This window comes from Oncorhynchus masou, chromosome 13 (assembly GCF_036934945.1).
Source record: "Oncorhynchus masou masou isolate Uvic2021 chromosome 13, UVic_Omas_1.1, whole genome shotgun sequence".
NCBI classification, from domain to species: domain Eukaryota; kingdom Metazoa; phylum Chordata; class Actinopteri; order Salmoniformes; family Salmonidae; genus Oncorhynchus; species Oncorhynchus masou.
The window spans coordinates 68,426,998-68,548,893 of record NC_088224.1 but is presented as its reverse complement, the minus strand read 5'-3'; the positions used below and the strand labels follow the sequence as shown (position 1 = coordinate 68,548,893).

Here is a 121,896-nt window from a genome sequence, read left to right as displayed (position 1 = left end):
TATTACATGTTGTGCTTGTTGCCATCCCTGACTTGCAGCCATAGGATAGCCAGCCATATTGTGTTTACACCTGGAGAGTCAGAGATACCGTCGCCGGCTCCCTATACTCTGACAAAGTGGCTGTTGCTTCAATCCCTGAATCAATATTGACCACCGGCAGACCGGCCTGCTTGCCAGAGAAACAGCAGCAGGTTGATTGCAGCTGGAGGCTAGAGAAGATGGGTGCAACAGCAGGGAAGGGGAAGGTGCTGTAGCTTCTACTGAGTGTACCATGTATGCTACACACAGAGGTGTTCCTCAAAACTCCCCCTCACTGTGCATGGTGAATTTAAGATGTCATCTACTCAAATCTGTTTTGTATATTGGACTGTTATTTACTGTGCTGATGCAAACTCTTTTAGAAAGTATTAAGGATACCATTCAAACTGAGGAATTGATTATGCTGTGTAGCCCCAGCCCTATACAATAACACCAGCCCCCCTGAGATTCAGTATGAGGGGCCAAGTTTGAGCAGGGCTGCCCCAGTCAGCCCCAAGGCCATCTGAATCAGTGCTTTGGTGTGGTGGTGTGGTGTGTTGTACTGTAGTGTGCAGCCTGCCTGTCCTAGCTGGTGCCGGGAGCAACCTGCTTTTGACTCTCGGGAAGGGAAGAGGGGGTGTACCGAATGATGCAAGGGGTCGCACTGCCCCGATTGGCATGCTGACATTACTGCACACATCTAACTCATGTTCTGGTCTTGGTTGCCAGTCATACTATGAAGATGACTCTGGTCTACACAGTAAGAAAAATACTTGGAGATATAAGAAGTCAGAGAGGTGAGTGAGTAATAGAAGAAAAGAGAAACTGTTTTCCCTGCATCTCTGATGTTGTATGAATGATTGGAGAATTCATAATAGGGGGTTTTAAAACTCCACCCAAAATATACAACATGAGGCAGGGACAAAGCCCAAAACAAACACGTATACTAAAACACAGAGATGTAACCCAAACAAAAGAGTGATGTTAAACCTCTAATAAATACACAGGACGGGACCTGCAATACCCTACACAGGACGAGACCCGTAATAACAAGTGCACAATACACGCCAGAACAAACCACAGGTACTCACAAACCAATGGACATGGGAACAATAACCGACAAGACAATGGTTAAAAGAGGGCACATGTATACAATTACTAATCAGGGGAATTAGAATCAGGTGTGCGTAATGAGTCTGTTCAGAGTTGCCTAGAGGCCTGTGACGTAGACCTCCAGAACTGGTGCACAGAATGAGCAGCAGTACTGGGGTAACCAATGACAGCAGCTCTCTGATGAATGACGGTGTGATCTCAAAACTTCCTTGATCTGACTGGATATAACAAAGAGAAAAAAAGGAAGAAAATAAGCAATACCTGACCAGAAACACCTCATGCGCTCCATAAGAGCAAACATGACATAGAGACTTTCATGTCTTGGGACTGATTCAAGAAAATCCCAAAGAATCGCACACCCACTCCAGTGGATGTTGACAGAGCTAACATTGTGCCTAGCTGACAGACAGTCAGGGCCTCAGTTAGGCCAGGATCATCCACAGGTCATGTTTAACAATAGGGAGGAGGGCTTGCCTAGATAACAGTAGCATTTTTCATCACTTTCCTCTTCGGTGTCCTACTGTATCACTTTATCAGGAAGTCAATAAGTAGTAGCCTACGCTGGTGTGTGCTGGTATCAGCCACATCACTGGCTGAACTCTCCCTGTGATTGACAGGGACAGTCATGAAATCCCATTCTTCTGTCAAAGATCAAAGCCGCTAATGTTTCAAATGGAAACTCAATGTTATGCATTTAAAGCCCTTCTGCCTCTCCAATCAATCAAATAACTGATTGATTTATCGATCAGTTATTTGTGCTAATTTATCATTAGCATGAGATTGTCCCAGTTATTGATTGATTAATGACATTTTTGGTTTTATCTGGTCCCAACATCAGGAAAACTGGTGTAATGGAGGCATGAATTGTATGATAATTGTGTTATAAAGCCACAACTCTTCTTACTATCTTGGAAAGGTGATTTTTTTTTTATCTCAACGGGATCATTCTAGTTTAAATTAGGTAAATGTGGGTAATATTTTTGTTAATCATGCGATAAGCTGCAGTGATCTTTTTATGTGACAGATATAGATCATATCATACTGTGCCAAAGCAGACGAAACACACCTTATGCTACTGAAACGGACTCTTTGTTATGTAGGTGTGAATGATTGCCCCTTCGATCTGTCCCATGCCAAGATAAGACAACACCTATCTCCACATTTCCTTATGCAAGGGGCATGGGTAAGAATAGTTGGTCATAGGTAAAACACGGTCAACGTACTCATAAAACACAAAGATTGTTTTTACTAAAAATTCTGTGTGAATTTGTAACAGTATCTAATGCAGAAAGTCCTTTGAACATACAATGAAAGATCAGTGCTGAGTGTGTATAGAATAATATTGCAAAAGAGAGAGGCAGTGAACAAATGACAAGAGACTCAAGCCATCTTCAGGAGGGAGAGATGAGCAGAGAGCGGTCAGGGAGTGCAGTGTGAGGAGGGTAAGGTCCAGGTTAGTCTGTGGAACGGGACATGGTCTCTGGTTCCTGGATCTCACGCACACGACATGCAGCCCTTGCCCTTTTCAGTCTGAGTTTCCAAATGTTCCGCTTTCTGCCCCAAACACATCATAAAAGTTAGCGGGAGGAGGGTTGGGGGGAAGAGGTCACTGAAGACTGAAATGGCAGCCAAGCACAGTTTGGGTCACTACCTGTACTCTGAGTTCATCTCAGAACCTTTGGACTCATCACACTTCCATTAAAACTGTAGACACCAAACTTACCTACACCGGATGGGTCCAGATCCCATACTAACTGTCATATCCTGGCTTGGACCTTTTATAATCAACCCCACTTCTACGCTAGGTGTTGATCCATTACATGATATCCTTGGTTTAATATATCTCAATCAGAATGTCTGTGATTTGTCAGTTGTATTGTCACTCCAGCTTTAGGGATTATTTCCTTATCAGCCCATGTTGAGTGATTCCCTGGTCTTCTCCCATCCTCTCAAGTGAATCCCATCCTCCCAACTGTCAGGGAACAATATGGAGACTACACATCTATCAATGTAGACTCTCTCTTATGGTTTTAATTAAGGTAAAAACCACATACAGTATGTGTTGACATGTGTAAACTATGTGGATAAATGTGCTACTGTTGTTCTATCTATGTTGTTTCATACAACTCCCAAGAGTTATTGAAGCAGTCCTGAATAATGTCACTGTTTTTAATTTGCATCCCAGTTTGTTAGGCCCTGTTCATATATATTTTGGGTAATGATTTGCATGACCTTCGATGTGGTGGTCCTTTTATTTCAGCTGAATCTGATTTCAATATTCTAATGAATACTGTAACAGTGGTACAGTCCATAACAGTCCAAAGTACAACCAAATATAGATAGTTATACTGAAGTGGTTTGAAGACCAAACTCCGAGGCCACTGCACTGCATATGACTGAGGTTGTAATAGGACTACTGCTGACGTCCTCTGATGGTCTTCATCCCAAATGACACCCTATTCCCTATAGAGTGCACCACTTTTGACAAGGCCTCATAATAGTGCAGTGTAGTCAAACGTAGTGCACTATATAGGGAATACAGTGCCATTTGGGACACAGACAGGGTCCCTGTCTCTGTTTCCCAACTGTCCCTGCCTGTGTCACTAACTCATATGAGAATCCTGTGTCCGTCAGTGTTATCCGCTATGCTCCAATACAGTCTGCTTCTTTCACAACAGCCAAGCCAGATGATGCACTGTGTTTTGGATAAATAGTTTTTACTGCTTATTATTATTTGTTGTTAATAGTTGACAGATCTTTTGGAGGCATGTGAAAATAACAGGAACCTGCACCATAGTCATTTCCAGCATCTACAAACATGAATCACTTCACTAATGACCTTGAAATGAAATGTTGCAATCATTCCTATTGAGTTATTTTTTACACTAATAATAATGAAAATGTATTAAACTTTTATAGCACTTTATAGCACTTTAAAGCAGAAAAAAGACATGCAATTTTGAAAAACAAAGACAAATCATGAATGGATGGATGATAATGTCAAAATAGAAAGTCTCAAAACACCATGATTGTGTAATGAAACTGAAGTAGTGCACCTAAGCTGAGATCTGATGTTTGGATAGTGTTTAAACGTACACCCAATGTAAGTGTTTTAATTCACAGAATGTGTTTTAAAACTGAAACACCCAAAGTGGTTTTTCAACCTTAATATTGGTGTTTTTAAGAGAGTGTCATGAAAACACTTTTTGAGGGTTTCAGTACATGTAAATGGCAGCACCAAAACACAAACTGTGTTTCCCATACAAACAATGGTTTGGAAATGCAAATGGTTTATTGCCTAAATATTGATTCATGATAAGGGTCAATGGAGAATATTTTTTTGTGGAACTTCACCTTTATTTTTTCAATGCTTTATTTCGACAGATTAAGATAATATTTAGGCAGTAAAACGGCACATTTCGGTTGAATTTTACCCAGTTAACCACACTGTAAGAAATTATTCAGGGGGGAATTGAAATTCACAAAAAAACAAACAACAACCAACATATACTTAATAAAAATGAACGCAGGTCGTGCAGAGCCCTTGGTCTAGTGATAACGCACCCGGATTAGACACGTTATCCCTCTTCCCATCGAAGACAGGGGTTAAATTCCCCGCTCCAACCCTCCAACCCAGCCTGTTTCTCCCACCTACCTCTTTGTCATTTCATCATTGTCTCAATAAAGGGTCAAGATACCCCCAAAATAGATATATTTTTAATGTATGCAAATTGTTTAAATTATTTGTTAATTTCATTTTACCGAAAACTATTTTAGAATAAATCGAACTAAATATGTTGCTCAAAATGTAAGTATCTTTCATGTGGATAACCAAAGAGAGAGACAATGGAGTGATTGAACTCATTTGAAGTCTTTGGTTTTAATCATCTTTAATTCCATATATCTTTGCACGTGACTCTGATTTTAGAGGATTGTGGGTAATTAAAACAATAATACTTATATTCTTTCACATGACATATCCATGTTTGAAGAAACAAAACTATATTTCTATATTAGTATTACGTTTGTTGTAATGGTGTAATGGATCATGATGAACAGATATCAAAACCGTCAGACAAAATTACATTCAATGAGGACATGACCCATCCCCACATTCCCACCTTTATAAAGTTTATATCATAATATTACAATACACGATGCTAAATTATAAAGTCATCTACATGTCCAAAAGTATGTGGACATTGTGAATTTCCACCAAACAACATGATATAGATTCTATAAGATACACAACATGACCAAAAGTATGTGGACAACTGTTTGTCAAATATCTCATTCAAAAATCATGGGCATTAATATGGAGTTGGTCTCCCCTTTGCTGATATAGCCTCCACTCTTCTGGGAAGGCTTTCCACTAGATGTTGCAACATTGCTGCGGGGACTTGCTTCAATTCAGCCACAAGAGCATTAGTGAGGTTGGGTACTGATCTTGGGTGATGAGGCCTGGCTCTCAGTCTGCGTTCCAATTCATCCCAAAGGTGTTCGATGGGGTTGAGGTTAGGGCTCTGTGCAGGCCAGTCAAGTTCTTCCACACTGATCTCAACAAACCATTTCTGTATACATGGGATTATTGTCATGCTGAAACAGGAAAGGGCCTTCCCCAAACTGTTGCCACAAAGTTGGAAGCACAGAATAATCTAAAATGTCATTGTATGCTGTAGAGTTACGATTTCCATTCACTGGAAATAAGGGGCGTAGTGCGAACCGTGAAAAACAGCTCCAGTCCATCATTCCTCCTCCACCAAACTTTACAGTTGGCACTATGCATTCGGGCAGGCAGCGTTTTCTCCAGAGTCGAATGGCGACATGCTTTACACCACCCCAGCCGACTCTTGACATTGCGCATGGTGATCTTAGGCTTGTGTGTGGATGCTTGGCCATGGAAACCCATTTCATGAAGCGCCCGATGAACAATTATTTTACTGACGTTGCTTCAAGAGGCCGTTTGGAACTAGGTAGTGAGTGTTGCAACCAAGCACAGACGATTTTTATGCCCTATGTGCTTCAGCACTTGGTGGTTCTGTTCTGTGAGCTTGTGTGGCTAACCACTTCATGGCTGAGCTGTTGTTGCTCCTAGATGTTTCCGCTTAACAATAGCAGCACTTACATTGCATGGTTGTGTGCTCAATTTTTTTTCAACCTGACAACAACAGCTGTGTCAACTGAAAAAGCTGAATCCACTCATTTGAAGTGGTGTCCACATACTTGTGTGTATATATATAGGCCTAGACTTACAATAATTAATTTATATTTATAAAGAAAATGTGTATACATTTAGGAATTGCCTAAGTAATACAATTCTTGGTTTATGAGCGTTATCCTTACATGACATGGGGCATAACATAGGCACAATGTAAACATTATTTGCAGACAAATTCCTGTAGATTAGCTCTAAACTCTGGTCATATAATGATCAACCACGAGTATAGATACTACACTGGCAGTAAGGGCTGTATAATTATTGTCAGGTAATACCACTGTATCAGATATGATAAAATGCACATATTGTTAACCAATTTGTTGAACAATGTTAATACATTTATTAATATTACATTAAAAATAAAATAATATCAGGCGACATTTTGTTCTTATGACTGTACCGACCAACTCTTCCCTAGTAGCCTAATTACTTTGTTTAGCTCTCCCCGTCCTACAGGTCACCGAACCTGCCCCATGATGTAGGCCCACTATGATAATCAGCAGCACCTGCTTGTTCGCCCCGTGAATCTCGTGCGTCCCCCAGCGTGCCATTGTGCCTCTGGAGCGTTTGAACTATGGCCATGATCACAGCGCTGATCTGTTCACAGAAGGGCTCCACCTCCTCTAATGTTTATTCTGATATATATGGAAAAAGAACTCACTGTAAAAGGGATTTAAAAGGGTCAGATATTATTATAGACTATAAAGCCTATGAGAAAGATATAGAAAACAAAAACACAAGCCCAAGACTGACAGACCTTTTATACAGTAGGTGAATAATTTTGAATTTTGTTACTTTGCATGTTTTTCTGTTGAATTTAAAGAGAACCACTAAAATAAACAAAGTTGATAAGATAAATGCTCTAATTAATAATATCTTATATTGTCTATACAATATTATTATATTTACAATGTATTATTATTATCATCATCACAAGTATACCACCCCTCCTCTTTCACCAAGGTCTTTATACAACAGTCCGAAGTTCATGAAAGTTTTGCTGCTGATAAGCAGAGCCAATAAAAGCAACAGCTCTGCAGTGTAAACACTGTCAGGTCTACCTGCTTCAGTTAGTCAGTGCAACCTTCTTCTTATGATTTGCATAAAGGCCCCATCAGCCAGCCCACAAATTACCATGTTGTATATTCCTTGCCCTCCGAAAGCATCATGGCAAATTATATCACTCTTCTCAACTGGGAAGTGAACCAGATTCTCCGAGCAGGTGTCAGGAGTAGGGAATTCACAAACACTGGAGCAGGAGAGGAGGGGAGAACGGACTTTTTTTGTATTGTTTTAGATCTTTCTTCTCCCCAACTTTCCTTTCCCTTTTAGTTCAGAATATATATATTTTTTAATGTTCTCGAAAATGGTGTCCAAGTTGACATCTCTCCAACAGGAGCTCTTGAGCGCCTTGTTAGATTCCGGAGTTACCAAAGATGTTCTGATCCAAGCGTTGGACGATATGGACCCCAGCCCGAATGGCTTTGGAGTTAAGTTGGAGAATCTACAGATGTCTCCGCCAAGTTCTAAAATCAACGGAAATGATTCGAAGCCGGTATTTCTTACGTTGACCAATGGGCATAGTAAGGGCAAACTGTCGGGAGATGAGGGGTCCGAGGACGGGGACGATTTCGATACCCCACCGATACTGAAAGAACTCCAGTCACTTAACACCGAGGAAGCAGCGGAACAGAGGGAAGAAGTTGACAGAATATTAGCGTAAGTGAATAGAACTTTAAATGTTTCATTTCACACATTTAGGGATGTTCGTTACCGAATGAATGTGTAGGGTATAGGCGCATAACCAAAATAATATTGTATTATTTATCTGGCTACTTATTTTAGATGTAGGAGTAATTTCAGTGCATTTAAAGCGTTTTATATTTAACATTGTCTGACAAATTAGGACAACAATTAGGGTAAATTAGGACAACAATTAGGGTTATCTGCCTGTTAAAGTTATTTCTTCCAGGAATAATTTTCAGACGTGTGGCCCATGAAAACTATAGCCTACTTGCCTGACCGCAATACTCAGAAGTGCATCTGCATTGTGTCTGTATTTTAGAATGATGACCAAATTAGTTTAAAAACGTATTTTAATTTACATGTCAAGCGCTTGGCAAAAGGTCTCAATGTTCCTTGTGTTAACAAATTAAAATAACGCGCCAATAGTACTTTTCGCGTTTTAGTTACTAATTATCCACACGGGTTGTTATTTTTTTCCCTTAGCAAACTATAAACTTAACGAGATCTATTTATATTTAACTTACTCGATCTCTCTCACTTTGATTATATCTGGCAATGCAAGAAGAGAAAGTTAATTCACATCAACGTATTTGTTTATTACGTAGGATTCAATGTTGCACTAGATATAGGCTCTACTAATAATAATAATGTTCTGGCGAAATATTGCAACATTTCTTAAAGCAAATATTATTTTGTTTTATGAATGTAGTCTATAAAGGCCTTACTCTTTGTAAATGTTCATATTGTCTTAATTTATCTTCTAAAAGCCATTTATAAATGTTCATTCATTACGCTAGTAACATGATCAACTGGCCAGCAGAAAATCAAAACTAACCCACGTGTAGTTAAGTTATTATTAATTGTATTCTATAAATCATCAACTGAAAGATACACAGTGTCGTATGATTAGAGTGAATGGAGATCTGGTTATTCATTGTCGAAAGTTATAAACCAACATCTAAACCAACGTATAAACCCACAGACTTAATTCTCCAAAACAAACAGTTGTGTGTAGATTTGCAACAATTACCCAATTGAAGTCCATACTTAATCTAAGATGTCTGTGATGGTATAGGCTAAGTAAGTGTAGTTTTACTATTTTAGAGCACGCTGCGCACATAGGCTAGGCCTTTTAAATCGTTTGAAATACATTTTCTTTATCGACATAAAGCGTCCTATTGCGTTGTCATCGATGGGTGCAATTCAATTGTGTTTATTATTGATATAATTGAAGCATTGGAATAATTCAGATGATTTTACCCCATTGGTAAATGTATTCTTTGATAATTGAATGCAATTTTGGATGGAAGCCTTGAACTGATCAATTTCTTCAATTTCTTATCAATGTATTATCAATTTCCTACATTTAACCAAACAACATGAATTTATTTGACCAAATAACTTATTTATTTTATTTGATTCATACTCGATTCTGGGATTATTTAGTCTGCATTTAATTAGGCCTATGGGTTTATTGTCCAAATAGGAAAATGTAGGCTATAACGTCAGTGTGTGTCAGACTCAGCTGACATAAAATTCTGCACTTCTAAACCAATGTATTCTAGGGCTTTCCAATTCGTGGAGTTTAGATTATTTGATAACCTAATTTGGTAACATTTGTAATATATTTCTGTATCCTATATCCTTGAAATCTCACATTCGCTATGAAATATTGACGTTTCAAAAACTGTGGACCAGTTTTAGGCCTAGGTCTAGGATTTAGATTTCCTAATTTCTCAGTTTTGCCTCTTAGCTACAGTCAAAACACTGAATTGAAAATAGGCCTGATTCAGAGTATTTTCAGGTTATTGAATGTATTATGAAACCACCGGCGTTGGAAAAAGTGCCCAATTGTCATACTTTAGTAAAAGTAAAGATACCTTAATAAAACATGACTCAAGTAAAAGTGAAAGTCACCCAGTAAAATACTACTTAAGTATATTTACAACCAAATACTTTAAGATTTTTACTCAAGTATCAAAAGTTAAAAATAATTGCTCAAATATACTTAAGAGTAAAAGTATAAATCGTTTCAAATTTCTTATTAAGCAAAACTTATTTAAAAACAACAAAAAGTTTTATGGATAGCCAGGGACACACTCCAACATTAAGACATAATTTACAAACAAAGTATGTGTGTTAGGTGAGTCCTCCAGATCAGAGGCAGTATAGGGATGGCCAGGGATGTTCTCTTTATAATTGCGTGAATTGGACCATTTCCCTGTCCTGCTAAGCATTCCAAATGCATTCGAGAGTACTTTTGGGTGTAAGGGAAAATGTATAGAGTAAAAAGTACATTATTTTATAATGATTAACAGTCATTTATTAGGGTACTTAACAATTGTCCAAAACTTGGGGATAACACGGATAGCATCAGGCGAAGAAGTCTAATGGAATAAACCAAGGGAAATACATGCTTGTGCTGTAGCTAGGTGCTGTAGATTGGTTCGGAACTTATTTGGCCGATGAATAATACGTTCGATAACTGGTTCTATTACTGTGAGTGCTAATGTAGCACCACAACCTATATACAATTATACACATAACGCTATTAGGGTTCCAATAGAACGAATAACATGTATTTAGGTTCTATGTGTTTTATGTAACCGCAGTGAGGACCCCTGGCGTGCCGCCCGCATGATCAAAGGCTACATGCAACAGCACAACATACCACAACGTGAGGTGGTGGATGTAACCGGGCTAAATCAGTCTCACCTCTCACAGCACCTCAACAAAGGCACGCCCATGAAAACTCAGAAGCGAGCGGCGCTCTACACCTGGTATGTCAGGAAACAGCGGGAAGTTCTCAGACGTAAGTTAATATTTGAGTTTCTCACACAGCCTTCGATACAGTTAGAGGCACAGAGGTGTGTTGGCCTGGGCGACATAATTCTAATGGCCATCCACAACACAATGTGCATGAACATAAATGTCATATCTCGGCTATGCATATAGTCAGAAACATATTGCAGTAAGCCTATGCCTCAAATGTGTCTGATTTATCATTATGGTCTAGGCTACATACTGTATTGTGCAATTGTCCCTCATTAAATTATGTCTTATTTCTTCTTATTCTGTTATTGGTTTATTTTGTCTCCATTCCCCCCAATACAATATTTTATGTGACCTTGTTCTTATTTTTCAGAATTCAACCAGGCAGTGCAAGGTTCTGACAGCAATATGACTGAGAAAGGCAGTCAGGATCAGGTGCTGTTTTTCTTCCCAGAGTTCAACCCTCCTGGTCAGGGTATGGGGCAGCAAGGGGAGGAGGTGGGCTCTGAACCCTCCTGCAAGAAAATGAGACGGAACCGTTTCAAATGGGGGCCTGCATCCCAACAGATCCTCTATCAGGCCTATGAAAGACAGAAGAACCCCAGCAAAGAGGAGCGGGAGGCACTGGTGGAGGAGTGCAACAGGTGAGGGGAGGAGGCTTTGGAGAATGAGAAAGTTGCACCTTTTTGGCTGAGTCCCAAATGCCACACTATTCCCTATTTAGTGCACTGGTGACAATATGTTTCTGGTCAAAAGTAGTGCACTATAGAGGGAATAGGGTTCCATTTGGGATACAGATTGTTCTCTCATTGAATAATTGAATGTTTGGCACATCTTATTTGATACTAACGCCATCATTACTGCAGCACATGGCCTTAGCTTAGAATGATTTTGACAGGTTTTAATGTCTCTCTTTGTTTACACTATCCAACTATCATTCCAATGCAACTATCATTATGTTTTTCCTTTGTTCTTTTCCATTGTATTCCATTGATACTATTTCAATCTCTCCTCCTATAGGGCTGAGTGTCTTCAGAGAGGGGTGTCTCCGTCTAAAGCTCATGGCCTGGGCTCTAACCTGGTCACTGAGGTACGAGTCTATAACTGGTTTGCCAACCGGCGTAAGGAGGAGGCCTTCCGTCAGAAGCTGGCAATGGACGCCTACCCCATACCCACCCACAGCATGAACCCTCTCCTGTCTCACAGCCACAACTCCCCACACCACCACAGCTCCCAGATCAGCGCATCCCCCCCTAGTAAGATGCAAGGTAGCGTCTCCACACCACATGCATATCACAGTACATTACTCTGCTATTATATCTAATATAATACTACACAACAATGGAATTATTCAAATGTGGTCTTTCCTCTTGCAGTACCTGTCTCATCCATGATCTGAGTGCATGTAATCACTATGGCATCTTGATCAGGGACATGCCTTTGACAGTTAAAGAACAATGGTTGGCAAAAGCTTTGGATGATTTTATTTCCATCCCCAAGAGAGGGTGAAAAGTGGCAAGAAAAACAGTTGATGACATCAGGGAGAGAGAAGAGAGAGGGCAAGTGATCAATAAGAGTGACTTAGGGAGCTGAGCAAATGTCATTGTTATTATGATCTTTAAAAACACACTGAGAACAATCCACATTGTACCTGAAATCTCCACTCCAAAGTCAGCAGGCAGGCGGGCGGGCAGGCAGGCAGGCAGGCAGGCAGGCAGGCAGGCAGGCAGGCAGGCAGGCAGGCAGGAGCAGGAGAGTGGCACAAAGAGCAGCAGTCCTGTGACTGGCCAGGGTCAGGGCAGGGTCACGGAGGGATTCAGCAGTAGCTGAACCTACAACCATCACTTCCACATTCATAAAAGCATACGGTCGGTCGTTTGCTTGTGACTTTTTGGGGGATCCAATGAACTGACCATTTGATATCATAATGCTGTTTGCACTCAGTGCAATTTAGGCGTCTACCTTCGCCTCTATAAGACATAAAATGGAGCTGATATCTTGGCATAGCATTATCCTCAGTGCCATCGCTTACCACCATAAAAGCAATGATTGAAGAAACTCAATCAAAGCCTTGTGTTGTTCTTTCATGTTAGGACACGGGGTCAACTCTCTAGAAAAACAAGCCGTTCGCCTCGGGTTGCTCTTTTACCTTTGGTTATACTGGGCCCATTGGCCCATGCTCTGTTTGCTTGTGGTTTTTCCCAGCACACCTGACCAAGCATTGACCTCAGGTTGCAATGTAAGGAGGTAGGTTCAGTGGTAGGCTTGTGTGGAGGTGAGGGAGAAGGGGCTGGTTGTAGAGAGGGCGAGGGTAAAGGTCAGAAGCAGAAGGTACTTTGCTCCCCCTAGTCCTCGGTTGCTTGCTTACAAGGTGTCCTGCCGGCGTCCTGCCGACAGCGTCAGCTGTTTTTCACTGTCAGCCCCTGGCCTGACAATAGCACCCCAGCAGGTTGCCTCATCGTGTTGCTAGGCCACGGCCTGTATTATGCATGCTTGAATGGACAATTAAAATCCTTGGCTACTACATCTCCCAGGCCTTCGATAAGGGGCTCCCCTGACTTCTCCTCTCTATACCCCAGCCTGGCAGGGGTCCCTATTGTCTGTGGTGTATTAGAAGACTGCAGTGACTGTAACCTAGGTTATTTTATCTCAGCTGGGCCTTGGGGAGGGCCTGTTTTAAAGCTCTCCTTACCTTTATGGGGTGGCAGTATAGTGGCCGAGGGAGGCTGGGTGCTCTGCAGACCAGAGCAGCAGAAGCTGTCCTCTGGGGTATTGGCTCTTTTCTGGCCAGACAGGACTGATGACCCCTTGTGCTCCAGCCTATAGAGAGGTGTGTGTGGGTAACCCCCTCCTTCAGCTATCGCCACTACAATAGTTATGTGTGGGAGGTCACTAAAGTGTCACATCAAAGAAAACTCCTGGAGTTTTCATTGATTCTCTTACTTCTGTTGATAAAGGTGAGGTAACTTGATTGGCCAAAACGGTCAAATAGTATTTTTTGGGGACAGACGAGGTTATTCTATCGTCAGTGTTTGGCAAAAGACCAAACAAAACAAATGTATAGATGTCTTCTGTTACTAGTCACGTCTCAAAATGTAAATAGGTGATGCACACACACTGTTGGTCTAATCAAACTGTTTCATCAGCTGAATGATCCATTGTCTGAAGCCATGATACTTTTAGGGCCGTAGTTTCCCCTTGGATCATTCACTTAACCATACAACCTGTGCTTTTATAGAAAAGATGAGAACAGGCAATTGGAATTCAACCCTGTTCTATTACAAACAGATGCCAATACGTGTGTGTCTGTGTGTTTTACCATACTTCATGAGAGAAGGATGATGTGACCATACTGTTCTGTTTTTTATAGTTGTCAGGTTTATTTCTTTGAAAGAAGTGGAGGGTGCTTAACCAACGTGAGTCGAGGTGCAACCTAAAAATGTGATTATCATTGAAAAGGAAAAGGCGTAACGCTCAGTGACCATTAATAAGTCATTGTTTTATTTTAAGTTAAAAGATTAATGTTTCGGCCACTTTGAGGGTGAATCTGAAAGCTGAGCATGGGGAGCAAGTTTCATACATCTCACAACAAAGTATAGAGGTGGGAGGCTTTTCTTTTTTGTTGTTTCTGTCTGGGGTTCTAAATAGGACTTCTCTTTATGTTGACCTGCATCAAAGCTGAGATTGGCCCGTCAACGTTTCTATCAGCACAAATAATTCAGCAACAGTAGCATCTTTTTCACCAGAATGTGCTAAGAGATTGAGTTGAACGCCTGATAACCTGCTGATATCTCATTTGTCTGAAGACTATTCCCTCCTCTCACACGGCAAAGTCTGCTGATTCATGAATCTCCCACCTAATCTGACACACTGGAAAGGTTTTAGCTGTAAGATTAAGGCAGCAGTGAGGGGAGTGTGGTTCAATATCTGGTAGACTGGTGTGATGGGCACGTTCCGTTCATTTGGTAATCCTCTGAAAACAGTGTGATTTGATTTAACAACAGTGAGAGTAAAACATCATATATTATAGGAGGGAAAAACAGTGAGCAGGTTGTGTTGCCTCAATGCCTTATGTCACCCCAGGCTATGTGGGAGTTGGCCTGGCCGAGGGATAGAGAGGCAAGACCTGCCCTATGCCTGGCCCTGCTCTGTCCACTGGGAGCCCCAGCCTGGTCAGAGAGGTACAAAGGCCTGCTACGTCCTGCAGAGACCCGGGAGGTCTCTCGTATGCACTGGAGCTACAATTACCAGTGCCTGGGGATGAGGAGAGAGGCTTTGATATTACATGAGTCACACAGAGCACTGAAGCCTTTTAAACTTGATGTAACTCCCTGCTGCCTACGCTATCACTCCCCTTCACAGGGTTCTCACCCTCCCCCTGGTCTACTTCTAGTCACCCCTGGTCCAATACTCAGAGTGCTTGGCTATTGGGGTTGATTTAGCTCAAACACTATTTAAGATGACAATTTAGAGAGTGATAGAGGGGAGATAGCTACCTTTTTTAGAATGTCAAATGTCAAATGGTCAAATGTCTTGCAGCCAGAAAGTACAGTAGTTGTTTCAATTTTGAGTTGCTTTTTTCTGCAATATAATGTCATCCTGTCAGTTATCCAAGATGGCGTAGCAGTCAGACGTCTTTGTCCTGTTGTGTCCCTTGTATATATCGTTTTTTACATATTTGTCTTCGCATATCTTTTAAAATATTTTTGCTAAACCTCAACATCTAAATACTCTCCTGCCACCCACCTCACCCAATGTAGCGTGGATCTGCTTTTTTCCCCCTAAAGCATCTATATTTAATTCGGATCTGGAATCCCTCAACTGAAGCTAGCCAGCTAACTACCAGCTATCAGACAGCAAACCATTGCCAGCGGTCATCAGCTAACCTTCTGCTCGAATAGCTCTCGCCAGTTAGAACAACGTGACTCTAACCAGAGCATAACGGACCTATTATTTTTATCCCCGGATTTCCACCGCAAACTGAATGTTTTCATCTGGATCTTCACAACTAGCTAACCGCAAACCCGGATGACTACTCCTGGCTAGCGTTTCCATCCACTTAGCTTGAAGCTAGCCTGGCCAGAGCTCCTGTGCTACCACCGAAGCATACTCCTGGGCTACAATATCCGGACCTCTTCTACAGCCGGTATGGGGCATAGAACCCTGCAGATCCCCTACGACTGGAATACCGACATAATCTGCCCGAGGACTCCAACAGGCCCCTCAGGCGCGACGCCCGCTGAAGGCCCATTATACTAACCAGCTAGGCCTGCTAGCTACCTAGAGCTACTTGGAACCCTGTTAATTCCACGACCGGTCTATCAATGTCACCGCATGAAGAGGCAAAAACAGACTTAACCCCATTGCGACGTTCCCCAAAGGCTAACTTTCTAGCCCCTGCTATCTGCTTGCTTGCTAACCCGGCCTGCTAACTGCTAGCCTGCCCCGATCTACTAACTGCTAGCTTGTTTAGCCCCGGTCTGCTAACTGCTGGCTTGTTTAGCCCCAGCCTACTAACTGTTAGCTTGTTAGCACAGGCCTGCTAACTGTCTGAATCGCCGTGTCCCCAGCCAGCCCAACCACTCACTGGACCCATATTTATTTTCAATCTCTTTTCGATTTTTAATTCGATTATACCTTCCGGTAACCTGCCTCACCCAATGTGATACGGAATCGCTATTATTTTTAATTTTAGAATACATTCAAGAACCTCCAGAAGCTAACCAGCTAATTAGCTACAAGCTGTTTAGTCATTGTTAGCCACTGCTAGCGGATTTTACCTTCTGCACAGCCAGCCCTGTTTTTAGCCTGGATAATACTCGCCAGTCTACCAGTATCGAACTGTCTCTCCACAACAACGCCGGATTCCTGCCGTAATCCCTGGACCACTACTTCTGATCTTCACAGCTAGCTTGCACCCAGTACCGAAGCTTTTCCTGAGGCCCACCTCCCAGCCTACTCAGCTGTTTACCCGAAACCCCACTCATACACGGCTAGAGCCCAATACTCCACCGGATCCTTGCTGTAAACTCTGGACCATGGTTAACGCCACTGCCACGAAGCTAGCACCAGTTAGCCGTGAGCCAGGCACATCTCCCTGCTAGCAAACTAAATTCTACAATACCTCTTTCGCCATCTGGCTTGGATCCTCTGTCGACACGGCCCCCCGCCGCACCACCACGTCTGGTCTGACTGGTCTGTGCCTTCAATCGGCCTCCGTCTGCACAGACCCCCCTACCACCCCCGAGCTATTAACTTTAAACGCCGTGCCGCCTGCTAGCTTAGTGGTGGCTTCTCTGTTCCATCTACTGCTGCCCCCTGGACACTATGATCACTTGGCTACATAGCTGATGCCTGCTGGATTGTCCATTAATCACGGTACTCCATTCTGTTAATTTATGTTTTATCTGTCGGCCCCAGCCGCGAACTCAGGCTCTGTGTGTGGCTAATCCGACCCTCTCTGCCTAGTCATCGCCATTTTACCTGCTGTTGTTGTGTTCGCTGACTAGCTGTTGTTGTCTCACCTGTTGTTTTAGCAAGCTCTCCCAATCAAGACCTGCAATTACTTTATGCCTTGCTGTATGTCTCTCTCAAATATCAATATGCCTTGTATACTGTTGCTCAGGTTAGTTATCATTGTTTTAGTTTACAATGGAGCCCGTAGTTCCACTCCTCACACCTCTGATACCTCCTTTGTCCCACCTCCCACACATGCGGTGACCTCACCCATTACAACCAGCATATCCAGAGATACAACCTCTCTTATCATCACCCAGTGCCTGGGCTTACCTTTGCTGTACCCACACCCCACCATACCTCTGTCTGCACATTATGCCCTGAATATATTCTACCACGCCCATAAATCTGCTCCTTTAGCCGCACCCTCATCCTACTCTTCCTCTGTTCCTCGGGTGATGTGGAGGTAAACCCAGGCCCTGCATGTCCCCAGGCCCCCTCATTTGTTGACTTCTGTGATCGAAAAAGCCTTGGTTTCATGCATGTCAACATCAGAAGCCTCCTCCCTAAGTTTGTTTTACTCACTGCTTTAGCACACTCTGCCAACCCTGATGTCCTTGCTGTGTCTGAATCCTGGCTTAGGAAGGCCACCAAAAATTCTGAGATTTCCATACCCAACTATAACACTTTCCTTCAAGATAGAACTGCCAAAGGGGGAGGAGTTAGCCTGCAAAGTTCTGTCATACTTTCCAGGTCTATGCACAAACAGTTCGAACATCTAATTTTAAAAATGAATCTCTCCAGAAATAAGTCTTTCACTGTTGCCACCTGCTACCGACCCCCTTAGCTCCCAGCTGTGCCCTGGACACCATCTGTGAATTGATCTCCCCCATCTAGCTTCAGAGTTTGTTCTGTTAGGTGACCTAAACTGGGATATGCTTAACACCCTGGCAGTCCTACAATCTATGCTAGATGCTCTCAATCTCACACAAATCACCAAGGAACCCACCAGGTACAACCCTAAATCTGTAAACATGGGCACCCTATTTACATTATCCTGACCAACTTGCCCTCCAAATACACCTCTGCTGTCTTCAATAAGGATCTCAGCGATCACTGCCTCATTGCCTGTATCCGCTACGGGTCCGCAGTCAAACAACCACCCCTCATCACTGTCAAACGCTCCCTAAAACATTTCTGCGAGCAGGCCTTTCTAATCGACCTGGCCCGGGTATCCTGGAAGGATATTGACCTCATCCCGTCAGTTGAGGATGCCTGGTCATTCTTTAAAAGTAACTTCCTCACCATCTTAGACAAGCATGCTCCGTTCAAAAAAATGCAGAACTAAGAACAGATATAGTCCTTGGTTCACTCCAGACCTGACTGATCTCAACCAGCACAAAAACATCCTGTGGCGGACTGCAATAGCATCGAATAGTCCCCGCGATATGCAACTGTTCAGGGAAGTCAGGAACCAATACACGCAGTCAGTCAGGAAAGCAAAGGCCAGCTTTTTCAAGCAGAAATTTGCATCCTGTAGCTCTAACTCCAAAAAGTTCTGGGACACTGTAAAGTCCATGGAGAACAAGAGCACCTCCTCCCAGCTGCCCACTGCACTGAGGCTAGGTAACACAGTCACCACCGATAAATCCGTGATAATCGAAAACTTCAACAAGCATTTCTCAACGGCTGGCCATGCCTTCCTCCTGGCTACTCCAACCTCGGCCAACAGCTCCGCCCCTCCGCAGCTACTCGCCCACGCCTCCCCAGCTTCTCCTTTATCCAAATCCAGATAGCAGATGTTCTGAAAGAGCTGCAAAACCTGGATCCGTACAAATCAGCTGGGCTTGACAATCTGGACCCTCTATTTCTGAAACTGTCCGCCGCCATTGTCGCAACCCCTATTACCAGCCTGTTCAACCTCTCCTTCATATCATCTGAGATCCCCAAGTATTGGAACGATGCCGCGGTCCTTCTCCTCTTCAAACGGGGAAACACCCTTGACCCAAACTGTTACAGACCTAAATCCATCCTGCCCTGCCTATCTAAGGTCTTCGAAAGCCAAGTCAACAAACAGATCACTGACCATCTCGGATCCCACCGTACCTTCTCCACTGTGCAATCCGGTTTCCGAGCCGGTCACGGGTGCACCTCAGCCACGCTCAAGGTACTAAACGATATCATAACCGCCATCGATAAAATACAGTACTGTGCAGCCATCTTCATCGACCTGGCCAAGGCTTTCGACTCTGTCATTCACCATATTCTTATCGGCAGACTCAGTAGCCTCGGTTTTTCTAATGACTGCCTTGCCTGGCTCACCAACTACTTTGCAGACAAAGTTCAGTGTGTCAAATCGGAGGGCATGTTGTCCGGTCCTCTGGCAGTCTCTATGGGGGTACCACAGGGTTCAATTCTTGGGCAGACTCATTTTTCTGTATATATCAATGATGTTGCTCTTGCTGCGGGTGATTCCCTGATCCACCTCTACCCAGACGACACCATTCTGTATACTTCTGGCCCTTCCTTGGACACTGTGCTATCTAACCTCCAAACAAGCTTCAATGCCATACAACACTCCTTCCGTGGCCTCCAACTGCTCTTAAACGCTAGTAAAACCAAATGCATGCTTTTCAACCATTCGCTACCTGCACCCGCACCAGCACGCCCGACTAGCATCACCACCCTGGATGGTTCCGACCTAGAATATGTGGACATCTATAAGTACCTAGGTGTCTGGCTAGACTGTAAACTCTCCTTCCAGACTCATATCAAACATCTCCAATAAAAAATCAAATCTAGAGTCTGCTTTCTATTTCGCAACAAAGCCTCCTTCACTCACGTCGCCAAACTTACCCTAGTAAAACTGACTATCCTACCGATCCTCGACTTCGGCAATGTCATCTACAAAATAGCTTCCAATACTCTACTCAGCAAACTGGATGCAGTTTATCACAGTGCCATCCGTTTTGTTACTAAAGCACCTTATACCACCCACCACTGCGACCTGTATGCTCGAGTCGGCTGGCCCTCGCTACATGTTCTTCGCCAGACCCACTGGTTCCAAGTCATCTACAAGTCTATGCTAGGTAAAGCTCTGCCTTATCTCAGTTCACTGGTCACGATGGCAACACCCACCCATACCACGCGCTCCAGCAGGTGTATCTCACTGATCATCCCTAAAGCCAAAACCTAATTTGGCCGCCTTTCCTTCCAGTTCTCTGCTGCCTGCGACTGGAACGAATTGCAAAAATCTCTGAAGTTGGAGACTTTTATCTCCCTCACCAACTTTAAACATCTGCTATCTGAGCAGCTAACCGATCCCTGCAGCTGTACATAGTCCATCGGTATATAGCCCACCCAATTTACCTACCACATCCCCATACTGTTTTTTATTTCATTTACTTTTCTGCTCTTTTGCACACATTTAACATTTAAGTCATTTAGCAGACGCTCTTATCCAGAGCGACTTACAAATTGGTGAATTCACCTTCTGACATCCAGTGGAACAGCCACTTTACAATAGTGCATCTAAATCATTAAGGGGGGTGGTGAGAAGGATTACTTATCCTATCCTAGGTATTCCTTGAAGAGGTGGGGTTTCAGGTGTCTCCGGAAGGTGGTGATTGACTCCGCTGTCCTGGCGTCGTGAGGGAGTTTGTTCCACCATTGGGGGCCAGAGCAGCGAACAGTTTTGACTGGGCTGAGCGGGAACTGTACTTCCTCAATGGTAGGGAGGCGAGCAGGCCAGAGGTGGATGAACGCAGTGCCCTTGCTTGGGTGTAGGGCCTGATCAGAGCCTGGAGGTACTGCGGTGCCGTTCCCCTCACAGCTCCGTAGGCAAGCACCATGGTCTTGTAGCGGATGCGAGCTTCAACTGGAAGCCAGTGGAGAGAGCGGAGGAGCGGGGTGACGTGAGAGAACTTGGGAAGGTTGAACACCAGACGGGCTGCGGCGTTCTGGATGAGTTGTAGGGGTTTAATGGCACAGGCAGGGAGCCCAGCCAACAGCGAGTTGCAGTAATCCAGACGGGAGATGACAAGTGCCTGGATTAGGACCTGCGCCGCTTCCTGTGTGAGGCAGGGTCGTACTCTGCGGATGTTGTAGAGCATGAACCTACAGGAACGGGCCACCGCCATGATGTTGGTTGAGAACGACAGGGTGTTGTCCAGGATCACGCCAAGGTTCTTAGCGCTCTGGGAGGAGGACACAATGGAGTTGTCAACCGTGATGGCGAGATCATGGAACGGGCAGTCCTTCCCCGGGAGGAAGAGCAGCTCCGTCTTGCCGAGGTTCAGCTTGAGGTGGTGATCCGTCATCCACACTGATATGTCTGCCAGACATGCAGAGATGCGATTCGCCACCTGGTCATCAGAAGGGGGAAAGGAGAAGATTAATTGTGTGTCGTCTGCATAGCAATGATAGGAGAGACCATGTGAGGTTATGACAGAGCCAAGTGACTTGGTGTATAGCGAGAATAGGAGAGGGCCTAGAACAGAGCCCTGGGGGACACCAGTGGTGAGAGCGCGTGGCGAGGGAGACAGATTCTCGCCACGCCACCTGGTAGGAGCGACCTGTCAGGTAGGACGCAATCCAAGCGTGGGCCGCGCCGGAGATGCCCAACTCGGAGAGGGTGGAGAGGAGGATCTGATGGTTCACAGTATCGAAGGCAGCCGATAGGTCTAGAAGGATGAGAGCAGAGGAGAGAGAGTTAGCTTTAGCAGTGCGGAGCGCCTCCGTGATGCAGAGAAGAGCAGTCTCAGTTGAATGAGATACACCAGTATCTCTACCTGCACATGTTCATCTGATCATTTATCACTCCAGTGTTAATCTGCTAAATTGTAATTATTTACTCCTATGGCCTATTTATTGCCTACCTCCTCATGCCTTTTGCACACAATGTATATAGATTATTTTTTTTCTACTATGTTATTGACTTGTTTATTGTTTACTCCATGTGTGACTCTGTGTTGTTGTCTGTTCACACTGCTATGCTTTATCTTGGCCAGGTCGCAGTTGCAAATGAGAACATGTTCTCAACTAGCCTACCTGGTTAAATAAAGGTGAAATTTAAAAATAAAATAAAAAATCCTGAGGAAGAAAGATTTCTTAATCTCAAGCTATATTGAGAGCATCTTTATAATATTCCAATAACACTGCTGGCCGCCCCACTGGTGTCCCAGAAATGGAGCCCTTCTCCTCCGTCCAAATTACCAATAGCCTCACACCAACTAGACGACGGAAGCCTTCCTTAATGGGATTAGGGTTCTCTGCAGCCAGAATTACTGCCTGACACAGGGAGACAAAACTGGCTAGAATAGCACCTCACTCCCTTGACACTTTACAGGTTGCCCAGCTTGGAGATAAATGCCTGTTTATGAGTCCTCTGCCATTGTGAGGCTATGGTGGTTATGGGCCCAATGGAGTGCATTATTGTCCTGTAGCGGTGTTAATAATAAGAGTGGGGGGGTTGCTAGTGTGTTGTTCAGGAGAATATGAGCTCTGTCTGTGGTTCTCTTGTGGTCTGCCTGGAAAGACTGGACAACATGTTAGTTGTTAGTGGATGAAATACAGTCAAGATGAAAATGATCAATTCTTTGGTCTGATTTAGTTGTATTCCCCAGGCAGTAGATCATGTTTTTGCTAAGGATAAACTTTATTTTGGGTGAGATATGATGTTCCATTATTTTATGGCAGACATATGGTGCTTGGTGTCCCCGGTCTGTGACTGTCTGTGACTCTGTGACTATCTGGGACAGTGGCAGCCAGGGCGCTCAGTGTGACATGCGTGGGTCAGGGACAGAGGGCCCAGGGATGATCTGGGATCTGAGAGTAAACACTGTCCTAAATGTCACCCTATTCCCTACATAGTGTACTACTATGGGCCCTGGTCTAAAATAGTGCACTATGTAGGGAATAGGGTGCCATTTGGGACTGGCCCAGTGTCACAACCCACTGCTCTGCTCTGCTCTGCAGGGGGGAGGGAGGGAGTCTCTGTGTGAGACTGAGACTACAGGATAAGAATGTGTTTGACATTGGTTGTAATTGTGTAATGTTTGCTCTGTTGGTATCAAAGGGGGCCAGGATTGGCAAACATCCATTTGACAGGAGGAGAGCAGCATTCCTTTGGCCCCCGGTGGCGAATGGAGGTGGGAGACAACAAGGGGTCTAGACACGGGATTAAGGGATGACGGGTCATTCAGTGATGTCACAGAATTCAGTGACTAAGTGTTTGGAAAGTGGAAGGATAGGTGAGAACATGACAGGGTTCCCTATTGATGACATACTGTACGTAGAAGGCATTTCTTCACTTCCATACCTTTACCTGGGCACAGAGAGATCCTTTCCATGCTGGGTAGGAATCATTGTGCTGCCATATTTCTAGACCTATCCAAGGCCTTTGATACTGTTGACCATCCCCTACTCATTTAAAGGTTGTCTGAAATGGGCCTCGACCAGGTGTCTTGCAAGTGGTTTTGGAACTATCTGCCAGACAGAACACAATGTGTGCTTTCTGATGGTGTCAAGGTATCTCGATATTACTAAAGGTGCCCGTCATGGGTCGATTTACTATTTATATAAATAATATTGGTGCATCTGAAAAAACCTGTAACATTGATCTGTATGCAGATGACACTGTTATGTACGCTATTGCCCCTACGGCTGACTAGGCCATGTTGGAGCCGCAATCTTTTTAATTTTTTTAATTTTACCTTTATTTAACCAGGCAAGTCAGTTAAGAACAAATTCTTATTTTCAATGACGGCCTAGGAACAGTGGGTTAACTGCCTGTTCAGGGGCAGAACGACAGATTTGTACCTTGTCAGCTCGGGGGTTTGAACTTGCAGCCTTCCGGTTACTAGTCCAACGCTCTAACCACTAGGCTACCCTGCCGCCCCAAAGCCCTTGATGATTTCAAATTTGTACTTAATGCGGAAAAAACTAAATGTTTGTTGCTTTCTAATTCTCATAGAAGTGCTTACACATTTATGCATTGGCTGGTTCTTTCATCGAGCAGGTTACCGCATATAAAAAAAATATATGGCCTTTTGGATTGACAATAATTTGACATTTAAAAAACATACAGATGAGCTAGTTAAGAAGCTGAGATGTAAAGTAGGCTTCTTTTAAAGAAACATATCATACCTCTCCCTAAACAGCAGGAAGCAGATTATAGTCAACTTTCCTGACAGTTCTTGACTATGGTGACACCATTTATCAGAATGCAACAGCCACTACTCTTCAACTTATGGAGGCCATCTACCATAGTGTCCTTTACTTTATCACATGACAGTTTTCACACAAATTACTGCATCCTGTATCAAAAGGTTGACTGGTCCTCGTTAAAGTTCATTATACCCTTTTTGTTTAAAATATCTACTACACAAGCTTCCAACCTAGCTCACTTCACTGTTAAACTGTTAAGCTTCCAACCTACTTCACTGTTAAAATAAAAAACACGAGACACCAAACCCGTTCACAGGGATGGTTATCTTTCAAGGTTCCTCTAGTACGCACCGATTTAGGTACATCTGCTTTCAGTTTTAGTGCCCCCCATTTTTTGGTATAGCCTACAAAACTCTCTACATTTTGACTCTATGGTGCCTCTTGGGCAGTTTAGAACTTGAATGTTGAATGAATTTTATGAGAATTGCAACTGTTTGGATTGAATGTAAATAATTGTATTTGTGATGTTTGAAGGTGTAGTGTTGATTCTCTAATTTGTAGTTTATTTTGTTTTTATTGATGATGTTTTGTTTATTGTATTATTGTCCTCAGGGTACCATTGTAAATGGGTTCCAGAAATAAAAAAAATGGTGCATGAGTTCATAAAGTCTAGGACTGGGGTTATGGGGGGCTGGTGTACGGTGTATTGTAAACACTGAATGGCCTTGGCTGAGCTGGGCTGATAGCACCAGTGGAGGGGTCAGTGTGTTTGTTTGCTCTGCTCTCCCTGTCTGAGTCAAAGAGCAGGTGAGTCTGGTGGGTTGGAGTGACTGCTTGGTCACAGCACACTTAGTCATACTGAGAGGCCTGTTACCGTCTCTCTGCCCTATATACTGTTATCCTGTGTGACACAGATGTTGTTAGTTCAAGAAACAAACTCTAAATTTCTCTCACTCTTTCTCTTGTCTCCTTCTCTCCCTCCCCCTCTCTCTTCCCCTCCATCCCTCTCTCTCTTCCCCACCATCCCCCTCTCTCTCTCCCCCCTCTCTCTTCCCCACCATCCCTCTCTCTCTCTCCCTCCCTCTCTCTCTTCCCCACCATCCCTCTCTCTCTCCCTCCCTATCTCTCTTCCCCTCCCTCTCTCTCTCTCTCTCTCTTCTCTCTCTCTCTCTCTCTCTCTCTCTCTCTCTCTCTCTCTCTCTCTCTCTCTTTCTCCTCCCTCTCTCTCTCCAGTGCGGTACAGCCAACAGGGACCCGGTGAGGTCAGCTCTTCGACGACCAACAGTCACCATGGCAGCATGGCGACCAGCCAGTCGGTGTTACAGCAGGTGTCTCCGGGAGGCTTGGACCCCAGCCACAGTCTGCTGTCACCTGACGCCAAGATGGTGAGTAACACACCTGGGCCCTCCTAGCCTCTGATTAGATAAGGACCAGGGCTGCGTTTAACATGAGGTACGTTCCAAATGGCACCCTATTCCCTCTGTACTGCATTACTTTTGACCAGAGTCCTATGGGCCCTGGTCAAAAGTAGTGCACTATATAAGGCAATGGGGTGACATTTGGAACGCAATCCATAGACATATAAAGCAGGTCCCTGAGCCAGACTCCCATGGAACAGTCTGTAGGGAACAACAGTTAGAGCATTGTGCTGCTCTCAGTGGAAAGTGGAGACAGGTGGCAGGCCATGGCTGAGGCCTAACATACAGTACAGCCTTCACCACCATAGTGAACTGGGCAGGTCCAGAGCTGAGCCAATAAACTTGACAAAGAAGCATTCTGAGCTTATTGATTAAATGCCCTGTAAATAGAAGTGGGGGGTGGAGCGCTCAGCACTGCTTGCTCTGCCAGGGAAATGACGATAGCACTTGATTATGCTCAATGTTTTTTCTACCTTCAGAAAAGGGAGCTAGAGGGGAGAAACTCAGCCCTCTGTCCTATTCCAATATTTGATTGGTGAAAGCGAAACTTGGCCAGTACCGTACATGCAGACTTTTCTAACTCTTGAACGCTTGTCCCAAAAAACAATTATATCGTATTCTTAGGATCAGAATAATAACGATATTATGGCACTAACCAGATTTGTGTTGTTTAAATCCAACAAAGTTGAACATCACAATCTTTTTTTAGTGAGAATATCCCTGATGATTCATAGTGCATTTATCATTATCTCGTGTCAATAGGAAGTTAGATTTTTGTAGTGAGGGCCGGTCAGTATACTGTGGAAAAGGTCAGAGCAGACAGGTTGTTATCTATGGGCACCGTACAGATGACTGTCTTAGTCCCAATTGCAACCCTAATCCCTATATAGTGCACTATTTTTAACCAAGACCCATAGGGCTCTGGTCAAAAGTAGTGGACTATATAGGGAATATAGTGCCATTTAAGACGAATCCACTGTCTGACCATCCCCTCCTCTCAGAGCAGCTGGCAGGAAATGTGAAAACAGTTGCGTGCATGAACACACACACACACACCCACACGCACACACACACACATGCATACAAAACTACTACTTTCAATCTGTGCTTTTACGCTTCATTATTGGATTATTTTGTATTTATTTTCTCCTTATTGTTTGCTCGGTGTAGATGACTGGAGTTACACAAGCACAGTGTTAGACAAAGCAGCAGAACTAACTCAACATTTATCTGTGTGAGCTGCATTGCTGAGAGCATCTGGTTTTACTTCTAAAGTGATCGCCATGCTTTACTATATACCCTGATTTAACCATCCTTACATCCAGTTAGCATGTTAGATTTAGGATATTGTCAGCACATGACTTCATTCTTGGTCCAGAATGGTGTCACTAAGTTTCTTAGTATGTCTCTCTCTCTAGATGTCTGCATCAGGTGGAGGCCTGCCACCTGTGAGCACGCTGACCAACATCCACAGCTCCCACCACACACACCAGCAGACACAGAACCTCATCATGCCTCTCTCTGGAGTCATGACCATCGCACAGAGTGAGTCAACCAATCAACCAACCAGCCAGTGCTCTGTATTACCCATGTCTCCACAAATTATTCTCGTAATGTAATAACTGTCCATTTATTCTCCTCTCTTTATGCACTTATTCTCGTATGACCTCTATGTTCGTATGTACACAATGGTTGAGCTCCAATTGGCACCTGAATCACTATATAGTGCAATGCTTTTAACCACGCCACATAGTGGTCAAAAGTAATGCACTACATTGTGAATATACAGTGCCTTGCGAAAGTATTCGGCCCCCTTGAACTTTGCGACCTTTTGCCACATTTCAGGCTTCAAACATAAAGATATAGACTATCACAGTGCAGGTGCATTTATACGGAGACTTGATTACACACAGGTGGATTATATTTATCATCATTAGTCATCAGCGATCCTCACTGAACTTCTGGAGAGAGTTTGCTGCACTGAAAGGGGCTGAATAATTTTGCACGCCCAATTTTTCAATTTTTGATTTGTTAAAAAAGTTTGAAATATCCAATAAATGTCGTTCCACTTCATGATTGTGTCCCACTTGTTGTTGATTCTTCACAAAAAAATACAGTTTTATATCTTTATGTTTGAAGCCTGAAATGTGGCAAAAGGTCGCAAAGTTCAAGGGGGCCGAATACTTTCGCAAGGCACTGTAGTTATGCTTGTATTGTCATGCTTTAGATATGAGCCAAATAACTTAAGTTCTATGTGGTTGTAGGTCTGAACACGTCGCAGTCAGTGCCTGTGATCAACAGCGTGGCAGGGAGCCTTGCAGCGCTGCAGCCGGTGCAGTTCTCCCAGCAGCTCCACAGTCCCCACCAGCATGGCCTGATGCAGCAGTCCCCCAGCCACATGAACCAGCAGCCCTTCATGGCCACCGTGACTCATTCACACAGTCAGTACCTGCCTCTTAGTAAGCACTAAACGGTTGCTAATGCCATGTCATAGATGGGATATAATGCCAATATAGTCTTGTCCCAGATATTTGTCGGCTGTCTTGCCAACACCTTTTCACTCATTGACACGTCATGTTTGGCGTGACAATTCCATAAGGAGTTGACAAGATATCTTAAAATGACATTTCAGCATGCACAGATGTAGCCTAATCCTAACCCTAATCATAAACCTATTGCTAACCCTTTAATAAAGGTGAATCTATTGGGGTAAAATGAACAATGAGACGTTCTCTCTATGTCTTTGTCTTTGGCAGTGTACCCTCATAAGCAGGAGCCACCGCAGTATTCTCACCAGTCACGGTTTCCCTCAACCATGGTGGTGACAGACGCCAACAGCCTCAGTACTCTCAGCTCCATGTCATCCAGCAAACAGGTCAGTCAATAACATGACTCAGTCTCACCTAACACAGGCCACAATCAGGCCCCCCCCTCTACCCTGGCCCTGACTCAGTCAATACAGTCTCCCCTCAGTGTCTGTCCTCAGTGTCTGTCCTCAGTGTCTGTCCTCAGTGTCTGTCCTCAGTGTCTGTCCTCAGTGTCTGTCCTCTCTATCTGTCCTCTCTGTCTGTCCTCTCTGTCTGTCCTCTCTGTCTGTCCTCTGTGTCTGTCCTCTGTGTCTGTCCTCTGTGTCTGTCCTTAGTGTCTGTCCTATGTGTCTGTGTCTGTCCTCTATGTCTGTCCTCTATGTCTGTCCTCTCTGTCTGTCCTCTCTGTCTGTCCTCTCTGTCTGTCCTCTCTGTCTGTCCTCTCTGTCTGTCCTCAGTGTCTGTGAGCATGTGCATGTATAATGTTAGTAATAATCTCTTTTCCTGCTCTCTGGGAGATGTTTGCATACATTTCGGTAATAAGCTACATTTAAACTAAGATAGTTGGTTGTAAATGTAAGTTGGAAAGCTTGAAAATAAATTCCCAGCTTGCTGAGGCTTTGTACTGTATCTTGTGCAAGCCTCCCATTAGAGATTTGATTGATCAATTTCTTTATCTACTAACACACCACATCTTCCTCACAACCGACACACAACCCCCTCCCCAAACTGAGCACTCACTAACAGTAGGCTGATAGACTAGGATAGATACGGTAGGCTGACAGACTAGGATAGATACAGTAGGCTGATAGACTAGGATAGATACAGTAGGCTGATAAACTAGGATAGATACAGTAGGCTGATAAACTAGGATAGATACAGTAGGCTGATAGACTAGGATAGATACAGTAGGCTGATAGACTAGGATAGATACAGTAGGCTGATAGATTAGGATAGATACAGTAGGCTGATAGACTAGGATAGATACAGTAGGCTGATAGACTAGGATAGATACGGTAGGCTGACAGACTAGGATAGATACAGTAGGCTGATAGACTAGGATAGATACGGTAGGCTGATAGACTAGGATAGATACAGTAGGCTGATAGACTAGGATAGATACAGTAGGCTGATAGATTAGGATAGATACAGTAGGCTGATAGATTAGGATAGATACAGTAGGCTGATAGATTAGGATAGATACAGTAGGCTGATAGATTAGGATAGATACAGTAGGCTGATAGACTAGGATAGATACAGTAGGCTGATAGACTAGGATAGATACGGTAGGCTGACAGACTAGGATAGATACAGTAGGCTGATAGACTAGGATAGATACGGTAGGCTGATAGACTAGGATAGATACAGTAGGCTGATAGATTAGGATAGATACGGTAGGCTGATAGACTAGGATAGATACGGTAGGCTGACAGACTAGGATAGATACAGTAGGCTGATAGACTAGGATAGATACGGTAGGCTGACAGACTAGGATAGATACAGTAGGCTGATAAACTAGGATAGATACAGTAGGCTGATAGACTAGGATAGATACAGTAGGCTGATAAACTAGGATAGATACAGTAGGCTGATAGACTAGGATAGATACAGTAGGCTGATAAACTAGGATAGATACAGTAGGCTGATAGACTAGGATAGATACAGTAGGCTGATAGATTAGGATAGATACAGTAGGCTGATAGACTAGGATAGATACAGTAGGCTGACAGACTAGGATAGATACAGTAGGCTGATAAACTAGGATAGATACAGTAGGCTGATAGACTAGGATAGATACAGTAGGCTGATAGACTAGGATAGATACAGTAGGCTGACAGACTAGGATAGATACAGTAGGCTGACAGACTAGGATAGATACAGTAGGCTGATAAACTAGGATAGATACAGTAGGCTGATAGACTAGGATAGATACGGTAGGCTGACAGACTAGGATAGATACAGTAGGCTGACAGACTAGGATAGATACAGTAGGCTGATAAACTAGGATAGATACAGTAGGCTGATAGACTAGGATAGATACGGTAGGCTGACAGACTAGGATAGATACAGTAGGCTGATAGACTAGGATAGATACGGTAGGCTGACAGACTAGGATAGATACAGTAGGCTGATAAACTAGGATAGATACAGTAGGCTGATAGACTAGGATAGATACAGTAGGCTGATAAACTAGGATAGATACAGTAGGCTGATAGACTAGGATAGATACAGTAGGCTGATAAACTAGGATAGATACAGTAGGCTGATAGACTAGGATAGATACAGTAGGCTGATAGATTAGGATAGATACAGTAGGCTGATAGACTAGGATAGATACAGTAGGCTGACAGACTAGGATAGATACAGTAGGCTGATAAACTAGGATAGATACAGTAGGCTGATAGACTAGGATAGATACAGTAGGCTGATAGACTAGGATAGATACAGTAGGCTGACAGACTAGGATAGATACAGTAGGCTGACAGACTAGGATAGATACAGTAGGCTGATAAACTAGGATAGATACAGTAGGCTGATAGACTAGGATAGATACAGTAGGCTGATAAACTAGGATAGATACAGTAGGCTGATAGATTAGGATAGATACAGTAGGCTGATAGACTAGGATAGATACAGTAGGCTGATAGACTAGGATAGATACAGTAGGCTGATAGACGAGGATAGATACAGTAGGCTGATAAACTAGGATAGATACAGTAGGCTGATAGACTAGGATAGATACAGTAGGCTGATAGACTAGGATAGATACAGTAGGCTGATAAACTAGGATAGATACAGTAGGCTGATAGACTAGGATAGATACAGTAGGCTGATGGACTAGGATAGATACAGTAGGCTGATAGATTAGGATAGATACAGTAGGCTGATAGACGAGGATAGATACAGTAGGCTGATGGACTAAGATAGATACAGTAGGCTGATGGACTAAGATAGATACAGTAGGCTGATGGACTAAGATAGATACAGTAGGCTGATGGACTAGGATAGATACAGTAGGCTGATAGACTAGGATAGATACAGTAGGCTGATAGACTAAGACTCGGGTGGCAGCGAAGCCTAGTGGTTAGAGCGTTGGACTAGTAACCGAAAGGTTGCAAGATCAAATCCCTGAGCTGACAAGGTACAAATCTGTCATTCTGTTAACCCACTGTTCCTAGGCCATCATTGAGAATAAGAATTTGTTCTTAACTGACTAACCTAGTTAAATAAAGGAAAAATACAGCAGGCTGATAGACTAGGATAGATACAGTAGGCTGATAGACTAGGATAGATACAGTAGGCTGATAGACTAGGATAGATACAGTAGGCTGATAGACGAGGATAGATACAGTAGGCTGATAGACGAGGATAGATACAGTAGGCTGATAGACTAGGATAGATACAGTAGGCTGATAGACTAGGATAGATACAGTAGGCTGATAGACTAGGATAGATACAGTAGGCTGATAGACTAGGATAGATACAGTAGGCTGATAGACTAGGATAGATACAGTAGGCTGATAGACTAGGATAGATACAGTAGGCTGATAGACTAGGATAGATACAGTAGGCTGATAGACGAGGATAGATACAGTAGGCTGATAGACTAGGATAGATACAGTAGGCTGATAGACGAGGATAGATACAGTAGGCTGATAGACGAGGATAGATACAGTAGGTTGATAGACGAGGATAGATACAGTAGGCTGATAGACTAGGATAGATACAGTAGGCTGATAGACGAGGATAGATACAGTAGGCTGATAGACGAGGATAGATACAGTAGTATGATAGACGAGGATAGATACAGTAGGCTGATAGACGAGGATAGATACAGTAGGCTGATAAACTAGGATAGATACAGTAGGCTGATAGACGAGGATAGATACAGTAGGCTGATAGACTAGGATAGATACAGTAGGCTGATAGACTAGGATAGATACAGTAGGCTGATAGACGAGGATAGATACAGTAGGCTGATAGACGAGGATAGATACAGTAGGCTGATAGACTAGGATAGATAAAGATAAGGATAGATACAGTAGGGCTGTCTGAAATTGCACCTTATTCCCTACATTCACCAGTGGCAAAAGGGAATAGGGTTCCTTTTGGAACGCAGGTGTGTGAGTTGTGATTGTGTGTTGACTTGTTTAATCCCTGTTACATTAGGATTCTACCGTAAACAAGATGGTGCAACTGGGGGGTCTCTCCTGGGTAAATACTATTTTCTTAGTACGGTCACTTAATAAAATCACTTAGTTTTAGCCTGAGTGCCAGTCTGTTTGTGCCATCATGCCAACTATGTTTATCTTGAAAATGACAGCAATGGAGTTGGCAAGAGCACAAACTGATCTGGGACCAGGCTAACTTAGTTTAACTGGACTGGCTCAGTGAATTCATCCAAATGGGATGTGTTGTTTCCCAAAGCCAAGACCATTCTACTGAATATTTGTGTGCAATATACCATATTTTGCTTAGTAAATGTGTGTGCTTTCCATGACTTTATAGGCATAAATTAATGTTTATACAGACTGATACAGGAACCTTAACTCACATAATCAAGACACACTACCCTTCTTATGCATGTAAAGTCAATGAATGGCAATATGAGATCAGACCAATGAGATTTGGATTAATGCAACTTTTATTTATTTACTTAACGGTTTCACAGCTAATGTGTTTGCCTGGCTCTGCCTTTGATGCTGGGTTTGACGCTAGTACTCAGTTCACTCTGATTTTGTCAGAGCATGTGGACCACAAATCTCAATCATTGGACCAAGGAGTCGGGTGTATGGACACTCCTCAGAATTCCTATTTCCTTTGAAAGGCCGGACCAATCAATCACCTGTGCCCTCATCCTGAACTTAAATTGATTAACGATGCCTCCTTTTGCTTTCCTCTCCATTGGGGAGAGAGAAGGCTGGCCGATCCCTGGCCAGACCTAGTCCCCTGATCAGGAAATGAACCCCACTGGTAATCAAAGTTCAGGAGGCTTGTGTCCTGCTACTTATTTCCCTGCTATTGTGGGGGGTGGTCTATTATGGGGGTCTTTTTTTGTAATTACAGCTCTTCCTCTTTCCTACTTCTCCCTGGTCTCAGTGATCGCTCTAGCCTGAAATGCCTTCCTCTGTGTTTTGCTTTCACACGCTCAATTTCCCACGCTGCCTGAGACAGAGCACTCTACGTCGCCCGGGCCGCAGCACTGTCACTGCTCATTGGGTTGATGGCCTGAGATGTGGCAGATGCTCCGATTGGCTTGAAACCTACCTGTTCCCTTGATAGAGTGGTTTAACTAGATACTGACTGGCTGCCTTTGGTTTGATATATGTAGGACCCATTGTTCTACATTGACCCTGTGTAATGTGTTGAGTAACGAGACCTAAGACGGCCATCAGTAATGTTTTTTCAGAGCAATGCAAATAACCCTCAACATATTGGTTTCTAGTTTTGAGCTATGCTTTGATGGTATCATGGTATACTTGTAGCTTTATAGGTGGACCCACATTTAAACCAGACAGCGTTTAGACAGCTATTAGCTAGCAGGCTCTCCCAGGCTGCCTTTCGTCTTATCAGGCCTTTATTTGGACTTGGTGGTGCAGAGAGACCAGTAGGCTCTTCTTATGACATGACCAACGTGCTGAGGCTTTATAACTCTCGTATTTGCTGAGGACCCCCTCTCCTCTCACCCCATGTTAAACTTACCTCCACTTAGAGCACAGTGTCTAAAGACTGTGGTCTGAGCAGCTGTCCACCTTTATCAGGTAGGGCTGTTTGCTGGTCAACTGCCTCCACCCCTTGAGAGAAAGGAAAAAAATAATTCCACAAACAATCTCCAAAAGGCCATTTGAATGTAAACAAGGCTTTTCAGAATGAAGCGGGAGAAGAATGTGGAATGTCTTTGGTCAGGTGTGGCGTAGGATGTAAACGGCCTACCTATCTGAATCTGATACCCAGGGGACTTTAGAAATGGGACCTATTATCATGACACCACATATTATAAACATCCTCGCCAGAAAATGGTTCTTGTGTTTTTGAATAGATTTTCTTAATTTATTTGTGTGATGTACTCACTCTGACGTTTGTTTCCCCTTTCTCTTGCTCTCTCTTTTTGCAGTGTCCTCTTCAAGCCTGGTGAGAGTACGCATCTGACTTCCTTGGTGCCTAGCAACATGAGCACATTTTTCCACCCTCTCACTGCGGTAACTGTGACAACTCCTAATAACTGTCAACAGTGCACTGGACAATGAGTCAGTCAACAAATCCAGAGTGGCGGAGGTGGAGGGCGGGAGGAGTGAGAGATAGGGAGAGAAACAAACACTGCAGGTTTGCATTAATAGACACCTAAATGAAGGGAGGAGGAACTGAATTTCCTCTGACATACAGAGGATCAACAAGGATGTATGATTTTTCACTACAGCCAATTTTGTGAAAACAGTATTCATTTCTCTAACAAAACAAATGGATCTTCACATTATGCCTGACACACTGTGGTATGTAAGAATAAGACTGGTGGAGTGGATGTCCATGAAGAACTAACATGATACTGTGATCTGATGTGGAAAGATGAAGACATATGGATGCTGAGTTGAGAGGACACAATCAGCCTCAGTCACAGCTATGTTGGGCTGTGGTGGGGAAGGAGTGTAAGGGGGACTGAGTGATTCCATCTAGCCAAGTGCCCACTCATAATGGCAGATCTGAATGATCTGTTCCCCACTATACTGTATATTATCAACATCCATGCACAACTATCAGAACTACTGGATGACAATCATATTAACCTTGTCCTGAGCAACTGTGTATAGTTTTTTGTAGATATTTCATATACATACATACCTGTTCTGTTTGAAGGAGTCTTCCATGTTGGTTTTTCATAATGTCATTTTCTGTACTGAACAGTCAATAGTGCCAATAATTAGAACTTTGTTTATGTGTCTAAAGGATTTCAACATTTGTTATTTCCCAACACGGGGGAAATATAATAGACAATATATTTGTATTTTTTATTTGGATCCATTTTTAAACTGTGATTGAAAGATGTGACAATCTTCAGACTTTTGAATGACTATGCAATGTGCATATGAAGTGCATATGAAGCCCCAGAAGAGTGAAACGTGTACAGAACTCCACACTTAGACAGAGGAATTTATGAGACGCACCATTACTCTATGAACTTAATGACCCCCATGTTGTTTCTGTTGTCAGAGCTGCCCACAACACGACACAAAACATTACACCAAAGTTGTCTTTTGTTTTTATATACATGTACAGTACATCCTGTATATACAGAAGCCAGAAAATCAGTTGGAAACTTTGGGTGTTTTTCTTTCACCCATTCCCCATGTTTCGTTCTGAAGAGAGAGGCAGCGTGCCATGACATCATAAACAAAGTCTGCCTTGTGGGAGGGTTGACTCAAATATTCACTGTATGCCTTCAAACCAAGTTATAGCTTTGTCCCAAACTCTATTCCCTGTATAATCCACTATTTTCAGTAAAAAAGTTTTGCACAAAATAGGAATAGGGTGTCATTTAGGATACACACATAGTCCCAAACCCTTGCCTGCCTGCCTGACTGCCTTCCCGGGAGACCTCTCTCTGACTGATGTTTGCTCATAGGGTTCAGGTGAACTTCAGGAATGGAACTTTAGCCTTCCCAGGCTCCATTCCCTCTCCTTCCACTTCCTCATTCCCAACGTTTCCTCATTTAAAGACACATATGGAATTGGAGCGTTTTAAAAACATATATTCTCCGTTAATGACAGTATTTACAAGTATTTGCAAGCAAAACAGTGATATGGGTCTTGCAATTTGTGAAGGGGTGGAAGATGAAAGCGCCTCTTGTTGTGACAGCAACCTTTGTAATCAGGCTGGATTCCACAGAGGTTAAGGAATGTTATGGAGAGTTGGACAGCCAGCCACACAAACAATATTAGTTACTTTGCAATCCCAATCCACCAGGGGGGTCCAGAAAAACAACCACAGGTTACAAACAATCAGGTTTTTATCATGAGTATTTGTGTAGCCTGCATTTGACTGTCTGTTTGTTTTCTGAATAATTATTTTTATATTATATTTTCTAAATGGAAGTCATACCCTCTCCACCTCAATATTCCGGTGTAGGCACATACAGACTCCCTTTCAATAGGTCACTAACTTGTTATTATTGTGTACTACCTTGTTTCAATTTGTTCTAAACATACTAACCAGAGGGCATGCCATCTAACCAGAGGACATGCACGGCCACCTTCAACTATAGATGACAGACAAAGTGATTTTCTCTTTGATGTATTATTTTTGTATTAAATGGAAATCAATCTTTTAAAATCATTATTTATACTTTCTGAGAAAATGTCGATATTCAAGTAAAGCTTTTTTTCAAAATGAATGAATCAGTGTTGGTCAGTGTTTTCTGTTTTCGTGTGTATTTACAGAAATGTTCTATTTTCTGATGACATAATAACCCACTGGGCACAGGCATCAGTTCAACATCTAGTTTTCATTTACTTTTGGTTGAGTTGTCAACTAACCTGAATTCAACGTGAAATCAACAAACAATTTCACCAATGTCATTGGATTTATGTTCAAAGTTGTGTGAAAAAAATACTAAATTCCCTTAAATGTATTACTTTTTCTAATCCAATCAGTTTTCCACAATGATTCAATGTCATCACATTTCATTTTCTTGTTAAATGATGTGGAAACAACATTGATTCAACCAGATTTTGCCCAGTGGGAAGAGTGGTAAATAGATTTTGCAATACATTGATTCTTCCTCCCTTTTCTGTAAATACACAGAAAAGTTCTATTTTTTGATGACATAATAACTCACTGGGCACAGACATCAGTTCAACATCTAGTTTTCATTTACTTTTGGTTGAGTTGTCATCAAAGATCTGTAGTATATCTGTGTGATAAGACGACAGCGCCCTCTACAAAGATCTGTAGTATTTCTGTGTGATAAGAAGACAGTGCCCTCTAAAAAGATCTGTTGTAATCCTGTGTGATAAGACGACAGCGCCCTCTACAAAGATCTGTAGTATTTCTGTGTGAATAGACGACAGCGCCCTCTACAAAGATCTGTAGTATTCCTGTGTGATAAGAATACAGCTCCCTCTACAAAGATCTGTTGTATTTCGATGTGATAAGACGACAGTGCCCTCTACAAAGATCTGTTGTATTTCGGTGTGATAAGACGACAGCGCCCTCTACAAAGATCTGTAGTATTTCTGTGTGATAAGACGACAGCGCTCTCTACAAAGATCTGTTGTATTTCAATGTGATAAGAAGACAGCGCCCTCTACAAAGATCTGTAGTATTCCTGTGTGATAAGAAGACAGCGCCCTCTACAAAGATCTGTTGTATTTTGATGTAATAAGACGACAGCGCCCTCTACAAAGATCTGTAGTATTTCTGTGTGAAAAGACGACAGCGCCCTCTACAAAGATCTGAAGTATTCCTGTGTGATAAGACGACAGCGCCCTCTACAAAGATCTGTTGTATTTCTGTGTGAAAAGACGACAGCGCCCTCTACAAAGATCTGTAGTATTTCTGTGTGATAAGACGACAGTGCCCTCTACAAAGATCTGTTGTGTTTCGATGTGATAAGACGACAGCGCCCTCTACAAAGATCTGTAGTATTTCTGTGTGATAAGACGACAGCGCCCTCTACAAAGATCTGTTGTGTTTCGATGTGATAAGACGACAGCGCCCTCTACAAAGATCTGTAGTTTTTCTGTTTAATAAGACGACAGCGCCCTCTACAAAGATCTGTAGTTTTTCTGTTTAATAAGACGACAGCGCCCTCTACAAAGATCTGTTGTGTTTCGATGTGATAAGACGACAGCGCCCTCTACAAAGATCTGTAGTATTTCTGTGTGAAAAGACGACAGCGCCCTCTACAAAGATCTGAAGTATTCCTGTGTGATAAGACGACAGCGCCCTCTACAAAGATCTGTTGTATTTCAATGTGATAAAACGACAGCGCCCTCTACAAAGATCTGTTGTATTTCTGTGTGAAAAGACGACAGCGCCCTCTACAAAGATCTGTAGTATTTCTGTGTGATAAGACGACAGCGCCCTCTACAAAGATCTGTTGTATTTCTGTTTGATAAGACGACAGCGCCCTCTACAAAGATCTGTTGAATTGTTATGTGATAAGACGACAGCGCCCTCTACAAAGATCTGTAGTATTCCTGTGTATTAAGACGACAGCGCCCTCTACAAAGATCTGTTGTATTGCTATGTGATAAGACGACAGCGCCCTCTACAAAGATCTGTAGTATTTCTGTGTGATAAGAAGACAGCGCCCTCTTCAAAGATCTGTTGTATTTCGATGTGATAAGACGACATCGCTCTCTACAAAGATCTGTTGTATTTCGATGTGATAAGAAGACAGCACCCTCTACAAAGATCTGTCGTATTTCTGTGTGATAAGACGACAGCGCCCTCTACAAAGATCTGTAGTTTTTCTGTTTAATAAGACGACAGCGCCCTCTACAAAGATCTGTAGTTTTTCTGTTTAATAAGACGACAGCGCCCTCTACAAAGATCTGTAGTATTTCTGTGTGAAAAGACGACAGCGCCCTCTACAAAGATCTGAAGTATTCCTGTGTGATAAGACGACAGCGCCCTCTACAAAGATCTGTTGTATTTCAATGTGATAAAACGACTGCGCCCTCTACAAAGATCTGTTGTATTTCTGTGTGAAAAGACGACAGCGCCCTCTACAAAGATCTGTAGTATTTCTGTGTGATAAGACGACAGCGCCCTCTACAAAGATCTGTTGTATTTCTGTTTGATAAGACGACAGCGCCCTCTACAAAGATCTGTTGAATTGTTATGTGATAAGACGACAGCGCCTTCTACAAAGATCTGTAGTATTCCTGTGTATTAAGACGACAGCGCCCTCTACAAAGATCTGTTGTATTGCTATGTGATAAGACGACAGCGCCCTCTACAAAGATCTGTAGTATTTCTGTGTGATAAGACGACAGCGCCCTCTACAACGATCTGTAGTATTCCTGTGTGATAAGAAGACAGCGCCCTCTTCAAAGATCTGTTGTATTTCGATGTGATAAGACGACATCGCTCTCTACAAAGATCTGTTGTATTTCGATGTGATAAGAAGACAGCGCCCTCTACAAAGATCTGTCGTATTTCTGTGTGATAAGACGACAGCGCCCTCTACAAAGATCTGTTGAATTGTTATGTGATAAGACGGCAGCGCCCTCTACAAAGATCTTTTGTATTTCTGTTTGTTAAGACGACAGCGCCCTCTACAAAGATCTGTTGTATTTCGATGTGATAAGACGACAGCGTCCTCTACAAAGATCTGTAGTATTGCTATGTGATAAGATGACAGCGCCCTCTACAAAGATCTGTAGTATTTCTGTGTGATAAGACGACAGCGCCCTCTACAACGATCTGTAGTATTCCTGTGTGATAAGAAGACAGCGCCCTCTACAAGATCTGTAGTATTCCTGTGTGAAAAGAAGACAGCGCCCTCTACAAAGATCTGTAGTATTTCTGTGTGAAAAGACGACAGCGCCCTCTACAAAGATCTGTAGTATTTCTGTGTGATAAGACGACAGCGCCCTCTACAACGATCTGTAGTATTCCTGTGTGATAAGAAGACAGCGCCCTCTACAAGATCTGTAGTATTTCTGTGTGATAAGACGACAGCGCTCTCTACAAAGATCTGTTGTATTTCGATGTGATAAGAAGACACCGCCCTCTACAAAGATCTGTTGTAATTCGGTGTGATAAGACGACAGCGCCCTCTACAAGATCTGTAGTATTCCTGTGTGAAAAGAAGACAGCGCCCTCTACAAAGATCTGTAGTATTTCTGTGTGAAAAGACGACAGCGCCCTCTACAAAGATCTGTAGTATTCCTGTGTGATAAGAAGACAGTGCCCTCTACAAAGATCTGTAGTATTTCTGTGTGATAAGACGACAGCGCCCTCTACAAAGATCTGTACTATTCCCGTGTATTAAGACGACAGCGCCCTCTACAAAGATCTGTTGAATTGCTATGTGATAAGACGACGGCACCCTCGACAAAGATCTGTAGTATTTCTGTGTGATAAGACGACAGCGCCCTCTACAAAGATCTGTAGTATTTCTGTTTGATAAGACGAGTGTGCCCTCTACAAAGATCTGTTTTATTGCTCTGTGATAAGACGACAGCGCCCTCTACAAAGATCTGTATTATTTCTGTGTGATAAGACGACAGCGCCCTCTACAACGATCTGTCGTATTCCTGTGTGATTAGAAGACAGCGCCCTCTGCAAAGATCTGTAGTATTCCTGTGTGATAAGAAGACAGCTCCCTCTACAAAGATCTGTTGTATTTCGATGTGATAAGACGACAGCTCCCTCTACAAAGATCTGTAGTATTTCTGTGTGATAAGAAGACAGCGCCCTCTACAAAGATCTGTTGTATTTCGATGTGATAAGAAGACAGCGCCCTCTACAAAGATCTGTTGTATTTCGGTGTGATAAGACGACAGCGCCCTCTACAAGATCTGTAGTATTTCTGTGTGATAAGACGACAGCGCTCTCTACAAAGATCTGTTGTATTTCGATGTGATAAGAAGACACCGCCCTCTACAAAGATCTGTTGTAATTCGGTGTGATAAGATGACAGCGCCCTCTACAAGATCTGTAGTATTCCTGTGTGAAAAGAAGACAGCGCCCTCTACAAAGATCTGTAGTATTTCTGTGTGAAAAGACGACAGCGCCCTCTACAAAGATCTGTAGTATTCCTGTGTGATAAGAAGACAGTGCCCTCTACAAAGATCTGTAGTATTTCTGTGTGATAAGACGACAGCGCCCTCTACAAAGATCTGTAGTATTTCTGTTTGATAAGACGACAGTGCCCTCTACAAAGATCTGTTGTATTTCGATGTGATAAGACGACAGCGCCCTCTACAAAGATCTGTACTATTCCTGTGTATTAAGACGACAGCGCCCTCTACAAAGATCTGTTGAATTGCTATGTGATAAGACGATGGCACCCCCGACAAAGATCTGTAGTATTTCTGTGTGATAAGACGACAGCGCCCTCTACAAAGATCTGTAGTATTTCTGTGTGAAAAGACGACAGCGCCCTCTACAAAGATCTGAAGTATTCCCTTGTTATAAGAAGACAGTGCCCTCTACAAAGATCTGTAGTATTTCTGTGTGATAAGACGACAGCGCCCTCTACAAAGATCTGTAGTATTTCTGTTTGATAAGACAACAGTGCCCTCTACAAAGATCTGTTGTATTTCGATGTGATAAGACAACAGCGCCCTCTACAAAGATCTGTAGTATTCCTGTGTATTAAGACGACAGCGTCCTCTACAAAGATCTGTAGTATTTCTGTGTGAAAAGACGACAGCGCCCTCTACAAAGATCTGTAGTATTCCTGTGTGATAAGAAGACAGCGCCCTCTACAAAGATCTGTAGTATTTCTGTGTGATAAGATGACAGCGCCCTCTACAAAGATCTGTTGTATTTCTGTGTGATAAGATGACAGCGCCCTCTGCAAAGATCTGTAGTATTCCTGTGTAATAAGAAGACAGCTCCCTCTACAAAGATCTGTTGTATTTCGATGTGATAAGACGACAGCGCCCTCTACAAAGATCTGAAGTATTCCCTTTTGATAAGAAGACAGCGCCCTCTACAAAGATCTGTAGTATTCCCTTTTGATAAGAAGACAGCGCCCTCTACAAAGATCTGTAGTATTTCTGTGTGATAAGACGACAGCGCCCTCTACAAAGATATGTTGAATTGCTATGTGATAAGACGACGGAACCCTCGACAAAGATCTGTAGTATTTCTGTGTGATAAGACGACAGCGCCCTCTACAAAGATCTGTTGTATTTCGATGTGATAAGACAACAGCGCCCTCTACAAAGATCTGTAGTATTCCTGTGTATTAAGACGACAGCGCCCTCTACAAAGATCTGTAGTATTTCTGTGTGAAAAGACGACAGCGTCCTCTACAAAGATCTGTAGTATTCCTGTGTGATAAGAAGACAGCTCCCTCTACAAAGATCTGTTGTAGTTCTGTGTGATAAGACGACAGCGCCCTCTACAAAGATCTGTTGTATTTCGATGTGATAAGACGACAGCTCCCTCTACAAAGATCTGTTGTATTTCGGTGATATACAGACTCCCTTTCAATAGGTCACTACCTTGTTATTATTGTGTACTACCTTGTTTCAATTTGTTCTACACATACCCACTGCCATCTAACCAGAGGGCATGCAGGGCCACCTTCAACTGTTGATGACAGACAAAGGGATTTTCTCTTTGATGTATTATTTTTGTATTAAATGGAAATCAATCTTTTAAAATCATTATTTATACTTTCTGAGAAAATGTCGATATTCAAGTAAAGCTTTTTTTCAAAATGAATGAATCAGTGTTGGTCAGTGTTTTCTGTTTTCGTGTGTATTTACAGAAATGTTCTATTTTCTGATGACATAATAACCCACTGGGCACAGGCATCAGTTCAACATCTAGTTTTCATTTACTTTTGGTTGAGTTGTCAACTAACCTGAATTCAACGTGAAATCAACAAACAATTTCACCAATGTCATTGGATTTATGTTCAAAGTTGTGTGAAAAAAATACTAAATTCCCTTAAATGTATTACTTTTTCTAATCCAATCAGTTTTCCACAATGATTCAATGTCATCACATTTCATTTTCTTGTTAAATGATGTGGAAACAACATTGATTCAACCAGATTTTGCCCAGTGGGAAGAGTGGTAAATAGATTTTGCAATACATTGATTCTTCCTCCCTTGTTAAATGTATACTTAGTCACGACTCGTGAGGGACCTTGCGGGAAATGGTTATCACCCTGACCATAGCCAAAACTTTCATGGCATTTGACAACATTAGCCTTCCCTCGTGTTACCTTTTCACCTGACCGTTTCCTTATGAGAAGTGTGAAAGGAATGTATTCCTATCGACCAGATGACCCCACACACCTCATGCCTTTGCAAATCATGTTTATTCAAGCTATCTGATTGACACACTGAATTCCCAGGAGTACACATTGTCACATTGTCCCTGTGTGTGTGTGTGTGTGTGTGTGTGTGTGTGTGTGTGTGCGTGTGCGTGCGTGCCCCTTGCAAGTTGGAGCAATGTGTAACACAATGCACATAACCCTTGACGCAGTGAGCCATGTTGGTCAATTTCTGTGTTTATGGCCCTCAACAAAGATCTGTAGTACTTTGATGTGATAAGACGACAGCGCCCTCTACAAAGATCTGTAGTATTCCTGTGTGATAAGACGACAGCACCCTCTACAAAGATCTGTTGTATTGCCATGTGATAAGACGACAGCACCCTTTACAAAGATCTGTTGTATTGCTTTGTGATAAGACGACAGCGCCCTCTACAAAGATCTGTTGTATTGCTATGTGATAAGATGACAGCGCCCTCTACAAAGATCTGTTGTATTTCTATGTGATTAGACGACAGAGCCTAAAGTGCACCTACCATGGTGTGCTCTAAGCATCATCAGTACATTTCTTATGATCTGAACAAAGACATGAAAACGTCCACATATTAAACCATAATATTGTCACTGCAGAGAATTATTTTCATTCCTTCCCTGTGCGACAGACAGACCAACAGTACAGGGAGTCAGTGGAAGACCTCTCCCACTTGTCTGGAATAACAACTGAAATATCCCTCAGAAAGAACAACTTGAAAGGCCCAGTCTGGTGTCTCGGTAAGCACCATATTGGGAGTCTCACATTGTTATTATGGGTGGGCTAGGTCTTTAGAGGGCACGCCACCGCTAACAACATGTATGACGTGTAATTCATACACCCTGTACACCATCTCTCACATTGCTCAGCTGAGGTTAAGCATGATTGTGTTGCTATGTGAGAGGCCATGTGAGAGGCTGCACAGGGCCCTCTTGGGTGTCTCTGTCCAGAACTATACAGTATATCTCTATAGCTCTGCCTCTGACCTTCCTCTGCTGCTAAGTCATAAGTATACATATAGTCCCATATCAATCGATAACTTATGCTGCCTAGAGGAGAGGACAGTGGAGGAGTGGTGGGTATGTACAGTTGAAGTCGGAAGTTTACATACACCTTAGCCAAATACATTTAAACTCCGTTTTTCACAATTCCTGACATTTAATCCTAGTAAAAATTCCGTGTCTTAGGTCAGTTAGGATCACCACTTTATTTTAAGAGTGGGAAATGTCAAAATAACATTAGAGAGAATGATTTATTTCAGCTTTTTTGTCTTTCATCACATTCCCAGTGGGTCAGATGTTTACATAAAATCAATTAGTATTTGGTAGCATTGCCTTTAAATTGTTTAACTTGGGTCAAATGTTTTGGGTAGCCTTCCACAAGCTTCCCACAATAAATTGGGTGATTTTGGCCCATTCCTCCTGACAGAGCTGGTGTAACTGAGTTAGGTTTGTAGGCCACCTCGCTCGCACACACTTTCAGTTCTGTCACGGCCGTCGTGGTGGAAATGACCGGACCAAGGTGCAGCGTGGTGAGCGTACATTTTCCTTTATTTATGTAAATGTCACCAACAAAACAAGTAACAAAGAAACGACCGTGAAGCTTACACGAGCCTTAGTGCCACTAACAAAGATAACTACTCACAAAATGCAAAGGAAAAAAGGCTGCCTAAGTATGATTCCCAATCAGAGACAACAATAGACAGCTGTCCCTGATTGAGAACCATACCAGGCCAAAACATAGAAACAGAAAACATAGAAATAAAGAAACTAGAATGCCCATCCTAGTCACACCCTGGCCTACCCAAAATAGAATAAAAGACTCTCTATGGCCAGGGCGTGACAAGTTCTGCTCACAAATATTCTATAGGATTGAGGTCAGGGCTTTGTGATGGCCACTCCAATACCTTGACTTTGTTGTCCTTAAGCCATTTTGCCACAACTTTGGAAGTATTCCTGGGGTCATTGTCCATTTGGAAGATCCATTTTCGACCAAGCTTTAACTTCCTGACCTATGTCTTGAGATGTTGCTTCAATATATCCACATAATTTTCCTTCTCATGATGCCATCTATTTTGTGAAGTGCACCAGTCCCTCCTGCAGCAAAGCACCCCCACAACATGATGCTGCCACCCCTATGCTTCACGGTTGGGATGTTGTTTTTCGGCTTGCAAGCCTCCCTCTTTTTCCTCCAAACATAATGATGGTGATTATGGCCAAACAGTTTTATTTTTGTTTCATCAGACTAGAGGACATTTCTCCAAAAAGTGCGATCTTTGTCCCCATTTGCAGTTGCAAACCATAGTCTGTTTGTTTATGGCAGTTTTGGAGCAGTGGCTTCCTCCTTGCTGAGCGGCCTCTCAGGTTATGTCGATATAGGACTTGTTTTACTGTGGATATAGATACTTGTGTACCTGTTTCCTCCAGCATCTTCACAAGGTCCTTTGCTGTTGCTCTGAGATCGATTTGCACTTTTCGCACCAAAGTACGTTCATCTCTAGGGCACAGAACGCGTCTCCTTCCTGAGCGATACAACGGCTGCGTGGTCCCATAGTGTTTATACTTGTGTACTATTGTTTGTACAGATGAACGTGGTACCTTAAGTTGCTTTCTTTTGATTTTGCCATGATGTCAAGCAAAGAGGCACTGAGTTTGAAGGTAGGCCTTGAAATACATCTACAGGTACACCTCCAATTGACTCAAATTATGTCAATTAGCCTATCAGATGCTTCTAAAGCCATGACATAATTTTCTGGAATTTTCCAAGCTGTTTAAAGGCACAGTCAACTTAGTGTATGTAAAATTCTGACCCACTGGAATTGTGATACAGTGAATTATAAGTGAAATAATCTGTCTGTAAACAATTGTTGGAAAAATTACTTGTGTCATGCACAAAGTGATGTCCTCACCGACCTGCCAAAACTATAGTCTGTTAACAAGAAATTGTGGAGTAAAAAACGAGTTTTAATGATTCCAACTTAAGTGTATGTAAACTTCCGACTTCAACTGTATGTGGATATTTTGAAGAAAATGTATGATTATTTATAGATCCTTTATTGCCTTCAGGCTTTTAGGTCTCCAGGTGAGAGTTCAGCTGTTTTATGATGGGCTAATTAATGAGGACCTGACTGCTGTTGAGACATTTGTGTGTGTGTGTATTTGAATGTGCAAATGTTTGACTTGCACATACTGTAATATCCTGACATTCCAGGGGGCCTCATTCCAAAAACTTTCATAGGTGCAGATTTGCTTGTAATTAAGCAATTTAAAAAAAAATTAGGCCCCTGATAACTTGATCATTACTTGATTATACTTACAAATATAAAACCAATTGGTATACACTATTTCCTTATCAAAGTAATACTACATTTTTCTTGTTATGGTTGAGAAAGAAATTATTTGGAAATGTATTGCACTTGAAATTAGTGAATCATTAACAGGTTAGTTTATCATTTCTTTGCTTGAAAACCCAAGGATCTTTCCTACATGCAAACTTTATTACAAATGTTGAAAATGGGGCGGATGACACATGGGGAGGATGGAAATATTCATATGTAGAAACTGTTTTGAAAACACAGTTATAGTGGGAGTCAGAGTTAGACAAAACTAATTCACCTGTACAATACTACAACATTCTCTCAAAACTAAAACAAACATATAGTGTCTCAAGTCTGAACTTAAACCGCATCCTCTGTGGAGTAATATGATATGGTTTAAGTATAGCATTCATCCAGTTTATAGTGTCGGCTCTCCGCCACTGACACCAGTGAGTGCTTTGCATATCATTTGTTTATAACAGGATCTCATCTCAGCCATACAAAAAGCAACGTTCAAGATTAGCCACCATGTTTTTTTGTTCTCTGGAAGGGGACAACTTTGATAAATTAATCTGTGAGTCAGTGAGCATGTTATTTTACGAAGTGTTACAATGCTATTTATTTTGTGCTGTCCAAGAAAACCTGAATACACAATGAGGGACAGCAATATACAGGAGGGTGATTGGATATTTCTTGTGAGAGTTCATGTGATGAAAAATGACTCTAGTAATACTCTGTCTGAGCTATTCTATCCTGAGTTTAAAGAGAACTGAAAGACCCTGAAAGAGACTGTCCTCCATAGTTCTAAGAGGAGGAGTCATGCTGGGGAAACCCTTGTAATCCAATGATGTTGCTTTGTTTGGTTATCAATGAGCCCTTTGATTTTAGGCCCAGGGAGCCACTAAAGATCTGACTTCTGCTCTTTTACTACTTTTCACTGAGAGAAACACAGGTTATAGAAGCAAGAGAACTATACTCATTTGCATCCTTTTGGAAAAAGCAGTTTACAATGCTATATTATACAGCACTAAAGTCACCCAATAGCCTATTGGCTAACACAACTATTTCAATCAAATTATAATTCAATAAATTGTTCCATTTTTCTGGGGCACATCTGATTTACAATTGAAATCACAGATTATGTTTGCGCATGTGAGCAGATATTGACAATAGCATTGGACTGAATATGTAATATTGTACATTGTCATTGTGTGTTTTATTGCATCATTTTGGCAACGTTTGCATTTTGGCTCTGTGAGAGGAAATATTTGACTGTCTATCTTTAAATATTATATCCTAACTAAAATTGGTGGGCAATCTAAATGCTAGGCAGCTTGTAATATCTGAACATAGAATCTAGTGATTCTACTTGTGCATTTATTTTAGTCTTACATCATTGTTTTTGTTTCAATAGTATTTGGTGTGATGTTGATCCATCAACCATTGTTAAACAAATGAACCTACAGTCTCTTCCCCGACTTCTGTCCCCATTTGTCATCCACTCCGTCTCTGTTATGGAATCTCTAGCCAGAGAGCTCAAGTTAATCACCGACATGGTGTTGTCATCATTCATGTCACTGACCACAATGTGAAAAAGAAAGAAGACAGAAAAAGGAAGATGTGGAGTTGGTGATAAAGGGAGGTAGAGGAGAAAGTTACACCGGAAAGAGAAAAGCCATGCAGATACCAATTACAACATGTCTAAATTGCAATAAGAGAGTAGAACATGTAAGGATAGGTTTCACCACCCGGAGAGTTTGCACTTGTTCACTGGTGTATTGCCAAGAGAGAGGAGTGAATCTTCAGGTCCAGTGGGGACCCAGAGGTCAACGCAAGGAGCGAAATGGACACGTGGGGAACAGAGGGATTGGACAAAGGGACGGAAAGTGGAAGCGGCAGGGTGAATGTGGCCGTGTGTTTAGCAGTCCCAAAAGAATGGGTACTACATCAACTCCAGCTGGGGCCCAAGGGGTTAATGGATAAGACTGCTCAGCAGGGGTTATGGGTCAGGAGGCCACTCTCCACCAGGGCTAATTGGCCACAGCGAACAGAGTTCAGGCCCACCGGCCGGCCCTCCATGGAGAAGTACATACACATGTATACAGCAGCTTTGGTAGAGGCGTCTTCCATCAAAGCCCTTGATCTGACTGAGAGAGAGCTCCTCTGTTGTGCTTCTGTTCTCAGACAGGCTTGAATTAGAACAATCAAAGCCCTTCACCGTACATCTCCCTCACTACCACCTACAGAGATGTAGTTTGACAAGTATAGACAGTATAGGAGGCCTTTGGTTCTTTCTTACATACGCATTTCAATGCAATTCCTTGTTGTTGTAGGTTCAGATTACATTTGAAAACTTTTGCTTTTGTGATATTTTTAAAACATTTTATCTCCTTTTTTCCTCTGCATATAATTAATATGCAGTAATTTTTCTTAGCAATTAAACTGACAGAAATTCTTACTTCAAGTAAAAATGTCTAGTACTGTAAGTGGATGTAACCTGCTCAGTCATTGTTGTGGAATTACTTTATTGCCTTCAGTGTGCAAGTATATAACCCCTTATGCCATACTGAATGAAAAAGTAGTTGTCCAGGTCAACACAAAGGGAACAATTAACATGGAAAAAGTGGGACAAATCCTCCTGGAAGATGGTCTATCTATTATTAGACACAATTTAGTTGAGAGCCTGACAGTTGTGTATCATAAACACAGGAGACAACACAACTGAAGTGGAGAAACAAACAGTCAATAGAGCAACGTAAGTGCTATACTTCTGAGACTTATTGTCAGAGTAGCTTATACTAAACTTTCTGACAGAAATAACCATTCCCAGGATACAAATTGCTCCAAGTAAATTACTGCCCTACAAATATCAACAAATTATCTTATCCAGTAGGCCATAAACCATCAGATGTGATACATTACATTGTTAAAGGATACATGAGTCCAATAGGGAGTCCTTTCACAGCCTGAGGGAATCAATCTTACTAGCAGGCCATCAGAGGAATAAGGCAGAATAAGAATGAGGGCTCTTTTTGGCCCATTGTTCCTAAATGGATAGTAAATGAGATGTGTCTCATCTCGTCTTCTCCTGTCAGAGACAGATCATATACAGTACAGAAGGATCCTGACAGATTGCAGTTGTCATGCTGATGCTGTCACTGGCCTGGTGCTGAAGAGGTTAATGATTTATGGAGAATGGTGGGATGCCCAGAGTGGGCCTTGGTTAATGTCCACCTCTCTCACAGGGCTACTTCTGGGTCTGCCTGACCACAGCCTGCCCAGGCAGCTCCACAGTAGGGGGACCTGCCTGACTCTGCTGGCCTCCAGCTAAACTCTTGGTTCCCAGCAGGGTAGGAGACCCATGCTCTCTTCAAGGCCTGTGAATGGATTCAAAGAGCTGTGTAGGAGGGACTGAGGAGACTGATGAGGAGCTGCTGAGGAGATTCACAAGGAGCAAAAAGTAGCAAACAAAGTTAAATTACTTCAAAATATATTATATAAATCAGCACTTCACAATAAAACAAATCACAGGATAGGACAACTGCTAATAAGTGGATCTGTAATAAGAGTTTAGTAAAGAGTAGTTAGTATTTTATTTCAAAGAATGTATTGCACCAAGTATCAGTTAAATTTGTGTCATTAGCCATGTGTCAGTGTACTAATATGGATTCAATGTGCACTGAGGGGTTAAGTCATTTGTTTATATTTGTAGTGCAGTAATTTACCAGTAGCAATTTGTATCCTAGCAATGGTAGTTTCTGTCAGAAAGTACAGTATACCAATGTGGATGCACACTGGTATACACAAAGGTATAAATATGCAATATCCTTCTTTGCATATCTGGGTATTATTCTACATAATCAGGATCTACCCTGAACTGTGAATTACTGAAAGCATCAGATGCATTTAGAGTAAAAATAATATAAATGCAGTCAATCCTAGCTGGTGGCTTTGCTCTTTCTGTTGTGGATATGACTTTGAACGTATCTATTGAATAGATCCGGGGCAGAGGCTGGGTGTGAGGCAGACCGGGTGATGGATAGCAGAGGGGCCTGTCATCTTATGCCTCACCCTACCCTCATTAAACTGTAAATCTTTCACAACAACACCCACAGAACAATGGGAGAAGGGATCATCCTTGTAACTCTACCTGGTGCAACAATGAAGATACTTGCTGAAAACATTTATGTGAGGGGCCACAAAATAGCCTCAATACCTCATTCATCCTGTATAAATGTTAGACAAATCCTTCATGGGACAAATGCAGGTGCCATGAAATAGAACAATCTGTAAAGAATATCTGTTTATTTGACATGCTGATAACAGTTATACAGATGTAGGATATTCATTTGAGCCAGTTTGCTACATCAAAAAATAATAATAATGCAGCAACAGGAAATGTTCATTATTATGTGGATTATATTTAATGAACATTTGTAGGGGTTGATAAAACATTTCGAAAGGGAAAATAAAGTATGAAATGTCAAAGTGGAAATTACAAACTTCAGAAACCTTTTTAAACCTCAAATACACTAAATGTTTAAAATGTCCTCCATGGCAGGAAAGTTCTCCTGCAACAGGTTGATCAAATTAAGATCCTACATCTGTATTAGGGACATTTAATCTTATCAATTAGTAAGACTGAGGGGTCAAGTCAATTGAACTCATGTTGCAGTAGGCCTACCCATGAAGATAACTTTTCCCATGTAATCAAATAAAATCAGTGTTTGAGCGACTGGAAAAACACCATGATTGATGCATGTGTTGAACTGACAGTATTTATGTAAAACACACATATTGCAAACCTTGCATAGGCAGGTTTAATCCAATCAAGCCCAGGAGAGGGTTATAATGTCAGTGGTATTGAACAGACCTAGGACAATTAATCATCAACAGTGACTTTGTGAAATTAATTTATCTCAAATCTAAAATAACTGAGAAATGTGGGACTATTTGATAAGGTTAGTCTTGTGATTTTAATTATTTCTACTAGACCCTTCATGATATGAGAAGCATCTTCTCCATATAATGAAGACAGGTACACAATTGACATACTTACGGTAAACCTGCTAAGAGCCTTGGCATCATGTTCCATGGATGCAAGGCTAAACATTTGAGTTTGACAGAAGCACAACAGCGACATCTTGTGGAGAAGAAAAACTGTGACCCGGAAGATCCGTCACTGCCGACGATTTTTTTTGTCACAGACCACTGTTATCAAGATGGCGTTACGGCCAGGATCTGGGGGAGGTGGCAGGTACTTATTTTATGTGTGTAAAAAAAAAGAAACGAGTCAATTATTTGTCTGACGGTATTCTGCACTTGACCGCTGTGGTTTAAATTGTTCGAAAATTATATTTACACACGGAATAGCAAGTGAAGAATGAGCGTTTCTGGTAGGCGAGACAGGCTAGCCAGACAACTAATAATGTTACCTTACCTAAATTAGCTAACTATCATAGGAATGTAGCTTTGGTGAAGTGCTAACGGTAGCTGTACTGTGTCACATATTTGATGGCTGTCGAATAATAATAGCCAATAATAACATGAACAATATGTTATAGCTGATATAAGGCGTATTTGCAGCACGGTAATGTAGTTTTCTAACTTGCCATCCAGCTAACGTTAGCTAGTAGCCAGGTCAGATGAGTTGTCAGATGTTGTTTGCAAGCTAACGTTACTGTAACGCTAACTAGCTTGTGCAAACAGCCTGCCAGTCCATACCTGTGCTAAGATGATTTGATACCTAAACACAACATTTTCAGATTGAGCTGACAAGGTGGTGAGATAACATATAGCCCGAGCTAATAAGGTAGCAACTAACGTTACATCAGAGCATCCACACATTCTCTCCAACCTCCTTCAATGGTGATGGTGCTTTCAAGACAACTGGGAACTCGTAAAAAACCGAGGTCAAATCCCATGAGATGTTATGCCTAAATGTTCAAGCACTAAAGCAGCTAACCTGTGCTGCCATGGTGAATCTTCCTGGACAAAGTTGATGTTTGATCAGATGTGGGATGACATGACGTGCAAGCTGCCATGGCATTATACTTTCAGTGGCCAAATCTAGTGCGACAAAGACAACAACACAGAGTTACACATAAACAAACGTACAGTCAATAACACAATAGAAAAATCTATGTACGGTGGGTGCAAATATAGAAGAGTAGGGAGGTAAGGCAATAAATAAGACAGAGGTGAAATAATTACTATTTAGCGTTAACACTGGAGTGATAGATGTGCAGATGACGATGTGCAAGTAGAGATTCTGGGGTGCAAAAGAGCAAGAGAATAAATAACAATATGGGGATGAGGTAGTTGGGTGTGCTATTTACAGATTGGCTGTGTACAAGTACAGTGATCGGTTAGCTGCTCTGACAGCTGATTCTTAAAGTTAGAGAGGGAGATATAAGACTCCAGCTTCAGTGATTTTTGAGAACTGAGAACTGAGAAGCAGAGAACTGGAAGGAAAGGTGGCCAAAGGGAGTGTTGGCTTTGGGGATGACCAGTGACATTTCCCTGCTGGAGCGTGTGCTACGGGTGGGTGTTGCTATGGTGACCAGTGAGCTGAGATAAGGTGTGGCTTTACCTAGCAAAGACTTATAGACAAACGTAGTGAGGACCAGCCAACGAGAGCATACAGGTCGCAGTGGTGGGTAGTATATGGCGCTTTGGTGACAAAACGGATGCCACTGTGATAGACTACATCCAGTTTCCTGAGTAGAGTGTGGGGGGCTATTTTGTAAATGACATCGCAAAGTCAAGGATCGGTAGGATAGTCAGTTTTATGAGGGTATGTTTGGCAGCATGAGTTTGTTGTGAAATAGGAAGCCGATTCTATATTTAATTTTGGATTGGAGATGCTTAATGTGAGTCTGGAAGGAGAGTTTACAGTCGAACCTAGGTATTTGTAGTTGTCCACATATTTTAAGTCAGAACCGTCCAGAGTAGTGATGCTCGTCGGGCGGGCAGGTGTGGGCAGCAATTGGTTGAAGAGCATGCCCTTAGTTTTACTAGCATTTAAGAGCAGTTGGAGGCCATGGAAGGAGTGTTGCATGGCATTGAAGCTCATTTGGAGTGTCCAAAGAAGGGCCAGATGTATACAGAATGGTGTTTTCTGCGTAGAGGTGGATCAGCGAATCACCAGCGTACTTCTAGGCTGAAAGGCCAGGCAGTTCAAGTGTTAAACCTGAGCTGTTGTAGTGAAATAAGGCCTTGGTTTTAAATCTCCTCTCAGTTATTAGTGATTGGTGTAGAGGTGAGTCCTGCTGACTCCTGCATGAGCCTGTTGATATTGGTGAAGCAGCAGCTCGTCCTACAGTGGAGATGAAAAGGAGGCTAGCCCCATGACTTTTTCATCACCAGCTTGGGCCTGAGCTGAGCAGTGTGAATAATGAATGTCTGCCTGCTACATGCCTCTGAACCCGACCAGCCAGGTGATACAGATACTGCAGCTGAGGAAACCAAATAGTTTAAGATTAGGTTTACAGATTAGGCTGGCCAGAGCAGCCTATCTCACATATGGTCTCATAGAAATAACAGGTGATGTTTTTTCTCTGGCTAACAAATGTTCTGGAGACATTTCTTGTCCTGGCATTGGTGTACTTTAAGACCATTGGTGGGGGTCAGATATAGGTGAAGTGCTGATTAAGAGTGCTGAGCAGCTGAACTCATCCATATTGAAACCTAAGATCTGTAGAGAAGACTTTCTCTGGTTCTATAGCTATTATTTAGGCCTCTCCCCCTTCCCTATTAGTGAGGAGTCTATAAAATCAAATCAAACTTTATTTGTTGACTTTACCATGAAATTCTTACTTACAGGCCCTTAATCAACAGTGCAGTTCAAGAAGAGTGGTCTCAGATCAGCGAACGTGACCGGGGCTAGCTGTGTATAGCTCTGCTGTGTTGTGTATGACTGATCATGTGTGGTGTAGGCATGCTACTTGATGACAGAATGTGGCACACTGAGCCAGGGAAGAGGAGCAGGCAGGCGATGTGCTGGCAGCAAGCCTGGAAATAATGAAACCCATCCTGATACCAGGCTGTCAACAGGAGCCAGAGGCATGAATCTACTCTTCATTGGCCCTGCTGCCTGGCATAGCACTGATGTTATGTCCCAAATGGCACCCTATCATCTATGCAGTGCACTACTTTTGACCAGAAAGTCTGACATATCATGGGTCTAAGAAAAGAAAAGATGGCGCCGAACAACATGGCTGACGTTTTACATTCTCCCAACCAATTTTGCAGAACAGAGACGCTACTTCTGGTAAGATGAGGGGTAGGAGGGTGTGTCTTTTTGTCAATAACAGCTGGTGTGCGATGTCTAATATTAAGGAAGTCTCGAGGTATTGCTCGCCTGAGGTAGAGTACCTTATGTTAAGTTGTCGACCACACTATCTACCAAGAGAGTTCTCATCTGTATTATTCGTAGCTACAGGACTGTTTTACTAGCAATTGTTAGAAAACAGACTGGAATATGTTCCGGGATTCATCCAATGGCATTGAAGAATACACCACCTCAGTCATCGGCTTCATCAATAAGTGCATCAATGACGTCAAAACATATCCCAACCAGAAGCCATGGATTACAGGCAACATCCGCATCAAGCTAAAGTCTAGAGCTGCCGCTTTCAAGGAGCGGGAGACTAATCCGGACGCTTATAAGGAATCCCGCTATGCCCTCAGACGAACCATCAAACAAGCAAAGTGTCAATACAGGATTAAGATTGAATCCTACTACACCAGCTCTGACGCTCGTTGGATGTGACAGGGCTTGAAAACTATTACAGACTACAAAGGGAAACCCAGATGCGAGCTGCCCAGTGATGCGAGCCTACCAGACAGGCTAAATGCCTTTTTATGCTCACTTCGAGGCAAGCAACACTGAAGCATACACGAAAGCACCATCTGTTCTGGATGACTGTGTGATAATGCTCTCGGTAGCCGATGTGAACAAAACCTTTAAACAGGTCAACATTCACAAAGCCACTGGGCCAGACGGATTACCAGAACGTATACTCAAAGCATGCGTGGACCAACTGTCAAGTGTCTTCACTGACATTTTCAACCTCTCCCTGACCGAGTCTGTAATACTTACATGGTTCAAGCAGACCACCATAGTTCCTGTGCCCAAGGAAGCGAAGGTAACCTGCCTAAATGATTACCGCCCTGTGGCACTCACGTTGGTAGCCATGAAGTACTTTGAAAGGCTGGTCATGGCTCACATCAACAGCATCCTCCCGGACACCAAAGACCCACTCCAATTCGCATACCGCCCCAACAGATCCACAGATGACGCAATCTCAATGGCATTCAACACTGCCTTTTCTCACCTGGACAAAAGGAACAGCTATGTGAGAATACTGGTCATCGACTACAGCTCAGCGTTCAACACCATAGTGCCCATGAAGCTCATCACTAAGCTAAGGACACTGGAACTGAATACCTCCCTCTGCATCTGGATCCTGGACTTCCTGATGGGCTGCCCCCAGGTGGTAAGAGTAGGCAACAAGACTCTGCCACGCTGATCCTTAACACTGGGGCCCCTCAAGGGTGTGTACTTAGTCCGCTCCTGTATTCCCTGTTCACCCACGACTGCGTGGCCAAACACGACTCCAACACCATCATTAGGTTTGCTGACGACACAACAGTGGTAGGACTGACACCGACAACGATGAGACGGCCTATTGGGAGGAGGTCAGAGAACTGGCAGTATGGTACCAGGACAACAACCTCTCCCTCAATGTGAGAAAGACAACGGAGCTGATCGTGGACAACAGGAAAAGGCGGGCCGAACAGGCCCCCATTAACATCGAAGGGGCTATAGTGGAGCGGGTCGAGAGATTCAAGTTCCTTGGTGTGCACATCATTATGGTCCAAACATAGTCAACACAGTCGTGAAGAGGGCACAACAAAATCATTTCCCCCTCAGGAGACTGAAAAGATTTGTCATCGGCCCCCAGATCCTCAAAAGGTACTACAGCTGCACCATCGAGAACATCCGGACAGGTTGCATCACCGCCTGGTATGGAAACTGCTCGGCATCTGACTGTAAGGCGCTAGAGGGTAGTGCGAACAACCCAGTACATCACTGGGGCCAAGCTTCCTGCCATCCAGGACCTATATAATAGGCAGTGTCAGAGGAAAGCCCATAAAATTGTCAGCCAAGTCTAGGACCAAAAGGCTCCTCAACAGCTTCTACCCCCAAGCCATTAGACTGCTGAACAACTCATAAAAATCGCCACCGGACAATTTACATTGACCCTACATTGACCCATTGACACTTGTTGTATTCGGCGCATGTGGCAAATAAAGTATGATTTGACTAGCACACCACTAGGCCTATAGGGAGTTGCGATAGGAGAGCTGTACTATAGCAACAGGTACTAGATCACTTTTGGAGTTCTGTTGAGCTTGTGGGAAAACCTCAGCTATATGTAGCATTAATCTTCATTCAAAGTGGTTGGATGAGTGAGACTGAGAAATTGTACTTGGATGAATTGCTCAAGACAGGTTAAATGGTTATACTGTATAATAGGTTCATAGTTAAGTATCATATTAATGTTTTAAAGCCGAGCTGTTTAATCTGATTTTGGGAGGGTACATGACTAAGATGTAGGACAACAACCTAGCTAATAGGACAACTGGTTCTTCCAGAACATTATTCATTAATTGTGTCCAAAATGCCAAGAGAATTTAAAGTATGAAAGGCTTCAAAAGTATGGTTTACATTAGGTTACAGTGCAGTGAGTGCACATTAAAAAATATAATTTTTTAAATTTTACCCCCATTTCATGGTATCCAATTGTTAGTTATTACTATCTTGTCTCATCGCTACAACTCCCGTACGGGGCTCGGGAGAGACGAAGGTCGAAAGCCATGCGTCCTCCGAAGCCAGCCGCACCAATGTGTCGGAGGAAACACTGTGCACCTGGCGACCTTGGTTAGCGCGTACTGCGCCGGGCCCGCCACAGGAGTCGCTGGTGCGCGATGAGACAAGGATATCCCTACCGGCCTCCATAACCCGGACGACGCCAATTGTGCTTCGCCCCACAGACCTCCCGGTCGTGGCCGGCTGCGACAAAGCCTGGTCGCGAACTTAGATTTGCCTGAAATGGCAGTTGTGAAGTGAAGCCTCATTGTCCAGTGTACTGCTCTGTAGGATGGACTGGGCTACATTTACATTTAAGTCATTTAGCAGACGCTCTTATCCAGAGCGACTTACAAATTGGTGAATTCACCTTCTGACATCAGTGGAACAGCCACTTTACAATAGTGCATCTAAATCATTTAAGGGGGGGGTGAGAAGGATTGCTTTATCCTATCCTAGGTATTCCTTGAAGAGGTGGGGTTTCAGGTGTCTCCGGAAGGTGGTGATTGACTCCGCTGTCCTGGCGTCGTGAGGGAGTTTGTTCCACCATTGGGGGGCCAGAGCAGCGAACAGTTTTGACTGGGCTGAGCGGGAACTGTACTTCCTCAGTGGTAGGGAGGCGAGCAGGCCAGAGGTGGATGAACGCTAGTGGGCTTAGCTGGGTATAGGTAGTCTCAGGTGTTATGATGGGCGCAGGTAGGCTAGTGCTGTCTTGTATCCTCATCCATTTCTTTTCTCCTCCAACATCAGTGTGACCACAGAACCAATGAGAGGAGGCGTCAGAGAAGAAGCAGACTGCGTCATAGTGCCAAGCTGGCCTTGTTCACTCTTTATCCCTCTGTCTCTTACCTCATTCTCTGACTGTCTACTCTTAGAATCTAGCCTACATTTTGTGTTTCTATAGGTAAAAAAGTTTCTATAGATTCCTGTCTGTCGGAATTTCCCTGCCGCATCATGATCTAGACATAGTCTCCATCAATTACAGCACATGAAACAACCACTGATGTGCATCCCATTAAAACCATATGTCTGGCTGTTATTGCTTAACCATTATGGCAAATTAGAGCACGGATACACTAGGAGAAGTATTCCGTAATGGCTGTTGTCAGAGGAGCTCATTCCCTGATCGATAAATGTTGTTCTGAGCAACAGCCAAGTGTTATTTGATACATTTTTCTTCCTGCCTGTCAAGTTTAGTCCTTGCGATCAATGCAATATTCATTCATGCATTCCCTGGAAAGCGGTGAGCTAGAACAGTAAGGGCCACACTGAAGTCTAGGCTGCCTAGCCGAACAGAAAAGTGCCTGAAATAAAAAGACGGAACAGAGAAAGTGAGGCTAGGTGCTGCCACATCACCATACAGTTGCATGTTTATTATTTTACTTCCTTACAATGGTCTCCGTGCCATTGTAAGGAAATCATATCCAATCTCCAGTTTTGGTAATGCTTTGTAACGTGAATGATTAAAATGATAGCTATTGTGTTGCCACATTGCCTAAAGTCTGACAAATGATTGGTGTATGAACTGATAATGCTCCATTTGTTGTATGATATTCGATGAATAGCTCAATCTTTCCTAGCTTTATGCCATAGCCTATTATGAGAGACAGTTTTTGTTTATTTATAGTTTTTTAGGGGGTGGATCAACTTTAACATTGAGGATAGATTGTTGCTTCCATCAATGTAATTTCCAATCCCCCATATATTTTTGGAGTAAAATATATATCCATATACACACATACCCATATATATATATATATACAGTTGAAGTCGTGCGTTTGCATACATCGTAGCCAAATACATTTAAACTTAGTTTCACAATTCCTGACATTTAATCCTAGTAAAAATTCCCTGTCTTAGGTCAGTTAGAATCACCACTTTATTTTAAGAATGTGAAATGTCAGAATAATAGTAGAGAGAATGATTTATTTCAGCTTATATTTCTTTCATCACATTCCCAGTGGGTCAGAAGTGTACATACACTCAATTAGTATTGGTGGCATTGCCTTATAAATTGTTTAACTTTGGTCAAACGTTTCGGGTAGCCTTTCTCAAGTTTCCCACAATAAGTTGGGTGAATTTTGGCTCATTCCTCCTGACAGAGCTGGTGTAACTGAGTCAATGTTTGTACAGATGAGTGTGGTACCTTCAGGCGTTTGGAAATGTCTCCCAAGGATGAACCAGACTTGTGGAGGTCTACCATTTTGTTTCTGAGGTCTTGGCTGATTTCTTTTGATATTCCCATAATGTCAAGCAAAGAGGCACTGAGTTTGAAGGTAGGACTTGAAATACATCCACAGGTACACCTCCAATTGACTCAAATTATGTCAATTAGCCTATCAGAAGCTATGACATAATTTTCTGGAATTTGTCAAACTGTTTAAAGGCACAGTCAACTTGGTGTATGTTTATTTTATTTTTTATCTTTATTTAACTAGGCAAGTCAGTTAAGAACAAATTCTTATTTTCAATGACGACCTAGGAACAGTGGGTTAACTGCCTGTTCAGGGACAGAACGACAGATTTGTACCTTGTCAGCTCGGGCCTTTGAACTTGCAACCTTCTGGTTACTAGTCCAACGCTCTAACAGTGAATTATAAATGAAATCATCTGTCTGTAAACAATTGTTGGAAAAATGACTTGTGTCATGCACAAAGTAGATGTCCTAACCGACTTGCCAAAACTATAGTTTGTTAACTAGAAATTTGTAGAGTGGTTGAAAAACACGTTTTTATGACTCCAACCTGTATGTAAACTTCCGACTTCCAACTGTATGTATGTATATATATATACATTTAAAAAAAAAAATCCTTTATTATTCCCCAAACCTTACCACCCCTCCCCCAATTGGAGTAAACGAATAAACAATGACACTACCTTCAGTTTATACATATTATACACATTTTACAGACAAAATCCATTTTTACAATAGTTATATTTAGTTTGTTTTCAGTCCTTCCTCTATTTCTGTTGTCCATCCAGTTTGATTTCTAACATCTCTGAACCTATATGAGTGACAGTTGAATGATTTCAGCCTAGATGTTCTCCATTAGTCTTCCCTTTAGGCTAGTCTCTAGCTGTGTTATTGACCTGTGTTTTTCCTTCTCTCCTGCAGTTTTATTTATCCTGTTGGAGGGGGCCTGGGACCGCCACAAGGTGAGTCGTCCTACACTCTACAACCCAAATGGCTCCCTATTTAGTGCAGTACTTTTGACCAGTTGTGCACTATATAGGGAATAGTGTGCCGTTTGTGACGTGTCCTGTCAGTCAGCACTACTTTTCCAAATCTCCCCAGGCACTTCACTCTCCTATGTGCCCTGGTTTCTGGAGACATTTTTCAATTCAGTAAATAGACCTAACCAATAACTCATAATGATGTTTATCCATCAGAGTGAAGTCAGTTCAGATGTGCATTGTGCACTATCAACCACACCATCAGTCAAATACAATACATAGGGCCTAGGCTTATGTCCTATCTGTTCCTGATAGTTTATTAGGTAAACAAACACACACACACCCTTGTGGCTGTGTTGGGGGTCGTTAGATGTTTCAGCAAATATGCATCAGAATGCATGCAGCACTTTGTTTGGATGAGCCATAACCCATTATTCAGCCCGGTTTGGGCGTTATATGGTAAATCATGTGGAGGCTCCAGGAAGACTGTCAGCCAGAGCATCTGTGCAAACTAACGCACTCTCTAGTTCTATTCCCTAGTACTCCTCTGTTTTACTCTGAGCTGTCACAGCACTCCACTCACACAGGCAAAACAGATTGGGTTGTTTCCAAGCCTCTGTTTACTCTTCGCTGTCCAGGAAATGTGTTAGCATTAATAATTCACTGGCACAATGCTCATCTAGCCTATGTCTGGGGGAGTTCCAATAGCACACTCCAGTCCAGTTGGGCCAACTCTACTTATATAGTACATGTTCACGCTTTAATGACTACATGTTGTCTTTACGGTTTGCAACAACCCTTTGTCAGTATAGCCATTTGCAGAGCTTATGATTGACTGGACATTTGTTGTGTGTTTTCGTCCAGGTATGATGCCCATGCAGCAGCAGCAGCAACAACAACAGGGATTCCCTGGTATGGTTCAAGTCCAAATGCAGCCCAACATGCAAGGAATGATGGGAATGAACTTCGGAGGCCAGATGCCTCCTGGTGCCATGCCTATGCAGGTGGGTTGTGTGTGCGTGTACGAGTGTGTGTATTTGAAGGCAATGGCCACAACATATTCCTCTCATTACTCTAGAGCACGTGTCAAACTCATTCAACTGAGGGCCGAGTGTCTGCGGGTTTTCACTCCTCCCTTGTACTTGATTGATTCATTAATTTAACTAATTAGTAAAGAACTCCCCTCACCTGGTTGTCTAGGTCTTAATTGAAAGGAAAAAACAAAAACCTGCAGACACTCGGCCCTCCTTGGAATGAGTTTGACACCCCTACTCTAGAGTGAATGTACTCTGTTTTACATTACTGGCAATGTGGTCCTCTGAGGTTTTAAATAAGCCAAAAGAAGAAGGGCAAGACCATCTCTCCTGTAATGCTGCTCTTTATAAGAGAGCAGACTGCCTCAAGCTACCTCTCTCATTCAGGCTAGACATTTAGAAGAAGGAGCCCTTTGCAGGGTATTGCCTCATCCTTACCAAATCCTCTGCCTTTATCTAGGTCTCTTTGCTCTTTCTTTTATCAAATGACAACTTTTCCTCCATTCACTGCTGTCATGTTAGGACATCACTGCATTGCATAGTGTTAATAGCACACATTTTTCCCAGTCTAAGTGGTTGTAGTTATGCAGTGACTGCTGTATGACAACCACTTTAGAAATGCATTGGTTTCCTGCTACTGCTGTGATAATATTGAATGCTATGATTGCTAACGAGACCTCCGCTTTGTGTGTGTGTGTGTGCGTGCGTTCATTCTGTGCAGGGTGGGATGGCCATGGGAATGCAGGCCCCTGGGATGCAGTTCATGGGCCAGCCACAGTTCATGAGCATGAGGGGCCCCGGGCCCCAGTACACTGCCGACATGCAGAAACAGATGGCCGAGGAACACCAGTAAGGGCCTTTCTGTCTCTGTCTGTCTTGCTCTCCCTTACTCTCCCTCCCTCCCTCTCTCTCTCTCTTTCCCCTCTGTTTTTCTCTCTCTACATGTTGTTCTGTCTGTCTATATGGTCAGTGTGTGTTAGTTGTATGCTCTCTATGTGTTATGTTGTGTAGGAAGCGTCTAGAGCAGCAGCAGCGGATGCTGGAGGAGGACAGGAAGAGGAGGCAGTTTGAGGAGCAGAAACAGAAGCTGAGGCTGCTGAGCAGCGTCAAACCCAAGGTGAGCCACATCATCATCATGCCTGGCTACTACCTCAGTACTGCCCTCGTTCTGTCCCAGTTCCCACAGTGTGATAAACACACATGGGGTGCAATGTAGAATGCATCCATGCTGTCAGTTTAGACACATTCCCCTCCTGAGCCCTGCTTTGTCCCATCCACAGGGACAGATGGGGGCGAGTCGGGACGACGCACTGGAGGCCATCAAAGGCAACCTGGACGGGTTCAGCAGAGACGCCAAGATGCACCCCACGCCATCCGCACACCCCAAGAAGCCAGGTACACACATCAGTACAGTCATTGTCCTTCACTCTGTGTTTCCTCCTTATCTGTCTTCCAGAAGTCAGGACACAGCTCCACTCCCCTGTTGCCTGACTGAACAGCCTCCCCTGAGAATGATAAGGCTGCCTCTGGGGTGTAGGCACACACCCAGACGAGACAGACAGGCTGGCAGCCACCAGCCTATGTGACAGCAGCTGTTGCAATGGACAGAGCAGTTTGTATCTGCCTCTGTCTCTCACAAAGATAATATCATACTTAGTAGGAGACCAACATAATCTTCTGTTTTTCTGTCACGTTTCACTTTAAAAAAAAAAAATCTTTAACTTGACCTACTGTGTCTCTCACTGTCATTACCTTGTGCGTTACAGAATGTTGTCTATTAGCAAACATCAAACTAACCACCGTATTTATTTAGTATTAACTGATCTGACATCCTTAGTTGGACATTATCATATTTATTATTCCATATGATAAACATATAAAATAAAATCTTAAATGTGTGATACATTTTCTGATCCTGCACAAACTAGCCTTTGTTTCATTACTATAGCACTGTGCACCGTGTCCACCTCCCGTCATCGTAGCCTGTGTTGTCTTGTTCTGCCATTATCATTATTTCTCAATTTTTACAGACTCATCGCCATCCCACTCTTCTGTCACCTCTCACTCCCTCCCCCCTGCTTTCCCCGATGACGAGTTTAGTGACTTTATGCAGGGTCCCTTAGATGCTTCTTCCTCCTTCCCCCCCTCCTCCCAGGCCCATCCCCATTCTTTAAACCCAGGTCCTGGTCAGAGACCCTCCTCTGCCCCCTTCCCCCAGTCCCTCCCTGCCTCTATGTCCATTCTTACTGCCACCCAACACTCTACTGTCAACTCCAGCTCCCCATCTGCATTTCAAGGTAACTGTTTTTTGTTCACATCAACCTATTAAGTCAGTGTTTAGTGTTCATAATCAACCAATAACACAGTGTGGAAATTGTGACCAGTGCTGCTGATGCGACAATAAGCCGTACCACATCGTGGTGTTGAAGACACTCTAGCGTCAGACTCGGTTTGTAGTCAGTTTACTGTGTGTAAGCATACAGACGGCACGACAGATGGTCAGATCACTTCAGCCTTTAAGTTAAAGCACACTACAAAGTAAACCGTGTGAATGCTGTATCCAACAACCAGTTCTGCCTCCATTAAAATCAGTACTGACATTTAGTAGAATACTCCCAGTAACACGTGACTGCCCTGATAAGCCAGTTCTATTGAGGAAGAGATGGAAGACTCTGACAGACAGTAAACACATCAGGAGGACAGGAGACAGAGCTGGTACTTGTCTCCCATCTGTCATGAGCCAATTAGATGGCGCAAACCTGCTCTAGCACAGGGGTGTCAAACATACGGCCAGATCCGGCCTGCGAGGGTGTCCAATCCTGTCCGCGGGTGGTCATTTTTAAATGACTAAAACCAGGTAGAAACTGTAGAAATTATAATGGACCTATATTCCTACAGTTTCTTGACTGTTTCCAGCTCGCTTATAATCACCGAAATGAAAGCTAAACAGACATGGACCATCGAAAATTCCAACCAATTTTTAGTGCGGCCCTCCGGACCTCGCTGAAGGCCTAATGCGGCCTCTGGGGCAAAATTAGTTTGACACCACTGCTTTAGCTCTTTGATATGCTGCCAGTGCCACCGATTTGGAAAGTGATAGCCTAGCCTATCAGTAGCATTCAATAAGTAGCCAGTGGCTCCATCTAGGTGCAGAAGTTGAACATATTTGTCATGTAATGTGTGAACATGCTGAAGCACTACATTTCTACACTCTTAAAGTGTCCCTGAGTTGAGATTTGCACACTGACTGACAGCTGTAAAGTAATGATGGTCAGTTTCTGTTGAATCCAAATTCGCTCTACCCTCATTACTGAGGAGGGGCCAATAGAACTAAGAAACAGGCATTATGAATGGTTGTGATATCAATCAGCTGTGTTCCTCCTCACCCACATCTCTAGGCCCGTCCCTGGAAGAGAAACTGTTCTCCTCGTGTGATTTAACGGCTGAAAAGAAGGCCCAGGTTAGCTTTAAGTCCCAGAGGACCCTGGCCCCTAACCGAGCTACAGTCTCGGCCCAGTTTCATTCCAGCACCAAGGCCCGGAACTGGGCTGAGGCTCCTGGGGACCTGAGTTCTGCTTTCACTATAGAAACACCACAACCAGAGGCACCAGCACTGGGGCCCACAGCCCCCTCACCAGCAGCCGACCCCCCTCCTCCCCAAACCAGTAGTGATGGTGGTGAGAAAATAAACCATTTATTAACAGTCTCTTTCTCTGCCTTCGATCACTGCAGAATTAACACACAATCAGCGCGGAGCATGGGGCCTGTTTTTTCAAGCAAATGGTTGAATGCCCCTGATTCCTCTCTTATTTTGCAGCAAACACTTCAACGTTGACTAATAAGACTTGAGACAATGTGATTTTACTGTCTTCTACCCCTGATGGTTCTCTTGATTGTCCTATCTGTAATGGAAATCATACTAACCAACCCTAAAAGCTCTTGATGTCATTCATCCTGTTTTGTTGGGTAAGTGCTGCGGGACTCTCCTATATAGCTGAGGAATCTTTCTGCTTGGCCCCTATTCCCTAAATAGAGCTCTGTAGGGAATCGGTGTCATTTGACGCCGTCAGAGAGAGACTGACGCGTGCTGCTGACTGCTTGGGATTAACATGGATGAGATGCTACGCTTGGATTGACCCGTACCTACTGGAGTCCCGTGGGTCTAGAGCTGGTGCCTCAGTCGGATTCTGCATGCCGCTCTGCCTTTCTGCTGCCCTGCCGCTCTGACACTGCTACTATCTATTTTCTCTCGTTTGTTTGTCTTTCTCCTCAGTCGCTCGCTGTCTGTCCCAGGGAAATGTGGAGGTTCCTCATCATAGAGGTCTGATGAGAGGATTTGCTGCTTGAGTCAACATTTGTCCTTTCGACGTACTAGTCTGAGACTTCCATTGAGGCATCTTCCTCTCCAAATGCACCTTGTTAAGTGTATTTTAGGAGCTGCTTTTACACCTGTTTTTACACTAACTCCACCCTAGTACACTAATGACAAAATGACCTCATGGTTGCACAGAAGATTTAGATCAATGTTAGTATGAATTGAAGAGACCGGCTCATTTATTTGTTTGACAACCCAAATCCAACCCTCTCTTCCCTCTCAGGAGCTGTTGGAGTAGTTGGTTCTGGTCCAAGGACAGATGAATAGTTGTATGAAGCACCAGGAAGCTTAGGATATGGCATCCCAAATGGCATCTGATTCCCGTTATAGTGCACTACTTTTGACCAGATCCATATGGGCCCTGGTCAAAGGTAATGCACTAGGGTGCCATTTGGGATGCATCCTTAGTGAATCAGTGCAGAGCAGCATTACACTTCTACTTAGATCTCCAGACATGTGGAGAATACTATACAGGCAGGCTCTGGTCTGGTGAGATGCAGAGCAGGTAGTACACCCAGCCCTAAGTCTCTGCTTCAGCTCCTAACCTAATTTTCCCTGTGTTGCTGACAGCAGGTGTTGGTGGTTACCCTCAACAAGAGCACATCCAGCCTATGGTACCAGGCTGGCTCTACAACGACAGCCTCATCCCAGGTAAACGCCTACGTTTTTGAACAGATTTCTACCAATTATGTATTATGGTCTATTGTGTCTACTCGAATCCTTTCCAACAAGTCGATTAGAGAAAACTTCCTAGTTCTACCCAGTCTTTCTGTAATATGTTTGACCTGTTGCTATGCCTTCTCTTTCTCCTTTCCAGAGATGTTCAAAAAGGTCCTGCAGTTCACCATGACTCCAGGGGGCATCGACACAGCCAAGCTCTACCCCATCCTGATGTCATCAGGCCTGCCCAGGGAAGCACTGGGCCAGATCTGGGCCTCAGCCAATCGCACCACGCCTGGCATGCTGACCAAGGAGGAGCTCTACACAGTCCTTGCTCTGATTGGTGTGGCACAGGTAGGCATTTGCATCACCTTATGTTTTTTAAAGGGTCGGAGTTATTAACAACAGAAAGATTTGGGTTTTTCTGTCAGTGGGGACATAAGACCATCCTTCACTGTGATCTTTTCTTCATGTGAAGTAAAGAACAATCCCTAATATTATGTTTCATTGCACCTTACTTTACTTCAGTAGTTAGGCCTACTGCATGCTATGACGTGTGCAGTTGAGACATGCTATGACGTGTGCAGTTGAGACATGCTATGACGTGTGCAGTTGAGACATGCTATGACGTGTGCAGTTGAGACATGCTATGACGTGTGCAGTTGAGACATGCGATGACGTGTGCAGTTGAGACATGCTATGACGTGTGTAGTTGAGACATGCTATGACGTGTGCAGTTGAGACATGCTATGACGTGTGCAGTTGAGACATGCTATGACGTGTGCAGTTGAGACTGATAGTGAGTGACTGCTGAATCTCTGCTCTGGGAGGGTGGTGGTGGTGGTGTGACTGAGCTCAGGCAGCCAGGTGAAGGTGACTGGATCTCCTCTCAGCCTAGTGTGACAGCAGACCTCTTATCTGCCCTGCCGCTCGCCAGCACCCCCAGGCACCTCACAACTCAATCTGCACTCCACCGCCACCTGCCACACCGAGAATAATAACACTTATTTAGTTATGTAAATGTAAGAGCCTTGAGGGAGTGCCGCCATGAGCTGCATCCTTTGTAGAGTGATGAAAAGGTTTGGGAAGCCGCACCAGTGGAGGCTGTTAAAATGGAACTTGACTTTAGTTATTTATTTATTTCAGCAAAACATCTGTCTGGCTCCTGCTGGGTGGAATAGAATGTTAAGATGATTGAGTTGGATGAAAGAAAAATCACAATTTTCCAGCATCACTGCTTTATAATAACGATGCACTCATACTGACAGTATTGTCTGTATAATATATGATCACGGTGACTTTGCGATGTTTAATGCCCCCGTTTTAAGTAACTTTGTAAATGTCTAACACATGAAAATCCACATTAACGCATTAAGCACATTAACTTGGACTTTCAGTAATGTCACACTAACAGTCCATCATTCTGGAGACGCAGCCTCATCTGAACCTGACCACTGATCCCTGTTCATCCCTCCCCTGCAGAGTGGTCTTCCAGCCATGAATGTGGAGATCCTGAGCCAGTTCCCCTCTCCCCCGGTGCCCAACCTGCCTGCCCTGGCCATGGCTATGGCCCCTGTCATCCAGCACCAACACCAGCAGCCCATGATGACTCAGCCCTCTGTCCCTGTGTCCATGGCCATGCCTGCACCAACAGTCATGGGCAGGGCTCCTCCTGCTGCTCCTTTACCCTCCGCCCAACCACCCACCAACTTCATCACCAACTTCCCACATGTACAGGTAACACATCCAGCCAATGGGCCAACCAAGCCTCTCCATAGTATACATGTGGTTTCATTTCACATTATGTATAATAGTATGTTTAATTTATGCCATTTAGTAGACACTTGTAGTAGCCACTCATGTGTCCATCGTCTTGGTGGTGTGTTTAGGGGAAAGCAGACGATGATGACTTCCAGGACTTCCAGGAGGCCCCCAGGGCAGGAGGAGGGGATCAGCCCTTCACTGAGTTCCAGGGGGAGTCAGGGGAAACCTTCCCCACCACCACATCCTCTCTGCACCAGAACAGGTACAGTGCTGACTGACTGACTGACTGGAGGGAGTGACTGACTGACTGAATGGAGGGAGTGACTGACTGACTGACTGGAGGGAGTGACTGACTGACTGACTGGAGGGAGTGACTGACTGACTGACTGGAGGGAGTGACTGACTGACTGACTGGAGGGAGTGACTGACTGACTGACTGGAGGGAGTGACTGACTGACTGACTGGAGGGAGTGACTGACTGACTGACTGGAGGGAGTGACTGACTGACTGACTGGAGGGGGTTACTGACTGACTGACTGGAGGGAGTGACTGACTGACTGACTGGAGGGAGTGACTGACTGACTGACTGGAGGGAGTGACTGACTGACTGACTGGAGGGAGTGACTGACTGACTGACTGGAGGGAGTGACTGACTGACTGACTGGAGGGAGTTACTGACTGACTGACTGGAGGGAGTGACTGACTGACTGACAGGAGGGAGTGACTGACTGACTGACTGACAGGAGGGAGTGACTGACTGACTGACTGACAGGAGGGAGTGACTGACTGACTGACTGACAGGAGGGAGTGACTGACTGACTGACTGACAGGAGGGAGTGACTGACTGACTGACAGGAGGGAGTGACTGACTGACTGACTGGAGGGAGTGACTGACTGACTGACTGGAGGGAGTGACTGACTGACTGACTGGAGGGAGTGACTGACTGACTGACTGGAGGGAGTGACTGACTGACTGACTGGAGGGAGTGACTGACTGACTGACTGGAGGGAGTGACTGACTGACTGACTGGAGGGAGTGACTGACTGACTGACTGACTGGAGGGAGTGACTGACTGACTGACTGGAGGGAGTGACTGACTGACTGACTGGAGGGAGTGACTGACTGACTGACTGACTGACTGGAGGGAGTGACTGACTGACTGACTGGAGGGAGTGACTGACTGACTGACTGGAGGGAGTGACTGACTGACTGACTGGAGGGAGTGACTGACTGACTGACTGGAGGGAGTGACTGACTGACTGACTGGAGGGAGTGACTGACTGACTGACTGGAGGGAGTTACTGACTGACTGACTGGAGGGAGTGACTGACTGACTGACAGGAGGGAGTGACTGACTGACTGACTGACAGGAGGGAGTGACTGACTGACTGACTGACAGGAGGGAGTGACTGACTGACTGACTGACAGGAGGGAGTGACTGACTGACTGACTGACAGGAGGGAGTGACTGACTGACTGACAGGAGGGAGTGACTGACTGACTGACTGGAGGGAGTGACTGACTGACTGACTGGAGGGAGTGACTGACTGACTGACTGGAGGGAGTGACTGACTGACTGACTGGAGGGAGTGACTGACTGACTGACTGACTGACTGACTGGAGGGAGTGACTGACTGACTGACTGGAGGGAGTGACTGACTGACTGACTGGAGGGAGTGACTGACTGACTGACTGGAGGGAGTGACTGACTGACTGACTGACTGGAGGGAGTGACTGACTGACTGACTGGAGGGAGTGACTGACTGACTGACTGGAGGGAGTGACTGACTGACTGACTGACTGACTGGAGGGAGTGACTGACTGACTGACTGGAGGGAGTGACTGACTGACTGACTGACTGGAGGGAGTGACTGACTGACTGACTGGAGGGAGTGACTGACTGACTGACTGGAGGGAGTGACTGACTGACTGACTGGAGGGAGTTACTGACTGACTGACTGGAGGGAGTGACTGACTGACTGACAGGAGGGAGTGACTGACTGACTGACAGGAGGGAGTGACTGTCTGGCTGACTGACAGGAGGGAGTGACTGACTGACTGACTGACTGACAGGAGGGAGTGACTGACTGACTGACTGATAGGAGGGAGTGACTGACTGACTGACTGACTGACAGGAGGGAGTGACTGACTGACTGACTGACAGGAGGGAGTGACTGACTGACTGACTGACTGGCAGGAGGGAGTGACTGACTGACTGGAGGGAGTGACTGACTGACTGACTGACTGGAGGGAGTGACTGACTGACTGACTGACTGGCTGACTGGAGGGAGTGACTGACTGACTGACTGACTGGAGGGACTGACTGACTGACTGACTGACTGGAGGGAGTGACTGACTGACTGACTGACTGACTGACTGGAGGGAGTGACTGACTGACTGACTGACAGGAGGGAGTGACTGACTGACTGACTGACAGGAGGGAGTGACTGACTGACTGACAGGAGGGAGTGACTGACTGACTGACAGGAGGAAGTGACTGACTGACTGACTGGAGGGACTAACTGACTGACTGACTGGAGGGAGTGACTGACTGGAGGGAGTGACTGGCTGACTGGACTGGCTGACTGGACTGACTGGAGTGAATGACTGGAGTGAGTGACTGACTGACTGGAGTGAGTGACTGACTGGAGTGAGTGACTGACTGGAGTGAGTGACTGACTGACTGGAGTGACTGACTGACTGACTGGAGTGACGGACTGACTGACTGGAGTGACGGACTGACTGACTGACTGACTGGAGTGTCTGACTGACTGACTGACTGGAGTGTCTGACTGACTGACTGGAGTGTCTGACTGACTGACTGACTGGAGTGTCTGACTGACTGACTGACTGGAGTGTCTGACTGACTGACTGACTGACTGACTGGAGTGTCTGACTGACTGACTGGAGTATCTGACTGACTGACTGACTGGAGTGTCTGACTGACTGACTGACTGGAGTGTCGGACTGACTGACTGACTGGAGTGACGGACTGACTGACTGGAGTGACGGACTGACTGACTGACTGACTGGAGTGACGGACTGGAGTGACTGGACTGACTGACGTGACTGGAGTAACGGACTGGAGTGACGAACTGGAGTGACTGACTGACGTGACTGGAGTGACTGACTGATTGACGTGACTGGAGTGACGGACTGACTGACGTGACTGGAGTGACGGACTGACTGACTGGAGTGACGGACTGACTGACTGGAGTGACGGACTGACTGACTGGAGTGACGGACTGACTGACTGGAGTGACGGACTGACTGACTGGAGTGACGGACTGACTGACTTGAGTGACGTGACTGACTGGAGTGACGGACTGACTGACTGACGTGACTGACTGGAGTGACGGACTGACTGACGTGACTGGAGTGACTGACTGACGTGACTGGAGTGACGGACTGACGTGACTGGAGTGACGGACTGACGTGACTGGAGTGACTGACTGCAGTGACGGACTGACTGACTGCAGTGACGGACTGACTGACTGCAGTGACGGACTGACTGGAGTGACGGACGGACTGACTGGAGGGAGTGACTGACTGACTGACAGGAGGGAGTGACTGACTGACTGACAGGAGGGAGTGACTGACTGACTGACTGACAGGAGGGAGTGACTGACTGACTGACTGCCAGGAGGGAGTGACTGACTGACTGGCAGGAGGGAGTGACTGACTGGCTGACTGACTGACTGACTGGAGGGAGTGACTGACTGACTGGAGGGAGTGACTGACTGACTGACTGACTGGAGGGAGTGACTGACTGACTGACTGGAGGGAGTGACTGACTGACTGACTGACAGGAGGGAGTGACTGACTGACTGACAGGAGGGAGTGACTGACTGACTGACAGGAGGGAGTGACTGACTGACTGACTGACAGGAGGGAGTGACTGACTGACTGACTGACAGGAGGGAGTGACTGACTGACTGACTGCCAGGAGGGAGTGACTGACTGACTGACTGCCAGGAGGGAGTGACTGGAGGGAGTGGCTGACTGACTGACTGACTGGAGGGAGTGACTGACTGACTGACTGACTGGAGGGAGTGACTGACTGACTGACTGACTGACTGACTGGAGGGAGTGACTGACTGACTGACTGGAGGGAGTGACTGACTGACTGACTGACAGGAGGGAGTGACTGACTGACTGACAGGAGGGAGTGACTGACTGACTGACAGGAGGGAGTGACTGACTGACTGACTGACAGGAGGGAGTGACTGACTGACTGGAGGGACTAACTAACTGACTGACTGACTGGAGGGAGTGACTGGCTGACTGGACTGGCTGACTGGACTGACTGGAGTGAGTGACTGACTGACTGGAGTGAGTGACTGACTGACTCGAGTGAGTGACTGACTGACTCGAGTGAGTGACTGACTGACTGGAGTGAGTGACTGACTGGAGTGAGTGACTGATTGACTGGAGTGACGGACTGACTGACTGGAGTGACGGACTAACTGACTGGAGTGACGGACTGACTGACTGGAGTGTCTGACTGACTGACTGACTGACTGGAGTGTCTGACTGACTGACTGACTGGAGTGTCTGACTGACTGGAGTGTCTGACTGACTGACTGACTGGAATGTCTGACTGACTGACTGACTGGAGTGTCTGACTGACTGACTGGAGTGTCGGACTGACTGACTGACTGGAGTGACGGACTGAGTGACGGACTGACTGGAGTGACTGGACTGACTGACGTGACTGGAGTGACTGACGTGACTGGAGTGATGGACTGGAGTAACGGACTGGAGTGACGGACTGGAGTGACGGACTGGAGTGAAGGACTGACGTGACTGGAGTGACTGACTGACGTGACTGGAGTGACTGACTGATTGACGTGACTGGAGTGACGGACTGACTGACGTGACTGGAGTGACGGACTGACTGACTGGAGTGACGGACTGACTGACTGGAGTGACGGACTGACTGACTTGAGTGGCGGACTGACGTGACTGACTGGAGTGACTGACGTGACTGACTGGAGTGACTGACGTGACTGACTGGAGTGACGGACTGACTGACTGACTGGAGTGACTGACTGACGTGACTGACTGGAGTGACGGACTGACTGACTGGAGTGACGGACTGACTGGAGTGACTGACTGACGTGACTGACTGACTGGAGTGACGGACTGACTGACTGGAGTGACGGACTGACTGACTGGAGTGACGGACTGACTGACTGGAGTGACGGACTGACTGACTGGAGTGACAGACTGACTGACTGACTGGAGTGACTGACTGGAGTGATGGACTGGAGTGGCTGACTGGAGTGACGGACTGGAGTGACTGGAGTGACTGACTGACGTGACTGGAGTGACGGACTGACGTGACTGGAGTGACTGACTGACTGACTGCAGTGACGGACTGACTGACTGCAGTGACGGACTGACTGACTGGAGTGACGGACGGACTGACTGGAGTGACGGACTGACTGACTGGAGTGACGGACTGACTGACTGGAGTGACTGACTGACTGACTGGAGTGACTGACTGGAGTGACTGACTGACTGGAGTGACGGACTGACTGACTAGAGTGAGTGACTGACTGACTTGACTGACTGGAGTGACTGACTGACTGATTGACTGGAGTGAGTGACTGACTGGAGTGACTGACTGGAGTTACGGACTGACTGGAGTGACTGACTGACGTGACTGGAGTGAGTGACTGATGTGACGGACTGACTGTAGTGACGGACTGACTGTAGTGACTGACTGACTGGAGTGACTGACTGTAGTGACTGACTGACTGACTGTAGTGACTGACTGACTGTAGTGACTGACTGACTGTAGTGACTGACTGACTGACGTGACTGGAGTGACGGACTGACTGACGTGACTGGAGTGACGGACTGACTGACTGGAGTGACTGACTGATGTGACGGACTGACTGGAGTGACTGACTGACTGACTGACTGGAGTGACTGACTGTAGTGACTGACTGACTGGAGTGACGGACTGACTGACTAGAGTGAGTGACTGACTGACTTGACTGACTGGAGTGACTGACTGACTGATTGACTGGAGTGAGTGACTGACTGGAGTGACTGACTGGAGTTACGGACTGACTGGAGTGACTGACTGACGTGACTGGAGTGAGTGACTGATGTGACGGACTGACTGTAGTGACGGACTGACTGTAGTGACTGACTGACTGGAGTGACTGACTGTAGTGACTGACTGACTGACTGTAGTGACTGACTGACTGTAGTGACTGACTGACTGTAGTGACTGACTGACTGACGTGACTGGAGTGACGGACTGACTGACGTGACTGGAGTGACGGACTGACTGACTGGAGTGACTGACTGATGTGACGGACTGACTGGAGTGACTGACTGACTGACTGGAGTGACTGACTGTAGTGACTGACTGACTGGAGTTACGGACTGACTGACTGACTAGAGTGACGGACTGACTGACTGACTAGAGTGACGGACTGACTGACTGGAGTGACTGACTGACTGACTGACTGACTGACTGACTGACTGACTGAGTGACTGACTGACTGATTGACTGGAGTGAGTGACTGACTGGAGTGACTGACTGACTGACTGACTGGAGTGACTGACTTCAGTGGCTGGATCAGTGTTTGGTATTACTTTAAATCAGATTACACATTCTGTATGGAAGTAAAGCTGAATTCTACATCTTATACAGGTATTGTGGGTAACAAGTACATGGTCATTTAGTTGCTTGTAGTAGTTTCTCCAGCATAACAATTGCACCTCGCCATCTCTTAATGAATCCATTTCAATGGACAGTAGAGTTGCTTTATATAACTTTTCAATCCCTGCGTGGGGAGTCTGTCTCTCAGGGAGAGGCAGCCCAAAGCCCGTTATCTTATAAGACAAAAAGAATGTGGACATAAAGGATCTAACGTCTGAGTGGCATAGTCACTTACAATCCCCATCCACTTCCTCAAAAACAAAAGCTTAATTGTTTCCTCCTGCGTATCTCCAATCCCCCCGGTTTCAGATCCCTTTATAATTTAAAGGAAGCCCTATGCTGAATCTTGAGCCAGTCAGGATAGAAAGGTGTACTCTGACAGCAGCAGTACAATGGCTCTTAACGAGATGATGTTCAGTGGAATGCTTCAGGAGAGATCCCTCATTCCCTCCAGGCTTTTGATTCCTGGGTCTTATCTGCGGTCCAGTATGGTGTACAACTGCAGTGGAATTTCACCATTGTATGTGTCCAATCAGCTCAGGCAGCTTAAGGGGATTAAGGTAGAGGAGATGGGCGCAGCATTGACCCCAGGGTGTGTCCCCAATGGCACGTCCCCAATGGCTCCCTATTCCCTACATACATAGTGCAGTACTTTTGACCAGGACCCTATGTAGGGAATGGGGTGCCATTTGGGACGCAACCCCAGACTCCCCTGTGGACTGAGCATGGTGTGTTGTCTGTCTGCAGTGCTCCTGCCATTCTGACTCCGGTCTCTGGCTCCGCCTCGTCATCCTCTGATAAGTATGCTGTCTTCAAGCAGCTCTCTGTGGAGGAGCCTCCAGAGCCCACTCAGCCTGCCTCAGGTACACACTCACCTGGCCCTACAACACACACACACACACACACACACACACACACACACACACACACACACACACACACACACACACACACACCTCAACAACTAATCACTACTGATACACATCCTCCACCACAACTAACAGATGTGTAGAAAATAGAAGACATTTCTGATGTTTGTCGTAGAATACTTGCCTAATAGTATTTGAGTGGTATTGTAGTACAGTACATTTGCCTGCCTGCCAAATATGCTGTCATTTATCATTCAGTTGAAAGCATACTTGTTTTGTTTATCTCGTTTGACCCAGATTTTGACGGAGACAAATACAGTGTGTTCCGACAGCTAGAGCCACCAGGTGACAGGAAACCAGTAGGTAAGTAGAGCTCTCCCTCCTCCTTGACTTTTGGCTGGGTCACACACATGCAGTTCACAAGCCAAACCCCACAGCTTCCAAGCCTTTTGACAGAGAGTGTGTCGTGGGACTGGGCTCTGAGATGGTCCCTGTACTCAACAGATGGCTAGAGGAAGAAACTGACAGACCTTCAAACACAAAGTCACAGCAGCCTTGGAGGAAAAAATAATTTGGATGACTTGTTTTTGTAGGTAGACAGAAATAGGTTGGAGAGAGACTGTGTACCAAGAAGAATGCTGTTTGTGTAATATCTGAGTGGTCTGTGTGCTTTTATGTTGCACACATTTCCAGAGTACTCAGTACATTCAGCAGTATCCCTGATGTTGGTCTGTTTCCTGCTGTTCCCTGTTTCACTAGAACAGTTTCTGATGGGGACAGCAGCTCCCACGACTCCAGTAAGTCCTGCCTGAGTCTGATTGCAGTGACCTTTCCCGTGTGTTGCCTGCCAGGCTCACTCTCCATAGTGAGCCCATTAGTTCAATCTTTCCCACAAAACAGCAGTGGTATGAACAGCCCCTACAACCACAACTCTCTCTACCCACTTTTCCTCTGTGGGTTTTCTTATAGCTCTCCTGTCATGATTGTGTGGATCTAAAAATCTAAAAACATACTGAGGAAGTCTTTGTAGATTGTAGGAAGGGACTTCTTTCCTCTGAAGTCGCAGCTTAATCATGTGCTGTCCCAGTTAGGGACTGACAGATGGCAAATGCATGTGGTGGTGTTGTCTCTGTAGACAGCCCAGCCTGGTTTGTGCACTGCTGCTGCTGTTCTCTCATAGCAGTGTCTCGGACTACAGCCCAGCGCAGGTCTCTCCACAGCTTGAAATTCACCACGAGCCTCCGCTATGTGACAGACGCGTAACTAATCCCCTCTCTTTCTTGTAGGATTGTGAAATTAGAAAAAAACTGGAAGTGCGGCGACTGATGTTACTTTGTGTTATGCCAATGTCCTCCCTGTCTGGCTGCTGTGTTAAATGCTTTTGCAATGCCTTTCAATTGTTCTGTTTGTTTCGCAGGGGAAGGATTTGCCGATTTCAAGTCTGTCAGTGTGGATGATGGCTTCACAGACTTTAAAACCGCCGACAGCATCTCTCCACTAGAACCTTCAGACCAGGCCAAAATGTTTCAGCCAGCATTCCCTCCTGCTTTCCCGAACTCTCAGTCTCTACCGCAACTACAACACCAGCTACATCAACAACAACAACCAGCAGTCTCTCTCTCTCAGCCTAAAAACCCTCTCAACATGGCTGACCTGGATCTCTTCTCCTCTATGGCTCCCACAGCCCACACCCCTGCTGAGATCAAGCCCAGCCCATTTCCCTCTGTGCCCCCCTCTCTAGTGCTCCCACCAGGCAGGGCCAAGCCCCCCGGGGGTGGGGCCGAGGACTTTGGTGACTTTTCCCTTTTTGGCCCCACCTCCTCTTCGGAGGCTGCTCCTATTGGCCCTGATGTGGGAGGGGGTGTGGCAGCGTCTCATGATGACTTTGCAGACTTCATGGCTTTCGGCAGCTCTGGGGGGGAGGCCAAGGGTGAGGGGTTGAGGTCTGGAGAGGGAAGGGCATGGGGGAGAGGAGAGACCACCACCACTCCACAGCGCCCCCAGCAGGGCTCTGACAAGTATGACGTGTTCAAGCAGCTGTCTCAGGAAGGAGGCCTGGCATATGACGACAACAAGCACAGCGCCGGCGGCTCGTTCTCTTCCCTCAGGAGCGAAGCAGATGACTTCACCGACTTCCAGTCGTCCAAGTTCTGCACAGCGCTGGGGGCCTCGGAGAAGAGCCTGGTGGATAAGGTGGCAGCCTTCAAACAAGGAGGCAAGGAGGACTCGGCTTCAGTCAAGTCCCTAGACCTCCCATCCATCGGGGGCAGCAGCGTGGGCAAGGAGGACTCTGAGGACGCTCTGTCAGTGCAGCTGGACATGAAGCTGTCAGACATGGGTGGAGACCTGAAGCACGTGATGTCAGACAGCTCTCTGGATCTGCCGGGCCTCTCGGCCCACCAACCCCCCGCCACAGGTGAGGAACTAGTGCGCCTCCTCTGGTGAGACCCCGCCCAGTCACACATAAAGAACCAATCGTAGGCCTGGCGGTGGCCCCTCTGTCTCCACCCCCCTCAGTGCCCCTTAGCTTGCACTAAACCAGGAGTTAGACTAGAAGGCAAAGCAGTGAGCTAGCTCATCCACATCACTGCTGAATCATGATGAGACAGTCAAACGCCACACACTATTATCATATCATCTCATCACACCCACCAGTCATTCATTCCCAAACCCATCATTACCTGGTATTCATTTCAGCGTATTTATTCACTTAATATTTATTTATTATTTATTAAACATATTAAGGTACTTTAGATTAATTAATTTATTGTTCATTTGTTTAGCGTTTGAAGCACAGACACAAACCACAGGCCTCTCTGCCTCCTCTTAGCTCCATTCATATAGAGTTGATGAGAGACAGTCAGGTTGATGTGATGTAGTCAGTCTGCTCTATGCTACCACTGGCCTTCATTCCCTGTCTGTGCTGTCATAGCCCACATTGCTCATCACATCAATGCACCTGTTGTCTCCCCAGTCGTGATTATGTGTGTGTTGAGGGATGAGACTAAAATAGCTGAATGCAGATGAACACAGGGCCATGTAATGGTGATGGGCCTTTGTACCAGGAGATGTTATATATTCTCATCACTTTCGGAATGGCCAGTTCCTGTATGCTGCAATAGGCTTTCATTTTAATCACAGCAAGCCAAATTCTTCCTCAGATTGATTATATTATGTTGACGCTTAATGCTCAGTTATTAATCAAGCATGATGATAATAAGAGGCGTCAAGAAAAATGTGTAAAGATGTTCCCTGATAGTGGACATACTTATTATGTGAAAAGAAAGTATTTAGGAAAAGGCCAAATGTATTTATGAATGGCAGAAATCACCTCAACCTCTACAGTTTAATATTGCATTGAGTAAATTGTTTTGATTGCTCATTGTGTGTTGGTATGTGTGAGTGTGATTTGGTTGATTGTGTTTTGTATGTGTACGAGTGATTTTTTTATTTTTTTTCCTACAGTGTGAGAGTACCCATATAGTATACCTTGGCACTCCCAGTGTTGGGTATCAATCTCCCTTAGTGCTTTTGTTCCAACTCCCTTAACCTAAGTGGTCTCACACAGCCCACATCACTACAAAGAGGTCAAAGATCGGTATAGCAGACAGAGGCACAAAGGCACTGCTCTCAGGGCCTGCCCTGAACCTCTAAATGGAAACACTCTCATGGAATCTAATTAGCCTTAATGTCCAGGCATTGTCCATATCAGCACCCTCTCCTCTCCCTTCCCATGATCATAATTATTTTACCAAGCATCTCATCTTCCATGTCATGTCTCATATATTCCTTCAAGTACAAGGTCTCTCCTTACAGCCTCTGTGTTTGAGCAGCACACTCCTTTTTGCACCCAGTTTGCAGTGAGATGTCCTTATTATATAAACTATAATATTTCAACACTAGCCAACATATCAGTTCATTTGTTTTAGCAGTTTGGGCAAGGGGCATCTCAATCAAATTCCATCTAGGAATTGACCATTTGAGTTATTCTAAATTGGAAATGATCGATGTAATGATGCCAATTTATTTGTTTAAGTTCTATTGCACATCAGAATAAATCAACTTTCAGTTTAACTGAAATTGTTAGGCTACTCTCGAAGGAGAGAGTAAGACAATAACCAATGGCAACTGATCCCAGAGCTGCAGCAAAATGGTTGCCATTAATATGGTGAAGATAGTGTAGTAGAGCATTGAAAACATTCCCCAGAACCTGTTAATTGCTTTTCCTTTTATTCTGACCCACGTTCATCCAATCAGTATTGTTGTTCTTGGACAGCACCAATCAAATCTCATCGCTGAGAAAGCGTACAGTAGCAGGCCTTGGAGTGTGAAAGCCTCACCATGCTTGCACTGTGTTCCATCCTGGAGAAAATGTAACCAACCTTAAAGAGACAGTATCTATTTTTCCCAACCGGTGTTCCTTTGGGTCAGAGCAGCTCAAAAGGAAGCCTTTTCATTTGTCTTTGATATTCAGGTATGTTTTGTTATGTGTGGATCCATGAACAGGCTCTCTGAGAACACACTGAAGTTAGTGATACCCTCCCTGCCTTGCTTTTTTTTGCCTGCCTGTTCAATTTGTGAAATTGACAAGAACATATTATAGGATAACATTTTTATGCATAACAGTATTACTAGTTGTTTTTATTAAGGAAAGAAAAAAAGACGATGTATACAGATTTAATAGTGTATTTTTATTACAGGAAAATTCATATTTATTTTCAAACTAGATAGACTTCCTGATATTATTTTAAACAATGTGTTGTGTAAACTATTTGAAGATTAAATGTATATATGAGGATAGGCAAGTTATGGAAAATATTTTAGGTTGGTTCAGATTGTTGTCTTGAGAAACCCCATCTTGTTGTTAGTTATTGAATGGCTACTATTAAGAGCTTGTACACAGGAGCCTAGAACTAACAGGTAGCGAGAGAAAAATGATACTGTCTCTTTAAATCTATTTTGTCACATTTGATTGGACAAGATGAATACCCTCTCTAAGGTCTTGTGGTAGGATAATCCACTTGTTTTATTTAACCCTTTGAGAGCTTGAGCAGAATGTTTTTATAAAGAATCATGCAAAAAAACACAAATGGAGAGAAATGTAGCTGGATCACTTGACAAGTTTAGATAAAGCTAAATAATGGATTTGGAGGTCCATACCTCTCCTCCAAATTATCAGCAATGGAATGTATTAGACCATTTGAATATATCCTATTTATATGATGTTGACGTTATGTAATTGTAGTAAGACACAAACAGTTGTGATTTAAAAATGACAAAACCCTTATTTATTGTATATCAAAAGTCTGCTGACATTTGAGTTACTATCATGGCGAGAACAGTAGAGAAGCATTCAGGTCCTCAAAGGGTTAATCACTCTCCTGCCTTGAACCTGTCCTTTTAAATCACCTTGGCTTTTCAAGTGTTCTGTATTCAATTATCTTTCTATCAATCAACCTGTTGCTTTCCACCCTGTTAGTACAACTACAGTGTGTCGTCTTCTACCGAGATTTACTCATTTTAGTCTGTGACTGTGCCTTCTCATTCTGCATCTATATTCTTCTGGGGCTTTTCTTTCTTTTACCGTTTGTTTTTCTTCTTTTCTGACTCTGCATGCCGTAGTATTCTAAATGATTCAAATATACTTTTACAAGTGTTAGTTTGACAAACCTCTTGTAACAATAGACCTCTCAGAGTATTTTGTGATCTTTCTCTCTTTACCCATGTTGTCGTAATAAATATTACTATTGGTATTGCTGAAATGCGTACCGTCTTATTTTCTCCCTTCCCTATCCTGAGGGCAGATTATGATCTAGCTACATTCGGCTTACTACTACACTAGTTCCTTGTCAATTTCACAAATTGCTTTTTTGTGTGCAAGGGTTGTATCACGCATTAGGCCACGCTGACGGGGGTCCACACGTGCCTGCAGGTTATACTGTATCTTAGGAGTGTGTATCTCTGAGTGTGTGACTGTGTGTGCTTGTTTGTGTTGCCAGTAATTATAGTGTCTTGTGAAAGTATTCGGCCCCCTTGAACTTTGCGACCTTTTGCCACATTTCAGGCTTCAAACATAAAGATATAAAACTGTATTTTCTTGTGAGGAATCAACAACAAGTGGGACACAATCATGAAGTGGAACGACATTTATTGGATATTTCAAACTTTTTTAACAAATAAAAAACTGAAAAATTGGGCGTGCAAAATTATTCAGCCCCCTTAAGTTAATACTTTGTAGCGCCACCTTTTGCTGCGATTACAGCTGTAAGTCGCTTGGGGTATGTCTCTATCAGTATTGCACATCGAGAGACTGACATTTTTTCCCATTCCTCCTTGCAAAACAGCTCGAGCTCAGTGAGGTTGGATGGAGAGCATTTGTGAACAGCAGTTTTCAGTTCTTTCCACAGATTCTCGATTGGATTCAGGTCTGGACTTTGACTTGGCCATTCTAACACCTGGATATGTTTATTTTTGAACCATTCCATTGTAGTTTTTGCTTTATGTTTTGGATCATTGTCTTGTTGGAAGACAAATCTCCGTCCCAGTCTCAGGTCTTTTGCAGACTCCATCAGGTTTTCTTCCAGAATGGTCCTGTATTTGGCTCCATCCATCTTCCCATCAATTTTAACCATCTTCCCTGTCCCTGCTGAAGAAAAGCAGGCCCAAACCATGATGCTGCCACCACCATGTTTGACAGTGGGTATGGTGTGTTCAGGGTGATGAGCTGTGTTGCTTTTACGCCAAACATACCGTTTTGCATTGTTGCCAAAAAGTTCAATTTTGGTTTCATCTGACCAGAGCACCTTCTTCCACATGTTTGGTGTGTCTCCCAGGTGGCTTGTGGCAAACTTTAAACGACACTTTTTATGGATATCTTTAAGAAATGGCTTTCTTCTTGCCACTCTTCCATAAAGGCCAGATTTGTGCAATATACGACTGATTGTTGTCCTATGGACAGAGTCTCCCACCTCAGCTGTAGATCTCTGCAGTTCATCCAGAGTGATCATGGGCCTCTTGGCTGCATCTCTGATCAGTCTTCTCCTTGTATGAGCTGAAAGTTTAGAGGGACGGCCAGGTCTTGGTAGATTTGCAGTGGTCTGATACTCCTTCCATTTCAATATTATCGCTTGCACAGTGCTCCTTGGGATGTTTAAAGCTTGGGAAATCTTTTTGTATACAAATCTGGCTTTAAACTTCTTCACAACAGTATCTCGGACCTGCCTGGTGTGTTCCTTGTTCTTCATGATGCTCTCTGTGCTTTTAACGGACCTCTGAGACTATCACAGTGCAGGTGCATTTATACGGAGACTTGATTACACACAGGTGGATTGTATTTATCATCATTAGTCATTTAGGTCAACATTGGATCATTCAGAGATCCTCACTGAACTTCTGGAGAGAGTTTGCTGCACTGAAAGTAAAGGGGCTGAATAATTTTGCACTCCCAATTTTTCAGTTTTTGATTTGTTAAAAAGGTTTGAAATATCCAATAAATGTTGTTCCACTTCATGATTGTGTCCCACTTGTTGTTGATTCTTCACAAAAAATACAGTTTTATATCTTTATGTTTGAAGCCTGAAATGTGGCAAAAGGTCGCAAAGTTCAAGGGGACCGAATACTTTAGCAAGGCACTGTATATGATTCCTGCCTGATATGTTCCGAATTGAACAGTGTTCTGCTTGTACAACACAGTTTGTGGGTTAGATAATCAATACAGACAGAACTGCTCCACTCCACGACTGACGTTGCCATGGCAATCTCATGAAATGGATGTAATTTTGTATCGTCATGTTAGCAGAACTGTCTGCTCCTAATAGTTTGTGCTACAGTATTGTCACACACCTAGAGAAAACCACAGAGAGGTTTTCTACAGCAGGGCCTCATGTCCTGTCTTATCTGCCTTAGAACTGTCTGATCTCCAATCTCCCTCAGCCCCAACAGCCAACCCTCTCAGGACATCTATTTCATTTGTATCAGAGGACAGCTAACTCAACCCTTGGTTAATTTACATGTGTCACATCAAATGAATAGAGGTCAATGCTATGTTCTCCTTTTCAGTAGCAATTAAAGGGATACTTTGGGAGTTTGGCAATGATGCCCTTTATCTACTTCCCCAGAGTCAGATGAACTTGTGGATACCATTTTTATGTCTCGGCATACTGTTTGAAGGAAGTTGCTAGCTAGTGCAATTGCTAACTAGCGTTACCCATAGACCTCCAGTCATTGTGCTATCTGCATGCTAGCAGATATCCATGGACTTCCAGTCATTGTGCTAACGCTAGTTAGCATTGGCTCACCATACTACCTCTAACATCCTTCATACTGGACACAGAAACATAAAAATGGTATCCACAAGTTCATCTGATTCTGGGGAAGTAGATAAAGGGCCTCGTTGCCAAAATACCGAAGTATCACTTTAGCCTAAACCCATTGGTATTATCAAAACAAATATTCCACTGTCACAATTACAGTCGTGGCCAAAAGTTTTGAGAATGACCAAATTTGTATATACTTCAGAATGTTTTGAAGAGTGATCAGATGAACGGCAATTAATTGCAAAGTCCCTCTTTGCCATGCAAATGAACTGAATCCCCCAAAAAAACATTTCCACTGTATTTCATCCCTGCCACAAAAGGACCAGCTGACATCATGTGAGCGATTCTCTTGTTAACACAGGTGTGAGTGTTGACGAGGACAAGGCTGGAGATCATTCTGTCATGCTGATTAAGTTTGAATAACAGACTGGAAGCTTCAAAAGGAGGGCGGTGCTTGGAATCATTGGTCTTCCTATGTCAACCATGGTTACCTGGAAGGAAAAACGTGCCTTCATCATTGCTTTGCACAAAAAGGGCTTCACAGGCAAGGATATTGCTGCCAGTAAGATTGCACCTTAATAAACCATTTATCGGTTCATCAAGAACTTCAAAGAGAGCGGTTCAATTGTTGTGAAGAAGGCTTCAGGGTGTCCAAGAAAGTCCAGCAAGCGCCAAGACCGTCTTCTAAAGTTGATTCAGCTGCAGGATCGGGGCACCACCAGTACAGAGCTTGCTCAGGAATGGCAGCAGGCAGGTGTGAGTGCATCTGCACGCACAGTGAGGCGAAGACTTTTGGAGGATGGCCTGGTGTCAAGAAGGGCAGCAAAGAAGCCACATCTCTCCAGGAAAAACATCAGGGACAGACTGATATTCTGCAAAAGGTACAGGGATTGGACTGCTGAGGACGGGGGTAAAGTCATTTTCTCCGATGAATCCCCTTTCCAATTGTTTGGGGCATCTGGAAAAAAGCTTGTACGGAGAAGACGAGATGAGCGCTAACATCAGTCCTGTGTCATGACAACAGTAAAACATCCTGAGACCATTCATGTGTGGAGTTGCTTCTCAGCCATGGGAGTGGGCTCACTCACAATTTTGCCTAAGAACACAGCCATGAATAAAGAATGGTACCAACACATCCTCCGAGAGCAACTTCTCCCAACCATCCAAGAACAGTTTGGTGATGAACAATGCCTTTTCCAGCATGATGGAGCACCTTGCCATAAGGCAAAAGTGATAACTAAGTGGCTCGGGGAACAAAACATTGATATTTTGGGTCCATGTCCAGGAAACTCCCCAGACCTTAATCCCATTGAGAATTTGTGGTCAATCCTCAAGAGTCGGGTGGTCAAACAAAACCCCACAAATTCTGACAAACTCCAAGCATTGATTATGCAAGAATGGGCTGCCATCAGTCAGGATGTGGCCCAGAAGTTAATTGACAGCATGCCAGGGCGGATTGCAGAGGTCTTGAAAAAGAAGGGTCAACACTGCAAATATTGACTCTTTGCATCAACTTAATGTAATTGTCAATAAAAGCCTTTGACACTTATGAAATGCTTGTAATTATACTTCAGTATTCCATAGTAACATCTGACAAAAAATATCTAAAGACACTGAAGCAGCAAACTTTGAAAATTAATATTTGTGCCATTCTCAACTTTTGCCCACGACTGTACAGATCAAGTGAGTCTGTATCTGTATGTGAGCGACGCATGTTGTACCCCTATATTTTCTGTCATCTATGTCACCAATTGGAAATATACATTTTTAGAACACAATCAATTTCAGCTTTTTATCCCTCCTTTAAGCTGGTGATCACATCCTATTAAGTGAACCCTTACACACACTATAGTGCAGCACTAGATTAAATTCAGTGCATATGATCTCACTGTCACAATGTAGGGGAGATGGGGTGTTACTCTGACCAAAGTAAAGCTGCTTGTTGTAAGTTAACACAAATTCAGCATCAGAAACAGAATATGGCTTCCACAGTAAGTATGTTTCGTATAACATATCAAAGCTTCGCCAGATGCCTTGTCACTCTATCATGGCTGACTGACTAGTTGCTATCATTTCAGCACACTATGCTTTTCCCACTTAGAGCCACCAGTGTGTATTTTGTGTTGTCATTACAGAAGGAGACGACATGAAGTTTGACCCCTTCGGAACGTCAGCAGTCAGCAGGCTGGCCAGCTATGATTGGTCAGAAAGAGAGGAATGCCTGTCTGCTCAGGGTCAGGCCAAGAAGCATCTGGTCCTGGACGGTGTTGGTGTTTCCTCCTCTTTCCCTTCCTCAGACGTAGTCCACAGGAAGGAGACGCCGTTCGGCAGCACAGAAAACATCCCCATCACACACACCTGCCAGACGAAGATCACCACCTTCTCAACAGACGATAGTGTGTCGACCGACAGCAAGTTTGAGGCCTTTGCTGACTTTGGATCTTGTGAGCCGGTAGGTTTGGGTGGGGATGAAGATGATGACTTTGGGGACTTTGCCAGCACTGTGTCGGAGAAGTCAGACTCCCCCGCGGCCGAGCCGGGCTCTGAGGTGAACCTGAACGAGGCCTCAGATGAGTTCGGGGCCTTTCATGGGGACAAGGCCAAGTTTGGGAAGTCAGACTTTCTGAAGGCCAGCTCTCAGACCAAGGTCAAGTCCAGTGAAGAGATGATCAAGAGCGAACTCGCCACCTTTGACCTCTCTGTACAAGGTGAGTCATCTGACCTGTACTCTCTCTCTCAATGATTTATTTTTGGAAGTCAACTGATAAGTAGATATACATTCATTTTCTGATCCTCAGTCAGTAAATGCTGGTTTCAAAATGTAAATTGCATCCAGTTAAAACATGCCTTCTAGTTCTGATGTAGTGGTGTGAATCAGATCAGCTGGCCCTGATGTCAGGACTTTCATCACCTCTTATTGGAGCATCTGTGGCCCCTCCAACAGCTCAGTGCAGTTCCACTGTCAGACAATAGATGGAAGTGTTGTGCACATCCTTGGTACACAGGCAGATGAGATGAATTAACAACACAGCCAAGAAATCCATGCCTATACGAAATTAACTGTATTCAGTCCTTGGGTGTTCATTTTTTACTGTCGTTTTCCAGTGTTATGTTTCATGCATAGTTCATTAGCTTTTTCTACCTCCAAAGTGATAAAAGCTAATTTGCCTCATTGATTTCTCTCCCAGTTAAATGTAATTAATTTTCAGTTGTTATTCCCCTGTCCTTATTGAATGGTTATCTGATCGGTGTGTGTGTGGTAGTGGGGGAATGTATTAGTGCTGTCATATTGTGGGGAAGATGATGCATGTCTCTGCAGGAGATGATTACCTGGTTCTCACACACACACACAGACTCAGACAGACAAAGCCCGTGTTGAATAGTTTGGGCTCAGCATGTGACTGTGTGTCTTTTTTTCGTGTGCCTGTCTATTTTCGTGTTTGTGTGTATGTATCTGTCCATTTTTTCTGTGTGTGTGAGCAAGTGAGCCCTCATTAATTATTCATACTTGCGTTGGGTGCCGTGGCGCTGTTTTGTACATAATTATCATTTGTTGTAAATGAAGTGTTTGTCGTCTGTGTCCTTGTCCGGAAGTAATTAGCTACAACAGAATATGAGCTCGGGTAAAAAGTCCCAATTATGCCATAGTAAACAAACAGGTGCATATCTGGAATTAGCCAACATCTCTGGTTTGGTATAAGTGACCATTTAAAAGGGCATTTGTATGTACTGTATGTATGCCAGACATTGCCTGTATATACTATATATGTACGTATCAAGACACTCGCTACTCTTGTCCTTGCCTCAGGCTCCCACAAGCGTAGCCACAGTTTGGGGGAGAAGGAGATTGGGCGCTCGCCCCCCTCCCCGGCCCCGGAGCAGCCCTTCAGAGACCGCTCCAGCACCCTGAGTGAGAAGAAGCCTGCCCTGCCCGTCATCAGAGACAAGTACAAGGACCTGACTGGGGAGGTGGAGGTGAGACCCACACACAGTCATACTATCCCAGACATGTTAACTACATTTGCCAATTATCCAGATGCTCTGTGGAGGGTTTACATATTCTGTAGACATTGATTTCAGTTGCAAACCACAGAGGCTTTGGCCTTAATAAGTTTGTTTTTTTGTATTTTTTTATGGAAATGTATAAATGTCTTCTCATATATCTGAACTCATTCTAACAACTATTGCATGTTGTTTCAGGAGAGTGAGCGCTATGCATATGAGTGGCAGAGGTGTCTGGTGAGTGCTCTACAGGTAAGATATTGTACAGGACTGTTCCCCCTCTCCTTTTTTGCTATATCCGCACATGTGTTTGTGTGTGTAACCCTAACCCACTCTGCTGTCCGTCTCTGTCCCCAGGTCATCACTAAAGCCAACAACACCCTGAACAGCATCAGCAGCTCTACTGTTTGCACTGAGGTCATCCAGTCTGCTCAGGGCATGGAGTACCTGCTGGGTGAGACACACACCACACTAGCACACACACCACACTGACAAACTCACAACACTGACACATACATCACTGACACACACACCGGCACCCCCCGACAGGGAGGTCCTGAGCTTTAAAAAGGCCCAACAGTCTTCAGCTCGAACCCCAAACTCTGCCTGATCCCCTCTGACAGATTTGTCCAGCACTACAGAGTTGACTGTGGATACTAGTGATGGCTTATCTTCGCTGGCCTGACACACTGTGGGTACTAGTGTGGGCTTATCTTCGCTGGCCTGACAGACTGTGGATACTAGTGATGGCTTATCTTCGCTGGCCTGACACACTGTGGATACTAGTGATGGCTTATCTTCGCTGGCCTGACAGACTGTGGATACTAGTGATGGCTTATCTTCACTGGCCTGACACACTGTGGGTACTAGTGATGGCTTATCTTTGCTGGCCTGACAGACTGTTGATACTAGTGATGGCTTATCTTCGCTGGCCTGACACACTGTGGGTACTAGTGATGGCTTATCTTCGCTGGCCTGACAGACTGTGGGTACTAGTGATGGCTTATCTTCGCTGGCCTGACAGACTGTGGGTACTAGTGATGGCTTATCTTCGCTGGCCTGACACACTGTGGGTACTAGTGATGGCTTATCTTCACTGGCCTGACACACTTTGGGTACTAGTGATGGCTTATCTTCGCTGGCCTGACAGACTGTGGATACTAGTGATGGCTTATCTTCGCTGGCCTGACACACTGTGGATACTAGTGATGGCTTATCTTCGCTGGCCTGACACACTGTGGATACTAGTGATGGCTTATCCTCGCTGGCCTGACAGACTGTGGGTACTAGTGATGGCTTATTTTCGCTGGCCTGACAGACTGTGGATACTAGTGATGGCTTATCTTCGCTGGCCTGACAGACTGGATCCTAGTGGGGGCTTATCTTCACTGGCCTGACAGACTGTGGATACTAGTGATTGCTTATCTTTGCTGGCCTGACAGACTGTGGATACTAGTGATGGCTTATCTTTGCTGGCCTGACAGACTGGATCCTAGTGGGGGCTTATCTTCGCTGGCCTGACAGACTGTGGATACTAGTGATGGCTTATCTTCGCTGGCCTGACAGACTGTGGGTACTAGTGATGGCTTATCTTCGCTGGCCTGACAGACTGGATCCTAGTGGGGGCTTATCTTCACTGGCCTGACAGACTGTGGATACTAGTGGGGGCTTATCTTCACTGGCCTGACACACTGTGGGTACTAGTGATGGCTTATTTTCGCTGGCCTGACAGACTGTGGATACTAGTGATGGCTTATTTTCGCTGGCCTGACAGACTGTGGGTACTAGTGATGGCTTATCTTCGCTGGCCTGACAGACTGTGGGTACTAGTGATGGCTTATCTTCGCTGGCCTGACAGACTGGATCCTAGTGGGGGCTTATCTTCACTGGCCTGACAGACTGTGGATACTAGTGGGGGCTTATCTTCGCTGGCCTGACACAGTGTGGGTACTAGTGATGGCTTATCTTTGCTGGCCTGACAGACTGGATCCTAGTGGGGGCTTATCTTCACTGGCCTGACAGACTGTGGATACTAGTGGGGGCTTATCTTCGCTGGCCTGACAGACTGTGTGTACTAGTGATGGCTTATCTTTGCTGGCCTGACAGACTGGATCCTAGTGGGGGCTTATCTTCGCTGGCCTGACAGACTGTGGATACTAGTGATGGCTTATCTTCGCTGGCCTGACACAGTGTGGGTACTAGTGATGGCTTATCTTCGCTGGCCTGACACACTGTGGATACTAGTGATGGCTTATCTTCACTGGCCTGACACACTGTGGATACTAGTGATGGCTTATCTTCACTGGCCTGACACACTGTGGGTACTAGTGATGGCTTATCTTCACTGGCCTGACACACTGTGGGTACTAGTGATGGCTTATCTTCGCTGGCCTGACACACTGTGGGTACTAGTGATGGCTTATCTTCACTGGCCTGACACACTGTGGGTACTAGTGATGGCTTATCTTCGCTGGCCTGACACACTGTGGGTACTAGTGATGGCTTATCTTCACTGGCCTGACACACTGTGGATACTAGTGATGGCTTATCTTTGCTGGCCTGACAGACTGTGGATACTAGTGATGGCTTATCTTCAAGGCCTGACACACTGTGGGTACTAGTGATGGCTTATCTTCGCTGGCCTGACACACTGTGGGTACTAGTGATGGCTTATCTTCGCTGGCCTGACAGACTGTGGATACTAGTGATGGCTTATCTTCGCTGGCCTGACACACTGTGGGTACTAGTGATGGCTTATCTTTGCTGGGCTGACAGACTGTGGATACTAGTGATGGCTTATCTTTGCTGGCCTGACAGACTGTGGATACTAGTGATGGCTTATCTTCAAGGCCTGACACACTGTGGGTACTAGTGATGGCTTATCTTTGCTGGGCTGACAGACTGTGGATACTAGTGATGGCTTATCTTTGCTGGCCTGACAGACTGTGGATACTAGTGATGGCTTATCTTTGCTGGCCTGACAGACTGTGGATACTAGTGATGGCTTATCTGTGCTCGGCCTAACTGTGGATGCATCCCAAATGGCACCTTATTCATTTAGACTGGGCCCCATAGCGCTCTGGTCAAAGGTAGTGCACTTTGTAGGGAATAGGGTGTCATTTGGTACGCACAGACAGACAGCGGTGTCTCTTTTTAATGAGCTGTGAAATTGGTACAGGCACACATACCATTGTGAGGGGCTGAGAACACAGTGTACCACCACTGCTGTGAGTCTTCTTCCAAAAACACACCATTATAAAACTCTGAGCTGTCCCCCTTTCAACGGAGAACAACAACTCTGTCAATCACCGTTCCACGTTAACCCTTAGAGAGAGCGTAGTGTTACAGCCAACATTATGTCAGGTTGATCCAGCTTCAGAGGGCTATTTTAATATGTTTGCTGCTGTTATCCTCCAGGTATTTCTCGTGGCACTGCCAAAAGTCTAATGATACAACTTCAGAGTATGTTTCAACATAGGGGACTGTAGACCTGTTAGCTGTTTTCCTGGAAACGTTTTTTTATTGTCCCTGTTGTATTTCTCACTGTCTAACCTTGGCTGATGTTGGAGCAGGTGTGTTAAGGTTGTGTGTTTAACGTCGAAGTGTGTTTATGTGGCAGGTGTGGTGGAGGTGTACCGCGTGACCAAGCGTGTGGAGCTGGGTATCAAGGCCACAGCCGTGTGTTCTGAGAAGCTGCAGCAGCTGCTGAAGGACATCAGCCGCGTCTGGAACAACCTCATGGGCTTCATGTCCCTGGCCAACCTAGCGGTAAGAAACACAGTCAACACGCACACACACACACACACACACAGACCTCCCTTCCTCCAATGCAGTGGGTTAGGCTACACATAGACCTGAGAAATTGACACTTAATTGTAACTAACTGCTTTGTCTAGAAAATGTTTCTGATGAAATGTTGAGTGGATTATCATTGACTCATGCAAAGTAGGATTGTCAATGAAACCTTGATTGTGTGACAGTGTACTAAACCAAGCCCTATGGTGGTACCTGTTAGTGTGTGTAGCTGTGTGGATGGGGAGTGTAGAGCAGTCTGTTGTAGGCTGTAGTGATGTGTGGAGAACAGAGGCAGTGAGATTCAGTTGACAGTTCACTGCCTCAGTCAGCCTCACAAAGAACATTGCTTCTCAAATGCCAGCAGATAAAACAGACCGGCCATCTCCTGACTCGAGATAATGTCAGTACAGAAAGAGAGAGAATTAGTGAAGCAAAGAGGGAGAGGGGCAGGGGGAGGTAGAGGGAGACGGAGTGAGTGAGTAGTAATGAGTTATCTAAGACCGTAGACCCACAGCAGCTTTCTGATTCTGCAGGCTCTGCCCTCAGAGAGAGGAGCTGTCTGGGCACACTCACCTGTTCACACAGCTCCGCTTGCCAACAGACTAATGGACTGTATTTCATTTCCCAGATTAAAGACACATTTCTACTTCAGTTTATTAAGCTGGTAAATTAATAAATGAAAAGAGAAATGTGTATTCCTTAGAGCAGTGTTCTCCCAAGGCAGCAGCTCCTCTTCCTGGGGTCCAGCAAAATGAAGGCAGTTATGCAATTTTAAAAACATTATAATACATTCACAACAGATTTCACAACACATGAAGTGTGTGCCCTCAGGCCACCACTCTACTACTTATTTTCCACCATAATTTGCAAATAAATTCATAAAAAATCCTACAATGTGATTTTCTGGATTTTTTTTCTCATTTTGTCTGTCATAGTTGAAGTGTACCTATGATGAAAATTACAGGCCTCTCTCATATTTTTAAGTGGGAGAACTTGCACAATTCGTGGCTGACTAAATATTTTTTTGCCACACTGTATCTACAACACAAAATCCATGTGTACTGTGGTCTGTATCCAGGTATAAACCGGGTCGTTCGCGCCCTGAACACGTTGCGCCCTGATGCGTTGTGCCGTGCCTAAGAACAGCCCTTAGCCATGACACATTGGCCATATACCACACCCCCTCGGGCCTTATTGCTTAAATAACTTGTTTTTTAAATGTAAATTGGTTGGCACCCGACTAAAATCCTTGCACATATGGTACATTTCCTCAAATTTCAACCGTAGATCCCTCATTTCATGCAGTGTTTTGTGAAGTAACAAATGGTTCTTGATGTGAGGCATAGCAACATAGTGTGCCCCACAGCGGAGTCCTATGATCAGGTGATCAATCTGACACCAACCTGTGTGTGTGTCTCAATCACAAACATAGTCTTACAGTACGTGGCCTCCAGATTGCAGGCCTGCCTAAAGCAAAAACAATTGGCTCTGTTATTCAGCTGTCCTTAAGTGTCCATGCGTACAAAGACCTTTGAAATGTTTTGAATCCTTCTTGAATGTAATTTGATTTGTGGATTCAAATAAAGTATTTAAAATGTATGTGCATCTGTGTGTTTTTCTGTACAGCCTGATGAGAGCTCGCTGGACTTCTCCTCCTGTATCCTGAGACACGGCATCAAGAACGCCAAGGAGCTGGCCTGTGGGGTGTGCCTGCTCAACGTGGACTCACGCAGCAAGGTCTGCACACACTCATGTACAGACACACACTTGTGTCACGTCAACACATACAGTGCCTTGCGAAAGTATTCGGCCCCCTTGAACTTTGCGACCTTTTGCCACATTTCAGGCTTCAAACATAAAGATATAAAACTGTATTTTTTTGTGAAGAATCAACAACAAGTGGGACACAATCATGAAGTGGAACGACATTTATTGGATATTTCAAACTTTTTTAACAAATCAAAAACTGAAATATTGGGCGTGCAGAATTATACAGCCCCTTTACTTTCAGTGCAGCAAACTCTCTCCAGAAGTTCAGTGAGGATCTCTGAATGATCCAATGTTGACCTAAATGACTAATGATGATAAATACAATCCACCTGTGTGTAATCAAGTCTCCGTATAAATGCACCTGCACTGTGATAGTCTCACAGGTCCGTTAAAAGCGCAGAGAGCATCATGAAGAACAAGGAACACACCAGGCAGGTCCGAGATACTGTTGTGAAGAAGTTTAAAGCCGGATTTGGATACAAAAAGATTTCCCAAGCTTTAAACATCCCAAGGAGCACAGTGCAAGCGATAATATTGAAATGGAAGGAGTATCAGACCACTGCAAATCTACCAAGACCTGGCCGTCCCTCTAAACTTTCAGCTCATACAAGGAAAAGACTGATCAGAGATGCAGCCAAGAGGCCCATGATCACTCTAGATGAACTGCAGAGATCTACAGCTGAGGTGGGAGACTCTGTCCAAAGGACAACAATCAGTCGTATATTGCACAAATCTTGCCTTTATGGAAGAGTGGCAAGAAGAAAGCCATTTCTTAAAGATATCCATAAAAAGTGTTGTTTAAAGTTTGCCACAAGCCACCTGGGAGACACACCAAACATGTGGAAGAAGGTGCTCTGGTCAGATGAAACCAAAATTGAACTTTTTGGCAACAATGCAAAACGTTATGTTTGACGTAAAAGCAACACAGCTCATCACCCTGAACACACCATACCCACTGTCAAACATGGTGGTGGCAGCATCATGGTTTGGGCCTGCTTTTCTTCAGCAGGGACAGGGAAGATGGTTAAAATTGATGGGAAGATGGATGGAGCCAAATACAGGACCATTCTGGAAGAAAACCTGATGGAGTCTGCAAAAGACCTGAGACTGGGACGGAGATTTGTCTTCCAACAAGACAATGATCCAAAACATAAAGCAACATCTACAATGGAATGGTTCAAAAATAAACATATCCAGGTGTTAGAATGGCCAAGTCAAAGTCCAGACCTGAATTCAATCGAGAATCTGTGGAAAGAACTGAAAACTGCTGTTCACAAATGCTCTCCATCCAACCTCACTGAGCTCGAGCTGTTTTGCAAGGAGGAATGGGAAAACATTTCAGTCTCTCGATGTGCAAAACTGATAGAGACATACCCCAAGCGACTTACAGCTGTAATCGCAGCAAAAGGTGGCGCTACAAAGTATTAACTTAAGGGGGCTGAATAATTTTGCATGCCCAATTTTTCAGTTTTTAATTTGTTAAAAAAGTTTGAAATATCCAATAAATGTCGTTCTACTTCACGAATGTGTCCCACTTGTTGTTGATTCTTCACAAAAAAATACAGTTTTATATCTTTATGTTTGAAGCCTGAAATGTGGCAAAAGGTTGCAAAGTTCAAGGGGGCCGAATACTTTCGCAAGGCACTGTATACTGTAAACATACACTAATTCTCAGTCAACACACAATCACGATTGCCAACCAACACACCCTCAATCCCTCAACAGATGGACCCAACAACTGTTGAAACATTTGATTACAAATATGTTCCAACACATTTCTCAAGTTGAATTAAACCATGAATCATTTGGCCATTTTGCCAGTTGTTTTTAAACTAGTGGTTGACGCATAATAGCTAAATGATTATTTCTTTGACTTTGAACATTTTGCAGAGCGAAGAAGAGACAACTATTGGACGTCTATTTAAAAGAGTATGATGCAGTGAACTGTCAACTGAATCTCATTTCAGTCTCTCCTACTGGGGGCCAAATTCTCCACTGACAGGCGATGGGGTGCCAAAATGACAGCACATTCTTCTTCTCACAGCTCCCTCCCTTCACACTGCCTGAATCCCAAATGGCACCCTATTCCCAATGGGCCCTGATCAAATGTAGTGCACTGTTTAGAGAATAGAGTGCCATTTGAGACAGCTGCAGCACTGTGTTCACGCACAGATGCAGCACTGTGTTCACGCACAGATGCAGCACTGTGTTCACACACAGACGCAGCACTGTGTTCACGCAGCACTGTGTTCACGCACAGATGCAGCACTGTGTTCACGCAGCACTGTGTTCACGCAGCAATGTGTTCACGCACAGATGCAGCACTGTGCTCACGCACAGATGCAGCACTGTGTTCACACACAGACGCAGCACTGTGTTCACGCAGCACTGTGTTCACGCACAGATGCAGCACTATGTTCACGCACAGATGCAGCACTGTGTTCACGCACAGACGCAGCACTGTGTTCACGCAGCACTGTGTTCACGCAGCAATGTGTTCACGCAGCAATGTGTTCACGCACAGATGCAGCACTGTGTTCACACACAGACGCAGCACTGTGTTCACGCACAGACGCAGCACTGTGTTCACGCACAGATGCAGCACTGTGTTCACGCACAGATGCAGCACTGTGTTCACGCACAGATGCAGCACTGTGTTCACGCACAGATGCAGCACTGTGTTCACGCACAGATGCAGCACTGTGTTCACGCACAGATGCAGCACTGTGTTCACGCACATATGCATTAGAAATAACCAGGCTATCCTATTGCACCAAATTCCCCTCCACAATAATTTCAGGTCATCTTCATCTTCCTATTCGAGATGATGATAACTGTTAAGATGATAACTCTGCTGGAAGGGAGAGAAGGAGAAAAAGAGGGAGGTAAAAATAGAGTTAGAGGAGACAGACAGGACGTGATAAGAGTAAAGTTGTACTTTTGGCACCTCTGGTTGGGCTGAGGGAATTGTGGGAAGGTTTCTGGAGGGTCAGTGAAGCATTCAACTTTTCAACTTTATCAGGCTTGTAGCGCTGATGCCTTCATCTGATGGCCACCTTTAACTTCACCTCTTACCAGCTACTAACAGCAAGTCTATGCCATACGCATCAATATCTGTGTGTTCTAACTACTCATCTCATCATTTGAGTTCTACTATGGCTTAAAATGTGTTTATTGTGACACTTTCTCTTCCACTTGTCAAAACCTGATCATCAGTAACTAGGTGTCAAATTGGGGGCCATTTATAATATGGTTTGACTGTACGGTCTGCAGGGCAAGATTGCTTTGATTGTTTCTTGCGTTGTTCCCCTGCATCATTTAGCCAGATAGATTGATGAGGCGAGGCAGAGGGAGGATGGCTGAGAGGGATGTGACTCTGGAGTCTGGACTGAGTTTAGACAGCAGATGTGGCTCACAGCCTCACGCATCAGACCAGGCAGGAGCCGGGAGCTTAGGTGCTAAGAAATCTGCTGGGGGTTAGGGTATTTCTCTCTCTCTCTGTCTGTCTCTCTGCCTGTCTGTCTGTCTGTCTCTGTCTGTCTGTCTGTAATGCAATTTCTCTCTATCATTCTGTTTCTCTATCTTATCTCTCGCACACACTGTGCTTTTCTCGCTCTCTCGTGTGGAGTGACTCAGGCTAAATAATAGTTGTTGTTTTTTTGTATTCCCCTGACATCAGATGAATAACTCACCTTTTAATTACATTTTTGTCTACAGGAGTATTCGTAAGAAAGCATAAAAGCCAAACACAGAATAGCATCCCCTCTGAGAATAATGAAATCACAGAAAGCATTTTAATACAGAAGCCGATAATACTATTGTCCTTCAGAGTACAGGTAGGTTCTGTCTGTCTACCAACTAGAGATAGGCATGTGGTGGTGATGGCGTCACTGAAATAATATTATGATGGGCACCATTGAGAGACTGGAGCTAGGTTGTTGGTCTTTGATACTGCTGACTCGAGTCTGGGTTTTATCTTATCCGTTGGAGGCCTGTCTCCATGTTCTTCGTCCAATCATCCTCATATGTTGAGTCAGGAATGGGCAACAGCTACACATGTAGCCTGTTAGCTAAAACCCAGACTGATCTGCTAAGTCATGTTTGACGTCATGTCAAACATGTATGGCATGACAAGGGGGTTGGCTAAAGCACATAAATACACTATATATACACAAGTATGTGGACACCCCTTCAAATGAGTGGATTTGGCTGTTTCAGCCACACACGTTGCTGACAGGTTTATAAAATCGAGCACACATCCATGCAATCTCCATAGACAAACATTGGCAGTAGACTAACCTTACTGAAGAACTCAGACTTTCAATATGGCACCGTCATAGGATGCCACCTATCCAACTAGTCAGTTCATCAAATTTCTGCGCTGCTAGAGCTGCTCTGGTCAACTGTAAGTGCCGTTATTGTGAGGTAGAAACATCTAGGAGTAACAACGGATAGGCCGTGAAGTGGTAGGCCACACAAGCTCATAGAATGGGAGCGCCGAGTGCTGAAGCTCGTAGCGTGTAAAAAATTGTCTCCTCGGTTGCAACACTCACTACAGTGTTCCAAACTGCCTCTGGAAGCAACGTCAGCACAATGACTGTTCGTCAGGACCTTCATGAAATAGGTTTCCATGGCCAAGCAGCTGCACACAAGCCTAAGATCACCATGCACAATGCAAAGCGTAGGCTGGAGTGGACTCTGGAAGAGTGGAAACGCGGTCTCTGGAGTGATGAATCATGCTTCACCGTTTGGCTGTCCGATGGACTAATCTTGATTTGGTGGATGCCAGGAAAATGCTACCTGCCCCAATGCGTAGTGCTAACTGTAAAGTTTGGTTCCCTGAGGAATAATGGTATGGGGCTGTTTTTTATGGTTCGGTCTAGGCCCCTTAGTTCCAGTGAAGGGAATCTTAACTCTACAGCATACAATGACATTCTAGACAATTCTGTGCTTCCAACTTTGTGGCAACAATTTGGGGAAGGCCCTTTTCTGTTTCATCATGAAAGCGAAGTCCATACAGAAATGGTTTGTCGAGATTGATGTGGAACAACTTGACTGGCCTACACAGAGCCCTGACCCCAACCCCATCGAACACCTTTGGGATGACTGTGAGCTAGGCCAAATCGCCCAACATCAGTGCCCGACCTCACTAATACTCTTGTGGCTGGATGGAAGCAAGTCCCCGCAGAAATGTTCCAACATCTTGTGGAAAGCCTTCCCAGAAGAGTAGAGACTGTTATAGCAGCAAAGGGAGGACCACCTTCATATTAATGCCCATGAGTTTGGAATGAGATGTTTGACGAGTGGGTGTCCACATACTTTTGAACATGTAGTGTATCTGCTATCAGGCTAAGCAACAGATAGCATCTGGATCTAAACATAGTTTGTTACTTGGGCTCCCGAGTGGCACAGCTGTCTAAGGCACTGCATTTCAGTGCAAGAGGCGTCACTACAGTCCCTGGTTCGAATCCAGATTCTATCATATCCGGCCGCGATTGGGAGTCCCATAGGTCGTCATTGTAAATAAGAATTTGTTTTTAACTGACTTGCCGAGTTAAATAAAGGTTAAATAAATACATAAAAAATAAACTTGGAGACTGCAGCAAGCTATAAAACTCTGTGATCGTTTGAGTTTAATGAAGTATTGCTATTTTCTCCCAATAATAAATGCTAATGAGTGCAATTATTTCTAAAAGTAGAAGTGAAGTTTTTTTCAAAATAATAATTTATGCAGCATGTTGCGTTATTATTCATAAATGTCAGATTCTGAAATATCTCGAGGATTTGAAGTGATCTTTTAGTTTAATTTGGTTATGACTTTCTCTGGAAAAGGCCAATAACATTAAATGAAGTTTACTTGGCAGTGGGCTCCTAATTCAATGGGTTTGCAGACTGCACAGTATTTCTCTCAAATCTATTGCAGAGTCTGGAATCCTGCTTCAAAGATGCCCATCCCTGTTTGATGTTTATTGGAAAATGAGATGGATGATCGTAGGGTGGTACTTTAGATTCTTTCACTTTGGGGCTCATGGAATGTTCTGGAGACGGGTTGCTCTTTCAGTTCCTTTGGTGTACCAACGTTACGTTCATACTGACGGACTGATCCTCAGTTACTGTACAGTTTCACTTTGCTTACTCAGGACAATGCATGAAACCAGGAAAATGCTGACACCTCTTGTGCTACTTACAGGCACTGGCTAAAGACCATGACAAGAGGTTAAGGGTAAGGGTATGCTTCACTTATTTTTGCCTCTTAAGCAGCAGTAGACTGTAGCCTCCAACTTTATGCATGATGCCCCTCGCATTAACAGGTGGTGTTTCTAGTCTCTAGCCCTATAGCACCATGAGCAGCACTGTTGTCTTGGTTTCCTAATGGAGGGTCATTAACCTTTAGATTACAGTTAGAATTAACACCTAGGATTAATCATGCTGACCTTTCATTTTGGTTTTATTCTACCATCCAATGGTCTAACTCTTCCAAGCATATCCTCTCTCCAGCACTTTCTACTTCTGTTATGTTTCTCCCACATTACATGTCTGTTGGCACAATCATGTTTGATGGGTAAATTGCACATAATCCCGGTTATGCAGGCAAGGACTGGGGAGGTCGAGGGGAGGGAGAGGGGATGGGATTGAAGAAGAGAGAGGAGAAGGAGACAAGGGGTTATGCCTTTGTGTTCTGTTTTTCCCCCTCCCTCTCCAACAGACCAGGCTTTGGCAGGCGGGCTAAATAAAGGTTGTAGGAAAGAAGTTGGATGAGACAGATGAAACGAGAATACATTGTGAAACCTGAGTGTGTGTCGGAGTATTTGAGAAAGGCAACAGATGTGCTCAGCATAGTAAATGTACTGTAAATGGTTTGTGAGCATGTGGACTGGTATGAGTATACTATATTGTGTGTGTGTGTGTTCCCAGGTTGTTGTATATGCAGTCTGTCTGTGGGAGGATATGATTCACCACATTCTCTTTCATGCTTTAGCTCGGATATTTCATCAGGGATGCAAACTCTTAAACTGCACAACACCAACATTAGCATCTCCTCCTTATCACCAACCTGCTGCTTCTGCTGGGCTCAGCTAACTAAATGCAAGCTCACATAACAGCTCTCTGCCCCTCTCAGTTCACTCAATTTTCTCAACGGCTATATTCAGATGTTATGTGGGAGTGCCATTCAGCTATCTCGGTAGATTCAACTAACTGTCAGGAGATCGAGCAATGAGCAACACTCTTATTGATCAGTAGACCGAGCATTGTGCCAAACATGAGTCATATTTTTTCAAAGGGTCAGTTTTTGTTGACCTCTTGTTTGTGTGCCACAGTGGAGATATGCAGGTTAAGCTGCCCACAAATCCCTGCTTCTAGCGTTACTCTCATAGGTGAATTATTTAGTTCCTGTTGATTTATCTCTACCACTGCTTTCTATTTGTTAGCCAGAGCTCCTGCCAGGTTCATCTGTTTATTAACTATTCAGTTGAACCTTGTTGTCCTAACCATCACCCCCATTTCGCCTTTTATTTTACCCTTCCGCCAGGCTTTCAACTCAGAGACAGACAACTTCAAGCTGCTGTACGGGGGCCACCAGTACCACGCCAGCTGTGCCAATTTTTGGATTAACTGCGTGGAGCCCAAACCACCGGGCCTCATTCTGCCCGACCTGCTCTGAGCGCTGGATACCATTGCCATGGCAACGGGCGCCAGGTAATCAACACCGATGTTCAGCAGCCGGGTTCTCCCTGCACACCGCACAGCCTCTCACCTTGGACTGCGAGCGCAGAGATCAGAGCGAGAGAGACCTCAGAAGTCACTGGAATTCTCTTATTTATTAGCCTTCTATTCTCTCCTTTTCCTTCTCTCTCTGAGGGAGTCTCCATGCTCTTTGCAGTGGTGAAGAAGTGCAAATCTGCTAGTTTGTACAAATTCAAGGCTTGACACAGTAAAGCCTATTCTGTATCATAATGTATTGTAAAATTGTACTTTATTAATGGTGTCATTGTTACTTTTTTCCTTTGTTTGGTCTCTTATATAGTATAATGCAATATTACAGGAAGCCTTTTAGCATTGATGTTTGTGACTTCTCTGGCAGGCTTGATTTATTTCGGCAAACAGTATTCAGATAGTTAACCAATGTTGTGCTATGTTAACCCAATGGAGGTCTAGTCCCTATATCAGCAGGAGAAAATGTGGACAGTTATATGAATATGGTTGTGGGTCTCTCAACACTTTCTGTAATGCACTCTTCCTGTTCTCAACAAGTCCATACCAAACTATTAAAACTGCAATATACTAACATTGAAGACTGAAGGAACTTGGAGACAAACTGAGATGTAAAGCTATCTGTTTCCCTTGATGTCACTTGTATTATTACACTGCTGGTACTGAATCACTTTGACGGTCGGGTCTCTAAAAGCATAGTCCATGGCTGTTAACATTTTAATTTATATTTACCATTTTAAGTATGTGTGACATTGACTGCTTTTTAATGTTTTTGTATTGTTGGATAGTTTATCTAAATTAATGTTCATGTGCTGTTTTGAACATTTTTGTGACATTGGGACTTGAAAGGGAGTCTTAACTCTAAAGATTGTTGGCTGTAGGTTTTGTTGTTCTGTCTTGCTGTGCCAGTGTATATATACTTGCACTGATGATGGGGATGTGATGATATTTACATAAATAATACATTGATGCATAAATTCAATACTTTTCATGGTCATTGATCAATTCATGTATTACCTGGAAGCCTATTACCATACTAATCAATTTACAGAGTATTATACAATTCGGCCAAATTGTTTTTTGTTTCTAATCTTTTCTGATATAATTGAGAAGGTTGGTTTGAATGCCAACATGAATCCTGAAGGCATTCTATTGTCCCAATATCACCAATCGTTTAATCTGGACCAATTATGTTCAGAGTCTATTGCAGCAATATATAAGCAGTACTTCTCCTAAAATGCCAAATGGATTGAGATTCTCACCTTTTCTATTTCACTCAGTAGCATGCTTTTTCTGAGACCAAGAGACTTCATCTCGATCACTTTGTGACCAAATGAAATACACTGCTCAAAAAAATAAAGGGAACACTAAAATAACACATCCTACATCTGAATGAATGAAATATTCTTATTAAATAATTTTTTCTTTACATAGTTGAATGTGGAAATCAAATTTATCAACCCATGGAGGTCTGGATTTGGAGTCACACTCAAAATTAAAGTGGAAAACCACACTACAGGCTGATCCAACTTTGATGTAATGTCCTTAAAACAAGTCAAATGAGGCTCAGTAGTGAGTGTGGCCTCCACGTGCCTGTATGACCTCCCTACAACGCCTGGCCATGCTCCTGATGAGGTGGCGGATGGTCTCCTGAGGGATCTCCTCCCAGACCTGGACTAAAGCATCCGCCAACTCCTGGACAGTCTGTGGTGCAACGTGGCGTTGGTGGATGGAGCGAGACATGATGTCCCAGATGTGCTCAATTGGTTTCAGGTCTGGGGAACGGGCGGGCCAGTCCATAGCATCAATGCCTTCCTCTTGCAGGAACTACTGGCCAACTCCAGCCACATGAGGTCTATCATTGTCTTGCATTAGGAGGAACCCAGGGCCAACCGCACCAGCATATGGTCTCACAAGGGGTCTGAGGATCTCATCTCGGTACCTAATGGCAGTCAGGCTACCTCTGGCGAGCACATGGGGGAAGAAAATGCCACCCCACACCATGACTGACCCACCGCCAAACCGGTCATGCTGGAGGATGTTGCAGGCAGCAGAACGTTCTCCACGGCGTCTCCAGACTCTGTTACGTCTGTCACATGTGCTCAATGTGAACCTGCTTTCATCTGTGAAGAGCACAGGGCGCCAGTGGCGAATTTGCCAATCTTGGTGTTCTCTGGCAAATGCCAAAACGTCCTGCACGGTGTTGGGCTGTAATCACAACCCCCACCTGTGGATGTCGGGCCCTCATACCACCCTCATGGAGTCTGTTTCTGACCGTTTGAGCAGACAAATGCACATTTGTGGCCTGCTGGAGGTCATTTTGCAGGGCTCTGGCAGTGATCCTCCTGCTCCTCCTTGCACAAAGGCGGAGGTAGCTGTCCTGCTGCTGGGTTGTTGCCCTCCTACGTCCTCCTCCACGTCTCCTGATGTACTGGCCTGTCTCCTGGTAGCACCTCCATACTCTGGACACTATGCTGACAGACACAGCAAACCTTCTTGCAACAGCTCGTATTGATGTGCCATCCTGGATGAGCTGCACTACCTGAGCCACTTGTGTGGGTTGTAGACTCCGTCTCATGCTACCACTAGAGTGAAAGCACCGCCAGCATTCAAAAGTGACCAAAACATCAGCCAGGAAGCATATGAACTGAGAAGTGGTCTGTGGTCACCACCTGCAGAACCACAACTTTATTGGGGGTGTCATGCTAATTGCCTATAATTTCCACCTGTTGTCTATTCCATTTGCACAACAGCATGTGAAATTTATTGTCAATCATTGTTGCTTCCTCAGTGGACAGTTTGATTTCACAGAAGTGTGATTGACTTGGAGTTACATTGTGTTGTATAAGTGTTCCCTTTATTTTTTGAGCAGTGTACATTATCATCAGACAAGCCTGCTGGGCCATTGCTGGAGGACAGCGTGCTAAAACAATCAAATGAAAAAGATGCCTACAGTGGCACCATGCATGGAACCAGTCTCATTATCATTCTGTCTCGTGTGTCCAGGACAGGTGTGTGTGTGTGTGTTCTCCAACATATATTTTAACTCTCACCATTCCCTAATTGAACATCCTGCTGAAAATGAATTCCTCTCTCTGCCGTGTCCTCTACTCACTGTGAGCTGTTGGATTACAGAAAATTACAAATCAATTATTGAATAATGTAAATTTGAAATGCATATCCACCCGTCTGTCCCCATGTCCTGTCTTCATGCCTAGTATTGTCTGTTGGGCTGTGCCTCAGAGGATCACCTCAGGAGAATGGAAATGCTACTGACTGCTATTCTTCAGCCACAGGCTCTTTCATATTTTCTGCCCATTGTCAGTCACCTGATATAAATAATTGCCTTTATCGTTAATTCTCTAGTGAGTATTTTTATTACTATTTGGTATTTGAAGAAAGCACTGACAAGATTTGTCATATCTCCTATAGACACTTTCAATTGTTCAGTTTAACTATGACAAGATGGAACTATTAGAATTCCTTACTATGTATTAATCATTAATTTATTATAAATGTTTTCTTTCAAATAGATAGCAGTATTCAGCATCTATGTCCTTTCTATAATCTGAACCAGACAACCCAGTGAGTTCATTCTACAAGGGAATGGATAGATGAGTGAAAGGCAGTCTCGAAGAGAAGCTAGAATCACAGTCAAACGCTGAATGATAAAGAATGACTTTATCCAACCCTGCTTAAATTGAATTACTTAGTCTCTCTCTCGATTGAACTTCAATCTTTAACTATATGACTATGGAGAAGGAGCAAGAATTCTGTGATCGGTTCCCGAAACATCCATGATTGTTGTTGTACCAAATGGTTTTGGAATGAACACACAGAGAGTGTTTCGTAATGGACAAATATATCAAATCAATTTGTATTTGTCACAGTGCTTTGATGATGCTTGGGCTATTCCTCACCCATCACATTCTGTCTCAATTCTTTTATTGAGTTTCAATTTCAAATGGACATGAACTCAGTCTATCATTCATACAATACACTCTCTCTCTTCCTCTTCCACCATTTTGTCCTCCACAACACCCACTTGCCACAGCAATTGATTACTGTGCCCAGGCATTGATTCAGTGTTAATATTCATCACTAACAGCACCGTTGCCATTGGTGATGGTTACCAAGGTTACTGTAGTTTTAATTCGCTGTCAAGGTATTGTCACACAAAGTGACCCCCCGTGTGAGGATTGATTGCTGCTTTAGAAGATCATGTCCCTTTTAGGCAGTCTTCTCTTATGCCATCAATGGTGTGACAAGCGTGATTATTATTTGTCCGAATATTGTGGCTATGCTCTCGTCTGTACCTGGTTATTATATACTAAGGAAAGAACAGTATAAGCTGCTTTAATTAAAATGAATTAAAAGACAAAATCGAACTTCACCTGTTATACAGATGTAGGATCTTAATTTGATCACTATTTTGAGAATTTACTTGCACAGCAGGAAATGCAAACTTGTCGTGAAATCAAGGTTTTAAAAGGCTTTTAGAGTTTGTAATTTACACTAACAATTGACACTTGATGTTCCCTAACGTTAAATCAACCTCTACAAAAAATATCCCTGAATTGTAATGCACATAATTAGTTAATTCACATTTCCTGTTGCTGCATGATTATTTTCCTGCTGTAACAAACTGGCTCAAATTAAGATTCTACATCTGTAGTGTTCAGGGCATCAATTCAAGTTCAAGGTTGATGGAATAGGAACGCTTTCCTTTTTTACAGAGGCGATGCAACATAACGTAACTACTATTACTGCTATGTTAGTGTCATGAGAAATATTATTTGCTTGTTCACATAATTTGCATTTAATCATATTCTAATTTAAAATGGAGGATCTTCTAAGAGACAAATTAGGTGTGGGTGCAACCTTCCAAGCTCTGCAGAGCATAATAATCTGTAGGCAGGCAGGTTGTTGTGAGCTCATTTGCCAGTCACATCTCCTTCCTACCTAATGACATCTCATCCAAGTTCATCACAGCAGTTTGTTCCGCATGGCCCGCACTACGGCACTGTTGCCCAGTCTACTGCCTTTGATGTTCAGGGTGATGTAGATCGCTCTGCTTACTGGTTTCCTGATTAATAGTCATATTCTGCTTCTGCTAATGAAAGATGTGTTTACTCTAGGATGGCTAGCTATTCCCTGAGAATCAGAGACACACACACACACACACACACACACACAGAGCGTCAATCCATTGGGGAAAGCAAGCTGGTACAGAAATGTATCACTTGGACCCATCCCTCCTCCATCTTCATCATGCCTGGCCTGTCATCTGATGGAGCCAGTGTCTGGGTGGTTAATGGTGTTTATTGTGTAGGCCATTCTGGAGATCCCTCAGTAGAATGGGCCACAAGACAGTCCCCATCACTGTCTGTCTGGTTCTCTGTGGCCATGCCAAATGAATAGACCGTTTCTGTGACATCTGAAGACTTCTGTGGGGAAAATGGTTGTGAGTAACATCAATAGTTTGCATCCCAAATCAAATGACACCCTATTCCCCTTCTAGAGCACTACTTGCGAACAGGCACCATCGGGCTCTGGTCAAACAAAGTGCACTATATAGGGATAAGGGTGCCATTTGGGATGCAGACATGGTCTTCTGTTGAAGGGGCCGCTGTACAGAGTACTTTTATATCAACCTCTCTTTTAAAGACATTTAAAGTCACAGAAACACAGAGAGCACACGGTTAAGTTGTAGGAATGTATATTTTGAAATTAGCCATGAAATTCAATCAAGTTTTACAGCAACTTCTTGTTGCTATCGAGAGCCACGTTATAATCATTCCAACCTCACTGTTGGCACGGCTGGATAGCAGGACTTTAACAGGATCTATCAAAAGTGAAAAATGCTGCAATTATTCTAAACTGATTGTCCTGTTAACCTCACTACGTCTTTATTCGCCACTGGTCTGAATAATAAACCTGACAAACAATGTTTCTTACAAATGAACGTATCACTATGAATATTACAATGAGTATCTACATGGTCAGTTACAATTAACTGAATAGCTCTCAAACTGATGATGACTTTACCAACACCAAGGATGCATATTGACCATTATCAATCAAATGTAAAAAAAATAAGAGTACCCAAAACACACTTCAGCCCAGCTAAAACAAAAAAGGAATCAGGTGCTTGAGTGAGGGACTTGAAAATCTCCCCCAAAATTTTACCGAAACATTCCATATACAAAACATTGAGAACACCTGCTCTTTCCATGACGTAGACTTACCAGGTGAATCCAGGTGAAAGTTATGATCCCTTGTTAAATCCACTTCAATCAGTGTAGATGAAGGGGGGGGGGAGAGGTTAAAGAACGATTTTTAAGCCTTGAGACTATTGAAACATTGATTGTGTATGAGTTCCATTCAGAGGTTGAATGGGCAAGACAAAAGATTGAAGTGCCTTTGAACAAGGTATGGTAGTAGATGCCAGGCGTACCGGTTTATGTCATGAACTGCAACGCTCCTGGGTTTCCCATGTGTCAAGAATGATCCACCACCCAAAGGACGTCCAATTTGACACAACTGTGGGAAGCATCCCTGTGGAATGCTTTCGACACCTTGTAGAGTCCATGGCCCGACGTATTGAGGCTGTTCTGAGGGCAAAAGGCAACTCAATATTAGTTCCTAATGTTTGGTATACTCCGTGTATATATTATATTTTGTATATACACTAGTGCAGTCACACTGTATCTGGATCCATTATGTTACTCTGCTTCAGTATTATTCCATATTTACAAGGCAAAGTATAAACTGACAATAATGCATTTCAGTAATTTATTTTATTTTGTCATAAATTTTGAACACAAACAGTTACATTAGCTTGGTAATCATTCAATGCCTTAGGGTATGAAACTAAGGGCTCTATTCAATCCGTATCGCTGAAGTTCAGAGTTACAGCGTAATACAAATGTAAAGGCAATGTCCGCAGAGACTGCATTCACGGTAAACGCTGCATAATCGGAAATTACCTTTACATTTCTATTGCACAATCTGTAACGCTTCATCCATAGATTAGAGCACTCAATTCATGTAAACTTGGCTTTCTGCTTACGCCTGTGACAAGGGCATTGTTCACTTGCTACAGTAATATTAGTATTTTATTCAAAATCTTTTCATGTATAGAGTATCGACTTCTTCCAAACCCCCAAAAAGAGGAAGGTTTATCAATGACAGTACACCAGTTAAGCCCAGGACTGTGTGGTTGTATTCTTTCTAGAACCTCTTTTCACTTAAACATCAATATGAGGCAAAAAGAGGGAAATAGAAACTGTTTCTCCCAAGTCCCTAACACAGTGCTGTCTTCCTCTTAACAGAGGGTGGTGACATTCTAAAACAGCATAATATTGTACAATATTAGTACCAGTACAGTATATTCTGCAATATCATCCCCATAGTAAATAGGGACCTTTAAGTGTATACACTGTACTGATTAAAAATGTGTATACACTAACAGCTTTAAATATTCATTAGGCACCATATATTTTATTTTTTTGATTTCAAATATCTCCCAAGAGCATAATTCAATTTGTCAAAACATTTCTGAACAATTTTAAACTGAGAACAGGACTGCTGCTAGTTCTCACATTAAAGACAACAGCAAAACTGGCACAAAACTATCACATGACTTTACGTCGGGACTTCAGTGAGTCACACCGCTGCCTGTCAGAATTGCTGAGTCTAAAGCACCACCTACACTTCCCAGAATGCTCTTGTTCTTTGGAGTCTGGGGAGTCAAGCTAGACTCCAAAGTCACAGTCTGGGTCTGGCCATTTCAGCTGATCTGGGGTCTGGCTTGGTCGTGGTTCTGTTACTCCTTTGGTCCTGAGGATTCCAGACTTGAGGAGGCCTTGCTTCCTCTCAGAGACAGACAGACGGGGGGGTTGATGCAGTGTAGTGTAGCATCACCCACCAGTAACCAGTCTGCAGTGTAGTGACTGATTACTAAGACTCCCTACATCCCAATGCATTCATTAATTAAGCTTCACAAAGACAGACAGTCACACGCTTCATCTCACTCTGCATCTCTTGCTGGGGGAACATGCATGAGCTGGCAGCCCTGGAGGACTGGAGGGGAGAAGGACTGGGATGCAACAGAGTCGGTCATCCGCCCTGCTCACTTTAATCTCCGTCTCCTTCCCTCCCATTGGCGAGGCCCCAGCTCTCCTCTACAGGCCCCAGTAGGGTGCCAGATTCCTGCGCTCCCGCTCATAGACGTCAGGTATCACCCCGTAAGGTGTCTGTACCATTTTCACAGAGTTCCTGCCAAACAGCTTCCTTTCGTAGTCGATGAGCTGACGCCAGAAGCCCCCGTTGGGCCGGATGACTGGCCGGCGGGACTTGACCCAAGCGTGGGCCTCGGCCAGAGACACACGGTGGTACTTCATCAGGTAGGCCAGGCACAGGGAGGCTGAGCGGCTCACCCCTGCAGCACAATGCACCAACACGGCCCCCCGCTTTCTCCCCACACTGTGGATCTTATCAGCTATGCTGTCGAAGTACAGGGAGAGGGGGGAGTGGGGCATGTCCGCCAGGGGTACCTTTACATACTCCACGTGGGGCCAGTTGAAGTTGGGCAGCTCGATAGTGGCGTTAACCACGCAGGTGATGCCCTTGGACAGCAGCAGGCTGCGGTTGGACGCCACGTTTCCCCGGCTCAGAAAGAGGTTGGGGGTGATCTGGGCGATGCCCCCTAGCAGACTGCTGTTCTCTGTGAGAAGCCTTGGCACGGCCGTAGGCACCACCGAGCTGTGGTGGTGGTGGTGATGGTGGAAAAAGCTGCCTTGACTGCGGGAACCCATTGTAGAATAGAGTAAAAGTGACAGGAGATTGGTACAGAGAGAGCAGGAGGATGAATAACAGAAAGGTCTTCAGAGGCCTGAGGTCATGTTGGAACAGCAGAACCAGACAGCAGGAAATTTACCTGGAACAACAAAGGCACACATCACAATTTCAAAACAAATTGGGCATCAGTTTTTTCCATTTAAATATAAAAAATAAAATATTCAACTGGCAAACATACAGGTAACTGTCAAAATAAAGGAAACACCAACATATAGTGTCTTAATAGGGTGTTGTGCCACCATGAGCCAGAACAGCTTCAATGCACTTTGGCATAGATTCTACAAGTGTCTGGAACTCTATTGGAGGGATGCGACACCATTCATCACTTGGTGTTTTGTTGATGATGGAAAAATGCTGTCTCAGGCACCACTCCAGAATCTCTCATAAGTGTTCAATTGGTTTGAGATCTGGTGACAGACGGCCATGGCATATGGTTGACATTTTTATGCTCCTCAAACCATTCAGTGACCATTTGTGCCCTGTGAATGGAGGCATTGTCATCCTATGGGGGCATATCCACAGTAATCAAAATAATGGCCTGCCCTACATGTTTTATACATGACCCTAAGCATGATGGGATGTTAATTTCTTAATTAACTCAGGAACCACACCTGTGTGGAAGCACCTGCTTTCAATATACTTGGTATCCCTCATTTACTCAAATGTTTCCATTATTTTGGAAGTTACCTACACAATTACATCGGATGGTGCCATTAAAGCTATTTGCAATGACTCATCAAATGAGGTATATTGATCTTTTTGGATGACCTTGTGCTGTGACAGAACAGTTCTGTGTATGGCAAATGTTGCGCCAAGTCATCCATCGCCTCAAAGTCATATATAGAGGGGAGCCAGAGAGCCAGATGCCCCATCACAGCACAGGAGAGGCTAACAAGAACAAACTGAACAACACAGCAAACTAAAATAATGCACTGGGCTGGGGACTTATTCCTGTAACAGGTCACACAGTGGCTTCCAGTAAGTGGAACCAGAATGGTTGTCTGAAATGTGCCAACCTGCTCAATGTGACTCCCTCCCTTCACTGCACTGGAGCTCCAGAGAGAGACAACACTGTTCCCCTGCACAGTAAGAGCTGTTACTGAAGCTACTGTCTTACGGTGCCAATCTAATGTCTCATTCCTGCCGTCCCTCCCCACCCCACCAAAGCACCCTCCTTGGACCCACAGCATGCTGAGTCTGTCTCCCCCTTTCCCTCTCGTCTCTCCCTGTCTCCCTCTGTCTTCCCCTTTCTCTCCCTATGTCTTCCTCTGTTTCTCCCTGTCTTCCCCTTTCTCTCCTATGTCTTCCCCTTTCTCTCCTATGTCTTCCCCTTTCTCTCCACGTCTCCCTCTTTCTCTCCCCGTCTCCCTCTTTCTCTCCCCGTCTCCCTCTTTCTCTCCCCGTCTCCCTCTTTCTCTCACTATGTGTCTCCCTATGTCTCTCACTATGTGTCTACCTCTGACTCTCTATGTCTCTCCATATGTCTCTCCCTGTCTCCCTCGGTCTCTCCCTCTTTCTCTCCCTGTCTCCCTCTTTCTCTCCCTGTCTCCCTCTTTCTCTCCCTGTCTCCCTATGTCTCTCCCTGTCTCCCTCGGTCTCTCCCTGTCTCCCTATGTCTCTCCCTGTCTCCCTATGTCTCTCCCTGTCTCCCTATGTCTCTCCCTGTCTCCCTATGTCTCTCCCATGTCTCTCCCTGTCTCCCATGTCTCTCCCTATGTCTCTCCCTATGTCTCTCCCTATGTCTCTCCCTGTCTCCCTATGTCTCTCCCTGTCTCCCATGTCTCTCCCTGTCTCCCATGTGTCTCCCATGTCTCTCCCTATGTCTCTCCCTGTCTCCCTATGTCTCTCCCTGTCTCCCTCGGTCTCTCCCTATGTCTCTCCCTATGTCTCTCCCTATGTCTCTCCCTATGTCTCTCCCTGTCTCCCTATGTCTCTCCCATGTCTCTCCCATGTCTCTCCCTGTCTCCCTATGTCTCTCCCTGTCTCCCTGTCTCCCTCGGTCTCTCCCTATGTCTCTCCCTATGTCTCTCCCTATGTCTCTCCCTATGTCTCTCCCTGTCTCCCATGTCTCTCCCTATGTCTCTCCCTGTCTCCCTATGTCTCTCCCTGTCTCCCATGTCTCTCCCTATGTCTCTCCCTGTCTCCCTATGTCTCTCCCTGTCTCCCTCGGTCTCTCCCTATGTCTCTCCCTATGTCTCTCCCTATGTCTCTCCCTATGTCTCTCCCTATGTCTCTCCCTGTCTCCCATGTCTCTCCCTATGTCTCTCCCTGTCTCCCTATGTCTCTCCCTATGTCTCTCCCTATGTCTCTCCCTGTCTCCCTATGTCTCTCCCATGTCTCTCCCTGTCTCCCATGTCTCTCCCTATGTCTCTCCCTATGTCTCTCCCTGTCTCCCTATGTCTCTCCCTGTCTCCCATGTCTCTCCCTATGTCTCTCCCTGTCTCCCTATGTCTCTCCCTGTCTCCCTCGGTCTCTCCCTATGTCTCTCCCTATGTCTCTCCCTATGTCTCTCCCTATGTCTCTCCCTATGTCTCTCCCTATGTCTCCCATGTCTCTCCCTGTCTCCCTCGGTCTCTCCCTCTTTCTCTCCCTGTCTCCCTCTTTCTCTCCCTGTCTCCCTCTTTCTCTCCCTGTCTCCCTATGTCTCTCCCTGTCTCCCTATGTCTCTCCCTGTCTCCCTATGTCTCTCCCTGTCTCCCTATGTCTCTCCCATGTCTCTCCCTGTCTCCCATGTCTCTCCCTATGTCTCTCCCTATGTCTCTCCCTATGTCTCTCCCTGTCTCCCTATGTCTCTCCCTGTCTCCCATGTCTCTCCCTGTCTCCCATGTCTCTCCCTATGTCTCTCCCTGTCTCCCTATGTCTCTCCCTGTCTCCCTCGGTCTCTCCCTATGTCTCTCCCTATGTCTCTCCCTATGTCTCTCCCTATGTCTCTCCCTATGTCTCTCCCTGTCTCCCTATGTCTCTCCCATGTCTCTCCCTGTCTCCCTATGTCTCTCCCTGTCTCCCTGTCTCCCTCGGTCTCTCCCTATGTCTCTCCCTATGTCTCTCCCTATGTCTCTCCCTATGTCTCTCCCTGTCTCCCATGTCTCTCCCTATGTCTCTCCCTGTCTCCCTATGTCTCTCCCTGTCTCCCATGTCTCTCCCTGTCTCCCTCGGTCTCTCCCTATGTCTCTCCCTATGTCTCTCCCTATGTCTCTCCCTATGTCTCTCCCTGTCTCCCATGTCTCTCCCTATGTCTCTCCCTGTCTCCCTATGTCTCTCCCTATGTCTCTCCCTATGTCTCTCCCTGTCTCCCTATGTCTCTCCCATGTCTCTCCCTGTCTCCCATGTCTCTCCCTATGTCTCTCCCTATGTCTCTCCCTGTCTCCCTATGTCTCTCCCTGTCTCCCATGTCTCTCCCTATGTCTCTCCCTGTCTCCCTATGTCTCTCCCTGTCTCCCTCGGTCTCTCCCTATGTCTCTCCCTATGTCTCTCCCTATGTCTCTCCCTATGTCTCTCCCTATGTCTCTCCCTATGTCTCTCCCTGTCTCCCATGTCTCTCCCTGTCTCCCTATGTCTCTCCCTGTCTCCCTGTCTCCCTCGGTCTCTCCCTATGTCTCTCCCTATGTCTCTCCCTGTCTCCCATGTCTCTCCCTATGTCTCTCCCTGTCTCCCTATGTCTCTCCCTGTCTCCCTCGGTCTCTCCCTATGTCTCTCCCTGTCTCCCATGTCTCTCCCTATGTCTCTCCCTGTCTCCCTCGGTCTCTCCCTATGTCTCTCCCTATGTCTCTCCCTATGTCTCTCCCTATGTCTCTCCCTGTCTCCCTATGTCTCTCCCTGTCTCCCATGTCTCTCCCTATGTCTCTCCCTGTCTCCCTATGTCTCTCCCTGTCTCCCTATGTCTCTCCCTATGTCTCTCCCTATGTCTCTCCCTATGTCTCTCCCTATGTCTCTCCCTATGTCTCTCCCTATGTCTCTCCCTGTCTCTCCCTGTCTCCCTATGTCTCTCCCTGTCTCCCTGTCTCCCTCGGTCTCTCCCTATGTCTCTCCCTATGTCTCTCCCTATGTCTCTCCCTGTCTCCCATGTCTCTCCCCATGTCTCTCCCTGTCTCCCTATGTCTCTCCCTGTCTCCCTCGGTCTCTCCCTATGTCTCTCCCTGTCTCCCATGTCTCTCCCTATGTCTCTCCCTGTCTCCCTCGGTCTCTCCCTATGTCTCTCCCTATGTCTCTCCCTATGTCTCTCCCTATGTCTCTCCCTATGTCTCTCCCTGTCTCCCATGTCTCTCCCTGTCTCCCTATGTCTCTCCCTGTCTCCCTGTCTCCCTCGGTCTCTCCCTATGTCTCTCCCTATGTCTCTCCCTATGTCTCTCCCTATGTCTCTCCCTGTCTCCCATGTCTCTCCCTATGTCTCTCCCTGTCTCCCTATGTCTCTCCCTGTCTCCCTCGGTCTCTCCCTATGTCTCTCCCTGTCTCCCATGTCTCTCCCTATGTCTCTCCCTGTCTCCCTCGGTCTCTCCCTCGGTCTCTCCCTATGTCTCTCCCTATGTCTCTCCCTATGTCTCTCCCTATGTCTCTCCCTGTCTCTCCCTATGTCTCTCCCTGTCTCTCTATGTCTTTCCCTTTCTCTCCCTGTCTCCCTATGTCTCTCCCTATGTCTCTCCCTATGTCTCTCCCTATGTCTCTCCCTGTCTCCCTATGTCTCTCCCTGTCTCTCCCCATGTCTTCCCCTTTCTCTCCCTGTCTTCCACTGTCCCTCCCTGTCTCCCTATGTCTCTCCCTATGTCTCTCCCTATGTCTTCCCCTGTCTCTCCCTATGTCTTCCACTGTCCCTCCCTGTCTCCCTATATCTCCCCCACCCTATGTCTTCCTGTCTCCCTCTGTCTCTCCTTATCTCCTTCTGTTTCCCTCCGTCTCCCTGTCTCTCCCTATGTCTCTCCCCGTCGCTCCCTGTCTCTCCCCATGTCTTCCCCCTTCTCTCCCTGTCTCCCTCAATGTCTCTCCCTGTCTCTCCCATGTCTCTCCCTATGTTTTCCCCTTTCTCTCCCTGTCTCTCTGTCTCTCCCTGTCTCTCTGTCTCTCCCTGTCGCTCCCTGTCTCTCCCTATGTCTTCCACTGTCCCTCCCTGTCTCCCTATATCTCCCCCACCCTATGTCTTCCTGTCTCCCTCTGTCTCTCCTTATCTCCTTCTGTCTCCCTCTGTCTTCCTGTCCCTCCCTGTCTCCCTATGGTGTACACGTGTTATTACTACCTCTGAGGGTTTTGAGCTTGAGGAAGTCACCTCATACAAGTACTTGGGAGTATGGCTAGATGGTGCAGTGTCGTTCTCTCAGCACATATCAAAGCTGCAGGCTAAAGTTAAATCTAGACTTGGTTTCCTCTATCGTAATCGCTCCTCTTTCACCCCAGCTGCCAAGCTAACCCTGATTCAAATGGCCATCCTACCCATGCTAGATTACGGAGACATAATTTATAGATTGGCAGGTAAGGGTGCTCTCGAGCGGCTAGATGTTCTTTACCATTCGGCATCAGATTTGCCACCAATGCTCCTTGTTGGACACATCACTGCCCTCTATACTCCTCTGTAAACTGGTCATCTCTGTATATACCCACTGGTTGATGCTTATTTATAAAACCCTGTTAGGCCTCACTCCCCCCTATCTGAGATATCTACTGCTGCCCTCATCCTCCACATACAACACCCGTTCTGCCAGTCACATTCTGTTAAAGGTCCCCAAAGCACACACATCCCTGGGTCACTCCTCTTTTCAGTTCACTGCAGCTAGCGACTGGAACGAGATGCAACAAACACTCAAACTGGACAGTTTTATCTCAATCTCTTCATTCAGAGACTCAATCATGGACACTCTTACTGACAGTTGTGGCTGCTTTCTGTGATGTATTGTTGTCTCGAGCTTCTTGTCCTTTGTGCTGTTGACTGTACCCAATAATGTTTGTACCATGTTTTGTGCTGCTACCATGTGTTGCTACCATGTTGTTGTCATGTTGTGTTGCTAACATGCTGTGTTGTCATGTGTTGCTGCCTTGCTATGTTGTTGTCGAAGGTCTTTCTTTATGTAGAATTGTGTTCTCTCTTTTTGTGTTGTGTGTTTTGTCCTATATTTATATTGTATTTATTTAAAAAAATAAATCCCAGGCCCCTGTCCCCACAGGATGCTTTTTGCCTTTTGGTAGGCCATCATTGTAAATAAGAATTTGTTTTTAACTGACTTGCCTAGTTAAATAAAGGTAAAATAAAAATTGAAAATAAAGTCTCCCTATGTCTCTCCCTGTCTTCCTATGTCTCTCCCTATCTCCATCTGTCTTCCTGTCTCCCTCTGACTCGGTTGGCCTCCCTCTTCCTTCCTTTCTTTCTCTCTACCTCTCTGTCTTTCTCTGACTCCCCCTGTTTCTCTCTGACCCTCTATTTCTCCCTCTGTCTGTCTCTCTCCCCCTGCCTCCATCTACCATATGGACATTAGTCCTCTGGAGGTAGATACACAGCACCAGCTCCTCCAGCTCCTCCAGATCTCCTAAATACAAATCACATCGCTCCAGTCTCTGATGAGTAGGACCCTTCATCCATCTGCATTTAAATTGAAGTTAGTTATCTGGGGGAGCACAGAGCTTAAGGCACTACTTCACACACTGTTGCACCGTCGTGCGCAATCCCATCCACACCTTGCACACTAGCCGGGGGAGCTGTCTCTCTCCCTCTCTGCCACAGTCTGGTTAACAAGCCACACGGATCAAATCAAACACATTAAATTGGGAATTAAATCTGCCGTCTGTGCTGAAAGCACCTGCACACCCCATGTCACCCTCCACCTCAATGTGGTTGTTTTTTGAGTCTCTCTCTGTATGACACACACATATCATAATGCCACTAACCAGGACAGATAGCGCCTGCTGTCTACCAGAGAGCTTAGTTTTAATGGTAGTAACAGGAATATCCTTCTGCTTTAGTGCACAGCACAGGAATGTCATTCTGCCTGGGGGCTGAGGCTGCATTCCCATCAATGAACCTATATGGCCCAGTTTGAGCAAGTGGTTTGTCTCCCTTATCCCCCTGCCTTCTCTCCCTCCCCAGGACTAACACACATCCTGCTATCCTATTCCCCTCCGATGCTAACTGCATAGAAATCTTCTCAGCCCGGTTCCCGAGCTACCATTCACTCTGGTCTGCACCTTGACTGCTCACACATGCAGTGGTTGCCATGGAACACTTAGGTGCAGCTGACCACAATCTTTCTCACAGTTGCCGCTGGTGATAAAATACCTGCAGTGACAGCAATACTAGGAGCAGTTTATGACTGTGTATAGACAGATAGTGACTGATTCAAAATTATATTTAATGGGAGAAAGTGGACAGGATATGCCAGAGGCGTCATGCCCATAGGGGGCACAGAGGCACGTGTCCCCTCAGATTTGTCCACTTCTTTTAATTTATTTTATCTTTATGAACAGAAAAAATGTTGTTTCTCTATAATACCTCTGTCCACCGAGCAATTTTATGAAGTTGGCTTTAGCTAACCCAGATAGGTTGGGAGATTGGGAACCTTTCAGGCTGTCAATCAAGTTAGAGTAGCTAGCTTATCTAGCTATCTTATCTGACATGCCTGCTGGCAAGGCTGGTAGACTTTTGAAGCAATTACTGAATAAAACTCACATTCCTTTCAATCTTTTACCAGATTTTAGAAGTGATGGAGAGAAGCATAATAAGCACCAGGATACAAACAGGAGGTATGCTTAGATATGAGGTATGCTTAGATATGAGGTATGCTTAGATATGAGGTATGCTTAGATATGAGGTATGCTTAGATATGAGGTATGCTTAGATATGAGGTATGCTTAGATATGAGGTATGCTTAGATATGAGGTATGCTTAAATATGCAGAAAAATACATTTTTGACATCCTCATATCATACTATGGCTCTAGATTGCAGGAAAAAGCTGTTTCAGGTGTTTGAAAAAGCAGAATTATCAAACCACCCCCTCGGCATGCTTACGTACGTTGTGTGCCCTCAGATTTTTGGGGTACATGACTCCCCTGGGACATACCACATACACCGGCTGGCCTGAGATTAATTTTGTGCGTCTTTTTTAAGGCTAAGTTTAGTCCATAGTCAGAATAAAGGCTAACTGTTTTGCTGCAGTGACCCAAGCCCTGTTTATACCTGCGGTTAACATCCGTCCTTTGTCATGGCCTGATCTTGTCTGTTTACACTTGTAAGATCATCACAATCAGACCGAAATGCGTCTTTTAATCATCAACACCTGAAGATCAGGACAAAGGCTGCATGTTAGAACTAGGTATAAACAGAGCTCATGTGACCAGCTTGAGGCAGTACCTGCCGGCCAAAAACAGCAGGGCAATGGAGGGAATGAAAAAACAGGAAATAAGCACAAAACTCCTGCCTGGCTCTTCCAAAGTGCTGATGTGCCATGGCACTGGCTTTGCTGACATTCTCTCCCTCCATCCACATGGCTATTTATATCTGGCTTGGCCTGGGCAGAGGGGCTGAGGAGGCAGGGAGTGGAGAAGAGGAGGGAAGGAGACTATGCAGGGGCTATCACAGAGATGAGCCTACTATATGTTGGCAAAGAGATGTCTCTCTGTCAATCGAATCTGCTCTGTCGTTTAATTCTCCAGAATAAATATGTCAGCGGAAAATAGAGCTGAGAGAGGGAGCAGCTTGAGACACATTTACAGGACGCTTATACAAGTGGTTAGCACCTTCCACAGTGTTAACACTAATATCTATCTGTCCATCCGCTTTCGAGGCACATCAGGGCCCGTTCTCACCACACGGGCCTGCCATGTGGCTGGTGCTTGACTTTACTTGGCTCTCCTACATCTGCATTGCAAACACACAGCCCATCACTCAGTGTGCGTTTCAGGGGCTGTCAACACACGGCCCATCACAGATTCTCTGATGCACATCTCGACTCTCTCTCTCTGCATGGGGAGATTTCGCGCAGGTCTGGTTCCACCTCCGACAGCACGAAAGGGGAATGTGAGCGACATTGCAGAGAAAATGGAGCCTCGTAAATTGGCTCGTCTCCCACACCAAATGTGGCCATTCGAAACCAGATCTGAACTGGGCATGTGCAGCTAGCTTAGCAGCTCAATGACAATCACACCCGCCGGACAAGACGTGTTTGAAAACACTGAAAATTCCTGAATCAACAAGTTGCTGTCTGAATGGAACAGAAAGGGATGTAAGCAGCAGTGTGCTGTTCTCCCACAACACAATCCATATTAATTCACCCTCATAGACAGTGTTCCCACAGAGTTACTCTTTATTCTATCGCTAAATGGGAGCTGTGAGAAACGGTACACCTACCCAGAGCCTTCTATGTACAATAAAAGGGCTCTGCACTTACACGTTTAGCTGATTCTGATATTTTTTTAAGATGATATATTGTTACTTACACCAGATAGATGCATAGAAATGTGTTGTTTCACCGGGTCAGCCATCGATTAGTGAACCTCTTCAGCCTAACTTGAAGTGCTAGATGAGAATCTGGTCTGGTTGGTTATCTATGTTTTCCAGTATATCAGAGATGACACCTCACACTTGAGGTCAGGGTTAGGCTATCTTGGCACCTGTCTGAGCAGAGTACCACCTCCCTGTGACACCATCGACTGGGTGCTGCTCAATCACACCACCAATTTGTCACCTGTCTGTGGATGCTGCAGTGTAACTGGCTACACAGGGAGTCCAGCCCTGGGGTTTTAAAATCCCTCTCTCTCCCAGGTAGAGAAGTGGACCCCAGCCACCTGCAGCACCAGCTCATTTAATGACAGGACATTATGGAGGAGTGACCATAAGATAAGGCTATGTTTAAATGTTGTTGTTTTTTGCCTATGCTGTTTGATTTGTTCAATGTATATCATTTGATCCCTCTCTCTCTCTAGTCGATACAGACACAAAGAATGAACACATCCGTTGGTTGTTGTGGCAAAATATACAGTATAAATGATATGATAGGTATCACTTTATTTATAATGCATTTGCTAATATGGAGAGCCTTTGTTGCTGCCCTATGGCCAGCTGGCACGATGGGGGTGAGTGAGTGAGTGAGTATTGTACAATCTCCTACTATTTTTATGTCACAGGTATAGTATTACCTGTGATGATCAGACTATGACATTGTACAGTATTAAAAAAGAGGTTGGAGATACATGGAAAAGAGGATACTGTATTTCTTATGGAAGGTTGTTTTATTGAGTAGTCTTCTCCTTTTCATCCCTTCTACTTTCATAGAGTGGAAACCTCAACCTGTTACAGTGTGTTTGTGTACGTGCGCGTGTGTGTGCGCGCAAAGTGAATAGGTGTGCGTGTATGCCATGTGTTGAACAGTATTCCAGTAGACAACAAGAATACAAAGACTTGTGATTTCTGTCCTGTAAATCACACAGTAGTCTATTTGATTGTAGGGCAAACACATTATTCCCCTTTTAGTCACACACCAAATGAGCAGGATATAATAAAATAACTACAAATTATGCAAATGAATTGCGAATATATATCGAGCGATATAGGCTTGATAACATGTTTTGGTCTCTTGACGAATAGGCTACTGTCAGGCTTTGATAAGCAGTATATCCTACCTTCTCCGCTTCCTATAATATATTGTAGAAAATCATTCAGAAAGACATGCATAGGCTATGCTTTGCATAATATGTGAGTTTTACATAAAATATTATCTTCACAAGAATAAAACAAAATCTAGATATTTGATCTGTAGGCTAGCATAGAGTATAAAACCAACTTACCAAACCACTTTACTTTGCCTGAGGCGGTGATTTTCCAAGCGCGTTGCTAACACACCACTCCAGGCATGGGGTTGCAGATGATTAAAACTCTGAACATTAGGCAAAGCAGAGAATTCACACAGTCGTAGCCTTCTGGGAAATAAATATAATATTAATGAATTATTATGTAACAATATCACTAAAATGTCAAAGTGAGCAGAGAGAGAACTCCATGCGAATG

The 121,896-nt window shown here is 44.4% G+C and overlaps 3 protein-coding genes across 14 annotated transcripts in view; 2 read left to right on the top strand and 1 right to left on the bottom strand.

Annotated features, from left to right (window-relative positions):
* Nucleotides 1-7,514: 7,514 nt before the first annotated feature.
* LOC135552927 (hepatocyte nuclear factor 1-beta-A-like) lies at nucleotides 7,515-37,102 on the top strand. 6 transcript variants are annotated; one of them, XM_064984878.1, is made up of 10 exons: nucleotides 7,515-8,068; nucleotides 10,708-10,907; nucleotides 11,241-11,511; nucleotides 11,888-12,123; nucleotides 25,724-25,875; nucleotides 27,327-27,453; nucleotides 28,173-28,349; nucleotides 28,665-28,783; nucleotides 32,886-32,930; nucleotides 34,831-37,102. In XM_064984878.1, exons 1-10 carry the CDS (start codon nucleotides 7,704-7,706, stop codon nucleotides 34,849-34,851), a joined length of 1,713 nt encoding a protein of 570 aa, XP_064840950.1. In that variant the 5' UTR covers nucleotides 7,515-7,703; the 3' UTR covers nucleotides 34,852-37,102. The 6 variants fall into 6 exon arrangements, with proteins under 6 accessions (XP_064840950.1, XP_064840948.1, XP_064840947.1 ...); XM_064984876.1 differs by having other exon boundaries at nucleotides 28,173-28,367; XM_064984875.1 differs by having other exon boundaries at nucleotides 11,888-12,135; nucleotides 28,173-28,367.
* A 15,120-nt stretch (nucleotides 37,103-52,222) lies between these two features.
* Nucleotides 52,223-103,047, top strand: LOC135552926 (synergin gamma-like). 7 transcript variants are annotated; one of them, XM_064984869.1, is made up of 24 exons: nucleotides 52,223-52,282; nucleotides 61,017-61,057; nucleotides 61,940-62,079; nucleotides 62,831-62,958; nucleotides 63,121-63,226; nucleotides 63,390-63,504; nucleotides 64,140-64,406; nucleotides 65,508-65,786; nucleotides 67,058-67,135; nucleotides 67,302-67,498; nucleotides 68,627-68,881; nucleotides 69,034-69,170; nucleotides 76,338-76,453; nucleotides 76,757-76,822; nucleotides 77,877-78,875; nucleotides 86,910-87,482; nucleotides 88,583-88,749; nucleotides 88,975-89,028; nucleotides 89,134-89,230; nucleotides 92,396-92,544; nucleotides 94,198-94,308; nucleotides 96,232-96,270; nucleotides 100,532-100,564; nucleotides 101,873-103,047. In XM_064984869.1, the coding sequence occupies exons 1-24, from the start codon at nucleotides 52,248-52,250 to the stop codon at nucleotides 102,002-102,004; spliced, it is 4,314 nt and encodes a 1,437-aa protein (XP_064840941.1). In that variant the 5' UTR covers nucleotides 52,223-52,247; the 3' UTR covers nucleotides 102,005-103,047. The 7 variants fall into 7 exon arrangements, with proteins under 7 accessions (XP_064840941.1, XP_064840940.1, XP_064840943.1 ...); XM_064984868.1 differs by having other exon boundaries at nucleotides 67,055-67,135; XM_064984871.1 differs by lacking the exon at nucleotides 96,232-96,270 and having other exon boundaries at nucleotides 67,055-67,135.
* Nucleotides 103,048-108,835: 5,788 nt separating this feature from the next.
* The window catches only part of dusp14 (dual specificity phosphatase 14), a 13,098-nt gene continuing 37 nt past the window's right edge, over nucleotides 108,836-121,896 (bottom strand). Inside the window, exons 1-2 of the mRNA XM_064982736.1 lie at nucleotides 121,677-121,896; nucleotides 108,836-110,995 (exon numbers count right to left, since the gene is read on the bottom strand). The exon at nucleotides 121,677-121,896 is cut by the window's right edge and continues 37 nt beyond it. Coding sequence (XP_064838808.1) covers nucleotides 110,241-110,873 — 633 coding nt within the window. The 5' untranslated portion in view covers nucleotides 110,874-110,995; nucleotides 121,677-121,896 and the 3' untranslated portion in view covers nucleotides 108,836-110,240. The remainder of the gene's footprint in view (nucleotides 110,996-121,676) is intronic.

Coding starts and splice junctions, on each gene's coding strand:
- LOC135552927 (XM_064984875.1), top strand. CDS start 7,704: ATGTTCTCGAAAATGGTGTCCAAGTTGACATCTCTCCAACAGGAGCTC. Junction 27,454..28,172: donor AGTCATGACCATCGCACAGA/GTGAGTCAACCA, acceptor ATGTGGTTGTAG/GTCTGAACACGTCGCAGTCA. Junction 28,784..32,885: donor CCATGTCATCCAGCAAACAG/GTCAGTCAATAA, acceptor CTGTTACATTAG/GATTCTACCGTAAACAAGAT.
- LOC135552926 (XM_064984868.1), top strand. CDS start 52,248: ATGGCGTTACGGCCAGGATCTGGGGGAGGTGGCAG. Junction 61,058..61,939: donor GGGCCTGGGACCGCCACAAG/GTGAGTCGTCCT, acceptor GTTTTCGTCCAG/GTATGATGCCCATGCAGCAG. Junction 62,080..62,830: donor CTGGTGCCATGCCTATGCAG/GTGGGTTGTGTG, acceptor CATTCTGTGCAG/GGTGGGATGGCCATGGGAAT.